This window comes from Spermophilus citellus (genome assembly GCF_964194105.1).
Source record: "Spermophilus citellus genome assembly, chromosome: 16".
Taxonomy (NCBI): domain Eukaryota; kingdom Metazoa; phylum Chordata; class Mammalia; order Rodentia; family Sciuridae; genus Spermophilus; species Spermophilus citellus.
Genome location: NC_138196.1, coordinates 27,133,994 through 27,278,172, shown reverse-complemented (window position 1 = coordinate 27,278,172; position 144,179 = coordinate 27,133,994). Strand labels below are relative to the sequence as shown.

The following is a 144,179-nucleotide window of genomic DNA, read 5'->3' as shown; positions in this document are numbered from 1 at the left end:
CTTCACCATGGCTGATTTTAGAACTGTCAGCAAACGAGTTCAATGTAGATAAACTTCCTATTTTCGTGTTTCCCTGTTTTACTTGGCCACTGGCCAGAAAGTAGTCAGCACTCCAGGTGCTGGTCACCCCCTTACTAGTTTTTCACAAATGTATCCAGTATAGTAGTTCGCAGAAATGTGCAAACAAGGCCTCTGGCCTTGAGCTGGGCTTCATAGAGATGTCTACATTTCTAAGAGAAGTTACCAATTAGGTTCCATGGATACAGCTGGCAGGGGAGGAAAGAAAGGGGACAAGAAGCTCTCCCCTTCTCAAGTGTTGTCCTTGAAGGGTTAACTTGCCCAGAACAGTGAAAGAAAAAGCTGCTTTTATGTGAACTTCTGCAGACTGTGAACTTCTGAGACCCTCCCCTTACATGCTGGGTATAAAATTCCAAAACTACCTGAATTTGGGGTTCAGGGGATTGATTACAGCAAAAGCTGTGCCCTCTGAACCTGGCTGCAGCCAAATAAAACTGTTTCCTGCTATCTTGAGTGCCTTACCTCATCTGTCCCTACAACACTTCCAGTTCCATATTTCCATAAATTACTCTTTAGTCTCTCTCTCTCTCCCTCCCTCCCTCCCTCCCTCTCTCTCTCTCTCTCTCTCTCTCTCTCTCTCTCTCTCCCTCCCCCCCTCCCCCCTCTCTCTCTCCCTCTCTCTCTCAAGTTGTAATTGGATACAATACCTTTATTTTATTTATTTTTACTTGGTGCTGAGGATTGAACCAAGAGCCCTGCATGTGCTAGGCGAGCACTCTACCCCTGAGCCACAACCTCAGCCCACTCTTCAATCTTTTCAAGGAGTGTTTATTTTGACTGAGTTAAGATATTATCCTGAGGAAGGAATATAACTCATCAGGTAATTGATGTGTTATGAAAATCAACTCACTGATAGTCCCATCATGGAGCAATTAGCAGAACTTCAAAATTTATCAATATTATTATATGCATAAATTTTTAGTTTGAAGTAGGAAAAATCAGTAGAATCCTGACCAGTCAGCCAAAAGCCTCCAGTGCTTCAAGAACTGTCCAGAGAATCAGGAGGCTTGCAGAGGAAGTAACACTGGCACCTGACCCATCTTCATACTCACCACAGGTTTGCTAAGGCACAGCCTCAGTGCTGCAGCGAAGAGGGAGCTAACCCGACTCCTTCACCTCCAACCTTACCCAAGAAGGCACCGTTTTCATATTCTTCCCCTTTTTTCTTTGGTAGGTCAATAAATCCTTCATAACTCTGCTGCTCTCTCAGCTTCCTGCACTTGTTTGGATCCCACAGCTACCTTTATTCCCATCAGTTCCCTGAACAGCGCTGCCCCCAAGGTGTCTTTTCACAGCTGGCTTCTCTAGGGGTGTTCCACGTATAGACAAACTAATACCTAGGGGGCTCCTTGAACTGCACTCTGACTCTGTGATTTTCCAACACCCCTGCTGTGGTGTGTTAGCCAGTTTTCTGTCACTGGGACTAAAATACCTGACAAGAACAATTTAGAATAAGAAAAGTTTATTTTGCCTCAAAGTTTCAGAAGTTTTAGTCAATGGCTAGTCCATTCCATTGCTCTGGGCCTAAGGTGAGGCAGAACATCACGGTGACAGGGTTCAGAGGAGGAAAACTGCTCAGCTCATGACAGCCAGGAAGCAAAGAGAGGTGCCAGGGACAAAATATAAACCCCAAAGGCACACCTCCAGTGACCTGCTTCCTGCAGCCATGCCCCACCTGCCTGCAGTTAACCACCCAGTACAGCAATCCTTTCAAACTATTAAACCAGCAAATGTATTAATCCACAGATTAGGTTGCAGTTCTCATAATCTAATCACTTCACCTCTGAACATGGCTCCCTTGCCTAAAGTGAGCTTTTGGAAGGTCACCTCATATCCATACCATAACACTTGGTAAGACTCCCCTCCCTTCCAATAAAGGACTAGACATCACTTCATTTCAAAATGCAGGTCCTGGACACACAGCACACACTGTCAGTTCAGGATATCAAAAGGGCTGTTAGAGGAAAAAGCTATTGGGGACTGTTGGTGGGCCTGATTCTATAAAACAGCAGGGTTAATGATACATTTATCCAACAGCTAAGATCAGGAATTAAACCTTAATACTCTATAAGAAGAATAAATAGAAACTGGATCATGCTTAAAGGAAAGTTGTGTATCACCACTGAGAAGTGAAAAATAAATCAATTCTTCAATCACATCCACAAAATTTCCCAGGGAGAAAAATCCAGTGGCTTTAAAAAACCTACAGACTCAAAGTCCACTCACACTACTTATTTTACATTACTCACCATGCAGACATGCACGACACACATCAACATACACACATACTTACAAAATATGTAAATGCTACCAACAATTTTATTTTATAGTTACACTGTACCAATCAACATTTCAGCTTCTGATAAATACACAAACCTGTTTTTTCAAACTTTTCATCCTATTTCTCCTCACAACATTGAGTACACTGTTTTGCTAACCCCAGTGAATGTTCAAGTCATCAATAAATCAAACCAAATTTTTCCATGTAACCAATATCTCTCCAAATATCATAGATTACCTCTTAGCATAACCAAAAACTTCTCACCAAAAGAGATTTCCATTAGCTTTAGACTTCTTTTGGAGTTTTCCTAGAGCTCTAAGGGGAATTCCAAGAGGAACATTAGAAGTCTCTCTCAATGTGGGAGATGAGGTCATTGCTTAAGGACACCTGTTAGAATGAGGGTCTTTACGTGGAGGTCTTCCCAGTGTTTTTGTCAGCTGTTTGTGGCTGTAACCAAAAGACCTGACAAGAGCAATTTAGAAAAGGAGAAGTTAATTTTGGCTCATGGTTGCAGAGGTTCAGAGACAATGGTTGGCCGACTCCATAGCTCTGGGCTTGAGGTGAGGCAGAGCATCCTGGTGAAAGGGTATGGCTGAGGAAGCAGGGCAACCAGAAGATGACAACCAGGAAGAGAAAGAGCCCCACTCACCAGGGACAAATATAAACCCCAAAGTGATCTTACAGTTATCACCCAGTAAATCTGTGTCAGTCAATTAATCCACTGATTAGATTATAACTCTCATAATCTGGTCATTTTACCTCTGAAAATTCTTGCATTGTCTCACACAGGAGCTTTGAGGAGACACCTCATACTTAAACCATAATACCCTACGAGACAGGTGAAAGGAAGACTGTGACACACTCTGAGCGCCTCTTAAAATGACAAACGCTCTGTATGTTAAAAAGTCATCCTAGCATGTGCAAGGAGCCAAACCTGACACAGGAATAAGCCTCTATTGACTCTTAGCCAATAGCAGAGCCACCTTCAAACTCAATACCTCCTTTATTCCCCACCCAGTTGCAAAGAAGTAACTGTCATATAAGATGGAAAAACAACTATGATCTTTTTTCTGCATGGTACCTTCATGTAGCTGGGTCCTTTTCCTGTTTTCTACATGGGGACACATGGATTCCCATGGGACTGTGCCAGCCACAGGAAGGTAACACCCACAAACACTGAGAATCAGTACAAATACGAGACTTTGCATCTCCCACATCCTAGTAAGTCAACCATATCCTGGAAGTAGGACCTTTAACCTACTTATAAAAATAACTTTGTAGTTTAAACTATTATTGCCTGAAGAATCTGAGGAAAGTAATTCCCTTACAACTTGTTAACTACTTAACATAAAACTCATGTTTTAGATATCTTAGTATTGGGCGTAAAATAATGAGGTTAGTATCTGAATATTGATGCCCTCTCGATCACTTCTTTTGGTGGGGGGGTGCTTAAAATTATATACTTTATGTCTTACAAAATGAGTATCAGAATTGAAGCAGTTTTTGCTGTGTGTGTTATAATCGAATGCATGTAAATCAAATTTCAAATAATTAAACCATTTTACGGATTCTCATAAACAAAATTTATTTTTATAAAGCAAACACCTAAATTTTGTGATAGGTCATGCCCCCAATTTATACCTTGGTAAATTTCCATGCTTTCACTAAGATATTTTATTAAGGTGAAACTTACTTGTATCACCTAAAAAATAATGACTAATCATGAACTGGGGCTAATGACAACAAAAGAAAATCTCCCTCTATCATTCTCCACTGCTAGCATTCTTCTCAAAGAAAATGTTGAAGGAGTTTAGGTGTAAGAAAATACAGAATGTTCTACTTAGTACAACTAGAGATGCAATAGGAACTTTTCCACAGAGTTACATCATCATAAGCTGCTATGGCCTCAATACTGCGTGGTCCCTCTGAAACTTTGGAATTTAATCCCTACAGTGAGGTACTAAGAGGATGGAAATTTATTTATTTTTTTTTAGTCTATAATCAAGAATATTCATATTTTATTTCAGAAAAGTATCTGGCTCAAACATAACAGTTCACGTTTTATGACCATGCATCAAACATAAAATATAAGTGAAGCTCTTGCAAATTCAAATTATAAAAAAGTAGTTCTAGAAATAAGAACTTCATTGAAATTCAGTTTTGGTATTCATAACTATGGAATTAAGAGGTTTTCTCCTGTATGTACCACATGGTTCTGGTCGGACTCATGATGAACTATCATAATAATGCTTAACTGCATATTTCAGAAGAATATTATTTACATGAATCTATCAAATTACATAGTAAGACAAGTAAGGTGAATCATTGTGTGTATTAGTAGTTCTTCATTTTTTTTATTGGATGTTCACAACATTACAAAGCTCATGACAAATCATATTTCATAGATTAGAATCAATTGGGTTATGAACTCCCATTTTTACCCCAAATACCGATTGCAGAATCACATCTGCTACACATCACATTTTTACATACTGCCATATTAGTGACTGTTGTATTCTGCTACCTTTACTATCCTCTAATATCCCCCCACCCCTTCCCTCCCATCTTCTCTCTCTACCCCATCTATTGAAATTCATTTCCCTCCATGTTTGTTATCCCATTCCCCTCGTAAACTCTTATATATAATTTTGTATAACAATAAGGGTCTCCCTCCATTTCCATGTGATTTCCCTTTTTTTTTTCTCCCTTTCCCTCCCGCCTCATGTCTCTGTTTAATGCTAATCTTTTCTTCCTGCTCAGCCTCACTGTTCTGCTCTTAGTTGCTCTCATTATATCAAAGAAGACATTTGGTATTTGTTTTTTAGGGATTGGCTAGCTTCACTAAGCATAATCTGCTCTAGTGCCATCCATTTCCCTGCAAATTCCGTGATTTTGTCATTTTTTAGTGCTGCGTAATACTCCATGGTATATAAATGCCACATTTTTTTTATCCATTCATCTATTGAAGGGCATCTGGGTTGATTCCACAGTCTAGCAATTGTGAATTGTGCTGCTATGAACATCGATGTGGCAGTATCCCTGTAGTGTGCTCTTTTAAGGTCTTCAGGAAATAGTCCGAGTAGGGCAATAGCTGGGTCAAATGGTGGTTCCATTCCCAGCTTTCCCAGGAATCTCCATACTGCTTTCCAAATTGGCCGCACCCATTTGCAGTCCCACCAGCAGTGTACAAGAGTACCCTTTTCCCCACAGAGGATGGAAATTTAGATAATCTGACTATGGTGTTTAGCAGTAGGGCCTTGGGAGGTGATTAGGACTGGATAAGGTCATCAGGATGGAATACTAGTGGTTCCATAAAAGGCAGAGACCAGAGGAGGCACGCATGCATGCTCCCCTCTCTCTCGGGTGGGATGCCTTGAGCCACCTCAGGACTCCGCCAGCAACAAGGCCAGATGCCGGCCCTTGACCTTAGACCAGCCCCCGAGACAAAATAAATCTCTTTTCTTTGCAAATCACCTAGTTTATGGTATTGTGTTATTAGCAATCAAAAATGCACAAACAGACTAATACTCCACTAGCAAAAACACTGGCCACTCTCAGCTACCCAGAAATCATGAGAGGCATGAAGGACAGATTACCATCTTGTTGCTGCAAAAACCCAAAAAATAAAGGAAGGTTCTGGATCTCCCAATCCCTCATTTCTTTGTGTGACCTTTAAAAATAAAAAATAAAAAAAAAGAACGCTCCCTAGAAGTATGCTCAGTATAAGCCTTTTAAATAGTAAATGTTATTTTGAGCTATTTTAGATCACTGTCATAAAGGACAAAGCTATTGTTTTCAGTACTGTTGCTGCTGCTCTGAGAAATAAACAGGGTAGCTGAAGGTGACCGTGTATTGTCACAGATCACAGATTCCGTTTTGCAAGGGATGGAGCACGTTTAAACCTTAAAGCAGATGGCCTGAGCAGCATCACATCTGGTGAAAACTTTTCTAGTAAATCAATTCAGAAACCAAAGTATAGGTCCAAGGAGGGAAAAGTCCCAAAGCCCTTGGGAAGTGAACCTTCTGGTGACCCTGAGTGGGCATTAAAACGGATGTTTGTTCTGAAGACAGATTCTCTTCTCTTTCCCTTCTTCATGGTCTTGACTCATGGAGTATTTGAAGGTTGGATTGAGACAAACTATTGATGAAGTGGGTTTGAAAGATGTGGAGGTTGGCTACTCACCAAGACTTGAGGGAGCATTAGACCAGCTACTTAAGAGTTCTGGCAAACAGGAGAAATCCATACAGGACCCCCAAGAAACAAGCATGATACAGGCATAGGGCTGCTCCTACCCAGGAAGTGGGAGCTCATTTGAAAGGAGTGATGCAGAAATAAAGATGAATTTCATTTGGAGCCTAAAGGGCTTCCCCTGGAGTCCCTTAAGCTTGAGTTCCTTCAGAGTGGCCTGGGAAAGGGGTGTGACTCATTTCTCTCACAGATTAAACAGGAGCAAAGCACCAGCAGGCACCAATTAACATGACAAGAGGCAGAAAAGCAGGGGCTAATTACAGCCCCAGAGGGAAGCAGGTGGCCAGCAGTTCCCTGCCTCTACACAAGTGTGAGTCACCCTCTGAATCCACTGAATCCACACTGTGACCACCCTGTGGGGCAGCTCAGTGCCCCCTGAAAATGTCATGCTTCAGAAACCACCATCTGGGCCAACCCACAGCCAACTGTGACCCAAAGTCCCTCCGACCCTCAATATTTTCCCAAAGTGCCCTTTCCCTCCTCCCTTTGGCTCCTAAACAAAAGTGGTACAGTAGCTCCCCTCATTTGAGATAGGGGATTTTTTTTTTTACCTAGGTTGTCTTTTCCTAGGACATTTCTAAAGAAAATTAGTATAATTACAGCCTCTGTCCACTTCATCAGAACAGCTCTAAGCTCAGGGGTCAGGGGTCCAAATCAACCTTTCTAGCTTAGAACTGTCACTGGAATTCCCAAAGCTTCTCTCCTGCATTCCCAAGGCAGCCCATTCTCAATGACATCAGCATGTCTCATACCCACAGAGTGTCTTCTCATCCCATCCCACCACTCCTCTGGCACACCCTGCTTGGCTACCCTACCACTCACCCAAGCAAGAACGAGGGAACCTTCCCGTGTTCTTCCCCTTAATCTAGTCCCCAAAGCCAACAGAATTTAAATATCTCTAAAATTTGTCTCTTCTCTCTAGTCTCATCACCCCATTACTAAGAAGCTTGCCCAGGTTATAAAATTGAAGTAATTCCCTTACAGGACTTGACTTACAATGGGGTTACATCCTATTTCAGTCAGCATTAGCGTCACTATGACCAAAAGACCCAACAAGTACAACATAGAGGAGGAAAAGTTCATTTTGACTCACGGTATCAAAGATCTCAGTCCATAGAAGGCCGACTCTGTGGCTCTGAAGCCAAGATAAGGCAGAACATCATGGTGGAAGACACTCATGGCTCAGGAAATTAGCTCAGGAGATGGCAACTGGAAGCAGAGAAAGCTCCACTCACCGAGGACAAAATAGAAACCCAAAGGCATGCCTCAAAAGACCTACTTCCTCCAACCACAAAAAATTAACACCCAGCTAATCCACATAAGTGGATTCATCTCTGATCCGGCTACAACTGTCATAATCTAATCATTTCACCTCTGAAAATTCTTACATCGTCTCATGCATGAGTTTTGGGGGGGATACCTCATACCTAAACCATAACACATCTGAAAAAATCTACCATAAGATGAATATATAATATATCTAGGGAAAATGTAGTGTGCCTATTCATTAGATTATGTTGCAGTTAGGATAGTCTCCATTTGCCCTATTATATTTGCTCTCAAGCTTTCTCTACCTTAATCTGAGCCCCAAGAGATTAACCCAGATATTTAATGAGATTATTTGCCTTCCAGCTTCTGGAAGGATTTAACCAATAGAAGGAACTGGGAAGAAATCAGAAGAGAGGAGTGAGGGCAAGTGATTTACTTCTGCTCCCTCCTCTCTGGATTTGCTCTCAGTTAGCTGCCTCCTTCTTCCACAACTCTTGTACGTAGGCTGGTTCATAGAGTTTTCTTCCCCAGGATCCACTAAGTGCCCTCCTTTGTCTCCTCAGACCAGGCTGGCATCAGCTCCCCACAATGACTAACACACAGTACTACATGATCCTCTGTTGGTTTCCTTAAACCTTGCCCACACCTTCATAAATAACCCCCTATTAAACCTCCTTAAAATAACTAGTCTGAGTACGCCATTTGTTTCTTGACAGGTCCCCTACTGATACAGTAAGTGTTTCCTGGAGTTGGTCTAGGGAAAAGACCTTCAAAATGAGCTTCATAGTTTAGGTTGCCATATATTTGAGAGGTTCACAGACATTCTCCTTGTTAAGAGGAAATGGGACTCTAGTAATACATCATAATTACCCCAGGTAGGGCACAGATGAACTGCAGGTGGAGGTCAAGTTGCTGAGTGAGAAAATGTCTGGAGCACATCATTGCTATGGCAATAACAGTACCTATAAAACTCAGAGGGTTGACTGTAAAGACAAGTGGCTTCTTTGGGTTTCCCTACAGAATATACCCAGGGAAAAGAAGAGATTAGAGTCTGTGATCATCTGACTCAAAAGACAAGGAGAAAATGAGAAAGATTCAATAGCAGAGCTTAAAGTCTATTATCTTATGTAGAAAAGGAGAAAACCTGACTGAGAACCAAGAATCCACCTACTTTAGGAAATGTAGAGATAAAACCTATTAAGGGCTAACTCATCATATCTTTTTATCAAGATAAGGGCATGGCTGGTAATAAAGGAATGGGAACCTGAAATTGAGAGAGGGTCATTTGAGCATTCAGAAATGAGGTTGAAAATTTTGAACCCCCAAATCTTTTTGAATGTTTCTTAAAAGTCAAATTAAGCCCTCCATACTCTCGATCTGAGGGACACAGCCTTTTCCTGGAAGAGAAAAATATTTCATCAACTCTATCTGTGGTGATTGCTTCAAAAATGGATGCTTATTCTCTTCAGGATGCAGCCCTCAAAAGTTTGAAGCAACTTTTTTTGCTTCCAAGTTCATAACGGGAGTTTGATACTAACAGAGCCCAGACTGAAATTCAGTGTCTGCTACAGGATTCTGAAGAGCATGTATGGAAGTGACTTGAAGTATGTGACACCGGGGAAATTGAAACATGAAGCTTGATTGGACTCCATGCACTGTTATGTGTACAATTATGCAGGAATTAGGATTTAATGAATTGACTTTGGTGCCAGGGGGTGGTGCTATCTGTCTACTGGATTAGTTCATTGAAGCCTAAACTCAACGATGATAAGTTGTCAATGAAATTAAATGCCTGGTGTATTATAGAAAGAAAGAAACTTCTACATCCATAAGATGTAGATATTTAGACAGTGACCTATGCAACCATCCCTAACCTCACCAAAAAACCTGAGGACACTGCCTTCCCAAGACATTAGGAAATGGAGTTATTCACTAATGAAAGGGAAAGACATTTACTGGTAGGAAAGGGGGTAATCAGTGTCTTTAGAAACTCTGGGGTAGCTGAGGGATAGAGGAGATGGAACAGTGGAACCATGCTCCCTGGCTTCAGTGGAAAAAAAATGGGAGCTCAAAAGTAGTAGTGAACTGGTAGTGGCCTGCACCCTCATAGAAAGTGGGCACAATAACCACAATAGGCCACTTAAACCATCTCAGAGAGTGTGTTAGTTAGCTTTCCATTAGTATAACAAATGCCTGAGATAATCAAATTATGAAGAGAAAAGACAGTTTGGGAAGTTTCAGTCATGATTGGTTAGCCCTGCTGCTCTTTGGTCTGTGCCAAAGCCGCACACCATAATAGGGAGCAGGTCAGGGAGCAGAACCACTTACCTCATAGCCAGAAAGCAAAAGAGAGAAAGAAGAAAGGGCTAGGGTCTCACTAACCCCTTCAAGTGCATGCCCCAGTGACCTAAGATCTCCCACAAGGCCCCATCTCCTAAAGGTTCTACTGCCTCCAAACAGCATCATGCTGGGGATCAATCCTTTAACCACATAGACCTTTGGGGAACACTTAAGATCTAAACTGTAACAGAACATTTAGATTCACAAAACTCTGATCTTGGAATCCCTGAAAATGAAAGGGATTGTCAGCCTAAAAAAAGATGCTGCTTGGCATTAATAGATGGAAAAATTCCAGTTGTACTGGAAAGACACTGTTTCTATAGTAAGGAATTCACAGCCTCATAACTAGTTCCTACACCTAAATAAGTTCACAGACCCAGAAACCCCTCACTGAGCAAAAAGTAGGAGGAAGAGTCCTGCAGGGCAGCCACAGATGTCTTCTACAGATCACCCCTAAGGCTTTCCCTGAGATGCCTACAGCCATTTAAGGGAATAGCCGAACAATGGAGGAAGGTGAAATGCCAGACCTTCTGGAGTTACCAGAGTCTGGATCTGAAGTGACCCAATTCTCCAGATATTCAAATTACCACTGTGGTTCACCAGTCAGAGCAGAGGCTTAAGGAGGTCAGGGGATAGACGGTCTTGACCCAGGTGGATTTTCCAATAAACCCAATAGGATTGGGGACCAACCCTATCAATGGTTGTTCCCCTAATTGCTGAGAATAAAGTGGAAATAGATTTAGTAACCAGTAAAATCCCCACTTTGGTTAACTTACCTGTGAATTGAGGGCTGCTGGGGTAGGAAGGGCAGAGGGAAAGCCTCTTAAATTAACTAGATCCTTTGCAAGATAATAAACCAAACACAGCAGTGCATCCCTAGGTCATTGCAACAATAATTGCTATCATCAAATATTTGAGAAATTTAGGGATGCTAATTTCTTGTTTCATTTTTTAAAATTATATGATTTATCATCTTACCCAACTTTAAACAGTCTGGTAGTGTTACATATATTTACATTGTGCAATAGATTTCCAGAACACTTTCATCTTGTAAAACTAAAACTCTATACTCACTGAACAACTACCTATTTCCTCTTCTTCCTAGTCTCTGGAAACCATCTTTTTACTTGTCTGTTTCTATGCGTTTGATAACTTCAGACGTCACATATCATAATTCTTAACATGGCATCGTTAAATGCATGTGTTTTTCCAGTGCAAAAGCCAGATAGGACACAAAGATGACTACATATATCACAAACAGTAGCAGATGGTGATGCCAATCACTGCTGTAATTCGAACGTGCTATCCTCACTGGAGCAAATGCACACAGCCTCTGGCAATTACTGTGCACTTAGTGGTTTTTTCATTCTTATTAGTAAATATAATTAGAGGTAATTGCCCTCATGTAGTAGGAAAAACAGTATACCTTTACCATCTTGCCTCAGGACAGTTTTGATATCAAGATAGCAAAATTCAACACACAGGCTGCAAATATTTTAAAAAAGACAAAGATGGAATGTGGGAGATGAAATTCAGTAAGATAATTAAAGAATCAAATCAGGACATCTAAATCAGAAAGTTGGGAATTCCTTTTCAAAAAAAAAAGCAGCAAGGAGAAATTATCTTTAAAACATTTTTTTGTATGTTTAAAAGAACATGAATTTCCCAGTTGAAAATATCCACCAAGTGACCAGCACAGTGAATGGAAAGGGGAAAAAAAATTCTAAAGCACATCAACATGAAATTTCAAAAGCCTAGGGATAAAGAAAAGATCTTAAAAGCTTCCAGAAAGACAAAACAGTTCTATAAGAGGATCAGTATTAAGGATGGCCTCAAGACTTTTTAGCAACACTAAATGTAGAAGACAATGAAAAATTGCCTTCAAAATTCTACTACAGGGGCTGGGGTTGTGGCTCATCGGTAGAATGCTCGCCTAGCATGTGTGAGGCATTGGGTTCGATCCTTAGCACCACATAAAAAATAATAATAATACATAAAATAAAGGTTTAAAAAACTCTACCACAGAAAAAATATTTCTAACCTAAGAAAAAACTATATATATGTATCTATAAATATATGTAGCATATATAAATAATATATCATAAGTGTATATATTAATAATAATAATTAAATATATGTACGTAATATTAATGATAATAATATAATAATTACATATTATATATTTACATATTTTATATATATTTATTTAAATAAGGTTATGTAGGTGAGGTTCTGGTCCAATATAACTGGTATCTTTATAAGAAGAGTCACTAAAGGGCTTGCTCTTTCTGTTTCTCTCTCTGCACCATGACCAAGAAAAGGCCATGTGAGAACATAGCAAGAAAGCAGTCATCTGTAAATCAGGACAAGAAGTCTCACCAGCCTCCAGAATTATGAAAAAAAATAAATGTTTATTGTTTGAGCCATCCAGTCTGTGGTATTCTGTCATGGCAGCCTGGGAAGACTGATATATAATTTACATCATTCAAGTTTAAAGGAAGAATGAAAATATATTCAAACATGAAATCTCACAACATGACATTTTTCAAGAAGTTTCTGGAAGATGTGTTTGACCAAATATGAGAGTAAATAAAGAAATAGGAAGGCATGGACCAATGCATACAAGAGGCCAAGAAGAAGACGGTAAAAGTAAAATCAATATACTCAGGTATCCTCTTAGAAAGAACTGATGCAGATTGCGATATGAGAACCCACAGCAGAAGAAAGGGTATCATGAAGAAGGAAAAGAGTGAAAGAGGGAGGGAAAGAGAAAGGAAGGGGAAGGAAGTGAGGAAAGGTGATCCAATGTATTTGAATGTATGGCAGGAAATTTATATTTCCAACAGATACAGTTTGGGACTAACTAAATGGTCAATAGAAAAGTTAAAAAAAAATTAATGTATGATATGCATAGAAAGCAAAAAGTTTGTATTAACACAAATAAAATTATGATACACTACATACTTCTGCTATGGACAATGTTTATATAGCTACAATAACAAATATAATAACAACTTATCAAATGTGTAATAATATTAGTAGAATGAGATGTTATGCATGGATGAGTGGGAGTAAAAGGTACTGAATCTTCATCTTACAAAATGGAAATTAGCATGAGGAATGATCAAGAACTAGTGATATAAAATGCTATCCTAGATATATGGAGGTAAATTTTTAAAAAAGCTAAAAGTAAAAAATAGAAGTTAAGGTAGAAAGAAGCACCAGGCCTTATCAAATGTTTTAATTTATATATGTTTTGTTTTATTATTGTTTTTAAAATAATAATTATAAGAGAGCACCAAAGAAAAATATTAAACAACCATTTTAAGGGCTGGGAAGATAGCTCTGTATAAAGTGCTTATCTAGCATGCACAAGGCCTTAGGTTCAATCCCCAGCACTAGAACAAAACAAAACAAAGATGCAGCCATTTTAAATAGTGGAACCTAATCCTTGATATTTTACCTCACAATTGCTTTCTAACAGGAAAAGGATAATCAATGATATTTTGTAAACAATCACCCTTGGATTCCTGAAGATCCTTTACTAAGTAAGCAATAAATTGAGCTTTTAGGGGTTTTTTTGTTTCAGAGATTAAAACATCAGCATGAACATATATATTTTTTTAAAACAGAAAGAAAGGAAAAGGAGATTTTCTTCTGGTGAATTGCACAGCTTTAATGCTCAACAATTCAAGGTTTTAGACAATGTCATCCAATATTCAATGTTAAAAACCTATACTGTGAGATTATTTGGTTACTAAAAGGTATGTCACTTTATCTTGAAGAATTCACCAAAGCTAATATTACTTAAATTTAGATGTATTCCCCTCCTCCTGTTTATGTTGGAAAGCCTAAGGAGACCATAACCATACTGTACTGTTTAGAAACTCGGAATTCACTGTCCCATTTGTTTTTGAGTTGGAGAAGCTCCTGAATTTTTTTTATTTAATAAAATTTTTTAAATTAAACTAAATAACAAACTTAGTGCTTCATTCATAGGGGGGAAAAAAGCTCACAGCTCGAAATCTGAAATTTGGCTATATTCACCTCTAATAAACCTCTATCTAATAAAGACACTCCGTGTCTTCCCCAAATTAGAAACTTAGAACATCATCCTTAAATTTGGTAAAAGAATAATCTCACGATTCTTCCATTCCATACTTATCAAAAGCTCAATTTTAAGGCATGATTTTATGGGTAATTGTTTGATTATAAAAGGACCATTCTCTCCTGACAGTCATATAACTGGGTACCAGGACAACATCATTTTTAGTTCTCATGAAATTGTTCTGTGGCACTGTGCCAGAAGCTTGCTTTAAAAGCTATAATAAGCACCTATACAAAATCCTTTATAATACCCCCTTCACAAATCTTTTATCAGTACTGATTTGTTATAAACCACCTGATTCTGTAGTAGAAATGACTTGCTGTAGTATAAAGTTCATATATTTTTCCCACTGTTGTGCTTGCTATACATTCTTAGGCAATGAGAGCTGGCCCAGCCCACTGGACCATCCACTCCCAACCAAAGATCTCCAGCACACCACACTGAACCCTTCAGTCCATGAGATCTCTATCTAAACTAAGTGTGCTCTGCAATCTAGATTGTTATTTTGCTGTACCATCTCTTTCTTCCATTTATTTTGTTATTCTGACCCATGACCAAAAAATGTACAAGTGGCAGCTCTCAACATTTCTCAAAGAAACAAAGGAAGAATATTATAGTAGAGGTTAAAAGAGAAATGTTCTTGCACTCTGGTGTGCTTTAAAAGAAATAGAAAATTTAGGGGAAAGGGTGATATGTAATCGGAAGTTATTGGAAATCCTTTTACATTTGAAGTGAATCATAGTCATTACTATGCTATTGATCAAAAGCCATAAGGGAATCAAAACTTGTCATGACTTCCAGGATATTTTAAGAGAACAGAAGAGCCTTTGACAGTACATGCAGGAAAAAATACATCAACACCACAACCATGTTATAATAATCCCATTCGGCACTGACTGTACATTATGCTACCAACTCAGAAACTTAAGTTCTCTCTACTTTCCAAAAGATGCCTACATGTATTTGCAATAGGGCTTCTATTAATCAGGAGAAAAGTTATTATGCTACCAACTCAGAAACTTAATTTCTCTCTACTTTCCAAAAGATGCCTACATGTATTTGCAATAGGGCTTCTATTAATCAGGAGAAGCTAAGATATGCTGCAGTGATAAAACACAGGGTTAATTTCTTGCATTAAAAGTCCAAAGTGTGTTAGAGTTTACCCATTTGGGAATGTGTGGTTTCTTCAGTCTATGCAGAAGGAGAAGACAGAGCTGGAAGATGTAAGAGATGTTCTTAATGGTCAAGCCTACAATGAATTACATCACTTCCATAACATTCCATTGACTAGTATCCTCTGATCATCCTAAAAATCAGCATGTAAAACATAGTCTTCTTGTGAGCTAAGAAAGATATATGGGATCCAGGAGTTTCAAGTCAGTCTGTATCACAATGAAGTTGTTGAAGACCTTATTCACTATGTCAATACACTACTTTCTTTGTTTGGCTGGGGATTGGGGTGGGGGCACGAGGATTGAACTCAGGGGCACTCAACCACTGAACCACATCCCCAGCCCTATTTTGTATCTTGTTTAGAGACAGAGTCTCACTGAGTTGCTTAGCACCTCACAGTTTCTGAGGCTGGCTTTGATCACGTGATCTTCCTGTCTTAGCCTCCTGAGCCGCTGGGATTACAGGCATGTGCCTATGGCAATACACTTGTTTCTTTGTAAATATCAGCATCAGGAATAGGTAACCCACTTCTAGGTAAGTGACATACATTTTAGGATATAATTTTACCCTGAGAGGCTTCTTTTCCACATTCATTTTCTCTCCCTACCTATGCCCACCCCCAAGTCTTTATAATTTTTTTGTAATAAAGCAGAATGTAAATGATTTTAACAACAAAAAAAAAAGCCAAACTATGAACCCTGCCTTCAGTCTTGTCATCCTAACCCACTTTTCACACAGCTATCTGGTTGACATTTTCTAAGAAGAACATTTTCAGTTAAATTGATCGTTGGATGGTTCCCCATAAGGCGTAAGACCTCCACATGCATTCCAGGACCCCAGGATCAGGATCGCCTTTTCCACCCTTACCCTGCCATTCCCAATTTTGAACCTTATTGCTTTTCCTCCTCCGCACCGCCCCCCCACACACATATCCTAAAGTTTTCTAATCATGACATGGAGTCACCTCCGTATTGGCCCATGATGATATCTCTCCCTAAAAACCCTTCTCTCATTTTTCCCAACTTCAAGACTCACATCTCTGTGAAGTTGTTTTTTCAACTATCCTTTGTGCTTTCATTATATGTCTAAGCTAGTGTCTGTCACATTCTACTGGCGATTATTTTTCTACATATTCGTCTCCCCTACTAGATAGAAGCAAAGTAGATGGACTATATCTTACTCATCTTTTATTAGAAGATGCTTAATAAATAACTAGAGAATAAATGAATTAATGAATATCTGAATGTGTGGGATAGAATCATAAAGCTAAGAATAAAGTAACTGACCTAGGAACAAAACTCTAATGATTGAAATTAGCATTACTTACTTTTCCATTTTGTTATTTATGAGAAACCCAAAAACATTAAAAAAAAATGATGAGGCAATTGTCACAAATCAATTAATCTGAATGCTCCCAACATAAGTTCTGTTCAGTTCATTGACCTCAATGATCTGATCAGAGGATAGCTACCACATTTCTCACAGTTATACTAGGCAGTTGTAGCTGAACTTGGGGTCCATTAAGCTAGGATCAACCACAAGAAATGTTGCAGTGGGTAAAGGATTATCATGAGCATTGAAGGTCCTTCTGCCTTTTCGCCTCTTTGTGGAACAAAGCTGAGTATTAGAGAAGAAACACACCAGACCACACAGTAAGCCTAGTCTTGGTTCCATTCTCTGCAGTTCTTCACCAATTAGCTGTGGGGAATCCAGGAGGCCACTTCACCTCCCTGGGTCTATTTTTCTCCTCTGTAAGATGAAGCTTGCACTAAAGATATAGGTCAAACGGGGCTGGGGATGTGGCTCAAGCGGTAGCGCGCTCGCCTGGCATGCGTGCGGCCCGGGTTCGATCCTCAGCACCACATACCAACAAAGATGTTGTGTCCGCCGAGAACTAAAAAACAAATATTAAAAAAAAAATTCTCTCTCTCTCTCTCTCCTCTCTCACTCTCTCTTTAAAAAAAAAAAAAAAAAAAGATATAGGTCAAAATATTTAGGTCTTATAGCCACAAAATCTTTTTTTCTAACTCACATTCATAGAAAAACCCCATGTCTCTCTAGAGGAAAGTGATTTTACCCTGTCAGATTCTTGTCTCTTTAGGTTTCTGGCCACCTGGGACTTACCACACAGTCAAAATGTCGCCCAGCTTTTGACCTTCCTCCCACAAACCCTGTATCCTTTACACCCTCTTGTATTTATTTCAAATCCCTCCTCTACTGAATACCAGGATAGTCTTGAAGTTTCCATCCATTCCAAACAGATCATCTGCATTCTGTTTCTTAAAGGCTCGGTTCTGTTCATTTCAAAGTAGCTGACAACAAAACTGGGTGGGATTGTATGAGACAATCTTAGGTCCTTTCCTACACACCTCCCTTTCTCTTTCTCTTCCTTATATTTATGCATTTGGTGTTAGAAAAAGAGGAGCAATACTGAATTTGGTATCCTTCCCCAAAAGACTCATAATCACATTTCTTTTTGTTGTTGTTGTTTTAATTAGTTATACATGACAGAAGAATGCATTTTGACACATTGTACACAAATGGAACACAACTTCGCATTTCTCTGGCTATACATGATGCAAAGTCACACTGGTTGTGCAATCATACATGTATGTAGGGTAATAATGTCTGTCTCATTCCACCATCCTTCCCACCCCCAAACCCCCTCCTCTAATTTCCCTCTGCCAAGTCCAAAGTTTCTCCATTCTTCCCTGACCCTCCTATTTTGGCTCAGTATCTGCTTATCAGAGAAAACATTTGGCATTTGGTTTTTTGAGATTGGCTCATTGTGCTTAGCATGATATTCTCCAGCTCCATCCATTTACCTGCAAATGCCATAATTTCATTCTTCTTTATGGCTGAGTAATATTCCATTGTGTACATAATACCACATTGTTTTTATCCATTCATCTGTTGAAGGGCATCTAGATTGGCTCCATAGTTCAGCTATTATGAATTGAGCTGCCATAAACATTGATGTGGTTGCATCACTGTAATATGCTGATTTTAAGTCCTTTGGTTATAAACCAAGAATCACTAAGTGGGATGGATTCAAACTAAAAAGCTTCTTCTCAGCAAAGGAAACAATAATGTGAAGGAGAACCTACAGAATGGGAGAAAATCTTTACCTCACGTGCCTCAGACAGAGCATGAATCTCCAGAATTTATAAAGAACTCAAAACACTTAACACCAAAAAAAAAATAACCCAATCAATAAATGGGCTAAATAACTGAATAGATACTTCTCAGAAAAAGAAATACAATAGATCAACAAATATATGAAAAAAAAATGTTCGACATCTCTATCAATTAGAGAAATATAAATTAAAGCTACTCTAAGCCAATCCCAAAAAAAAAAGCAAAGGCCAAATGTTCTCTCTGAGAAGTGGAGGCTGATCCATATTGGGAGTGGGGGCAGGGGAAAAATGGAGGAACTTAATATCCAGAATGTACAAAGAACTCAAAAAATTAAACAATAAGATAACAAACAACCCAATCAACAAATGGGCCAAGGACCTGAACAGACAATTCTCAGAGGAGGACATACAATCAATCAACAAGTACATGAAAAAATGTTCACCATCTCTAGCAATCAGAGAAATGCAAATCAAAACCACCCTAAGATACCATCTCACTCCAGTAAGATTGGCAGCCATTAGGAAGTCAAACAACAACAAGTGCTGGCGAGGATGTGGGGAAAAGGGTACACTTGTACACTGCTGGTGGGACTGCAAAATGGTGAGGCCAATTTGGAAAGCAGTATGGAGATTCCTGGGAAAGCTGGGAATGGAACCACCATTCGACCCAGCTATCGCACTTCTCAGACTATTCCCTGAGGACCTTAAAAGAGCGCACTATAGGGATACGGCCACATCAATGATTATAGCAGCACAATTCACAATAGCTAGACTGTGGAACCAACCTAGATGCCCTTCAATAAATGAATGGATAAAAAAAATGTGGCATCTATACACAATGGAGTATTATGCAGCACTAAGAAATGACAAAATCATAGAATTTGCAGGGAAATGGATGGCATTAGAGCAGATTATGCTAAGTGAAGCTAGCCAAGCCCTAAAAAACAAATGCCAAATGTCTTCTTTGATATAAAGAGAGCAACTAAGAACAGAACAGGAAGGAAGAGCATGAGGAAAAGACTAATAGTAAACAAAGACGAATGGGGGAGAGAAAGGGAGAGAGAAGGGAAAGCATATGGAAATGGTAGGAGACCTTCAATGATACACAAAATTATAAGAGGTTATGAGGGGCAAGGGGGAGGGGGGGAAAAAGGGGAGAGAATTGAACAACAGCAGAGGAGGTAGAGAGGGAAGATGGGAGGGGAGGGGAGGGGGGATAGTAGGGGATAGGAAAGGTAGCAGAATACAACAGTCACTAATATGCCATTATGTAATAATGTGAGTATGTAACAGTTGTGACTCTGCAATCTGTATTTGGGGTAAAAATGGGAGTTCAAAACCCAATTGAGTCTAATGTATGAAAGATGATATATCATGAGCTCTGTAATGTTTTGAACAATCAATAAAAAAAAGAAAAATGGAGGAACTGTGATTGGGCAAAGGGGAGGGTCGGAAGGGGAGGTGTATGGGGGCAGGAAAGATGGTGGAATGAGATGGACATCATTACCTTAGGTACATGTGTGACTGCACATACAGTGCAATGCTACATCATGTACAAGAGAAATGAAAAGTTGTGCTGCAATTGTGTATAATGAATCAAAATGCATTCTGCTGTCATATATACCTAATTAGAATAAATAAATAAATAAATTTTTAAAAAATTACTGTAAGATTTCATCTCACTCCAGTCAGAATGGCAATTATCAAGAATACAAGTAACAGTAAGAGTTATCGAGATTGTAGGGGAAAATGAACATTCATACTTTGCTGGTGGCACTACAAAGTGGTGCACCCACTCTGGAAAGCTGTATGGAGATTCCTCAGAAAACTTGGAATGGAACCACCATTTGACCCAGCTATCCCATGAAGGACTTAAAAATCATAATCATATTTCTGATCTTTGTCTTTGGCCTCAGCTACACAAATAGAAACTCCAGCAAGCCCCTCTAAGGAAGGGCTCTTTCCCAAATTAATGGTGGTTCTTAAGGAGACTTGCTTATGTCTTTTAACTAAGGCCTTCTGGCTTTGGTGTGTCCATCAATTTATCCCACACTGAAGCAGTCACAGGCTTTACTGTAGTCCCCATCTCTTCTTCCCTTTTATCCAACTATTCAGCTAGCAGGCCCTGTGGTATCTGGCCCCTCTACTCAGAAATAACTTTATGTGAGGTGGGGAAACTGTGATGTCCTCCTTCTCACCTGACACCTCCACCATAGATCTCTCCCCAACAACACAGCAGCAGTCCAACAAGCTTCTAGATAAGAAGCTATGTGATCAGAGAATAAAATGCCATAACCCCTACTGTAGGTTGCTTAACTTGTAATTAACCACTGAATTGTTTGTTAAGATTGTAAGGCAGCTCCTTCACTAACGATTCTCTTGGGGGCCTCCTTTAGAGGCATAATGAAAAATGTCTACTTTCCCTCCTCCTTGGGGAGCAGAGGAATAAGAATAGCTTCACATCACAAATACTGTGCTCATCCAAAAAGGTGGCATCTCCACTTCCAGGCTCTTCTTATATCAGTAAGTGGGATGGATTCAAACTAAAAAGCTTCTTTTCAGCAAAGGAAACAATAATGTGAAGGAGAAACAAAATTTTAAATACTCAACAAATATTTATTGAATGAATGAATGAAACTTCATTTATGGTAATTTTGCTCCCAGGACCATAGCTGATTGGGCTAGAGCTGAGCACATGACCTAAGAAGAACTGAGTCATTGGTTTATCATTTGTCAATCATATTAGACAATGAGAACATTAGCCAATGTTCTAAGAGAAGTGGAACCCAAAGACACAAGGATTCTAGGTGAGCCTTTGTTGAGTTCTTGATCTACAAGGTGACAGGAAGCTGGGATAGGACAGGTACATGCATGGTAGCACAGAAAGAGCCGATCTGAAAACAGGAAAATTAATGAAGCAGATATGAAGAGAAGTGAAAGGAGACTGTATGGCCTCAGAAGAAGAAGAAGAAGGAAAAAAGACTCATCTCTTTTCCTGACTCTCTAGTCCTTGGTTTCAGTATCCAAGAGGCCCGGCTGTATCCACTATCCTCACTCCTCACTCCCTAGGAAAGCTCAGAATCCCTCCAGTGATTTTCCTTATCTCACCAAGTCTGGTGGAATTATGTTCCTTGAAACTGAAGAAGCCCTCACACTGAGAAAGAGTTTTCCATATCAGTGAATTCTCTAGATTACTGAAGTTCTTATTTGAACTATTTGTAATAATCTATTTATAAGCATATTATACAGATTTACTCTTTCTTAGAATTTTTAGAATATAATTGTTTACTTGATGACTCCAAGTCACCTGTTTGTTAAATAAATAGTCCTTCACTGTGTGACTTTGCTGTCAGCTGTCACTAGCAGAGCATCTTTCCTCTTAAAATGAATCTTCTAATTGCTACGAAGCTTACTTTTGAGGAGTCAGTTCTACAGGATGATTTTTCCTGGGTAATGACTCCAACAATCCTGAGAAGAGGCTCACTCTCAAATGGATAGTGGCTCTTAGAGAAATTGGGCTATCTCTTGGAGCCTACCCCACTCACTGCTGAACCCTAGCCCCTGACTCTGAAGCTTTCAAGCCAAACTGTTGCCCTTCTAAATTCCTTCCAGTCCCTCTTCCACTAGGAACTTGTTCCCCACATCCTCTTTTATTTCTACTGTTAAGTGTTCACACACAGTAAAGTTCTCCAGTATCAATTAATCTCCCTCAATAAAGTGGATCTCCCTTTCCCAAGGGGCCACCTGGTTGGCAACAGAGAACAAAGGCCAAGTCCTGATGCCTTTGCTGCAGAATCCAAGTTGATGCTAGCTGGCCTGCCTCTAAGTTGCTCACATAAGGGATTAGGTTCCTCTCTAACCAGCACACCACTAAATCCACTAGGCCTGCTTATTTTTATTGTCATAACAAGGGTGCCAAGATCAAACATAGCCTCAAGTTTATAGAGGTAACATAAAGCCACACTCTTTGGTCATAGGCCAGGCTCATCATAATAAGTCTCCTGTTCTCTGATAGACAGTTTCAAGAAAATAAGCCCAAGTATAGCTCAGAACCACCAGGTGTACTCTTAACTCCAGATCAGGGACCTGACCACCCTAAAGTCTGTTCTCCTTGGTGATGTAGGGTCCTGATTATCTGAACCAAAGGCTCTAGGACCAAGATCAATTAGAAAGACTATAGAGGCCCATCTTGGTACCTCCAGGATCACTTTTACCTCAAGGTCCACTTTACACAGGATCCATCATAATGTAAAAACAAGGTCAGTCTACCAGAGCCCCCAAATCACCAAGCACAGCCACCCGTCTTCCATTTCGGACAGTGTCTATTCACAAGTCTATGTTTCTAGTTGAGCTGAATTTTCTCTACCCAGACCATCAGGAACAAAGTCAGGATTCTTACAGGCTAGTAGACCAGAGATATAAATTAGTATACATGGAATTTTGTTTGTTTATATATTTTCTTTATGGAATTATTCCTTTCAAACAAGGTCAGAAAAGATAATATAAGTGGCAGGCAAATGTGGCTCCATAATGGACAAGGTTTATCTTTAGGGATCCACAAAACATATAAGAGAAAACACTTTCTACAATCAAAGGTCTGAGACCCAGAGGGATAAATGGAATCAAAGGGATCAATAGAACACTTGAGAAACTTAACAGCAGAATTTATAGCATATGTCACAAACCTACCTAAAAGCCATCTGGAGCAAAGAAAAGGACACCTGTAGTGTCTGCTACAGAACCCTCTCCAGACAATGTAGATAAGTTTCTCTTCTTGAGAACTTCCAAAAATCAATAACTACCAGCTATAAAAGTGAATTTTTGTACTAAAAGGATATAATACTAAAATGTATATGAGAAAATAATTAAGACTAGGTCTGACCCCTAAGACATGAACTGCTATTTGTTTTACTTAAAACATTTTTATAGCATTTATTATATACCAGACACTGCTACTAAGTGATATACAAACGTTAAGACATTTAGTGTTCATAACACACTGAAAATAAAGAACAGCTAAATTAGGGAAGCAAAAGCTGTTCAGGCAGAGTCAGCCACCATCACATGCATTTAGCATAGACTAAAAGACAGTGAGAGGAGGGCAAAGCTTTCCAGTGGAGAAAGGGAAGCTGCAGGTAAGCCCAGATTGGGAGATATTGGCCTGGGGAAGCTGCAGGAAGGCTGACTAGGAGTGGGGCATCCTAAGCAATTGCTAACCTAACAGAAGCATATTTGGCTTTCTCTGCTCGGTCCTAAGTTGGAAGGAGGGACAAAAATTGGGGAAGCTATTGTTTATTAATCTAGTCCTGGCTGTTTGGGACCAATAGTTACATGGGTTATTGTTGGACTTTCTAACCTATTTGCTAGAGACAATAGTCTCTAGCTTCCTGGGCTGTCTCAAGAATGCTTGCTATTGGGCCAGTTCTGGAAATTTCTTTTCTGTGGGGAAATTTAAATCTCTGTTCCTCTCAGTTGTTTGGGGTCCTACCTACCCAATCCTGCAGCCCAATCAAGAGGATCACAGCTGGCCTTTGCATGAGACTGGGGATGTGCTGCTATGCTAATAAACGATGAGAGGGAGTTTTGTTGTTTTGTTTTATTTTCTGAGTTTTGCTTGTGATTATCTTTCCTGGGAAGACTAGGGAAGGAGAATGTTTACAGTTTGGGTTCACTGGACAGAAATTCTGAAATGGGGATTAGCCTGCAGGAACTTTATAATAGAGGATACTCTTGGCATGAAGCCCAGTAGAGGGAGCAGGACTGAGCAAATAGAAAAGTTGAGGTGTGGTGTGACCTCAACAAAGGACTCCACTGACCCTCGGGGGGAAATGAAAGTGAGAAGGCTTCAGAGTCGTCCTACATTGCAGCAAGGCTGTTTTTATCCTCTTATTTTCCCCCTAGAAATTAGTAATAGTGTAAGTTGCCACCAAAAGCAGCTATAGAGAGCTGATGGCCAAAGCTGATGGCCGAGGTTGTCTGCTGAAAACACTCCCAGAAACAGGGAATTAAGTCCTTCCAACCCATAGAAGAATCAGCATCATAGCATCCACTCCAGAAAGTAAGTGTGGAGTCAGTTTATGTATTAAAAATAGCATTATCAGAAAGCAGAACTATTTTAAAAAGTATTCCTCAGAAACTATCTAAAAATAAAAAAGAAGCACTAATACCTGGTGATGTTACATTTGGTTGCACCAAAATAGAAACAGTTGAGCCAGTACAAAAACAATCCCTGAGTGCCTAAGTGGTAACTTTAGGAATGAATGAACCCCTAGAAGTACAAACCCCCAAACGGCATATGTGGGTGGGGTGACCAGCCTGTTCCAAAATGCCTTCTATTCCCATCTTATCTTTATTTACACTACAGATTTTGCCATTGTCTTAAGACACCGGTGTGATAGTAGGAGCAAAGGTGACTCCATTTAGCTTTATGACTTCATCCTGTAAAACAACCATGCCAAGTAGAAGAGTCATGACTGGAGCAAGATGTTTTTTTTCCTTTTGCTATAGAAACCTTTAAGAACACGGAACTACCTAATGGGGTGTGGTTTCTGTAACTAGGGTAACGGGGCTCTGTTTCTGTAAGTGGGGTGACTGGGCTAACTGTGATTGGTTAGGCTTCCCTCCGCTTGACTGCACTGTCCTGCTTCTGTAACCTGGCTTGCTTGCATTGGCTAGACCCCCTGAACATCCCTTTTGCGGTTTTCAGGCTTATAAGGAGTGCCCTTGCAATTGTTCGGGGCTGATCAGGGAAACAGCTTTATGTTCTGGTCAGCCGCCACCGGTGTGCTTCAATAAAGGCTTGATTTGATTATACGTGAGTGGTCTGGAAGTCAGTTTATGAAACCCTGGGACGAAGCTTTAACTATAACACCAGTTCAATGGAATGAGACTTGTTTCCTGAACCAGAATTAGATTAGAGCATGGACCAATTGATAAATTCCTTTGGATTTTGGGTAGCTTATCTGGGCTTTCATTGAAGAGATGTTTCTCTGCCTGCTCTGGGCTTCAATCATGTGATCCCTGAGCCAGCATCCTCTCTCTTGAACTCTGGCTGACTCAGGGTTTTCTAGTTTAATCAGTTTTCTGTTACTGTAACAATATATCTAAGATAATCAAAAGAGAAAAGATTTATTTTGGCTCATGGTTTCAGTCATTTGGCCCCATTGCCTTTGTGCCTGTGGTGGCAAAGGACATCATGGTGGGAGCATGTGGTAAAAGAAGCTGCTCACCTCATGGCAGCCAGGAAGCAAAAGAGAGATAGGAAGGAGTCAGAGCCTCAATATCACCTTCAAGGGCATACCCCAATGATCTAATTTCCTTCCAGTAGGACCCATCTCCTAAAGGTTCCCTCACCTCCCAGTGGCACCACAGGCTGGCAACCAAACCTTTAATGCAGGGTCATTGGGGGGCATTTCAGATCCGAACTATAGCCCAGGGGCTGTCTACAGGGTTGTGAAAGTTCCATGAGGATAAGGGGACAGGAGAAGTAAGGGACAAGGACAAAAGAAGGAAAATAAGACAGAACACGGAAAGGCTGCCTATGCAGTGTCTTACCTGAACACAGGTGACAGATGAGAAGACATTTCAAAATTCTTTCATCCTCATGAATCTAAGATTAAGTTGACTTTGCAAGTAATTTTCTGCAGAGATCATGTGCTGTTCTCCCCACCTATTAAGGCTAATTTTCTAACTGGGGAACAAAACATTATTCTACCTAACACCACCCTCCCACTGGGGAACACAGCAAAGCTTTTAACGCCTTCTTCCTACCACTTCTAGCAGATAATCCACAGAGAGAAACAGAACACACTAAAATAAAACCCTCTCCACTTAGAAAATGGATAAAAGACAAGGCCAGGAAGAAAGCTACCCCATGATAACTGAGTAGTGAAAGTTGAAAGTGCTCTTTCAACACCCATCAAAAAGTAGAACTATGAAAAGAAATCATCTACTTTTTCAAGCAATTTGCTCCTTACAACAAAAATGTTAAACACAAAACAAAATGCTGAACTTTTCAGAAAACAGCTTTGAAAGCTCGTATGAGAAGCATGTTACGTTAATTTTCCCAAAATATTTCCCCTGCCCCCCCAAAAAAAAAAACCTGTATACCATTTGTTGGAGAAAACAGACTGTTTCAAATAATACACAGGCTGACAAATACATCTCTTAGATTTTCTAGCTATCCTAATAGAAAATCCTTCTATTTTTTACATTGAACAATCCCTTTAGAATTATAAGGATACATTCATTCCAAAAGTATATGACTTTTAGATTTGTATTTTTCTATTCTTTTCACAGGTTTTCTAACAAAAAATTCAGATTGTCCTGGATTCTTGCTAACTCAGAGAGCTAAGGCTTTATAGGCTAAGAAAGGCTTGGAAAACTTACTTTTTTAAAATTTACAGTACAGTTAATCCCTATATTAATCTTTAATATTTCATTCTTATACTAATTTAACTAAACTCAAATGACCTGAACCATTCTCTCATTGGAAGGATGTTATGAAGTATAGAAGAAACATTTAACTCTTGTTTTATGCAACTGGATTATTTTTTCCTCTTGGTTTTATTGTTTGGAGTTTAGCTTTTAAAAAAAACCTAGACTCGCTGGGCGCAGTGGTGCACGCCTGTAATCCCAAGTGCTAGGGAGGCTGAGATAGAAGGATCCTGAGTTCAAAGCCAGCCTCAGAAACCATGAGGCACTCAGCAACTCAGTGAGACTCTGTCTCTAAATAAAATACAAAGTAGGGCTGGGGATGTGACTTAGTGGTTGAGTGCCCCTGAGTTCAATCCCTGGTACCAAAAAAAAAAAAAAAAAAATAGATGATAGTACATGGCTATTGCCATAGACATAAAAAAAAAAAAAAAAAAACAGGTTCATTAGGCAGCTCTAGTTCCTGGCCACCATAAAATAATATAGAAAGAAAAATACCAGGTCCATCAACATTCTGAGACTCTGGGACTTCATAATCATGATATCTTTAGTGTAGCAACTTCTCCACCTCAACCTGAAATTTTATATGATCTATTTCTAATAACTTTTCCATTTCATGCAGTATTATATATCCCATGGCAGACATCACTTGGCAAGAAGGGGCTTTCTGAATAAAATGAACTACATATCACAAAGAGAGCAGAGTCCCACAGAAAAAGCGGGGACATATTGATGCATGCCAACTGTCACAGGCAGGAAGGATAAATAAAGAATTATCACTTCAGCTGTGCTCCTGTTTCCTAAATGCCATATCATAGAGGTGTAGACCCTTGCTGGGTTGACAAAGATGGCAGTTCATGATTTTAGGCCCTTGGGCTAAGAATTTAATTTTCTTTTCCATCAAGTTTTGAAATGATATTGCTCTACTTTTCCTATGAGCACAGGCAGACTAACATGGAAGCATGCTTTTATCTTAATCAATTATTTGTGGTATGCTTACAATAGACTTGAGTGGAAGTCTGTTGGTAGGGTTTGTGTTATGCTCAGCCAATACTATAAGGAGCCTAGGCAGGTTAGAGGAGTCAGTAAAAGTTTCTACTTGAGTAGATCCACAAAGGCTTCATGATGGAGAGGACGTTGGAACCAAGGTTTGAAGGGACAGCATTCTAGAAAGACAGCAGTATGAGCAAAGGTACAAAAGTGAGAAGCTACTGGGCATCCACAGCAAGCAAATGGCTGGTACAGATGCACTTGATTTCTCTGAACTTCTAGAAGACCCTTCCATCATCTTTAGTCCAAAAAAAAAAAAAAAACCTCAATTTAAAAATTAAAATTTCTAGTCTCACATAATAGGTAACATTCCAGGATTTAACTGCATCCTCTCTTTTCTCCACCCTTTTACTTTTGTTGGCTTCAGTTCAGAAGTGGAGCAAAGAATGATGTATGATTCTTTTACTCTCTACTCTCTGTGAGCTTACTTCCTCCCCCACTGGGAAGCCACAATTTCAGACTCCTTCCTATGATTTGTCCCCCAGAAGTTCACCTGCTGGAGGCTTGATACTTCAGGGTGGTAGGACCTTTAAGAGGTGGGGCCTAGTGGAAGGTGACTGGGTCATGACCAACCTCAGGAAGAGATCAACAAGAGTCATGAAGAGTTAACAGGAGTGGATTGGTCTTAATGAAACTGTCTGGCTCCTCCCCAATCTCTGGCTTCCTCTCTTACCATGTAAAATCTCTCTATCCCCCCACCCTCTCTCTCTCTTCCACCCCTACCCCCACTGTCCCCATGCCCCCACTATGTGATACCATCTGCCAGGTTGTAATGCAGCTGGGGACCCCTCACCAAATGTTAGCACCACATTGCTTGGACTTTTCAGCCACCACAATGGTGACCCAAATGAATCTCTTTTTAGGAAAAATGTGTTAACCAGTGTCAGGTTTTCTGTTATAAATAGACTAAGACACCCCTCCAGGGTCAAAGCCGGTACCAATGAGTGAGCAAGTAAGACTAGAATTCCCAGATAGATCTGGCTGTGTACCATGGATTGTGATGGTACTTTCCATGGGTTCTTAATGAAATTCCCATGACCCCATGAAACCCCTTGGCATCTTCTCTCATGTCAGTCAATCCTACACAACATGCCTGAAGAAGACCCCCACACCAGGTCTCTCTCCGAAATGTGTCTACAGGAAACCATTCCACATCCCTTTCTCTGACAGAATCTTGGACAGCAGACTGCCCCCAGCACAGAAGGCTCCCTTTCTTGCTCTGCCACTGAAGTGGCCAATTAGTCCCTGTCACCTCTGAAATTCCTATGTTATTGTCAGACATCAGTCTTTGGAGTCTCCCAGCTGTGATGAACACATCTCTAAACTATCCAATTGTCCCTTGCCCTCTTCCATACCCTCAGAAGCTGGAGTGAGAAAAGGACACCCTATATCTCCCTTCTCCAAAGGGTTCATTTGCCTGCATATGGTCCATCTATGGATGAGTATATAGACCAATGATAAATGGATAGATAGAATAAATGATATTTACTTAAATGTGATAATATCATTTATATACAATACATGGAATTTAATTTCACTTGAATTTAACAGAAGGGAAATAAACTGGAATTGTGAACATCAAATTTATGTTTTTTCTTCACAAGATATTATTTCTTTTTATATATTTCTTTTTTAGTTGTAGTTAAACACAATACTTTTATTTATTGTATGTGGTACTGAGGATTGAACCCAGGGCTTTGCATGTGCTAGGCGAGAGCTCCACCACTGAGCCACAACCCCAGCCCAAGATATTATTTCTTAAATGTCTTCCAAAGGATTTTTTAAAAAAGATTGAGGAAAATTGAGTTTTCTGTCATTAGGGTTTTTTTTTTCCCCTGCCATGTTTCAATTTTAGACAGAATTAAGAAACCCCCTGCTTTGAAAGAACATGTCTTCTCAAACCTCTCTCCAGACTCCTGTAGTTTTCTTCACTATTAGTTAAATTTTTCATTTACTTTGTATTATCTAAACATGATTTGCAGTGGGAGGGAGGTTAGTCTGAAATTCATATTTAAATGGATTTGATGCATGTCCAAATTATGTTATTAGAGTTTCTCTATTCTTTATTTTTATTCAACTCTTATTTTTCTAGGTTAATTGGTTAAAAAGAATTACATGGATATTGTATTACTTGCATGCACTTATATTAGCTAATATATGCCAGAAGTCTTTAGTTAAATACAGCTTTATTTGGATATAATATTCTTGGCTCAGAATTTCCTCCCTCAGAATGTAAATTAGTACAACCATTATGAAAAAATTAATGGAGGTTCCTCAAAATATTAGAAACAGAACTATCATATGATCCAACAATCCTACTACTGGGTCTATATCCAAACGAGTGAAATAATGTGGAAGAGATTTGCACTAGCCGAGATATGGAACCAACCTAGGTGTCCATCAGTGGATGAATGGATAAAGAAATATCACACACACACACACACACACACACACACACACACACACAAAATGGAGTATTATTCAGTATTATTAAACAGAACTATCATATGATCCAACAATCCTACTACTGAGTCTATATCCAAATGAGTGAAATAATGTGGAAGAGATTTGCACTAGCCGAGATATGGAACCAACCTAGGTGTCCATCAGTGGATGAATGGATAAAGAAATATCACACACACAAAAAAAAAATGGAGTATTATTCAGATGGGAATGGAAGACACACAAGTGAATTAAGTCAGACATAGACTGACAAATACCACATGTTCTCAATCATACATATAAGCTAAAAAAAGTTGATATCACAGAATTAGAGAGTAGAATAGTGGTTACCAGAGGCTGGGTAGGGGGAGGAGGGAGGAATGGAGAGAGGTTGATTTATAGGTACAAGGGTGCAGCTCAATAGGAGGAATAACTTCTAATGTTCTATAGCACAGCAGGATAACTGTGGTTAACAACAATTAATTGTAAATTTCAAAATAACTAGTACAGAGGATTTTTAATTTTCCCAACACAAATGACAAATGCTTGAGGTGATGGATATGACAATACCCTAATCTGATCATTATACATTGCATACATGTATGGAAATACCACGTGGTGCCCTGTAAATATGTACAATTATTATGTGTCAATTAAAATAATTTTTAAAGAATTTCTTCCCTCAGAATTTCTTGGACTTTGTTCCATTCCCTCCTTGCATTAAACACTGGGGTTGGGGATATGCAGGGAGAGCAGCAGGGGCCAGTCTGATCTTCCCCTTTCTGGTGATTTGCTTTTTCTCTTAGAATACAATGTAGAAATAAAGGCAAAGAAATAAAGTTTAAGTGAAAAAGTATTTGAAATGTAGTAGAAGAAATAAGCCTATCAATTAAAAAAGCTCAGTGAAGGGCTAAGGTTGTGGCTCAATGGCAGAGTGTTCACCTAGCACATGTGGGGGCTCTGTGTTCAATCCTCAGCACCACATAAAAATAAATAAGTAAGGGTATACATACATGGAGTTAAATTAAAAAAAAAAACTGAGTGAACAACCAGTCAGATATCGCCCCCAAATATCACACCAAGATACGTCATAACTAAACTTTTTAAAACTAACATCAAAGTCCTGAAAAACAGTCAGATGTTTATACTTATTTGAATGGAAGTAGATTTCTCTTCTGAAACCACAAAAGACAGGAAGAAGTGGCTTGGCATTTTTCAAGTACCTGTACCTAAAGAAAAACAGAACCATCACTCACGAAGTCTATACACAGTAATAGAGATAATACAAGAATTAAGGGAAGCTGCAGCTAGCTCAGTGGTAGAGCACAAGTGCAAGATCTGGGTTCAAACCCCTGCATCAGAAAGAAAAAAGAAATAAAGACATTGTCAGGTGGAGAAAAACTAAGAATTTGTTGCCATCAAATCCATTCCTAAAACGTGGCTGAAGAAAGCAAGTGCAGTAGCACATGCCTGATAGCCCAGCTACCCAGGAGGCTGAGACAGGAAAAGAGTAAGTTTGAGTTCAGCCTGGGCAAATTAGCAAGACACTTTCTCAAAATTAAAAAAAAAAAAAAAAAACGAAGTGGAAGATGGCCACGAGTAGAGTGCATCACACCCCATGTACCGCGCCACTGTGCAGGTGAATAACAAGTTAGAACGGCAAAAAACTATCTTGTTAGGAACTTACAGCAAAATTGGGGTGCACCTAAACCTAGAGGAAGGATTTCCAGCACCGAGGTCCGGTAATTGAGTCTCAAACACGAGCCAACTGTGCGACCGGAGATCCAGGCTGACTGATCCGAACGGCCCGCCCCGAGGCTACAGACGGCGGGGCGCCGCCGAGAATCGACCAGCAACAAAGAGAAACGTTGCTACAGATTCTGTGGAATCCTGCCGGCTGAGCCCTCACTGAGCCCCGGGCTGAGTTTGGGATTTCAGACGGGGAAGGAAGTGGTCCAGTTCTATCCCCCACAACGGAAACTCCACCAAGGAAACCAGTGGCCACCATCTTGGAGAGCTGACATAACCACCGCCAGTCTCGGACAGGTTGCAACAATAAAACAGGTGCGTGTTACTCAGCTCATCTCCCATACAGTGGGGAATTTGCATAAAATCTCTCCTAGGCTTTCCGGGGGAGGGATTATCAGAATGAGCCTGCATAAAGATGCGGGGAAAGCTAGAGACACCTGACCTTCAACTCCCCCTCCCATCAGTGGTGAAAACGAAACCTGTCTTGCCAGCGCTGGGGGAGGGGCAAGCGGGAAAAAATCAAAACAATAGAGTGCCAGGGTTCCCAATAGCCACCCTCCACACCCAGCAAATGGCAGGCCCAGAGTACAGTTTGAAGTGCTGAGAGGCATCACTCAGGGGAAGACTGGTCTAGCAGGAGAAGCTGGGACTAGCAGGAGAAACCAGGGGACTAGAGGCCAGGCCCTCTCGACTGGGCGGCTGGAGACAGCATGCCCGCCGGCGACAGCCCACCCGCTGCTGCGTGACTGGGCAGCTGGAGAAGCCCACCCGCTGGAGACTAATCGTGCGACTGGGCGGCTGGAGACTGCCCGCCCGCCGGCGACAGGGAGCTGAAACCAACCAGAGACAGTCCAGTCCCATCCTCCCATTCGGACTCCCCGGCAAGGAGCCTGGGGCCTGCCATAGCAGAGAGGTGACGTCACTGGAACTCAGCCATCAGAATTCCTTCCCAGTGGAATCCACGTTAGCAGGCATAGTCTACCAACACAAAGGAGAGACAACAGAGATATACAAAACCAAAACAAATCTTTAGAAGAGAGCAGAAACACAGCAATCAAATAGAGCTGGAAAGTAACGTGAACATCATGAAAAAACAAGGGAAAAAAGGAATACAAACAATGCAGGACAACTTAAATCTACAGGAGGACCTAGAAGCATCAGAAACATGGATAGGGAAAGAACTCAAGGCATACCTAACTCAGATGGAACGGAATATTAGAGAAGACATGAGACAGCAAGTCCAAGCAATGAAAGTATATTTTGAAAACGAATTAAACAAACAAATTCAAATGGCAAAGAATGAGCTCTGCCAGGAGATAGAGATCTTAAAAAAATCAAACAGTAATCCTAGAAATGCAGGAAACTATAAAACAAATTAAAAACGCAAACGAGAATATTACAAATAGACTAGATCAAGTAGAAGTCAGAACATCAGATAATGAAGGCAAAGTTTATCAACTTGAAAAGAATATAGTCAACACAGAAAAGATGCTTAAATCTCATGAGCAATCTATTCAAGAGATATGGGATGTCATAAAAAAACAAATTTGAGAGTCATCGGGATAGAAGAAGGCATACAGATTCAAACCAAAGGAATGGACAACCTATTAAATAAAATAATTCTAGAAAACTTCCCAGAGATGAAAGATGGAATGGATTGCCAAATCCTGGAAGCCTATAGGACCCCAAACATTCAAAACCATAATAGACCAACTCCAAGACATATAATTATGAAGATAGCCAACGTACAGAACAAGGAGAGAATATTAAAAGCTACGAGAGAAAGGAGGCAGATTACATTGAGGGGTAAACCAATTAGGTTAACGACTGATTTTTAATCACAGACTTTGAAAGCAAGAAGATCCTGGAACAATGTATTTCAAATGCTGAAAAATAATGGATTCCAACCAAGAATACTGTATCCAGCAAAATTAAGCTTCAGATTTGACAACGAAATTAAAATCTTTCATGATAAACAAAAGCTAAAAGAATTTGCAGCCAGAAAACCAGCACTGCAAAGCATTTTGAGCAAAATACTACAAGAAGAGGAATTGAAAAATAGTGCCCAAAACTAACAGCAGGAGGTATCTCAGTAAAGGGGGAGGAAAATAACCAAAAAGTAAAAACTAGCCAAACTAAAATAAATAAATAAATAAACATGACTGGAAGTACAAACCATATTTCAATTGTAACCTTAAATGTTAATGGCCTGAACTCACCAATCAAGAGACATAGGCTAGTAACCAGGATCAAAAAAATGAATCCAACAATATGCTGCCTTCAGGAGACTCATATGATAGGAAAAGACATACACAGACTGAAGGTAAGAGATTGGGAAAAATCATACCACTCACATGGCTCTCGGAAGCAAGCAGGAGAGGCCATACTCATATCGAATAAAATCAACTTCAAACCTAAGTTAATCAAAAGGGATAAAGAAGGACACTATATACTGTTAAAAGGAACCATCCACCAACAAGACATAACAATTATCAATTTGTATGCACCAAACAATGGAGCTGCAACATTCATAAAACAAACTCTCCTCAAGTTCAAGAGTCAAATAGACTACAACACAATAATTATGGGTGACTTCAACACACCGCTCTTGCCATTAGACAGATCCTCTAGACAAAAGCTGAATAAAGAAACTATAGAAATCAATAGCACAGTCAATAACCTAGACTTAACTGACATATATAGAATATATCAACCATCATCAAGTGGATACACGTTCTTCTCAGCAGCACATGGATCCTACTCAAAGATAGACCATATATTATGCCATAGAGCAACTCTTAGTAAATATAAAGGCATGGAGATAATACCATGCACCATATCTGATCATAATGGAATGAAACTGGAAATCAAGGATAAAAGAAGGAAGGAAAAATCCTACATCACATGGAAAATGAACAATATGTTACTGAATGATCAATGGGTTACAGAAGACATAAAGGAGGAGATAAAAAAATTCTTAGAGACAAATGACAATACAGACACAACATACCAGAATCTATGGGACGCAATGAAAGCAGTTTTAAGAGGGAAATTCATTTCTTGGAGTTCTTTCCTCAAAAAAAGAAAAAACCAACAAATAAATGAACTCACACTACACCTCAAAAACCTAGAAAAGGAAGAGCAAAACAACAGCAAATGTAGTAGAAGACAAGAAATAATTAAAATCAGAGCAGAAATCAATGAAATTGAAACCAAAAAAAACACTGAAAAAATTGAAAAAACTAAAAGTTGGTTCTTTGAAAAAATAAATAAGATCGACAGGCCCTTAGCCATGCTAATGAAGAGAAGAAGAGAGAGAACTCAAATTACTAACATATGGGATGAAAAAGGCAATATCACAACAGACACTACAGAAATACAGAAGATAATTAGAAAGTATTTTGAAACCCTATATTCCAATAAAATAGAAGATAGTGAAGATATTCATAAATTCCTTAAGTCATATGATCTGCCCAGATTGACTCAGGAAGACACACACAATTTAAACAGACCAATAACAAAGAAAGAAATAGAAGAAGCCATCAAAAGACTACCAACCAAGAAAAGCCCTGGACCGGATGGGTATACAGCGGAGTTTTACAAAACCTTCAAAGAAGAATTAATACCAATACTTTTCAAGCTATTTCAAGAAATAGAAAAAGAAGGAGCTCTTCATTCTATGAGGCCAACATCACTTTGATCCCGAAACCAGACAAAGACACTTCAAAGAAAGAAAACTACAGACCAATATCTCTAATTAACTTAGATGCAAAAATTCTCAATAAAATCCTTGCAAATCGAATACAAAAGCATATCAAAAAAATTGTGCACCATGATCAAGTAGGATTCATCCCTGGGATGCAAGGTTGGTTCAATATACAGAAATCAATAAATACTATTCACCACATCAATAGACTTAAAGACAAAAACCATATGATCATCTCGATAGATGCAGAAAAAGCATTTGACAAAGTACAGCATCCCTTTATGTTCAAAACACTAGAAAAACTAGGGATAACAGGAACTTACCTCAACATTGTAAAAGCTATATATGCTAAACCTCAGGCTAGCATCATCCTAAATGGAGAAAAACTGAAGGCATTCCCTCTAAAATCTGGAACAAGACAGGGATGCCCTCTATCACCACTTCTATTCAATTTAGTTCTTGAAACACTAGCCAGAGCAATTAGACAGACGAAAGAAATTAAAGGCATAAAAAGAGGAAAAGAAGAACTTAACTTATCACTATTTGCAGGTGACAGGATAATATATTTAACAGACCCAAAAGGGTCTACAAAGAAACTGCTAGAGTTAATAAATGAATTCAGCAAAGTGGCAGGATACAAAATCAACACGCATAAATCAAAGGCATTCCTGTATATCAGCGACAAAACCTCTGAAATGGATATAAGGAAAACCACTCCATTCACAATATCCTCAAAGAAAATAAAATACTTGGGAATCAACCTAACAAAAGAGGTGAAAGATTTATACAATGAAAACTACAGAACCCTAAAGAGAGAGATAGAAGAAGATCTTAGAAGATGGAAAAATGTACCCTGTTCATGGATAGGCAGAACTAACATCATCAAAATGGCGATACTATCCAAAGTTCTCTACAGGTTTAATGTGATGCCAATTAAAATCCCAACAGCATTTCTTGTAGAAATAGAGAAAGCAATCATGAAATCCATATGGAAAAACAAAATACCCAGAATAACAAAAGCAATTCTAAGCAGGAACTGTGAATCTGGAGGTATAGCGATACCAGAGTTCAAACTGTACTACAAAGCAATAGTAAAAAAACAGTGTGGTACTGGTACCAAAACAGGCAGGTGGACCAATAGTACAGAATAGAGGACACAGAAACCAATCCACAAAATTACAACTTTCTTATATTTGACAAAAGGGCTAAAAGCATGCAATGGAAGAAGGATAGCATCTTCAACAAATGGTGCTGGGAAAATTGGAAATCCATATGCAACAAAATGAAACTGAATGCCTTTCTCTTGCCATGCACAAAAGTTAACTCAAAATGGATCAAGGAGCTAGATATAAAATCAGAGACACTGCATCTGATAGAAGAAAAAGTTGGCTACGATCTACATACTGTGGGGTCGGGCTCCAAATTCCTTAATAGGACGCCCATAGCCCAAGAGTTAATAACAAGAATCAACAAATGAGACTTACTTAAACTAAAAAGTTTTTTCTCCACAAGAGAAACAATAAGAGAGGTAAATAGAGAGCCTACATCCTGGGAACAAATTTTTACCCCACACACTTCAGATAGAGCCCTAATATCCAGAATATACAAAGAACTCAAAAAATTAAACAATAAGATAATAAATAACCCAATCAACAAATGGGCCAAGGACCTGAACAGACACTTCTCAGAGGAGGACATACAATCAATCAACAAGTACATGAAAAAATTCTCACTATCTCTAGCAGTCAGAGAAATGCAAATCAAAACCACCCTAAGATACCATCTCACTCCAGTAAGATTGGCAGCCATTATGAAGTCAAACAATGATAAATGTTGGCGAGGATGTGGGGAAAAGTGTACACTTGTACACTGCTGGTGGGACTGCAAATTGGTAAGGCCAATTTGGAAAGCATTATGGAGATTCCTGGGAAAGCTGGGAATGGATCCACCATTTGACCCAGCTATCGCCCTCCTCGGACTATTCCCTGAGGATCTTAAAAGAGCGTACTATAGGGATACTGCCACATCAATGATCATAGCAGCACAATTCACAATAGCTAGACTGTGGAACCAACCTAGATGCCCTTCAATAGATAAATGGATAAAAAAAATGTGGCATCTATACACAATGGAGTACTATGCAGCAATAAAAAATGACAAAATCATAGAATTTGCAGGGAAATGGATGGCATTAGAGCAGATTATGCTAAGTGAAGCTAGTCAATCCTTAAAAAACAAATGCCAAATGTCTTCTTTGATATAAAGAGAGCAACTAAGAACAGAACAGGGAGGAAGAGCATGAGGAAAAGATTAACATTAAACAAAGACGAGTGGGGGGAGAGAAAGGGAGAAAGAAGGGAAAGCATATGGAAATGGTAGGAGACCCTTAATGTTACACAAAATTACATAGAAGAGGATGTGAGGGGAAAGGGGGGGAAACAAGGGAGAGAATAGAACAACAGCAGATGAGGTAGAGAGGGATGATGGGTGGGGAGGGGAGGGAGGATAGTAGGGTATAGGAAAGGTAACAGAATACAACAGTCACTATTATGCCATTATGTAAAAATGTGAGTGTGTAACCGATGTGATTCTGCAATTTGTATATGGAGTAAAAATGGGAGTTCATAACCCAATTGTGTCAAATGTATGAAAGATGATATATCATGAGCTTTGTAATGTTTTGAACAAACAATAAAAAAAGTCCCATATTAATATTTAGATATAGTGCAGTTCTCATCAAAATTGCATTTTGATTATTACATATAATTAAATAATTCTCTGTTTATTTTGATTAATTATGGAAAGAATAACTTAAATCTTTTTTTTATTGGTTGTTCACAACATTACAAAGCTCTTGACAAATCATATTTCATACATTAGAATCAAGTGGGTTATGAACTCCCATTTTTACCCCAAATACAGATTGCAGAATCACATCGGTTACACATCACATTTTTACATACTGCCATATTAGTGACTATTGTATTCTGCTACCTTTCCTATCCTCTACTATCCCCCCTCCCCTCCCCTCCCATCTTCTCTCTCTACCCCATCTACTGTAATTCATTTCCCTCCATGTTTGTTATCCCATTCCCCTCATAACCTCTTATATGTAATTTTGTATAACAATGAGGGTCTCCCTCCATTTCCATGTGATTTCCCTTTTTTTCTCCCTTTCCCTCCCGCCTCATGTCTCTGTTTAATGTTAAACTTTTCTTCCTGCTCTTCCTCCCTGTTCTGTTCTTAGTTGCTCTCATTATATCAAAGAAGGCATTTGGTATTTGTTTTTTAGGGATTGGCTAGCTTCACTAAGCATAATCTGCTCTAGTGCCATCCATTTCCCTGCAAATTCCGTGATTTTGTCATTTTTTAGTGCTGCGTAATACTCCATGGTGTATAAATGCCACATTTTTTAATCCATTCATCTATTGAAGGGCATCTGGGTTGATTCCACAGTCTAGCAATTGTGAATTGTGCTGCTATGAACATCGATGTGGCAGTATCCCTGTAGTGTGCTCTTTTAAGGTTTTCAGGAAATAGTCCGAGAAGGGCAATAGCTGGTTCAAATGGTAGTTCCATTCCCAGCTTTCCCAGGAATCTCCATACTGCTTTCCAAATTGGCCGCACTTAAATCTTGAATTATGGTATAAATTTTTAAAGCATAGTAAGATTTGCATATTCAAAGTCACATGAACACAAAATTTATAAAATAATATTAACTCTGGATCCAGATATCATAAATTATGTGGGTGTTTCTTTATATTTTTCTTTATTAAAGATAAAGACAATTTAAAACAAAAAAAGTAATTCTATCCATGTATCTTTTTTAATTACCAGTGTTCTGTATTCCTAAGACAGACAGTTTATCTTGATTTAAGCCATTTCCTCCTGAAAGTGTCAATTATGAACAAAATTCTCATGAGATTGTTCATACTCAACTTTGTCTGTCTCTGAATTTCATGCTACCAAATCATATTTCCAACTATTCTAGGGATGGAAATTGCAAATCAAAAACATGAAATGATATGCAGAGCACTTTGGAACAGGAAGGACACACCCATCAACATGTCAATGGTGAGTTTCAGGGATGGGAACACTAATTATGTAAATTAAAGACCTGTCAGTGGAATAAATTAGTTATTGAGTACAATTTCATGGTTGTAAATGGGCCAAGGACCTGAACAGACACTTCTCAGAGGAGGACATACAATCAATCAACAAGTACATGAAAAAATGCTCACCATCTCTAGCAGAGAAATGCAAATCAAAACCACCCTAAGATACCATCTCACTCCAGTAAGATTGGCAGCCATTATGAAGTCAAACAACAACAAGTGTTGGCGGGGATGTGGGGAAAAGGGTACACTTGTACATTGCTGGTGGGGCTGCAAAATGGTGAGGCCAATTTGTAAAGCAGTGTGAAGATTCCTGGGAAAGCTGGGAATGGATCCACCATTTGACCCAGCTATCGCACTTCTCGGACTATTCCCTGAGGACCTTAAAAGAGCGCACTATAGGGATACGGCCACATCAATGATTATAGCGGCACAATTCACAATAGCTAGACTGTGGAACCAACCTAGATGCCCCTCAATAGATGAATGGATAAAAAAAATGTGGCATGTATACACAATGGAGTATTATGCAGCACTAAGAAATGACAAAATCATAGAATTTACAGGGAAATGGATGGTATTAGAGCAGATTATGCTAAGCGAAGCTAGCCAAGCCCTAAAAAACAAATGCCAAATGTCTGCTTTGATATAAAGAGAGCAACTAAGAACAGAACAGGAAGGAAGAGCATGAGGAAAAGACTACAGTAAACAAAGACGAATGGGGGGAGAGAAACGGAGAGAGAAGAGAAAGCATATGGAAATGGTAGGAGACCTTCAATGATACATAAAATTATAAGAGGTCATGAGGGGCAAGGGGGAGGGAAAAAAAGGGAGAGAATTGAACAACAGCAGGGGAGGTAGGGAGGGAAGATGGGAGGGGAGGGGAGGGGGGATAGTAGGGGATAGGAAAGGTAGCAGAATACAACAGTCACTAATATGGCATTATGTAAAAATGTGAATATGTAACAGATGTGATTCTGCAATCTGTATTTGGGGTGAAAATGGGAGTTCAAAACACAATTTGAGTCAAATGTATGAAAGATGATATATCATGAGCTCTGTAATGTTTTGAACAATCAATAAAAAAATTGGAAAAAAAACAATTTCATGGTTGTAATTATGTTGCCATTCCATACTTTCTGAGTCCACAGATCTGCATAGTTTTCATTCTGTGAGAAATTAACAAGATTCCAAAATAACAAGCATTTATCAAGAAGCAAATCTTTGAAATATTGAAGACCATAAAGTTAATCTGAGCCACTTTAAATAAAATACTAGCAAATGGAAAATACGTGGCTCTCCAGGAATTATGTGCAATGTTTTGGGGGGTTAAAAGCAAAAAGATTTTTTTCTTATTATAATTGTTTGTTCTATAATTCTTATGTAGAAAAATTAATTTGTAAGTTTATATGGAGACATAATTAAGAAATGTTCATCTTCTTTACAAAGCAGAAATCTCATGTTGAAGAGGATTTCTTTGGATGGAAAGACTTGGAGGAAGATCTGTATCACAAGACTGCATGCATTCAATCTCTGTTTACTCACCCAGCAAAGAACCAGTGGGTCAACAAACACTGTGGACGATCTCTTGCTGACAATTTGTATCTAGATGAAAACAAGAAAAATTATTGTATCTCATGTGAAGGGCAGGAATGTTTGAAAGGACATAGGGATTTTTTACGACCCAGAAAATGCAACAAGAATGACCCTGGAGAGATATAATATGAATGTCATCTATGTAGCAAACACTTAAATCAAACCTCTGATCTCAGGAGAATCAATGAAACTAAAACAGGGGAAAAGATGCAGGAATGTAATTTTTGTGAGAAAGTCCTCAGGAATTGTTCTGACCTTAGACAACATGAGAGAACTAAAACTGGTGAGAAGAAAATGAATGCCATGTGTGTGGGAAAGCCTTCAGGAAGTCTTACAACCTTCAAAGGCACGAGAAAATCCATACTGGAGAGAAACCATACAGATGCCATTGGCGTGGGAAAGCCTTTTGTAAATTATACAACCTTCAAATGTATTGAGGGCCACAGACAAGTCAAGATGGCACCTGGCACTTTGCCAAGAGGAGTGGTTTGAGAAGTAACGCCAGCGAGCCATTAAGATGACGGAGATCCCTTAATGACTGACTGCTGTATCTAGATGATGTTAATTAAATTAAGCTGTGTGTAATTATTAAGATGATGAGGATTCCTTAATGACTAATTGATGTATCTAGATGATTTTAATTGAAACAAGCTGTGTATAATGAGTTAGGTATAAATCCCTCTGCTGCCCTACAATAAAGGGGCTCCCGCTGTTTCAATCTTTACAAGTTGCTTGCCACCCCTCGGTTATCTTGCCAAACCAGACTGCAGCACAAATTCATGAAAAAACTCACACAGGAGAGAAACCATATGAATGCCATGTGTGTGGGAAAGCCTTCAGCAAATCAGTTCACCTTAGTTGTCATCAGATAATCCCACAGGAAAGAAACCGTACCAATGTCAGTTGTGTGGGAAATCCTTTTGTAAATCATACAAATTTCAAATGCATGAGAAAACTCACACAGGAGAGAAACCATATGAACGTAATGTGTGTAGGAAATCCTTCAGCAAATCAGTTCACATTAGTCGTCATCAGATAATCCACACAGGAGAGAAACCATACCAATGACAGTTGTGTGGGGAATCCTTTGGTCTATCATACTACCTTAGAATACATGAGAGAATCCACACTGGTGGGAAACCATAAGAATGCCCTGTGTGTAAGAAATCCTTCAATCAAGCAAGCCACCTGAGACTGCATCAAAGAACACACACTGGAGAGAAACCCTAGCAGTGCCACGTGTGTGGGAAATCCTTCAATCAATCGTGTTACCTTAAACCACACCAGAGAATCCACACTGGTGAAAAACCATATGAATGTCCTGTGTGTGGGAAAGTCTTCAGTCTATCATCTGGCCTTAGACACCCTGAGAAAACACATATTGAAAAAAAAAACATTCAAATGTCACCTGTGTGGAAAAGCTTTCAGTACATGCCCTCTTCTGAGATGGCATGATAAAATACATACTGGAGAGAAACCATACAAATGCCCTGTGTGTTGAAAAGCTTTCAGCCGATCAGTGGGCCTTAGAGTTCATGAGAGAACACACACTGGAGTAAAATAACCTGCATGCCACCTATGTGGCATAGTCTTTGACCATCACCGTACCATTAAAAAATCGAAGAAGACTCACCTTGGATAGTGGTCAATGGAATGTAGCCTGTGTGGAAAGGCCTCTATTAATATCCTAACCTTAGAAAACACAAGCAAACTCAGTGAGGAGAAACTACATGAGTGCCATCTAGGTGGGAAAAGCTTCAATCTCATTGCCTTAGACTTCGTGAGAAAATGCACAAAAAATCAATCATAGGAATGTCAGCTGTTTGAGATGTCTTGCCAATGTTCTGCCTATAGGAACCCATGATGGAGACAAACTTGAGTTCCTGTAACATATATTCTAACCTGGTATTGCAAGATATAATAACTAGAATTTTGACTTCGATTTCATATATGTCTGCTCCTACTCTTATTTTTCTTTCCTACCACTTAATTTAAAAATAAACTGATTGTTGCTCTAGCTTATTCCTGATACAAAGTACATTAAGTTACAAATGTTTGTGTACTCTTTTATCCCACAGATTCTGACATTGAAAGATCACTTCGTTCACTTAGTTCAAAGCACTTTTTATTTACTTCTCTTTTGCCTTCTTCCTTGCCATTTCATGTTGAAGGACTTGACATGTGGTGATGTGGTTCTATAGATCTCAAGGGGATTGATTTCTAATATAATAAACCCTGCAGAAAACACAGTCTGCATGGTTTAAATTATTTAAATTATTTTAAAAAGGTAATGGAAATGCTTAACATTTGAACAATAAGATTGTACATGTCAAAACTGATCAAATTGCATGCTTCCAATTTATGCATTTGATTGTTCTTCAACTTTACCTCAATAAAGCTATTTTTAAAAATGTGAAGGAACCTTCAACTCTACTTGTAAAATCCAAATGTGAGCACCCCAAAATTGATGAATCACCACTAATCAGTATGAAAAAATTTTAAGTAATTTTAATCCTCTCTTGACAAACACAAGGGCCTGGAAAATAAGCCATAAGAATAAAATTTGATTTCAAAAACCTTAATAAGTGATCTTTCTTAAACGGCATGAGTATTTTAGCCCCTTTCAAGAATATAATGTAGTAGTCTACGATCTCTATTCTCAGCTTTTAATAGACTAGAGTATTTGACAGGAAAGTCATATTGACAAGATCCAGGTCCTAGATAGGGTTTCCTCAATCCTGTGTACTTTCAGACCCAACCCACTCCCTTGTATTCCTCAGGAACTTCTTGAGCTTCATTCACATTGGTTCCCTTGTGTCCACTGGTGGGACTTTTGAGAACAATCCCATAAACAACAAAAAAAAAAAGGATTTTCAAGGATTTCACTTTCAAGTTAGATGTGCTCCATTTAATCTGGTATTACAAAGGGGGAGCATGAGGAATGATTAAATTTATAATAATAAGTTAAAGTTGTATTCTTGTTACCCACATCAACAATAATTAAAAGTAGAATAAAACAGTTTTAATCTGAGAGACATAATGAGACAAAGAGTGTGGTTGGCAAATTGTTGCCTTTATTGACATTTCCCCCATGTTCTTTGAACAAGAAAAAAATTTTAATTTGTGCTTGAATTTGTAAAATATGTAGAAAGTAATGATTATGCCACATAAAGAGATATATTTAGTAGTTTTTTCCCCTTTTTCCTGTGTTTTACCAGCCTCAGATTCAACTGTGTCTTGAAAATAAAGATGGAATTTGTTCCACCAGATTCTCTTTCTCAGCTTGTTCTCCATCTTTTACATATAAATCATTCAACTCTTGTTTGGATGTTGAATTTATGTTGTGGATTGTTGGAGGGAGAAGGGGAAATTCTCTGTGCTTCTTTTCTAGTTATGTGCAGCACATTGCCAGAAACTGAGTGGCAACACCAATAAAATCCATTAAGTCACAGATTAATAGGTCAGAAGTCCAAGTCAGAGCAGGTTGGATCCTCTGGAAGCCTCTCACAGGACCTCATGCAGGTGGTGGCTGCATCATGATCTCCTTGGGGCCTGTTGATTCTCTCTTTCTCAGTCTTTGGGGTGGGTGCAGTTCCTTGGGGGCTGTGGGGCTCTGAACCTGAATTTTGACACCCTGAGTTTTGTTTCCTCTCATATGTCTCTTGATATTCTGTGAGAATTTGCAGATTTGGGTGTGTTTGTGTTTGTTGCAGTGTTTGATTCTTTGGGCTGGCTAGACAAGCACTGTACCACCGCACTGTACCCAGGCTCACAGTTTCTTCTTCTGTGCCTGAAGGAGACCTGTTCAGAGTTTGGTGCTGTCTGCAAACCTCCTAACACAAGTAATAGATTCCTGTTACACCACTCAGCTTTTCAGGTTCTCTCAGGTGCCTTCCCTTTGATTAGCTCACAGTGTCAGTAATTGCATGAGCAAACTACCCCCCTCATTGACAGTTTTTGTGGCTGTGAACAAAATATATGACAAGAACAACTTATAGAACAAGCATTTTGTTTTGGACTCAGTTTTAGAGTTTCAGTCCATGGCCACCTGACTGCAATACTTTAGGCCTGAGGTGAGGCAGAACATCCTGGCACAAGGGCATGAGAGAGAAAAGATACTCTCTAATGGCAACCAGGAGCAGAGAGAGTGAGGAGCCAGGGATGAGGTGCTTATTCCCCAAGGGCATTAGGGGACTACTTCCTCAAGCTCTGGCCCAACTTCCAACAGTTTCCATCTGGTAGCCCATTCAAATTATTGGCCAATCAATTCACTGATCAGGTCACATCAATGTCTCGTAATGTTATCATCTCACCTCCAAATTTTTGGAACATTTATAGATTTTTAATATGCGACTGTAAAGGAGACCTCATTTCCAAGCCATAGTCATGAAAGAGAGCAGGGTGAGGACAATGATGGTGACAGAGCCACAGGCAGCCTCATCAGACAGGTGAGCACCTCATAGATGAAGCCTTGGGTGTCAGATCCTTCTTCAGCTGCAATTGAACCTCAGGATGTAATTTAGGAAATCTAGTCTTTCAGTGTCAGGTCACATACTATCCAGTGGATAGGACACTCTTGTTGCCCAAACTGTCACAACCCCCAATCACCCTGACAACCAAAGCATCAAGAACCTCAAAAATAAAATAAAATGAAAGCTCACCCGTAGCTATTCAATGAATAACAAACCCACTGAGGAGCAGGACATTGAGGCAGAAACAGAAGAGCTCATTTCCTTAACAATTCCACCTCTGGCTAGGCACCCAAGGGAAGCCTAAAATTCCAGAGACTCCAGAGCCCCAGGCAGAAAAATCCCAAGGTGAAAGCCAGCCTCTGCAATATGGTGAGGCCCTAAGCAACATAAGTGGCCCTACCTCAAAAAATGAAAAGAGGCCATATAGTTACTTCACAAAAACATGGGCAAATGAACAGACACTTCCCCAAAAAGAAATACAAATGCCCAACAAACACTTGAAAAAAGTGATTGATATCATTAGGTTATCAAGAAATGCCAATGATAAACAGAAAAGATACCAGCTCACACCAGTTAGAATGAATATCACCAAAGAAATAAAAATGTAACAAATGTTGACAAGGATGTAGAACCTTCATGTGTAGAAGTTAAATCTTATATAGTTGTGAGGTCACTTGGTGATCAACAACATATCTGTTAACGAATTGGAAACAGTTCAATTTAAACCTGTGTGTTTGTATGCACACACGCGCATGTGTGTGCGCGTGCAGCCAAATCTCAAAGAGTGCCAAACAAACGTTGGGCGTCTATAGTATTCAGTATCTCTGATGTGTGGATTAGAAATGTTTGAGGCTCTGGCCATTCAATTTTTATTTTGCATACCGTTTGCTGTTTACAATAGGAACTAGAAAGTGCAATGCCAACCTCTCGGTGCAAGAACAGTTTCACCCTAATGTGGCAAATTCCATTTTGACTTGCTATTGGCAAGGTTGACAGAGACCAATCTGTGGACTCACCTCCTGGCCCTTCATGGAATCAGCCCACGGGCAGTGCTGGCAGAGTGCTGAACTTTTGCTTTAACATGATAAAGTTTCTTGCCATTTGTGCACAGATTATTTCACCTAAACAGATGCCCTCTGGTTCCACCCACGTCCTTAGAACTGTAATGATTTGTATACTTCAAAATAGATAGAATAGGTACTTTGGATATTCTTACACAATTACATGGTATCATTGAGGAAGCAGATTTACTCAATGAACAGAGAAGTGGAAATATCAGGTGGTACTCTGTAGATATACACAATTATTCTATCAATTAACAGGAAAAAGAAACAAAGATAGAGATGCTATGCAAGTTCCCTTTTTCTTTATTTACTTTCAATTTAATTTATTTCACACTTCAGTCAATTTATAAATTCAAATACCTTTGGCACAACTGGGTGTGGTATTCCATATTTGGATCAACTCATTAATTTTGTGTATTCGACAGGAGAGTAACATTTTATGTGAAACTATTTTTATTTGTTATGTATGTATTTGTTTATCTAGCTGCTAGAACTGAACCCAGGAAAGCTTTACCACTGAGCTACATCCCCAGTCCTTTCAGTTTTTATTTTGAGAGAGTCTTGCTAAGATCTGATGGTCTCACTAAGTTCCTAGGGCAGGCCTCCAAATTGCAACCCTCCTGCCTCAGTCTCCTGAGTTCCTGAGATTAAAGTGTGTACCACCAGGTCCAGTTAATGTGCAATTATTTCTTTATTTGAGAAGCCAAGGTGGAGGATGAAGCAATATAGTGACAATTGTACAAAGTATTGTGTTCACTTTACAAATGTGCATGTATCAAAATATTTAGGTATAAAGAAATGTTAAGTGATCAGTTTCAAAATATCCCAGAGATGATTAGAATAGATGTAATTCAGTCCCACTGATAGGATTAGGAGTGCTATCATGTGGCCCTGAATGGTGACCCCATCAAACTGCCCCAAAGGAACTCTATGTATCTAGGGTGATATTTTCTCCTTAAAGTGGTCTAGATTTTTAGTGAACAAATTCCTCTGAAGTCTGTCAAATTTCCTTAATTTAATTTGTAATAATACAATGTAAAATAATTTATAGAATCAAATACAGAAATTACAGACATAATGGTGACATACATTAGGTCATTAAAAAGTAAAAATTCAACTCTCTTAAAATGTTTGCTTTTTAAATATTTCTGGGAAAGAATGATGCACCTATTAGATATCCCTGAAAATACCCCAAATTATTTTTTAATGGATAGAAACAAATTACATATGTTTCCCAAGTACACAATTTACAAGTTATATTATTGAGATATGACATAAATACTTAGCAATAGACTCCAAAATCATACATAAAATATCAGAATTTGAAATTTAAAATAGTCTTTCAGAGAATAAAGATAACTGTTCTGGAAATTACTGAGTTGATCCAAGTATGAAATACCACACAAAAGTGTAAAATAAAATAAGTTGAAAGTAAATAAAGAGAAGGGAACTTACATACCACCTCTATCTTTGTTTCTTTTTCGTGTTAATTGATAGAATAATTGTGTATATCTGCAGAGTGCCACCTGATATTTCCACACCTCTGTTCATTGAATAAATCTACTTCCTCAGTTATACCTTGTAGTTGTATGAGAACATCCAAAGTCCCTATTCTATCTATTTTGAAGTATACAAATCATTACTGGTATGGAGATATGGGTGGAACCAGATGGCATCTGTTTAGGTGAAATAATCTGTGCAAAAATGGCAAGAAAACCTGCCGTATTAAAGCAAAGGCTCATCCCTCTACCAGCACTGCCTGGAGGCTGGTTCCATGAAGGGCCAGGAGGTGAGTCCACACATTGGTCTCTGTCACCATTGCCAATAGCAAGTCAAAATGGAATTGGCCACATTAGGGTGAAACTTCTCTTGCACAGAGAGGTTGGCATTGCACTTTCTAGATCCTGCTATAAAAAACAAACAGTCTACAAAATAGAAATTGAATGGCCAGAACCTCAAACATTCCTAATCTACACATCAGAGATACTAAATAGTATAGACTCCCAGGCTTTGTGGGCCCTCTTCGAAATTTGTTTGCATGCACACACATGCATGCCCATGCATACAAACACACGTTTAAATTGAACTGTTTCCAATTCATTAACAAATAGATATGTTATTGATCATCGTATGTGACCTTACAACTATGAGCTTTAACTCACAAACCTTCTATATCCTTGCCAACATTTGTTATATTCTTATTTCTTTCATCTGGTTATCACTGCATTCCTTGAAAACTAGTGATATCCAGCACCCTTTTCAAGTGTTTGTTGGCCATTTGTATTTTTTCTTTCTTTCTTTCTTTCTTTCTTTCTTTCTTTCTTTCTTTCTTTCTTTCTTTCTTTCTTTCTTTTTTAGGTAGGGGCTCTCTATGTTGCTTAGGGCCTCAACATATTGCAGAAGCTGGCTTTCCAATTGTGAAGTTCCTGCCTGGGGCTCTGGAGTCTCTGGGATGATAGGCTTGCCCTGGGCACCTAGCGAGAGTGTTAAGGAAATTGTTAAGGAAATGAGCTCTTCTGTTTCTGCCTCAATGTCCTGCTCCTCAGTGGGTTTGTTATTCATTGAATAGCTACGGGTGAGCTTTCATTTTATTTTATTTTTGAGGCTCATAATGCTTTGGTTGTCAGAGTGATTGGGGGTTGTGTCAATTTGGACAACAAGGATGTCCCAGCCCCTGGGTAGGATGTGACCTGATATTGAATGACTAGTTTTTCCAAATTACATCCAAAGCTGGAATTACAGCCTAAGAAGGATCTGACACCCAAGGCTTCATCTATGAGGTGCTCTCCTGTCTCATGAGGTTCCCTGTGGCTCTGTCACCATCATTCTCCTCACCCTGCTCTCTTCCATGACTATGGCTTGGAAATGAGGTCTCCCTCAAAGTCTCATATTAAAAATCTATAAATGTTCCAAAATTTTGTAGTTGAGATGATTACATTAGGAGAGATGGATTTGACCTAATCAGTGAATTCATTGGCCAATAATTTGAATGGGCTACTGGAGGAAAGCTGTTGGAAATTTGGCCAGAAGCTTGAGGAAGAATGCCCTTGGGGAATAAGCACCTCATCCCTGGCTCCTCACTCTCTCTGCTCCTGGTTGCCATTAGCAGAGTATCTTTTCTCTCTCATGCCCTTGTGCCAGGATGTTCTGCCTCACCTCAGGCCTAAAGTATTGCAGTCAGGTGGCCATGGACTGAAACTCTAAAACTGAGTACAAAACAAAATGCTTGTTCTATAAGTTGTTCTTGTCATATATTTTGTTCACAGCCACAAAAACTGGCAATGAGGGGGGTAGTTTATTCATGCAATTAAAGACACTGTGAGCTAATCAAAGAAAGGGAAGGCACCTGAGAGAACCTGAAAAGTTGAGTGGTGTAACAGGAATCTATTACTTGTGTTAGGAGGTGTGCAGACAGAATCAAACTCTGAACAGGTCTCCTTCAAGCACAGAAGAAGCAACTGTGGAGTCACTATAGTCAAGACATCTGTCTCATCAGAGTTTGTTCAATTTTTTCTAATATAGGGTATTGTTCTATTTGTAATTCATGATGAACTGAGAAAATGAATACAATTTGACTGACTACCATGAATTTGTTTATCTTGACACTGTGAGAAACACAGGAAAGCAGAGATGAGAGAACATTTAACTCATAGGTGGAATTGCTAAACTTTCTCATTTTTGTTGACTTTTTCTGAAGGGTTCCACCAGTTATCACAAAGGATCAATTTGGAATAAGACTCAGGAAGTTCAGGATGAGGAATACAGGTAAATTCTGAAGGTATAGAGGGGGGAGGTATTTGAGAGCTGGAAATTACTAATGTTGATGAATAGACAACTAGAACATTTTAAAAATCTTAGTTCCCCTGTGTAGATAACTAGTAACCCACAGTGCAATGGAATAAACTAGAGGTATGTTAGACAAGAGAGTGACATTACTTGTGGATCTATTTTTACATATTTATTTGTTTATTTAGCTACTAAAAATTGACCCAAGGAAGCTTTACCACTGAGCCACAACCCCAGTCCTTTCTTTGATTTTGAGAAAGGGTTTTGTAAAATGCTGATGGTCTCACTAACTTCCTGAGGCAGGCCTCAAACTTGCAGCCCTCCTGCCTCAGCCTCCTGAGTTCCTGAGATTAAAGGTGTGCACCACCAACTCCAGTTCATGTGCATGTATTTATTTCAAAAACCAAGTTGGAGTATGAAGCAGTATATTGGAAATAGTACATAAAATTTCTTTCAGTTTTCAAATGTGTGTGTGTGTGTGTGTGTGTGTGTATATATATATATATATCACAATGTTTTAATATGCATAAATGTCAAGCAATAAGTTTCAAAGTATTTTAGATGTTCATAGCAGCACAATTCACAATAGCAAGACTGTGGAAGCAACCTAGATGCCCTTCAATAGTCGAATGGATAAAAAAAAATGTGGCATTTATACACAATGGAGTATTACTCTGCATTAAGAAATGAAAAAATTATAGAATTTGGAGGGAAATGGATGGCATTAGAGCAGATTATGCTAAGTGAAGCTAGCCAATCCCTAAAAAACAAACGCCAAATGTCTTCTTTGATATAAGGAGAATAACTAAGAACAGAGTAGGGAAGAAGAGCATGAGAAGATGACTAAAATTAAACAGGGATGAGAGGTGGGAGGGACAGGGAGAGAGAAGGGAAATTGCTTGGAAATGGAAGGAGACCCTTAGGGTTATACAAAATTACATACAAGAGGAAGTGAGGGGAAAGGGAAAAAGAATACAAGGGGGAGAAATGAATTACAGTAGAGGGGGTAGAGAGAGAAAAGGGGAGGGGAGGGGAGGGGAGGCGGATAGTAGAGGATAGGAAAGGCAGCAGAATACAACAGACATGAGTATGTCAATAAGTAAATCACTGGAAGTGTAACTGATGTGACTCTGCAATCTGTATACGGGGTAAAAATGAGAGTTCATAACCCACTTGAATCAAAGTGTGAAATATGATATATCAAGAACTATGTAATGTTTTGAACAACCAATAAAAAAAAATCAAAGTATTTTAGAAATGATTGGATCATGATTGGATCAGATGTGATTGGATCCTATTGACTAGATTGAGAGTGCTATCATGTGACTTTGAAAGGTGATCTCATCAAACTGCCTTTCTAGAGCCATTGTATGTAGATTGGGTGAGAGATTCCCCTTCAATTGGTCTAGTGCTTCAGTGAAACAAATCATCTAAAACCTGTTCACTTTCCTTTTTTATTTAATTTGTAATAATAAACATGTAAGTCAAATAAATTAGAGATTTCAATTCAGGAAATGACAAACTTGATGATGATATAAATTAGGTTATTAAAATGTCAAAATCCAGCTCTATTATGTTTCTTTTCTTAATGTTCATGGGAAGGGATAGGGGCTTCTATTAAATATTCCTGAAAATATACACAATTAATCTTAATTGGATAAAAGAAGGTTAGATATACTTCCCAAGTACATATTTTACAAATTATATTATTGAGATTTGACATAAAATACTTAGAAATACAGAAAAAGCAACATAGATAAAATATAAGATTTTTAAATTTTAAATAAAATTCAGATAGTTCAGAGAATAAAGGTAAATATGAGTGGGAAATTGCTATGTACCTGGAAATTAAGCACTTGATCAAACTATGGTATATGACCCACATTTGTGTTAAAGGCATTTAAATTTATAAATGAATTAATTCAGCTGTGAAACCATCTGGTCCTGGACCTTTTTTTTTTTCTTCAGAGTAACCAATAAATTTTGTTTACAAAAAACCATGAGCCTCCCCTTATTTTTATTTTTAATTTTTCAGAGTGAATGAGAATGATCTTTACACACTTGTTTGCACTTTCCAAATATTCTGCAATGGGCATATTTCACATTTAAAACAAAACAACACCCAAAGTCGATGACTTCCCAAGAAGGAAAGATTCATGCTGATGTCAGTCATGAGAAGTCACAAAATGCCTCTCCTCCCTGGTCCCCAGGCATACTGGGGAGCTGGAGTGCAGCTCGCTGCCTGGATTCCTTCCCCAGTACTCCAAAACTGAACAAAACAAACAACATGGCCAAATGATAAGCAGTGGCTTATAAAGCATTTAACAAATGACATCCACAGAAACTTTCAGGAATTATATTTGTTAGCTCTACAAGTAGAAAAACCTTGCTGTTAGGTCTCAACATCTAAAAAAAAGAGAAAAGCTGACCACAGAGACCGTGGTTATCTTGCCCTGCTGTGGGACGGGCGAGGTGCACTAGTAAGAGCAATCCCAGCCCATTTACCCAAAGACTATGACCTGGGGTGCCCCAAGGCCTGCAACAGACTTCTCTTAGCTCCCACTATAGTAAAGTGCAAAATCTGGGTGACAGCTGAAGGCCCCCCAGACCAGATCCTCCTTCAGCAGCTGCTCCCACAGGCAGACTGTCAGTGTCCCAGTGTCACAGAAGTCAGAGATGCAGCCCTGGAGGTGAGGAAGGAGCTGCTGTCATTTTTCTGAACCTTGTAAAGGTCCCCTTGAACGAGAACTTGGAGTACAGCATGGCCAAGTGGCACTGAGTGTCAATAAAGCCCTGCTTCAGGCTGGGCTCCTCATGGCCCCATGTCAGGGAGCTAGATGCCTGTCCGCCACAGGGATGAGGTGGAGTCTCCGCTCAGAATGTCCTTTTCTCCTTCACTTCTTCCAGGGAGCTTCTGCACACCTGCAGGGAGTGGGACTCTGGGTCTCTGGAGGGGCTCTGGGAGATCACTGAGGAGCTGGGGGGTGATCACTTAGGAGGCTGTGTCCTGGCTGCTGCCCACAGAGGGGTGCCAGGAGTCTTGGGCTGCTGGCCTGTAGCTGGTGTAGTCACACCAAGGACTTCTGTACAAATGAGGGGTACATGTTGTGGTCACTGGAGAGGGAAGAAGGCTCTGGAACTGCAGAGTACTTCAGGGAGACAGGCTCCTCCTGAGAGAATCTGACCCAGAGACTCATCCACGTCACACCAGTGGCCTCCTCATGGAGGGTGTTCCATCACCACCTTCCTATCTGAATGCTTTTGGATTTCTCAACCCATCTTTGAATGTTGGAGCCATCCAAAAATTCTAGCAGGGGAGAGGGCTTGTCAATGACTGTCCTTTGGTCACCAAGTGACTCCTCAGCAGGTTCCCCCTGAGGGTCCACAATCACCCTGGTGTCACAGAAGCTGACCCTGTCAGGCTCTTCCTCCTGGGCTCTGACCTCTGGGGGCAAGTCTTTCTCTTTCTGAGGAGTGACCTTGATGCTCAGGGCTGGTCGTTCCATAGGGTTGGGACACACTTCTGGGCTGGGCTTCACCCTAGGGGTGGCAGCTTCTTTCCCTCTGGGCACTGGATTTCCCTGGGATGTCCTGTAGAGCCTTCAGGTAGATCAGCTGGGTGTCCTGGTCCCCAGCCTATTCCAGCTGCTTTTCTGGGCTTCGTTTGGTCCTTCCATCCCATCCTGCTGACCTTCAGCTTCAGCTGCAAATTCAGAGTTCATGGCGTTAGGAGAACTATCTTTGGAATCAACCTTAAGGCTGCAGGCTTCTTCCTCTAGAAAAGCCATTTCTTCTAGGGAGGGATTCGCAGGGCGCATAGACAATCCCTTGGACAAAAGAAGGCCCAATGCTCCTAATTAGGCAGCCTTTGGAAGTGGCCCTGCCCACACCTGGACCACAGGAAGAAGAGGAAGGAGAGGCGAGGGAGGATAGGAGCAGAGATAGAAGAGGAGGAGAAGGATTTCTGCAGGGGGATGAGTTCCTGCATAACCGCATCCACATCCTCATGACCTTTCAGGTGCCTGGGGCTGCTGCCCCCTCAGGAACAGGGGGTGAGCTGGCAGCTGGAGAGTGCCACGTCCCTGGGCTCTGGAGGCAGCTGAGCTTGTTGGGACAACCTTCTGCAGTGGTACTTGACCTTGAACTGCTTGGATGCCACGGGCACCTTTCCCTCTATCCACTGCCCATCCACCACTGTTCTCAAGGTTTCAGGGATGCCATGGCACTTTGGAGAAGTCCCAATGATTGGAGACTGACTAAAGGCTTTGGTTTGACTCCCAAACCCACAACTGGATTCTGTGATCACCCAGGCTTCTGTTTGCACTCCTCTACTTCAGGGAACTCAAAGCACTCCAGGGACTGCTAAGTACTTACCATTAGTTTGCAATACAAAGGCCTTCACAGTGCCCTGGATTGCTAGACCACAATTACTGTCCTCTTGCCCTGCTTGTTCTTCTTCTTGTTGGCTCTGGGCCTTCCTGCAAGACACGGGAGTTGGCCAGTGTTCACCAACTCCTCACGCATGCTGTGCTTGGTATCCTTGCTCTGCTTGTATTTTTCCTGCTTATCCATTATGTTCTCCTTTTCTCTGTGTTTTGACTGGTGAATCACAACAACATTGGGAGGCAGAGTGAATTCCACTTTCCTGAGGTTGAATTCAGACTTTGGTCGGTTCTGTTCTTGGAGAAATTTCCACTGATCCAAGGTGATTTCTCCAGTAGCTGTATCCACCAAGCGCTCTTCTGGCTCTACTGCTTTGCTACAGGAGTCTCCTTGGAGCTCTCCTTGAGTGGCTCTCAAGATATTGTCCTCAGGCCCAAGCGCTATTGTTTCCCTGCCCAGGGACACACTCCCATTGTCAGTTTCAAGTTCACTCTTCTGGACATAAAAGAGGACATAGGCACGCTGACTCAGGACACAAGTAATGTCACAGGCCACTACCTTAGCATCGTCCATTTTGTACCACTGGCCATTGCCAGCTTTTATGTAACAATAGTAGTGTCCGCTGCAACAGCTCACCCCGGCATGGACCAGCACAGCATAGAGGGCGTACACCAGTGGGCCTCTGCCCTGCTGAGACATGTATGGCTGCATGTCGAGACACTCAGGATAGTGCACGTGCTTAGCCATTTTTTCCCCTGTGAGATCCGAGAACCGTTTCAATACAAGCATAAGAACCTTTGGTGCCTTCTGCAGGGTCAGGGTCTTGCAGGCTGGCCTCTTCTTCTGACAAACACCACACTGGTAGGCGTTCTCCCCTTCCAGCCACTCAGGCTTCACCAAGTGCTCCAGTGCATGCTGCACACTGGGAGCTGCCGTGATGTCTAGCATAATGTCCAGGTAGGGGTCAAAAGTGTCTGAAAGGCCACAGCAGTGGAGACACTTGATTTGCGATCTCCAGCACCCTCCAAATATCTGGCGCATGAGGGTAGGGTCCTTGGAGTGAGCACCCGGCCTCTTGTGCCCACGCAGACATGCTTCCTGCATGGCATGGAGAGTAAAGAGCAGAAATTCATGGGCATCTTCTTGCCGGGAAGTGTGGAAGCCGTCAACCAAAGCAGGCAGGGGCTGAATGACATCCCCAGGGTGGCGGAGAGCCCGCCTCACGTGGGCTTGCATCACACACAGCATGCAGGCCCTGTGACGAGGACAGCGCTGGCAGTGCTCCTGGGACAGCATGTAGTTGGCCAGCGGAGGTGTGTATGTCAGGCACTGCAGGGCTGCATTCACGTAGCAAGTGTTTCCCATGTTCTGCAGCCCAGCACCAGCCGCGGACGGTCTCTGCCAGTTCAGACAAAGTTTCCCTCTAGGAGCCAGCAGTGGCCCCACAGGAGCTGAATTCTTATTTAACTGTGCGTCAGGGCAAGGTGACAACGATGACTCTGCAGGTAGAGAAGGACCCAAATGGACTTTAGCATCAGCTGCATTTGATGAACATTCAGGTTTTATACAGTCATGAAACTGAGACTCACCTCCACAGTGGAGTGAAGCTGCCTCCATGTCTCCAGGAGCAGTGACCACCAGGTCTCCCCGCTGAATCTCGAGAGAAGAGAGCTTCTCCTTCGGAGCCGGCCTTCAAATGACGGCCGGGTCCATGTTTTCAGCCTTTTATAGCTCAGCCTCCTGACCACACCCACTAACTTCCTGACAGATCCACCAATCACCTGCAAGCACTTAATTGGATTAGGGATTTGGGTGTGGTCCGTTCACTTCCTGGAGAGACTGGTTGACTCTTCCCTGTTTGTGGATCTCACTTTTTTTTTTTTTTTTTTTTTTTTTTGAGAGAGAGAGAGAGAGAGAGAGAATTTTTAATATTTTTTTTTCATTGTTTGGTGGACATCTTTATTTTATTTTTATGTGGTGCCGGGGATCGAACCCAACTCCAGGGACACGCCAGGCGAGCGCTGTTACCGCTTTAGCCACATCCCCAGCCCAAGGAGTATTTTTATAACCCCATTTCATAAGCATTTTGAGGCGTGCACATATTCATAGTAGTAATATCTCAATTAAAATGTTTTTACTTATTAAAATATATATGTATTATTAAACTTTTAAACCACTTTTCTGATTAAAAAGATACATGTCATTTCCTTCTCAATAAACCAAGTCATGCTGGACGGGTCCTGACACATTTCCATGATGGTTTTGAATTCAAAAGGAAGTCCTTTAGGAATATGTCTGCTTGTCTTTGGCAGAAATATCAAGGAGGCAGGGAATAAGATTTTTATTATGTTCAAGATAATGTGACATCTAGGAAGCTGACTCTGCTCCTGTGGTGTTTGCCCAGCAGCCACCTTCCTGACAACCTGCTGACAGACTAGGGATGGACAGATGGACCTCAGGTTGGATTCCCTTCCCAATGGGTTCTTCAGAGTATGGCTGGGGAAAAGAGTAGAGGAGAAACAGGAAATGATGGAGGTGTAGGTCCTTGGGTAAGCCTCACTTCATTTTAAACAGGGGTGTTTGCGTTTAGAAGGATTATATTAATCATTCAACATTTGAATGACTGCAGGAAGATTCAAATTTCAAAGGAAACCTACTCCACCATTCTGGGCTCTATGGGGAGGTCCAGGAGTTCTATGGAAACTGGTCGTTTTTGCCCTGGGCATTTTAAACTGTAAATTGAACAAATTAATGGGCTTCATCCTGGTAGTTTCATCCATGCACATGTCAAGCTTTCCCCTGTTCATCCACCCTTCTACCCATTTCCCCTTCTTCTGTCTTCAATTTCCATCTCTCACCCTAGCCATACCCTTCCCAGTCCTTGGGGATCCCACCTCTACCTTTCAGTCATCTGTTTCCTTTAGTTTCCACACATGAGAGAAAACACTGGAGCCTTTTATGTTTTAAATCTTTATTTGTTTATTCACTTGTATGTGGTGCTGAGGATCAAACCCAGGGTCTCACACCTGCAAGGCAAGCGATCTACCACTGAGCTACAGCCCAGCCCTGGAGCCTTATCTTTCAGTGTGTAGAATGTGGGGTCTTCCAGTTCCAGGAAAGCTCTTGACGTTGACAGGATTTCCTTCTTCATGGCTTTATGTCAGTGGTTAGTTCATTTTTGCTTTTTCTCTTGTGTCCTCCTCAGTTTTGGTAAATAAACAGGTGAAGGTTGGCTCTGAAAGGAAAGTGACCACGACACTTGGAGTGACCAAGAGATCTTTATTGTGGTGGTGTCTGATTAACAGGGAAGGAAGAAAGAGACAGAGAGAGAGAGAGAGAGAGAGAGAGAGAGAGAGAGAGAGAGAGAGAGCATGAGAGAGAGAAAGAGAGAGAGTGAGAGAGAGAGAAAGAGAGTGAGAGAGAGAAAGAGAAAGAGAGAGCGTGAGAGAAAGAGAGAGAGTGAGAGAGAGAAAGACAAAGAGAGAGAGTGAGAGAGTGAAAGAGAAAGAGAGTGAGAGAGAGAGAGAGAAAGAGAAAGAGAGAGAGTGAGAGAGAGAGAGAAGACAGCAAAGCACAAGAGAGAGAAAAAAGAGAAAAGAGAGGGAGAGGGAGAGAGAGAGAGAGGGGAAGAGAGAGTGACAGGAAGGAGAGAGAAGGAGAGGGGAGAGTTTTGATAGCCAAAATCTGACGGGGTCTCTGGGTCTGCAAGCTGCTTTGTTGGCCCACAGTGATTGGATCATACAGTAGTTGCTAAGGGTCTCATCTTCTGCCCTCAGTGAGAGGGAAGAAGTTAGATGTGGGTTTCCTTTGCACCAGATGTGTGGGGGTCAAGTGTTCAGCCTTGAGTGGGGTTAAGTGTTCTGACTTGAGGCAAACAAGGGATAAGGAACCAGATGGGTGAGGGTCAAGTGTTCAGCCCACCCTGCAGCTGACATTGGTTCAGCCTGCTCTGCCACTAACAGGCCCCATGGAATCGGTTTCTAAATGTTCCCCCCTTTCAATTGTATGGAAGCATGTGAGAAGCATTGCTTTTAGATCCTGTCAAAAATTTGCTGAAACTCAGCAGTGATCCTATCTACCAATGGATGTTCCTTGGGAGAATCTTTACAACAACTGGTTCAATTCCTTTCTTGTGTTTTGAATATATACTGAGGTCAATTTTGAAAGGTCATGGGCATTTTATGTCTAAGGGCAGGAATTTGGGTAGGAATTTATCCACTTCCTCAAGATTTTAAAATTTATTAGCTTTTTTTTTCAAAAAGAATTCCTCATGATTCAGGATTCCCTTAGTTTCTCTGGTGTCAGTTGTAAGGTCTCCTGTCACCTCTAATTTATTCAGGTCACCTGCCTCTCCTCTGTTATTTTATTTGTGTTTATATTTTCTGGTCTTTGTAGCAAAAGGCCTTTCAATTTTATTTATTATTTCATCACAACAGTTGTTTGTGTTATGCATCTGCTGTGATATTTATTATTTTATTTTTTTCTACTTTCGGAGGTTTGGGAGCCTTACTTATTGGAGATCACTCACGCGTTATATTTACATATATAAACATATTTGTATATTTATCTAGGCACTCCTTGCCAGAAGCTTTCCTTTTAGTGCTTCCTATGGTGGCATTCCACAGGTTTTGCTATATTGTTACCCCATTTCCATTAGGCTAACGACATTGTTTAATTTCTCCCTTTCGGTTTTCAAAGATTAACTGTTTCTTGAATAGTCAGTCACTCCATTTCCAGATCTTAATCAAATGTCCGTGTTTGTTGCTATTTATATCTTTATCCCATTATGATCAGGAAAATGCAGGGTAGTATGTCAATATTTTGAATCTGTCAGTTCTTGATTTGGGGGCCTAATATATCACATGGAGATGTCAAGTATAAATATTTCCTTTGTTCAATTCTAGTTCAAATACATCGATTTCATATTTATTAGAAACTAGCTAAATAGCAAGGCAGTAATGTTAAGCCAGCACATAAGAATCAAGATCATGAGCTCAAGTTTAAGTATAAAAGAAAATAGATGTTCTTTGGGACATTGTCCCTGAAAACTGTCCACTCTGACCTCAAAGGTAGCAATGAAAATCAAGCAGGGAAACCACACTGCATTTGCGGTTTTCAAATAGGTGTCTAAGAGCATTACGTCTACCAGTCCTCGTGGCCATGGTCATCTCATCACTCAGGAAAAACACTTCGTCTCCTGGCACTGACACTGTGCCACAACAGAGAGGTGCCTGTTCTCTAGAATCAGCCACTCGTGGTGCAAATCTACCCTTACATTCCCATGCAGTGTGTCTAGTCTATGGCAGGGTCCTGTTCCTGGACCAGGTGGCCACAGCAGAGAATGGAGAAACATCTGGGGAAGGGACATCACATTGTGGGTAACAGACTTGACTCTGTGGTCATGAGCTCTGCTCAGTGTACAGGGGAAGAAAGTATCTGTTTCTCTGTGAATATGACATTTTTCCTTTCTTTTCCTTGTAACTCAGAAAATTCTAAAAGCAAGCCCCTGAGGAAGGCAGACCTGACTCCAAGGAGATGAGGCCGTGGATGGGTCATTCCCCACAGCCTCAGCCACACAGACTCATGAAACCCAGAATGTGAAAGGCAGCAGTGGGTCCCAGGGCTCCCCCGCCAGAGGAGGAGGACCCCAGGTAAGAGGAGGCCTAGGTATATGGAGAGCCAGGGGGTGACTTGGATCAATGAGCCTGGGTTAGATCCTGCATGCTTCTGTCACTGTAACTGAATTGTCCATCCCAGTCCCCTGAGGGCCTAGCCTGGGAACTCCTCACCAGGCCAACTGGTCTGTTGAGATGCTGCCAGAGTCCACTATATCTCCAAATAAGTATCATATCCAGCCAGGGTGTTGTGCATTTGTTCAAACCTGACTCCACATCCTCTGTTTCAGGATCTCCAGTCCTTCCTACTAGTGCCCTTGTCAATTCTGTGTCAACTCTAGGGAACAACCCTAGAATCTCAAATAGCATAGTAATCAATATGTCACCCATCTGAATCCCTCCAAAAAAGGCAGTACTGAACTCAGAGTGGAAAATCTGTCCTTTGTTGACAATGGAGCCATGGTTGTGGTTCTGCTGATGCACTAAAATATCATTTTCCACCCACAGGGGAAGGACAAGGACCATGGGGCTTTTGGACACAGTGCCAGGAGCAGAAGATGCCCCATGAAGTACTGGGATGGGGCACTGGGCCCACAACCCTTGGGCCCAAAGGAAATGGTGGAGACCCTCAATGTTACACAAAATTACATAGAATAGGTTGTGAGGGGAAGGGGGGGAAACAAGGGAGACAATTGAACAACAGCAGATGAGGTAGAGAGGGAAGATGGGAATCGAGGGGAAGGGGGATAGAAGGGGATAGGAAAGGTAGCAGAATACAACAGTCACTAATATGCCATTATGTAAAAAATGTGAGTGTGTAACCGATGTGACTCTGCAATTTCTATTTGGGATAAAAATGGGAGTTCATAAACCACTTGAGTCAAATGTATGAAAGATAATATATCATGAGCTTTGTAATGTTTTGAACATCCAATAATAAAAAAAAAACAGGTTTGGTGGCACATGGCTGAAATCCCAACAGCAAGGAAGGCTGAGGCAGGAGGATCACAAGTTCAAAGCCAGCCTCAGCAACTTAGCAAGGCCCTGTTGCCAAATTAAAAAAATAAAAAGGGCTGAAGATGTGTTTCAGTGGTTAAGCACCTGTGAGTTCAATCCCTGATACCAAAAACTTTTAAAAAAATTCTTAAATGTTGGGTACCCACCAATAAAAACAGTGGAAAAATAAATTAAATGTATAATATTTTTTAAAAGTTCTGGGACATAATTCAATGGTAGAACACTTGCTTAGTGTGTATAAGGACCTGGGTTCAATCCCCAGTACCACCAGAAAAAAAAAAAAAAGCTAAAGAAAGTTCTAGACAGTACCCTACACACAAAGAATGTTCTCTAATAACAGAAACCTCAAAAAAGAAGGAACATCAAAGCAAGTTAAAAAAAGAAAATTTGAATAACAACAATAGGCTATCCTACTTGTTAAATCATATTTGATAACTGAAGCAAAATTTATAATGCTATCTGGTATGGAGGTCAGTGAATATAGAAGGAAATACTTGGCAAATATATTTTAACAAAAGGAAGGCTAAAGAAACCTAAGCACAGGTAAATTTTCTATTCTTCACTTGAATTGGGAAAACACTGATATCAGCCAAATGAGACACTTTGCAGATAGATAGATAGTTCCACCTATAGTAACCACTAAGAAAGTTATCAAAAAGAGATCCCCCAAAATGTTATCAATAAATCCAGATAATACCCTAAAAACTGTTCAAATAACACACAGAAAAAGAGGACAGGAGAAATAAATTGAAAACAAACAATAAAATGCAGATGTAAACCTTAACATATATGAAAATGCAAGCTATGCATTGGGAGAAAATATGTACAAACTACATATCCAACAAAGTACTAGTGTGTACAATATAATAAGAACTCTCTAAACTCAATAATTTTAAAAGTCTTATTAGAGAATGGGCAAAAGACATGAAGAAACATTTTACCTATGGAGATACATATACAGATGGTAATTAAGTGCATGAAAGATGTTCTATGTCAATAGCATTAGAGAACAAAAAGTTAAAACCACAATGGCATGGCAATGCACATCTATCGGGGCAGCTAAAATAAAAATAAATTAAGGACAACAAATGCTGATGAGAAAGTGGAGAAACGATCCTTATACATTGCTGGTAGGACTATAAAATAATATAACCACTCTGGAAAATAGTTTGGCAGTTTCTAAACTAAACTTGCATTCTCAGGCATTTGCTTATCTCAAAGAAATGAAAAATATATTCACACAAAAACCTGTACACAGAAATTCATAGCAGCTTTAATCATAATAACTGAAACCTGGAAGCAACACAGATATTCTCAGCAAGTACACAGTTAAACTCTATACTATGCCACCTCTATGCTATGGAAAACTAGACAGCAAGAACAAGCTATTGATACATGCAATAACTTGACTCCATCTCCAGGGAATTATGTTGAGTCAAAGAGCCCATCTCAAAATATGACAAACTGTATGATTCCATTTAGATACCATTCTTAAATTGACAAAGTTGTAGAAATGGAGAACAGATTAGTTGTTCCCAGAGATCAGAAATGGGGAGGGGAGGGAGGAGTGGGTGTGGTTATCAGAGAATGACACCAAGCTTCTTTCTCGTGATGAAGACATCTATATCTGGACTATATCAATGTCAATACCTTGGGTGTTATATCTGCAAAATGTTAACACTCAATGAAAGTAGATAAAGGGTACAGAGGATCATTATGTATTATTTCTTACAACTGAATTTGAACCTACAATTTTCTTATAATTTAAATTTTATATTTTTCAAAGCTTTTTTCATAGCATTGTCCTGAGAGAGATTACCCACTCCTATTTTTGACCAGTAGTCCAATTCCTATTTAGTTTCTAACCTAAGCACATTTAAATTCTAAATATTCTGTTACTCTGGTCACAATGAAGGAAAGTCAATGTGTTAAAATTAATATTTATTACAAATAAATTTTACCTAATGGCTGCTAATCATTTACCTTTTGCACTAATCACAACTTTCTATGTCTTTATTGGGAACTGGATTTTGCTAAACGCTGAATTCTTTATTAGAATGCCCACTGAAAAGATAAACAACTGAATGGGTGAAGAAAGATGATAGAATCATTAGCTTCAGTCATGAATAGAGGAAAAGGGCAAAAAAGAGAGAAAAGAAAAGTAAAAGGAGGAGAGATAGAAAACAAATGAAACACAAAGAAAAAATACGTATAAAATCTGGCTTATACCTCTTCTTATAAAAAGGTTGGTTTGCTTGGGGCTTAAGAAATTATTATGAAGATACAAGTCATTATTCAGGAAATGAAACTGACTGGGTCATTTGCTCTTCATGCTTTGCTTTGTTTCAAGAGTTAGATAGACAGGAATTCATATAATCATATAATTGAACATATACATATGATCACATCCAGAAAGAACTGGCCCATGGCAAAAATAATAATTATGACTTGACTTCTACTTCTCACCCCAGAAAATAGATCTATCTGGCTAAAAAAATGCCCAGAAAACTAGTGGCTTCTGCATATATTTGGGTGGAGTTTTTGTTTGTTTGCTTCTTTTGCCAAAAGTTCAGGGTTAAAGCTATCAAAATTAAATCAGTGAGCTATTCTTCACTAAAAAAAAATGAACTGCAGACTAATTGATAGTTTCTACAATCACATATCTCTAAATTCAGGGCAATTTTATTTATTGTTTATTATTGAATTAGCATACTCTTGAGAAATTAGTTGCCCTTTTGATATCATCAAAGGCCAGTAACACAGGGCTCAGCAGTAGAGTGCTCGCCCTGCATGTGGGAGGCCCTGGGTTCATCCTCAGCACCACATAAAAAGAAATAAGTAAAATAATTGTGTCCAACTACAACTAAAAAAATAAATATTTTTTAAAAGGCCAGTAGCACATTATATTATTGATAAATTAATATCTGCTCACTTGACAGAACTGTGAGCAGGCTTATTGATTAATCAACAGGTTGGAACTGGTGTATGGATTATGGAGATTTGCCAAGGCATACAGCAAGATTAATTAGTCCTGATACAATAATCTGACCATATGATTTTTTAGTCAGAGTTAATCTAATTAATTAGAAAATTACAGTGAAAACCCAGGGCATTTCTGGGAATTGGTGGTCATCTGGAACTAAGAACTTCAGCTTTGTTTTAGCTCCTTTATCCCTCGTCAAAAATCCCAACTGCTATTAATCCCTCCAGAACTCTATTGTTGGCATGGTTTCTGCAATCCTTCTCCAAACCCTCCACTTCCACCATCGCCTTGCCACTTGATATTGACTTGGAGATCCTGAAAGAGAATGGCTGTTGTTGGAAGTTATGAAGAAATATAAGTAGTTCTGGGCTGTGATGAATCCATAGAGAATTAATTTCCCTAAACCCACATGATTAGATATAACTATTACAGATATAATGTTTATATTCCCCTTTCAACCCAAAGAATAACTATGACCTTAAATCAAAGTATAATATTTATTTTACTACTGTTGACTTTTTCTAATGAACACTTAGAAACTATTGCTAAATAAATCAAAAATACAAAATCAGTATTTAATGAATACCATGAAACATACAAAAGTGATTCCTTCACTCAAAAGAAAAGGTAGGTACAGAAACAAAGTTAAAACATGTGTTGGGTAAATAACAATAGAAGGAGCCTATATAGCAATCCTTGGTTGACTGCCACAGAGCTGTTCAATCAGAAAAAAGTAAAGATGCTCACAACAATGTTCAAAATTGTACTGATAGTTTGAAGAACCCTATGTCTTATTTTGTTCAGATAGAAGACTTTGGAAGATTTTAATAGAAGAGGAAGAATTTGAGTTGGCTTCTGGAGAATAGCAGAATTTTTTTCCTTTTTTCATGTTTTTTTATTTGTTTTAATTAGTGACCCATGACAGTACAATGACCTTGACATATCATACATTTGAATCAGATGGGATATAATTTCTCATTTTTCTGAGTGTACAGGTTGCAGAATCACATTGGTCATGCAGTCACATATATACACACAGTAATAATAATGTCTGTTTCATTCTACTATCCTTCCTATCCCTGCCATCTCCTCCCCTCCACTCCCACCTAATCTAAAGAATAGCAGAATTTAGAGAGCATCCAAACAACCCAGAGCAGTGCAGTGTGAGCTCCTGATAACAGAGCTAACCAGTCAGGGTGACAGAGAGTTTGGGAAGAAAAATGAATGGGGGAGGGGGGATTAAGCCAAAGACACTGACTTCAAGATGGCATCAGAAGCCTACTTACTTAACTCTTATCTCAAATATAAAAATATTGTAGAATCTTTGCCAACTCTGGAACTTAATATGGTATTTCCTAGACTCCAGAAACTTCTAAAAAATGCTACAAGATAAGTATAACTAGAATCAAACTGAAGAAAGGCCCGACCATTTCAGGGAATAGGGAGTTGAATTCCTCAGAGGGAACAAAATTATATATCCCTGCAAATTCTGAGTCATAGGGTTGTATGAAGGTCACAGGGACTGAACATCAATTCCAAGACTCTGGAAAAGTAGGAAGAAATAAAGCACTACAATATGCTCTCCTTTCCAGCTAACACTAAGATGGTCTATATGTCAAGACTAAAGAGAATGAGGTCATTCTATTAATTGAATTCCTCTGAAGTGCAACACCGACATTCCTCTTGGGAAAATGTGTAGATGAGCCTTGAGTTGTAAGGTGAGTTCGCTCCATGGGCCTTGCTATTGTCTAGGTCAAGGAGGAGAGGAGGGTCTCCTTTGCTTTAGGGGAAAGAAACTGAAGTTCCCAGGAGAAATTAGGGTAGATGAGGAAAGAGAATCCTCAAAGCTGGGAACAGACACACCCTTAGAGATGTGGTAGCCTAAACAGACTTTGGGGAAGAACAAGAATATCCAGGAGATGGATGACTCACTGTGGGGGCCTGCTACATAAAGTCCTACACATGAATACTCACCTCCCTGATGAAATCTTCGGGTAATTCTAGGAGGCTCTTGGATTCTTTTTGTCTAAGTAAATTACTTTGAGTGATAATAACTTCTTCATTCAAACTGATGTGTGTGACAGGAGTTGGGGGAAGGTGAACAGAAGATTCATGGCTTTTTTTAATTTTATAGTTTTGCACCACAGTTATTTTTTTAAAAATACATTCATTTATTTATTTGGTGCTGAGGATCAAACCCAGAATCTCACCTGTGCAAGGCAAGTGCTCTGTCACTGAGCCACAATCCCAGTCCCAGATTCATGTCTTGATACAAAAGCCAGGTACATCATAAGAACCTGGGATTGGTTTCAGGTGATAAAAATCATGGGAAGACTTCTTGACTTTTCTAGGATGTGTTCAGACAGAATAAGTCAACAATGGCAAGATTACTGTGGGAAGGTGTTAGACCACAATGCAAAGAAAAGACTACTTACTCCAATTGAAATCAAATCAAAGAAAGCTTGTAATTCCGACTGGCCCAGGCTGTTTCTCCTGAAAAACTCGAGAACAGAAGACAGCCCAGTAGCTCTCTAGGAGCATAGCTTTATAGCACAGAAAGTTACACAAAAGGAGGGTGTCTTGAGAATTTACAGATAACAAATTTGTTATATTTAATATTGCATTCAAGAGAAATAGAAATAATGAGCAGAAAATTTTAAATTACAATTGAAAAAATTAAAATGAATGTTTAGTTGCCAAGTCTTGCCAGATAACAAAATTTTGACAAGCATAACACAAAGGTTAGTTAATATTTTAGCTGGTCCCGATGTCAGAATCTATTAAGGTGCCATTAGAGCTTCAGAGAGGGTCATTATCTGGCCAGGGAGAGCCAGAATTTATGAGGCTCCACTAAAGTTTTGGAAAGGGTTGTTATCTGGTCAGGGAAAGCCTGGCATGGGTGAGTTCAAGGCATGGGAAGGCATTCCAAGCAAGTTTAGAAATCACAGTGATTTATAGTAAAGACAAAATGAACCTTTCATGCCTTTGTGGCTGCCACAGTTCGGCTGGGCAAAATAACCGGGAGGTGACAAGTAACTTGAAGGTTGAAGCGGGAACTGAGCGGGAACTCAAGGTAGCGGGTACCCAAGGTAGCAGGAGCCCCTTTATTACAGCAGAGGCATATATACCTAACTGATTACACACAGCTTGACTCAATTAGCATCATCCAGATACGGCAATCAGCCAATAAGGAATCCCATCATCTTAATGGCTCCGTGGCATTGCCTCACAAACCACTCCTCCTGGCAAACTGCCAGGCGCCATCTTGACTTGATTTGTGGTCCCCAACATGTGGCGAGATGGCTCCCAATCTTAAGAGGGAATTAGGCTAGGTTTATCAGAAGGCAGGAGAGGGTTGTAAGCAATTGACATCTGTGATATACCACGTGAAGGGGTGAATTTGAATCAAATTCAAAAAACTTTCCACCTTCCAGAGATTATAAAAAGAACATACTTGCCAGGTGTGGTGGCACTTGCCTGTGTAATCCCAGCAATTCAGGAGGCTGAGGCAGAAAGATCATAGGTTTGAAGCCAGCCTCAGCAACTTAGCAAAGCCCTAAGCAACTTAGTGAGAACCTGTCTCAAAAAAATTTTTTAATTAAAATTATTTTTTAAAAAAGCTAGGGATGTGGCTTACTCATTAAGTGCCTTGTGTTTAATCCCTGGTGTCACACACACACACACAAAAAAAAAAAAAATAGAATGTACTCATATTTAATACTGTGAGTTAAAAAACAAACCAGACACTAAACCTCATGAGACCTAGATAAGTGACCCAGCACTAATAAAGAGCAAGAAATAGCCCAATACACTTCAGCACAATAATGGGTCCATTATTTCTAAAGGCAGAGCCAGAGTATTTTCTTTACCTAAACTATTATTTATTAAAAATTGCTTTTTAGACAGACAATTTAGTTGATGGTTTGGCAGTTCTGCTGACATGAATACCACCCTAGAATTGAACCACGTTCACCTTCCCTGAACTCCAGCCCATTCTTCTGACTAAAAACTTGTGTAGAGACAAACATCATCTTTTCCAGTAGTTTCATGGAGACGCAAGATGTACTCAGGCAGGTACTAAGACAGAAGATTACTTCCTGTGGATTCAGTTTCTTGAGGGAGAATAAGGCATTATCCAAATAAGAAATTTAAAGAAGGGAGTAGATAAAACCCAGTGCAAGAGTGTGAGGATTAAAGAGTCAGAGAATGAAGACCAAATCTTTGCACAGCTCTATAGAAAAGCAAAAGCCAAGCCCTGAGAAGTGACAAGAAGAAAAATAATAATGTCTGGAAAATATGTGACACCACAACAAAGTTCCCTGCTTTGTATCTGATTGGGACCTGAGCTTCTGACAACAGATCCAAATCAAGCAAAAACAACGTTCTCCAATTCAGAGAGGCCAAGAACTTAACTGACGGTATGGAGAACACAAAGTCTGAACCTACAATCAACTTCAGAGAACTAAATGTGGGTACAAAAGGGAAAGGCTAGTGTCCACCTCACATAATATGCCAACTGGGGTGTTGCGATGGTGAGTTCACAATGAGGGTGGTCAGGCAGTTAGAGCCATAGACAGAACCTCTGCTAGTCTTTTTTGCCTCAATAGACATCGAAAGCAGCTTGGCTCAGCTGTGAAGTTGTGGGTCATTGTACTGCCTTGAGCTACAGCTGTTTTGAAGTGTCTCACAGTCCATTAGAAATAAAAGTGACAAAATAAAACCACAAAAAAGACAGGTGATACTTGAATCTCTGAATTGCAAATTCTAACATTGGAAACTACAGGCAAATTTACCTGTAAGATTAAGCTAACAAGGTGCTATAATTTGGGTCTGGAATATACCCCCAAAAGACTACATGTTAAAGGTTTGGCTCTGAGCTTGGTGCCATTGAGAGATGACGGAACCTTTAAAAGGTGGGGCCTAGTAAGAGATCTTTAGGTTATTGGAGGTGTGCCTTTGAAGGGGAATGTAAGGACCGCACCAGCCTCTCCTTTGCTCCCTTGTCATGGGAGCACTATAATGGAGGACTTTTCCATTCTAATCCTCTTTTTGGAGCAAGAACATCTTGACCAGAAGTATCCTCAAGCCATCTGACTTCCATCATTGTCTGAGTGGTCACAGCTTAGCTCCATGTTCACCCTGAACAGAGAAAACAGGACCAGTGTGATTGACATGGAGTAGCCTACCCACTATAGCAATTAGCATATCATAATTGGTAAGGGAAGGTAGACTTCTGGCAAGCCACATTTTCTAGTTACAGGGTAATGTGCCCATTAGAAATTCATTCAGCTGCAAGTAGCAGGAAGCATAGGTACTAGCAGGAGAGGTATTCATAGGCCTACATAATTAGAAGTCATGTAGTTCCTTTCCCTCTTTCTGCTTTGCCATCCCTAGTCTGTTAGTCTTTACCCTTGACTTTTCCTGTACCTCTGACATAACATTTACATCACATTTGCCTTCAGGGAATTTAGCAAGGATGAAGAAAAAAAGGGCAAAGAAGTGATGAGTTTTCTTTTGGAAAGCCTTTGCCTTTCTGTTCAGGAAAGGACTCTACTTGTGTTTACATCTCACTGGTCAGAACCATGCCCCATGCCAGGACTATCTACAAGGTGAGTAGAAAATTGAGCAATTATGCTGCATAGTTTGCTGCGATCAACAAAATCTGAGTTCAGTGACTAGAGAAAAATGGAAGAGATGGATATCTGATATGCAAATAGCAGCATCTGCCAGACACAATAGAAATAAAAAAGTCTGGCACTTTTAAAAATCAAATCCCTTGCAAATTTAAAAATCAGTCTTCTTATAAATCCTTGAATGTAAGAGAAAGCAAGAACTGTAATACTATCTACATCAATCACAATAATAACAATACATAGCAAAGCACAGAGAAATAATCCCCAAATACTCAGAAAAGAAAAAGATTTTGAGCCTTAAATAGTTTTAAAATTACATTTTTACAAAAAAAATCAACTAATTGAAGAAACTAGAAAAAATAAATGAAAGCAGGAAGTGGGAATTACTTATTAAAAAGTAAAATTAACTAATTATGAAATTTAAAAAAAGATTGACAAGCAAATATTAAGAATGTCCCTTGAGAAGATCAATAAGAGACACAAACTGTTGGCAACTCTAACCAAGACCGAAAAGGAGAAAATGAAAATATAAAAACAAGGAATAGAATCAAATAACAGATAAAAAGGAAAAAATTTCAACTACAAAACAATATCATTGTGTGGCTTTTCAATAAGTGAGACATTGTTAAGATAAATAAGATTATTTTGATCAAATTAATAATTTCTATGCAGATATACATTACCACATTCAGCTCTAGAAGAAATTAAACTATTTGGAAAATAAACCAAATAGAAAAGTAAGAAACATACACAAAGAAGAAAATGTCTCATTTTTTTAAATATTTTTATTTTTTAGTTGTAGTTGGGCACAATACCTTTATTTTATTGATTTATTTTTATATGGCGCTAAGGATCAAACCCAGGACCTTGCATGTCCTAGGTGAGTACTCTGCCGCTGAGCCCAAACCCCCACCAGAAAATGTCTCAATTTTTAATGGAACTGGGATAGCCATATACTGAAACCTATGAAGGAGAGAAGGAAAGAAGAAAACAAGTGAATCATTCCTAAAAATATAATACAAAATAAAATATGAGACTATTAAATCTGGTTCCAACCTAAATAAATAATCTATCACTACCAGAAAAACATTGAAACAAAAAAGTATATAATATTAGGAAAATCTATGTAGATAACTTATCATATTCACAAACCAAAGATAAAAAAGATATTAGATAGGTGTCAGTAAGGACATCTGATGAAATCCAACATCCATTCTGGGGAAAAATTAGAAACTGAATATGTTACAAACAGAAGAAACTTCCTGGACATGTAAGCAAATAGTTATCAGAAGTTACTATTAAATATAACAAGTAGTGAAATGAAATTATTGCTAGAAACAAGATGAGCATATTTGATTTCACCACAATTATTCAACATTGTTCTGAAAGTTCTATTCAGTACAATTAGAAAAGAAGAATTAAGAGATATACATAGTACACAGAAATATATATCAATACCATGTTTGGCATATGATATGAGCGTCTCCCTGTAAAATCCTATAGAATCAATGAAAATTTTATATATAACAGTTATTGCTCAACAAATATATAATTTTATTACTATCATAACTAGCCAATTAAAAAATGTAAAGGGAAAGGTCCGCATTCATGACACAAACAGGAAAACAAAAACTACCCAGGGATAAACTTGAGATATACATGAGACCTAGATTAAGGAAACTGCAAAGCTTTACTAAGAGACATTTTTAAAAATGGAGAAAAACAAGAAATAAGCTATGTTCCCTACAGAAAAATTTTGATTATGTTAGATGATTTTTCTCCCAAATTAATCTATAACATTAATGCAATGCAAATAAAGAAAACTTGTTGGAATTTTACAAAATAATTCTAAATTCATTTAGATGAGCCAATTATAGGAGAATATCCAGGAATTTTTTGAAAATTAGGAGGATTGCTTTACAGACATTAATATATACTACAGAACTGCAATATTTAAAACAGCATAGTACTGACTCAGGATCTGACAGAATATAATAGAAAGTCCAAAAGAGACCCAATTTTAGAATAGTTTGGAAGGTAATACCATAAACATAGTTTTTCTAACCCCTGTATTAGTGTCAATAACTGAGTTAGGGACTATGGTACACACCTATAATCCCAGTGGTTTGGGAGGCTGAGACAAAAGGATTGAAAGTTCAAGGCCAGCCTCAGCAACTTAGTGAGGCCTCAGAAACTTAGTGATGTTATACTTTAAGCACCGTCCCAGGTTTCATAAAATGACTTCCAGACCACTCACGTACAATTGAATCAAGCCTTTATTGAAGCACACCGCACGGCAACTGACTGGGAGCACAAAGTCTGTTCTGGATCCGCCTGGAACAATTTTAAGGGCCTTCCTTTTAAGCTTGAAAAACACAAAAGGGACATTTGGGGGTTTAGCCAATGCAAGCAAGCCAAGTTACAGAAGCAGGAGATTGCAGTCAGGCGGCAGGAAGCTTAGCCAATCACAATTAGCCCATTCACCCCAGTTACAGAAACAGAGCCCCATTAGATATTTCCATGTTCTTGAGGGTTTCTACAACAAAAGGAAAAACAACTTGCCCCAATCATGACCTTTCTATTTGGCATGGCTGTTTTACAAAATGGAGTTACTAAACAAAATGGAGTCACTTTGGCTTGATTATCACAGTGAGACCCTGTCTCAAAATTTAAAATGGGGAGGGGGGGTTAGGGATGTAATTCGATGTTTAAGCACTCCTGGGGGTTCAATCCCCAATACCAAAAAAAAAAAAAAATAGTGTTCAATAATTGGTCCTGGGGTAACTGAATAATTATTAGAAAATCCAGAGACCTTAAATACTGTATACTTCACAACTTATTCCAATATAAATTCTAGATGGACATAATTTTAAATAGCACTTCATAAATTTTTATAATACATTTATTTCTTGTTTGTGAAGAAATCATGAATTCAATTAAAAGGTAAATGTCAGACTGACATAACTGAGAGATAAACATGACTGAGCCAGTATCTTTAACTCATAAAGCAGCTTTTATAGTTTTGTAATGTTTTTAAAATACCTGACTTTTAATAAAGAAAAACACAAATTACCAATAAATCTGTACGATTTATGTTTAATCTTCATAAATAATAAAAGAAATTCAAATCATTATACAATAATAAGTGACAATTTTTTACCCGTCAGATTGACAAAAAGGCAAAAGATTGAAAGTAGGCAATGTTGGAGAGGTTACAGACAAGAACACTTTGGATACTTTGGACAATTGGAAAATATGCACACATATTCTCTAAATGGGGAATTTTGACCATACAAATCTATTCATATCAAAAAAATTTTTCACTTTTAAAAAATATTTAAAATGATGTCCATTGCAGCATTATTTATAACAATGAAAAATAGGAGACTAATTGAAAAAAGGATGGTACATCATGAAATAGAATGCTGTGTGACCATTAAAAATGATGTGGTCATAAGAGTACATCCAAATGTATTTAAAGTTGCTTTCAAAACAAGGAACTCCTAATTGAAGCAATGGTTAATTGAGAGTAGGTACAGAATAGGAATTTATTTTTCTAATTGTGTTTCTTATTTTTTACACTACATTTACAACTTTGCTTTTAAGTTTGTATAAGAAAAATTGATGGTATATTGCTAAAGACCTTGCACTTTGGGCCAAGAGGTTCTTACACCCTTTAAAATGCACACAGGATATTGGCCAACATCAAGGAGCTTACCCCTGGCTTGTTCTCCTACATTCCTTTCCATTAGGAAGGGTGAGCACAGCATCTCCCAAATAAGATCTAAACAGGGAAGAAATTAGTCCAGGTTAGAATTCTCAAAATGAAGAATCTCTGCACTCCACAGAACGAGGGTATGAAAGGAAAACATTGCTTAGATAGAGGCTGTTTAATCCATTTTATGGGATGAATTTGAACAATGAGAAACTCAGGGCACATTAGTCTGCTAGGGCTGCCATAATAAAATACCACAGACTGGGTGTCTTAAGCAACAGAAATTATTTTCTCATATTTCTAGAGGCTGGAAGCCCAAGATGAAGGTATTGACAGGGTTACTTTCTTCTGGGGCCTCTCTCTTTGGCTTGCATATGTGGCTGCCTTCTCCTATGTCCCCACATGGCCTTTCCTCTGTGGCTATGTCCTGATCTCCTCTTCTTCGAAGAACACCAGTCTAGAACCTTCCTAGTGACCTCATTGTAACTTAATTACTTCTTTAAAGGCCCTACCATTAAATTCCGAGGCTCTGGGGGTTAAGACTTCCACACCTGATTTGGGGAGGTACACAAGTCAGCCCATAACTCAGGGTTATCCTGGCACTGTGGCTATCAAACTGGAGGACAGGTGGCCTGATGGTAGGTTTTATCTAAGAAATAGGGTGCTTACCCTTTGTTTCAGAGATGCTCTCTACAGAAGTATAATTCTTTCTTTAAGGCACAAGATTTGGAGACTAGAAATAATTGTGAAACTCGGTAAGTGAGGATGAAGGATTGTTGTCATTCTGTCTGTGAGGCTGAGTTCTCTCTGACAGGATGGGGTAAGAGGAAGGAAAGTTTAAGAAGCCCCTCTCTGGACTGTGGGGAGCCCCAGAATTTTCTCACTACAAGTCAAAGGAAGATTTCCAAATGAGAACAGAGAAGTAAATCCAATTATGCCCTGCCCAAAGGGACTGATGGTCAGTTAAATTCAAATCCCTTCAATTTTACAAGTAAATAAATAGATTTCAGCTTTCTCTATGATGACAAATCTGGACCCATCAGCTACATGAGATTTTTAAAGCTTTACAATGCTAGACATGTCTCTGTCAATGCAAAAAAAAAAAAAAAAAAAGAAAAAAAAAAAAAGCTTTGTAAGCAAAAACCATTCTCCTTAACTGCACACTACTTTAAATTCCTCCGTTATTCTTGAAAACAAAATCAATTATTGACAATCTGAGGCTATCTCTAGAACAGAAAGCATTCACTCTTTTCCTCCCCACAAATCAATAAATGATCCTCATCTCGTTCAAATTTTCTTCCTCAATATGGACACCACAATGGAGTCAGCAGAGTTAGAGTTCTTTAAACAAAAGAGAGATGATTATCTAAGAATTTGATTTCCCAAAAGCCTGGAGAAATGGGGGGGAGGGAGAGAGAATGATTCCATGTGCAAATATAAGTGTACACAACACTCACAAACTGGGAATTCCTCCAACAGGATGGATTTGAATGCTTCAGTGCTATCCCAGGCCTGTGGTTATCAAGGAGAGGAATTTGCTCAAGAGGGAAAAGGAGCCACTACTCAAAAGGAAGGTGATACTAATTCTATCCACAGTCCCAGACAAATATTAACCTTTCTGTATCTTCCTATAATTACAGTCACACTTTCACTCACTGACAAGAAATCCTCTTGGTTTTAAGCAGCAGCTCTCCTTCCGCTGGGCCTTTGAAGAAGATAAAGGATCACAATCCTAAAATTGCCACCAGGAGGCGCAAGCGATACATTCCTGCCTCTCCTGGTTTACCCGGACCAGATCTGCGATCTTTATTGAACTGAATTTTGTCCACCGGCTAAAGGTGGACCTAAAGTCCAGCCAAGGAAGAAGAAGCAATAAGGGGAAAAGAAAATGAGTATGTTGGTGAGTTGCTGGAAGGCCAGGGTCAAAGGCTCCTGATTCAGCACTCAGGAGGACTGCTTGCTGATTCCCAGTCTGATATGGCCCTGCATCTGTTGTCTACTCTCTAGCAAAACCCAACATCTCATCACTCCCTCGCATACACTTCTGTGTCCTGGCTCGGTGGTTCCCTGCATCTGTCATACCCTTCTACTCTCCACCTGCTTGTTCCTTGTTTGCACTCCCCCAGGCCATCTCCAGAAGCCTGCCCTGTTCCTGCAGCCCAGGTGACAGTTTGCTTTCCAGAAGCTGCCCTAAGTTCCTGAGTGACCTCTCACCTCATCATTAACCCCCATGCTACTGAGATTTGGGGGACTTTTGTGTTTGTCGGAAAGGAACTTGTTGACCCTATCTGCGTAGATAGGACACCCAGCTCACTCCGGAGTGCGGATCCACTTTCTTTATGCCAGTTGTCAGGTGTGAACTATCTAACAATGTTAGAGGTTTTGTCTTGAGTCTCCCATTGTCTGTGGCATAAGAAGCACTCTGCTCCACTTACCCTCCTGGTCTTCACATTATCTTCCACCTAGAAAACTGCTTTAATAAGTGAATTGATCAAATCCAAACAAAACCAAAAGATGGTCTTTGATTTTACAATGAACCATATAACCTGAAATTGCCAGATGTGACCAGTAGATGGTGATCTTGAACCAGTGAAGTAAAATGTTGCTTTCCCCCCCCCCCCCGAGTGAAAATCATGAGCCAAAGAAGCAAAAGGAAGATAAATAGAAAAAGGAACAAAAGGAAAAGCAACTTGCCCCAGTAGTGACCTTTCTACTTGGCATGGCTGTTCACAAACTGGACTTCCTAAACAAAATGGAGTCACTATAGTCAAGACATCTGTCTCATCAGAGTTTGTTCAATTTTTTCTCTCTAATATAGGGTATGGTTCTATTTGTAATTCATGTTGAACTGAGAAAATGAATACAATTTAACTGACTACCATGAATTTGTTTATCTTGACACTGTGAGAAACACAGGAAAGCAGAGATGAGAGAACATTTAACTCATAGGTGGAATTGCTATACTTTCTCATTTTTGTTGACTTTTTCTGAAGGGTTCCACCAGTTATCACAAAGGATCAATTTGGAATAAGACTCAGGAAGTTCAGGATGAGGAATACAGGTAAATTCTGAAGGTATAGAGGGGGGAGGTATTTGAGAGCTGGAAATTACTAATGTTGATGAATAGACAACTAGAACATTTTAAAAATCTTAGTTCCCCTGTGTAGATAACTAGTAACCCACAGTGCAATGGAATAAACTAGAGGTATGTTAGACAAGAGAGTGACATTACTTGTGGATCTATTTTTACATATTTATTTGTTCATTTAGCTACTAAAAATTGACCCAAGGAAGCTTTACCACTGAGCCACAACCCCAGTCCTTTCTTTGATTTTGAGAAAGGGTTTTGTAAAATGCTGATGGTCTCACTAACTTCCTGAGGCAGGCCTCAAACTTGCAGCCCTCCTGCCTCAGCCTCCTGAGTTCCTGAGATTAAAGGTGTGCACCACCAACTCCAGTTCATGTGCATGTATTTATTTCAAAAACCAAGTTGGAGTATGAAGCAGTATATTGGAAATAGTACATAAAATTTCTTTCAGTTTTCAAATCTGTGTGTGTGTGTGTGTATGTGTGTATATATATATATATATATATATATATATATATATATATATCACAATGTTTTAATATGCATAAATGTCAAGCAATAAGTTTCAAAGTATTTTAGATGTTCATAGAAGCACAATTCACAATAGCAAGACTGTGGAAGCAACCTAGATGCCCTTCAATAGACGAATGGATAAAAAAAATGTGGCATTTATACACAATGGAGTATTACTCTGCATTAAGAAATGAAAAAATTATAGAATTTGGAGGGAGATGGATGGCATTAGAGCAGATTATGCTAAGTGAAGCTAGCCAATCCCTAAAAAACAAACGCCAAATGTCTTCTTTGATATAAGGAGAATAACTAAGAACAGAGTAGGGAAGAAGAGCATGAGAAGATGACTAAAATTAAACAGGGATGAGAGGTGGGAGGGACAGGGAGAGAGAAGGGAAATTGCTTGGAAATGGAAGGAGACCCTTAGGGTTATACAAAATTACATACAAGAGGAAGTGAGGGGAAAGGGAAAAAGAATACAAGGGGGAGAAATGAATTACAGTAGAGGGGGTAGAGAGAGAAAAGGGGAGGGGAGGGGAGGGGAGGGGGATAGTAGAGGATAGGAAAGGCAGCAGAATGCAAGAGACATGAGTATGTCAATAAGTAAATCAGTGGAAGTGTAACTGATGTGACTCTGCAATCTGTATACGGGGTAAAAATGAGAGTTCATAACCCACTTGAATCAGAGTGTGAAATATGATATATCAAGAACTATGTAATGTTTTGAAAAACCAATAAAAAAAATCAAAGTAATTTAGAAATGATTGGATCATGATTGGATCCTATTGACTAGATTGAGAGTGTTATCATGTGACTTTGAAAGGTGATCTCATCAAACTGCCTTTCTAGAGCCATTGTATGTAGATTGGGTGAGAGATTCCCCTTCAATTGGTCTAGTGCTTCAGTGAAACAAATCATCTAAAACCTGTTCACTTTCCTTTTTTATTTAATTTGTAATAATAAACATGTAAGTCAAATAAATTAGAGATTTCAATTCAGGAAATGACAAACTTGATGACGATATAAATTAGGTTATTAAAATGTCAAAATCCAGCTCTATTATATTTCTTCTCTTAATGTTCATGGGAAGGGATAGGGGCTTCTATTAAATATTCCTGAAAATATACACAATTAATCTTAATTGGATAAAAGAAGGTTAGATATACTTCCCAAGTACATATTTTACAAATTATATTATTGAGATTTGACATAAAATATTTAGAAATACAGAAAAAGCAACATAGATAAAATATAAGATTTTTTAATTTTAAATAAAATTCAGATAGTTCAGAGAATAAAGGTAAATATGAGTGGGAAATTGCTATGTACCTGGAAATTAAGCACTTGATCAAACTATGGTATATGACCCACATTTGTGTTAAAGGCATTTAAATTTATAAATGAATTAATTCAGCTGTGAAACCATCTGGTCCTGGACCTTATTTTTTTTTCTTCAGAGTAACCAATACAATTTTGTTTACAAAAAACCATGAGCCTCCTCTTATTTTTATTTTTAATTTTTCAGAGTGAATGAGAATGATCTTTACACACTTGTTTGCACTTTCCAAATATTCTGCAATGGGCATATTTCACATTTAAAACAAAACAACACCCAAAGTCGATGACTTCCCAAGAAGGAAAGATTCATGCTGATGTCAGTCATGAGAAGTCACAAAATGCCTCTCCTCCCTGGTCCCCAGGCATACTGGGGAGCTGGAGTGCAGCTCGCTGCCTGGATTCCTTCCCCAGTACTCCAAAACTGAACAAAACAAACAACATGGCCAAATGATAAGCAGTGGCTTATAAAGCATTTAACAAATGACATCCACAGAAACTTTTAGGAATTATATTTGTTAGCTCTACAAGTAGAAAAACCTTGCTGTTAGGTCTCAACATCTAAAAAAGAGAAAAGCTGACCACAGAGACCGTGGTTATCTTGCCCTGCTGTGGGATGGGCGAGGTGCACTAGTAAGAGCAATCCCAGCCCATTTACCCAAAGACTATGACCTGGGGTGCCCCAAGGCCTGCAACAGACTTCTCTTAGCTCCCACTATAGTAAAGTGCAAAATCTGGGTGACAGCTGAAGGCCCCCCAGACCAGATCCTCCTTCAGCAGCTGCTCCCACAGGCAGACTGTCAGTGTCCCAGGGTCACAGAAGTCAGAGATGCAGCCCTGGAGGTGAGGAAGGAGCTGCTGTCATTTTTCTGAACCTTGTAAAGGTCCCCTTGAACCAGAACTTGGAGTACAGCATGGCCAAGTGGCACTGAGTGTCAATAAAGCCCTGCTTCAGGCTGGGCTCCTCATGGCCCCATGTCAGGGAGCTAGATGCCTGTCCGCCACAGGGATGAGGTGGAGTCTCCGCTCAGAATGTCCTTTTCTCCTTCACTTCTTCCAGGGAGCTTCTGCACACCTGCAGGGAGTGGGACTCTGGGTCTCTGGAGGGGCTCTGGGAGCTCACTGAGGAGCTGGGGGGTGATCACTTAGGAGGCTGTGTCCTGGCTGCTGCCCACAGAGGGGTGCCAGGAGTCTTGGGCTGCTGGCCTGTAGCTGGTGTAGTCACACCAAGGACATCTGTACAAATGAGGGGTACATGTTGTGGTCAGTGGAGAGGGAAGAAGGCTCTGGAACTGCAGAGTACTTCAGGGAGACAGGCTCCTCCTGAGAGAATCTGACCCGGAGACTCGTCCACGTCACACCAGTGGCCTCCTCATGGAGGGTGTTCCATCACCACCTTCCTATCTGAATGCTTTTGGATTTCTCAACCCATCTTTGAATGTTGGAGCCATCCAAAAATTCTAGCAGGGGAGAGGGCTTGTCAATGACTGTCCTTTGGTCACCAAGTGACTCCTCAGCAGGTTCCCTCTGATGGTCCACAATCACCCTGGTGTCACAGAAGCTGCCCCTGTCAGGCTCTTCCTCCTGGGCTCTGACCTCTGGGGGCAAGTCTTTCTCTTTCTGAGGAGTGACCTTGATGCTCAGGGCTGGTCGTTCCATAGGGTTGGGACACACTTCTGGGCTGGGCTTCACCCTAGGGGTGGCAGCTTCTTTCCTTCTGGGCACTGGATTTCCCTGGGATGTCCTGTAGAGCCTTCAGGTAGATCAGCTGGGTGTCCTGGTCCCCAGCCTATTCCAGCTGCTTTTCTGGGCTTCGTTTGGTCCTTCCATCCCATCCTGCTGACCTTCAGCTTCAGCTGCAAATTCAGAGTTCATGGAGTTAGGAGAACTATCTTTGGAATCAACCTTAAGGCTGCAGGCTTCTTCCTCTAGAAAAGCCATTTCTTCTAGGGAGGGATTCGCAGGGCGCATAGACAATCCCTTGGACAAAAGAAGGCCCAATGCTCCTAATTAGGCAGCCTTTGGAAGTGGCCCTGCCCACACCTGGACCACAGGAAGAAGAGGAAGGAGAGGCGAGGGATGATAGGAGCAGAGATAGAAGAGGAGGAGAAGGATTTCTGCAGGGGGATGAGTTCCTGCATAACCACATCCACATCCTCATGACCTTTCAGGTGCCTGGGGCTGCTGCCCCCTCAGGAACAGGGGGTGAGCTGGCAGCTGGAGAGTGCCATGTTTCTGGGCTCTGGAGGCAGCTGAGCTTGTTGGGACAACCTTCTGCAGTGGTACTTGACCTTGAACTGCTTGGATGCCACGGGCACCTTTCCCTCTATCCACTGCCCATCCACCACTGTTCTCAAGGTTTCAGGGATGCCATGGCACTTTGGAGAAGTCCCAATGATTGGAGACTGACTAAAGGCTTTGGTTTGACTCCCAAACCCACAACTGGATTCTGTGATTACCCAGGCTTCTGTTTGCACTCCTCTACTTCAGGGAACTCAAAGCACTCCAGGGACTGCTAAGTACTTACCATTAGTTTGCAATACAAAGGCCTTCACAGTGCCCTGGATTGCTAGACCACAATTACTGTCCTCTTGCCCTGCTTGTTCTTCTTCTTGTTGGCTCTGGGCCTTCCTGCAAGACACGGGAGTTGGCCAGTGTTCACCAACTCCTCACGCATGCTGTGCTTGGTATCCTTGCTCTGCTTGTATTTTTCCTGCTTATCCATTATGTTCTCCTTTTCTCTGTGTTTTGACTGGTGAATCACAACAACATTGGGAGGCAGAGTGAATTCCACTTTCCTGAGGTTGAATTCAGACTTTGGTCGGTTCTGTTCTTGGAGAAATTTCCACTGATCCAAGGTGATTTCTCCAGTAGCTGTATCCACCAAGCGCTCTTCTGGCTCTACTGCTTTGCTACAGGAGTCTCCTTGGAGCTCTGCTTGTGTGGCTCTCAAGATATTGTCCTCAAGCCCAAGCGCTATTGTTTCCCTGCCCAGGGACACACTCCCATTGTCAGTTTCAAGTTCACTCTTCTGGACATAAAAGAGGACATAGGCACGCTGACTCAGGACACAAGTAATGTCACAGGCCACTACCTTAGCATCGTCCATTTTGTACCACTGGCCATTGCCAGCTTTTATGTAACAATAGTAGTGTCCGCTGCGACAGCTCACCCCGGCATGGACCAGCACAGCATAGAGGGCGTACACCAGTGGGCCTCTGCCCTGCTGAGACATGTATGGCTGCATGTCGAGACACTCAGGATAGTGCACGTGCTTAGCCATTTTTTCCCCTGTGAGATCCGAGAACCGTTTCAATACAAGCATAAGAACCTTTGGTGCCTTCTGCAGGGTCAGGGTCTTGCAGGCTGGCCTCTTCTTCTGACAAACACCACACTGGTAGGCGTTCTCCCCTTCCAGCCACTCAGGCTTCACCAAGTGCTCCAGTGCATGCTGCACACTGGGAGCTGCCGTGATGTCTAGCATAATGTCCAGGTAGGGGTCAAAAGTGTCTGAAAGGCCACAGCAGTGGAGACACTTGATTTGCGATCTCCAGCACCCTCCAAATATCTGGCGCATGAGGGTAGGGTCCTTGGAGTGAGCACCCGGCCTCTTGTGCCCACGCAGACATGCTTCCTGCATGGCATGGAGAGTAAAGAGCAGAAATTCATGGGCATCTTCTTGCCGGGAAGTGTGGAAGCCGTCAACCAAAGCAGGCAGGGGCTGAATGACATCCCCAGGGTGGCGGAGAGCCCGCCTCACGTGGGCTTGCATCACACACAGCATGCAGGCCCTGTGACGAGGACAGCGCTGGCAGTGCTCCTGGGACAGCATGTAGTTGGCCAGCGGAGGTGTGTATGTCAGGCACTGCAGGGCTGCATTCACGTAGCAAGTGTTTCCCATGTTCTGCAGCCCAGCACCAGCCGCGGACGGTCTCTGCCAGTTCAGACAAAGTTTCCCTCTAGGAGCCAGCAGTGGCCCCACAGGAGCTGAATTCTTATTTAACTGTGCGTCAGGGCAAGGTGACAACGATGACTCTGCAGGTAGAGAAGGACCCAAATGGACTTTAGCATCAGCTGCATTTGATGAACATTCAGGTTTTATACAGTCATGAAACTGAGACTCACCTCCACAGTGGAGTGAAGCTGCCTCCATGTCTCCAGGAGCAGTGACCACCAGGTCTCCCCGCTGAATCTCGAGAGGAGAGAGCTTCTCCTTTGGAGCCGGCCTTCAAATGACAGCCGGGTCCATGTTTTCAGCCTTTTATAGCTCAGCCTCCTGACCACACCCACTAACTTCCTGACAGATCCACCAATCACCTGCAAGCACTTAATTGGATTAGGGATTTGGGTGTGGTCCCTTCACTTCCTGGAGAGACTGGTTGACTCTTTTTCCTGTTTGTGGATCTCTGGAGTTTTTGTTTTTTTGTTTGTTTGTTTTTTGAGAGAGAGAGCGAGAGCGAGAGAGAGAGAGAGAGAGAGAGAGAGAGAGAGAGAGAATTTTTAATATTTTTTTTTTCATTGTCCGGTGGACACAGCATCTTTATTTTATTTTTACGTGGTGCCGGGGATCGAACCCAGCACCAGGCACATGCCAGGCGAGCGCTGTTACCGCTTTAGCCACATCCCCAGCCCAAGGAGTATTTTTATAACCCCATTTCATAAGCATTTTGAGGCGTGCACATATTCATAATGGTAATATCTCAATTAAAATGTTTTTACTTATTAAAATATATATGTATTATTAAACTTTTAAACCACTTTTCTGAGAAAAAGATACATTTCATTTCCTTCTCAATAAACCAAGTCATGCTGGACGGGTCCTGACACATTTCCATGATGGTTTTGAATTCAAAAGGAAGTCCTTTAGGAATATGTCTGCTTGTCTTTGGCAGAAATATCAAGGAGGCAGGGAATAAGATTTTTATTATGTTCAAGATGATGTTCCTTCCAGTACTCATGTATCTTATGTACAGACTTCTCCACCCAAATGCCAGTTCTCATATCGGGTCATAAATAGTTTAAATAGATTAATGATCTAACGTGTTCATTCTCTCGTTCCTTACCTCTGTTGAATCTCATTCCTGAGTGGAATGATGTGGAACATAGTTTGAAATGTATTTGTCTACCTCTGTTGGCTTATAAAATGGACAGCCTTTTGTGTGTGCAGCTTGTGGAGGGCTCTGAAGGAAAACATGGAACCCACCTCTCCACCCAGGATGGAGACTAAGTGGGGAGTCAAAATCTAGAAGCCAGAGAAGAATTCCAAAGGACAGATTGCAAAATGATTTCTCAGTATACCACCAATGGTTTATTCATCTCTATATTTGAGTCTTTAACAAAACTTCTAGAAAATTAGGTACACGTGAGGAGTCTACCACCCAGTTTTCAAAATCATCATTTTCAAGTCACAAATTGTTTCTTCCAAACTCTAGAGAGGAAGAGAAAGAACTGGACTTTTAAAGGCAAAACTGAAGTCATATCATTCATCTCACAATAATGTGTTTCTTACAAACACTTGAACCACTCAAATGTATTTCTTTTAACAAATGCATATTTAAGTGTAGAGGCATAAAAATAATCCTTCAGACCACAGTAACACAAATTCATGGAAACTCAATATTATCTTGCATTTCTTATCCACTAAATGCCTGAGAATCATTTGAGTGTTGTTTTTGGAAACATGTATATAAGCAGTAGTAGCTCAGAAAGGTTTACACAGATGTCCAGGTAAGTAACGCTGATCCAGGACCCAATGATTTCCAAATCAGATACATAGAATACAGAACTGAGATGCAAATGTGTGAGACATTTTTTAACAGGAATGTCCACAGGGATTAGGCTGATTGCATTAGACAAGGCATGTGATCCCGTGGCCCCAGGGAAGTATCCACTGTCCCTCCCTTTTCTGTGACATCTAGGAAGCTGACTCTGCTCCTGTGGTGTATGCCCAGCAGCCACCTTCCTGACAACCTGCTGACAGACTAGGGATGGACAGATGGACCTCAGGTTGGATTCCCTTCCCAATGGGTTCTTCAGAGTATGGCTGGGGAAAAGAGTAGAGGAGAAACAGGAAATGATGGAGGTGTAGGTCCTTGGGTAAGCCTCACTTCATTTTAAACAGGGGTGTTTGCGTTTAGAAGGATTATATTAATCATTCAACATTTGAATGACTGCAGGAAGATTCAAATTTCAAAGGAAACCTACTCCACCATTCTGGGCTCTATGGGGAGGTCCAGGAGTTCTATGGAAACTGGTCGTTTTTGCCCTGGGCATTTTAAACTGTAAATTGAACAAATTAATGGGCTTCATCCTGGTAGTTTCATCCATGCACATGTCAAGCTTTCCCCTGTTCACCCACCCTTCTACCCATTTCCCCTTCTTCTGTCTTCAATTTCCATCTCTCACCCTAGCCATACCCTTCCCAGTCCTTGGGGGTCCCACCTCTACCTTTCAGTCATCTGTTTCCTTTAGTTTCCACACATGAGAGAAAACACTGGAGCCTTTTATGTTTTAAATCTTTATTTATTTATTCACTTGTATGTGGTGCTGAGGATCAAACCCAGGGTCTCACACCTGCAAGGCAAGTGATCTACCACTGAGCTACAGCCCAGCCCTGGAGCTTTATATTTCAGTGTGTAGAATGTGGGGTCTTCCAGTTCCAGGAAAGCTCTTGACGTTGACAGGATTTCCTTCTTCATGGCTGAATGTCAGTGGTTAGTTCATTTTTGCTTTTTCTCTTGTGTCCTCCTCAGTTTTGGTAAATAAACAGGTGAAGGTTGGCTCTGAAAGGAAAGTGACCACGACACTTGGAGTGACCAAGAGATATTTATTGTGGTGAGAGAGAGAGAGAGAGAGAGAGAGAGAGAGAGAGAGAGAGAGAGAGAGAGAGAGTGAGAGAGAGAGAGAGAGAGAGAGTGAGAGAGAGAAAGAGAGAGTGAAAGAGAAAGAGAGTGAGAGAGAGAGAGAAAGAGAAAGAGAGAGAGTGAGAGAGAGAGAGAAGACAGCAAAGCACAAGAGAGAGAAAAAAGAGAAAACTAGAGGGAGAGGGAGAGAGAGAGAGAGGGGAAGAGAGAGTGACAGGAAGGAGAGAGAAGGAGAGGGGAGAGTTTTGATAGCCAAAATCTGATGGGGTCTCTGGGTCTGCAAGCTGCTTTGTTGGCCCACAGTGATTGGATCATACAGTAGTTGCTAAGGGTCTCATCTTCTGCCCTCAATGAGAGGGAAGAAGTTAGATGTGGGTTTCCTTTGCACCAGATGTGTGGGGGTCAAGTGTTCAGCCTTGAGTGGGGTTAAGTGTTCTGACTTGAGGCAAACAAGGGATAAGGAACCAGATGGGTGAGGGTCAAGTGTTCAGCCCACCCTGCAGCTGACATTGGTTCAGCCTGCTCTGCCACTAACAGGCCCCATGGAATCGGTTTCTAAATGTTCCCCCCTTTCAATTGTATGGAAGCATGTGAGAAGCATTGCTTTTAGATCCTGTCAAAAATTTGCTGAAACTCAGCAGTGATCCTATCTACCAATGGATGTTCCTTGGGAGAATCTTTACAACAACTGGTTCAATTCCTTCCTTGTGTTTTGAATATATACTGAGGTCAATTTTAAAATGTCATGGGCATTTTATGTCCAAGGGAAGGAATTTGGGTAGGAATTTATCCACTTCCTCAAGATTTTAAAATTTATTAGCATTTTTTTTTCAAAAAGAATTCCTCATGATTCAGGATTCCCTTAGTTTCTCTGGTGTCAGTTGTAAGGTCTCCTGTCACCTCTAATTTATTCAGGTCACCTGCCTCTCCTCTGTTATTTTATTTGTGTTTATATTTTCTGGTCTTTGTAGCAAAAGGCCTTTCAATTTTATTTATTATTTGGGTAAATGGGCTGGGATTGCTCTTACTAGTAGTGCACCTCGCCCGTCCCACAGCAGGGCAAGATAACCACGGTCTCTGTGGTCAGCTTTTCTCTTTTTTTTAGACGTTGAGACCAAACCAGATGGAAACTGTTGGAAGTTGGGCCAGAGCTTGAGGAAGTAGTCCCCTAATGCCCTTGGGGAATAAGCACCTCATCCCTGGCTCCTCACTCTCTCTGCTCCTGGTTGCCATTAGAGAGTATCTTTTCTCTCTCATGCCCTTGTGCCAGGATGTTCTGCCTCACCTCAGGCCTAAAGTATTGCAGTCAGGTGGCCATGGGTTGAAACTCTAAAACTGAGTCCAAAACAAAATGCTTGTTCTATAAGTTCTTCTTGTCATATGTTTTGTTCACAGCCACAAAAACTGGCAATGAGGGGGGTAGTTTATTCGTGCAATTACAGACACTGTGAGCTAATCAAAGAAAGGGAAGGCACCTGAGAGAACCTGAAAAGCTGAGTGGTGTAACAGGAATCTATTACTTGTGTTAGGAGGTGTGCAGACAGAATCAAACTCTGAACAGGTCCCTTTCAGGCACAGAAGAAGCAACTGTGGGCCTGGGTACAGTGTAGTGGTACAGTGCTTGTCTAGCCAGCCCAAAGAATCAAACACTGCAACAAACACAAACACACCCAAATCTGCAAATTCTCACAAAATATAAGGAGACATATGAGAGGAAACAAAACTCAGGGTGTCAAAATTCAGGTCCAGAGCCCCACAGCCCCCAACGAACTGCACCAAAGACTGAGAAAGAGAGAATCAACAGGCCCCAAGGAGATCATGATGCAGCCACCACCTGCATGAGGTCCTGTGAGAGGCTTCCAGAGGATCCAACCTGCTCTGACTTGGACTTCTGACCTGTGAGTCTATGACTTAATGGATTTTATTGGTGTTGCCACTAATGGCAATGTGCTGTACATAACTAGAAAAGAAGCACAGAGAATTTCCCCTTCTCCCTCCAACAATTCACAACATAAATTGAACATCCAAAGAAGATTTAAATGATGCACATGAAAGAGATGGAGAACAGGCTGAGAAAGAGAATCATGTGAAAGAAATTTCATTTGTATCTTCTAAATCCAGTTGATTCTGACATTGGTGAAAATCAGGAAAAAAGAAAAAAAACTACCAAATATATCTCCTTGGTGGTATAATCAAGACTTTCTACATATTACACAAATGCCAGCACAAATTAATATTGGTTTTCTTGTTCAAAGAACATGGGGGGGCTGGGAATGTGGTTCAACTGGTAGCATGCTCACCTGGCATGCGTGAGGCCCGGGTTCGATCCTCAGCACCACATACCAACAAAGATGTTGTGTCAGCGAGAACTAAGAAATAAATATTAAAAATTCTCTCTCTCTCTCTCTCTCTCTCTCTCTCTCTATCCTCTCTCACTCTCTCTTACAAAAAAAAAAGAACATGGGGAAATTATCATTAAATGCAACAAATTGCAAACCAAACTTTTTGTTTCATTATGTCTCTCAGGTTAAAATTGTGTTTTTTCTGTTTTAATTATTGTTGATCTGAGTAATAGGAGTACAACTGTCACTTAATAATGTAAATTCAATCATTCCACTTGCTTCACCTTTGCAAATACCAGATTAAGTGGAGAGATGAGAGAACATTAAACTTGAATGTGAAGTCCTTGAAAATGCAAATTTAAAAATAAACTTGTTTAATTCTGAAAAGTTCCCCCAGTGGACACAAGGGAACCAATGTGAATGAAGCTCAAGAAGTTCCTGAGGAATACAAGGGGGTGGGGTATGCTCTGAAGGTACACAGGATTGAGGAAACCCTGTCTAGGACCTGGACAGTGTCAATATGACTTTCCTGTCAAACACTCTGGTTGGTTGAAAGCTGAGAGTTGAAACTGTAGGTTACTACATTCTTTTCTTGACAGGGTTTAAAATAAGCATATGCCATTTAAGAAAGATCACTTATTATGACCTTTTCAATCAAACATCATTCATATGGCTTATTTTACAGGGACTTGTGTATGTCAAGAGAGGATTCAAATTACTTCAACTTTTTTCATATTGATTAAGGGTGTTCTTCAATTATGGGGTGCTCAGATTTAGATTTCACAAGTACAATTGAACATTTCTTCACATTTTTTTCATGGCTTTATTGAGGTAAAATTGAAGTACAATAAAATGCACATAGTGGAAGCATGCAATTTGATAGTTTTGACATGTACGTAACTAATACACTCTTATATTTTAAATTTGAAGCATATCCATTGCCTTTTAAAAAAGTTAAAATCATGCAGATTGTTTAATGCATAATTGATTATATTAGAAATCAATCACCTTAAGATCTATAGAATCCCATCACCACACTTCAGGCCCTACAACACAAAATGGAACACCTATACATACCTCACAGGTCAAGGAAGAAGGCACAAGAGAAGGAAATAAACAGTGTTTTGAAAGAAGTGATAATAAAAGCTTCAAATATTAGAATTTCTGGGATAAAAGAGCACTCAGATGAACATTTATAACTTAACATATTACTAAGAAAGAAGCTAGGTTAAGAATCAAATAATTTTCAAATTTGGAAGTAGGAAAAAATATGAGTAGGAGCAAAAATATGTGAACTACAGAGAAAAAAAATTTTAGTTCTTATATCTTGTTATAGCAGGTTAGAATATAGGCTACAGAAACTCAAGTTTGTCTCCATCATGGGTTCCTACATGCAGAACATTGGCAGGACCTCCCAAACAGCTGACATTCCTACGATTGATTTCTTGTACATTTTCTTGTGCAGTCTAAGGTAGTAAGATTGACTGAAGCCTTTCCCACATAGATGCCACTCATGAGGTTTCTCTCCATTGAGCTGGCTCGATTTTTCTAAGGTTAGGGTCTTAAAGAGAGGCCTTTCCACACAGGCAACACTCCCATGGCCACTCTCCAAGGCAAGTCATGTTTCATTTTTCCATACTAGGGTGATGGCCAAGGAGTATGCCACACAGCTGGCATGCATGTTATTTTTCTCCAGTGTGTGTTCTCTCATGAACTCTGAGACCAGATGATCGACTGAAGGCTTTCCCACACATAGGGCATTTGTATGGTTTCTCTCCAGTATGTGTTTTCTCATGGTGTCTCAGGCCAGATGATAGACTGAAGGCTTTCCCACATACACCACATACATATGGTTTCTCACCAGTGTGGATTCTCTGATGTGGTTTAAGGTAACAAGATTGACTGAAGGCTTTCCCACACAGGTGGCATTGATAGGGTTTCTCTCCAGTGTGTGTTCTCTGATGAAGTTTAAGGTAGCATGTTTGACTAGAGGATTTCTCACATAATTGACATTGATATGGTTTCTCTCCCGTGTGGATTATCTGATGACGACTAAGGTGAACTGAATTGCTGAAGGCTTTCCCACACACATGGCATTTGTATGGTCTGTCTCCAGTGTGAATTTTTGCATGTATTCTAAGGTACCATGATTGACCAAAGGATTTCCCACACAATTGACATTGGTATGGTTTCTCTCCCGTGTGGGTTATCTGATGACGACGAAGATGAACTGATTTGCTGAAGGCTTTCCCACACACACGGCATTTGTATGGTTTCTCTCCTGTGTGGATTTTATCATGCATTTGAAGGTTGTATAATTTACAAAAAGCTTTCCCACACCGATGACATCTGTATAGTTTCTCTCCAGTATGGACTTTCTCATGCATTTTGAGGTTGTAAGACTTCCTGAAGGCTTTCTGACACACGTGGCATTCATTTTGTTTATCACCTGTTTGGGTTCTCTCATGTTGTCTATGCTTAGAGCAGTAACTGAAGACTTTCTCAGAAAAATTATATTCACAATTCTTTTCCCCTGTTCTAGTTTCATTGAGTCTGCTTAGATCAGAGGTTTGATTAAAGGATTTGCTGCATAGATGACATTCATATTGTATCTCTCCAGGGTCATTCTTGTTGAATTTTCTAGGTTGTAAACAGTTCCTATGTCCTTTCAAATATTCTTGCCCTTCACATGAGACACAATCATTTTTCTTGTTTTCACCAAGATACAAATTGTCAGCAAGGGATGGTGCACAGTGTTTGTTGTCCCAGTAGTTCCTTTCTTTTCTCCATTTTAAGGAATACTCTTTAAAATGAGATTCCTGTTTTGTAAAGAAGATGAACATTTCTTAACAATGTCTCCATATAAACTTAATTTTTGTGCATAAGAATCTTAGAACAATCCATTGTAATATGAAAATGAAAATCTTCTTACTTTTAATTTCGTGAATATTGTAGATAATTCCCAGGTGAGCCAAGTATTTTCCATTTACTAGTATTTTATTTAAAGGGGCTCTGATTAACTTTATGGTCTTCAGTATTTCAAATAGCTACATGAGAAATGCTTGTGCATTTGGAATCTTTTTAATTTCTCCCAGAATGCAAGCTATACAGATGTTTTAACACAGAAGTTGTGTATTCCCAACATAATGACAGCCATCAAATTGTACTTGGTCACTAATTTATTCCACAGAGAGGTTTTTAACTTACATAATTAGTGTTCCCATTCTTGAAACTTACCATTGACCTGTTGATGGGTGTAGCCTTTCTTTTCAAAACTGCTCTGCATATCATTTCATGTTTTTGATATTCATTTACATCCCTAGAAAAGTTGGAAATACAAATTGGTAGCATGAAATTCAGAGACACAAAGTTGAAAGTCAACAATCTCATGAGAATGCCTTTTTTCATCATTGACTCTTTCATGGAGGATATGGCTTAGATTAAAAAAAATACATATCTTGGAAAAATAGAACACTGGGAATTATAAAAAAAACATCATCATAGAATTATTGTTAAAAAAGTAATGGAGAAAAAAATTTAAAGGAGAAAATCTGAAAAAGAGACATGAAAATTGACCTAAAAAACACACTAACAGGTTTTCCCCTCAATGAAAATCTAAATATAGAGGAATCATTTTGAATTTAGATTAAAAGAAGCTACATCATACATGAGAAATTTTGTCCCATGGTCCCCTACTATATTTTAGACAACCACATTAATTTCACAGCTATGTCAGTTAATATTTCCAAGCTCAGTCACTGGCTGGGCAACCATCTCTGTAGAATCACAAATGTCTCTGTCTCTTACCTGCACTCTGCCTTGGGAGAAATCCTGTCCCTTCTCCCATCCACAGGATTTTTCCTTCCTCCAGATACAAATTCACATCTGATTTGCAGAACAGATACCCTATGCATGGTAAAAAAAAAAAAAAAAGCCATTGGATTTTAGCATTTCTGCCAAGAAATGTGCATTAGCGACAAGACCAAGAAGATGAGTTAACAACAATAGAGAACCAAGGTACTGGGAGAAAGTATTTAGCAGAGAAAATTTTGAAGTTCACTCACTGCAGCAGAATAAAGTTAGAATGCTCCCATACCAGGGAGGACTGAGGGCACCAATGCTCACAATGACATTCAAAGAATGCCAGATCAGCAGTTCTTTCAGGCACTTCATCTCTCCACTAAATATTACTTTCAAATGGAATCCAAATAATCACACAAAAATGTTCAGAATTCTCTTGTTTTGGTATTCAATCCTCCAGCACAGTGACAATATAAGTATAATGATTTATAAATATTAGGTCTATGTATAATTTAACTTTAATGGATACATAACATTATGGTGTGGACTATATTGTAGTGTGGTGTAAAATAAGTTGTAATTAAAGTAATAAATAAGATCAGCTTTCTTGCATGTAATTGTAAGTTCTATGAGAAAGTCAGGACAGAGATTGGAATTGAATAGAGAGAGGCTATTCCAGATACTGTTATTGAAGAAATAGGTATACCCTCACATCTTTCATATATATCATTAATGGACTTACCAACTGATACCAGATGATTAATGATTTCCAGCATCACTGATCCGTGTAGCATTTTCTGACATGGGTCCAGCATGGCCCACTCTTCTTGGGTGAAACTTTTGCTTACATCTTCAATGGTCACCAATTCCTAGAACGGTATTGACAAGCTAGTTTAGGAAGAGCAAGGAGATCAACTTCACAAAAGAAGGGTTGAGAGGACAGCATGAGGCAGAGGGGAAACTAGGTGTGCAGGAGATCAAACTGTTAAAGCACCAGCCTATTCATTTTCAGCTTCCAACATTCTTAATTTCAGAAACCCAGAATGTACATACATTGAATTCATAGAATTTATACTAAAGGAATATGGAATGATAGAGAATCATGAAATATGAAAAAAAATTTAAGGACTGGTAAGAATAACTTTCAATCAGGCTATTATAAAATTTTCACTTGAATCTTTTCAACTAAAATTTAAATCCCCATTTATTTAAATAACTTTCCAGAATTATCACCAGGCCAACCTTAACATTAATTTGTCATCTTGAAAATTGGTTATGTATAAAATAGTCATTTTCACAAAGAGGTATCTAATATCCCTCATCAGTAAAATATTTAGTAAAAAATGTGAGTGTTTAAACAGCCAATGAATTTTTTTATATCTTCAAAACATGATTAAACTATAACCCTATAACCAGAAAAATGCAGTCATTCTTGAACCAATCTTCAGAATTTTTGAGAACTGAGCAAACTACATGTAACTTGGTGTCAGTAGGAAGAGTCACTCTTCTCAATGTGACCAAGGAGGTCAGAATAAGGTGAAGGACAGACATTTGAGCAGCACAAGGCAAAGTCTCTGAGACTTGTACTCTGAGGCAGAATCCCAGCAACCAACCCTTACTACAACTCTCATCCTCAATTCTCTCTTGAGCTCCAAAGACTACTTTTCAATATCTCTCTGATATCTTGATCTCATTTCTCTATTTCTTTATTAGTTTTCATGTATCCAGTTGTTCAAAAAATTTGCTTCCTCTACTACGTGATTTACTAGTATATTTTAATGACAAACATCAATTAAGTTAACATACCTTGGTGTAAACAACTTCCAGTATGAAATATGAAGGAATATTTTATTAGTAAGTTGTAACAATATTGGGAATAAAAATGATCTTGATTAATTAGGTTTTTTTTGGGGGGGGATTATCAAAAGTTGACATTTGGGCTGGGGATGTGGCTCAAGCGGTAGCATGCTCGCCTGGCATGCATGCGGCCCGGGTTCGATCCTCAGCACCACATACCAACAAAGATGTTGTGTCCGCCAAGAACTAAAAAATAAATATTAAAATTCTCTCTCTCTCTCTCTCTCTCTCTCTCTCTCTCTCTCTCTCTCAAAAAGTAGTGGCAAGGGTAAAAGGTGAAGAGGAAGCAGGCTGTGTTGTCCAGCAATTTCACAGTCTGAGCTAGAAAACCATTCTGATACTGAGAAGAAATCAGTATGGGAGAGAAATTGGCTTTTCCCAGCAATGTAGAGAATGTGGGAGTCTTGCCAGCTTACAGACATTCTGTGTCCACTTGCTGCCCAAGAAATTAGAAATCCCTGCAGTTTCTTTTGGTTTTTGTTTGGTTTGGTTTTTTTCTTTTATTATTGTTTTGGTGAAGCCAGAATTAGACAGGCAGTCAGCATAGATAGGCAAATCAAATCAGGTCAGATGAAGAGGCCAATTTTGAGTGAGTCTGGAAGCTGGACACTGTCCCTTGAGGGATAAAAATGTCATTCCTTTAGGAAGCTTTCTCCACACTCAGGGAGAAATTACCCCAGCTCCTACCTGTTGCTAAGGTGACCTGTCCCAGGAATTGTTCCTCCCTATAGTGAACTATAAGGTTGTTAATGAATTTGCCCTGAGCTGCTCCACCCTGCCCTTTGCCCTTCAGCCCAACTTTTTCCCACCTTTTGACCATCCTGCTGAGCATTTCCTTGGCCTAGTCCTGTAAGCAGGAAGGAGAAAGATAAGAAGAGGGAAGGAGAACAAAGGAAGTCTAGGACCTATAAAAAGGGCAGGACACCTCACTTCTTGGGATACCAGGATAGCAGCTATGGCGCCCTTCTCCCTCACAGGAGAAGTCTGTTACCCAGTTTTAAATAAACCCTGCTTTATATGCTTGCCTCAGCATGCTTCTCTAATGCTACACTTCAACATGTGAGGGAGCAGAACTTGTAATGAGGTATCATGGGGATTGCTTTTGATTGTGTACCCAAGATGAAGTGGCCATGGGTCCTGTATTTTCACTGACTTCCGTGCCCAAGTCTTGAGTCCACCTGGACACAGGAGTGGGAATGTGCTAAAGTTTTACCCAGAGCTTTGGGCAGTGACAGAAAATTTGGCTTCTAGGCTGTAGGTCTGCAGAGTGGAGACAACCAAAAGGGGAGTTCCATTTCAAAGAGGGGATCTGAACTCTCAGATAGGGACAAAGCCGCCAGGACATAGAGCTGTGTATATAGTTGGGGTGTGGAAAGGTGCTACCTTCTGCATTCTAGCTCAGTATGCCCCAGTTCCCCCATGCCCAGAGGTGTCTGGAGGCAATTTTCAGACTCCTCCCCCAGTAAATGGGAAGCACCTGAGTCTTGCAATCTGCATTGACTCACAGGCTGTTCAGGAGAGGGGACTGGCCAGCATCTGCAGCCAGAGCCACACTCCCAATATAGACAGAAAAAGAGAGCCACTCTGAGGACTTATTCTGCTCTGAACAGGAAAATTTCTTCCAACACTCATTAGCAGGCAAGAAGCAGGCAGAGCTAAGCAGACAGACCCCTGACAAGTTTGTCCAGTTTGGGTCAAAGTTGAGATGCAAAAATGAGTAGAATGATTTCATGTCAAAAACACTTTCATACTCAGGGATGTTAAATCCAAATCTATGGAAACCTCCCCATTTTAAAATCCTCAGCAAGGACAAAACCCAGATCCCTTTGTGATTGTTTTTGCACTACTTCTTTACTCTCAAGTGTCCTGTAAAATCTCCCCACATTCGTTCTTGCAAAGATCTATTAAACGGGCAAACTTTTCAATTACCTGGAATTTTCCTCAGTAGTTTTCTCTCTCCTCCATCCCTTTCATTACTCTTTCATTCTTCTTCCTCTTATTTTTCTGTGGTCTTCCTTCCCTTTCTCACTTGTTTCCTTTGTATTTTCTTTTTCATCCCCTTCCAATACATTGAATAGTGTTCATAGTTTGACTAATGCTTAAGGCTTCAGCTACTGTTGAAACACAACACAAAGAAAAGATCACTGACTCCAATTTTACATCAAATTAAAGAAATCTTATATTGTGTACACAAGAGAGCTGGCCAGTGACTATCTCACCCCAAAAGCTGGGCCAGAGAACAGCAACAACTCACAGGAAAGAAAAGGTTTTTATAGCACAAAAAGTTACAAAGGGAGTGTTGTGGTAACTTACAGCTAACAGGGATCTGGCAAATGTAATACAAAGGCCGATGTTAATGATCAGGTTAATGATCTACATGGCTTAACATTTCAAGGTAGAGAGTAAATTGAGATTCTAACATCAGAATTATGTGGCACTGCTCAGGTTTTAGGGAGGGTTTTTATCTGGTCAAGGAGAGACAGTCATGGGTGAGTTCAGAGGATGGGCAGGAATTCCAAACAAGTTCGTACAGCAGAGGGTCAGGCCAAATAGAAATCTTACTACTTTATAATAAAACCGAAACTAACTTTTCATAACTTTGTGACAAAATGACTCCCAACCTTAAAATGGAATTAGGCTGGGTTCATCACCATCTATTGTATTTATTTCTTACTTTTCTCATATTGAACATTGTTTTAGAGATCAGTAGTAAATTTTCAACATATGCTAATGAAATGTTATCATATGTTACATGGATGGCTAAAAGTGAGCTCTACTCTCCTCTCTAATTGGAACTGGAGATTGAACTTCCCTTTCTGATTACATTAGAGGACCCTCACACAACAGAAGCAACAGAGTCCATTGCAGCCTGTGCTCCAACAACTTAGAGCATATAAAAACCTGAAGAGACAAGCCAGCAGGAGGCCTCCATAGGTTACAACCACAGTAAGAGGGCCCTCAGAATTGCACTAACCAGTGACACGCAATAGAATATAGAAAAGTCTTTACAAGTTAATTGACCACAGATAAAATGCAACTGTATTTTCTAATATGGCATGAATTGCATTAAGTAGACACTGTAAATTAATTTTCCTTTTAAATCATTTTTCCATTTTGTTTTGTGACTCCATTCTGTAAAACAACCATGCCAAGTAGAAGGGTTATAATGGGGGCAAGATGTTCTTTTCGTTTTGCTATAGAAACCTTTAAGAACATGGAAATACCTAACAGGGCATTGTTTCTATACCTAGGGCAACAGGGCTCTGTTTCTGTAACTGGGGTGACTGGGTAACTGTGATTAGTCAGGCTTCCCACCGCTTGACTGCACTCTCCCGCTTCTGTAACCTGGCTGGTTTGCATTGGCCGGACTCCTGAACATCCCTTTTGTGGTTTTCAGGCTTATAAGGAGTGCCCTTGTACTCAATAGAGGCTTGATTTGATTATATGTGAGTGGTCTGGAAGTCCATTTATGAAACAGGACAAAGCTTTACTATAACACCGGATCACCACTGTAGTCAAGCACTTCTTCATATTTAAACTAACTGTATTTGTTTTACATTTAAGTTTCTTTTCTTTGCTCCATCTATTATTGCACTGATTTTAATTGTACTTGATGTAGTATTAATGAGAACTTTGTGCTGGACTCTGCCCCCAGCACCCAAGCAGGGCAATGTGCCTTCGAGTAATCAGGAAGACATTGTCCTGGACCATGTGTTTTCAAGGCAGCCATCTGTCAATAACACCAACATGAGAACACTCTGCCCTGCTGTCTTCCACCCAAACCCTGAAATTGCTTTCTACTCACCTCCTGGGCCAAAAAATGTAGAGAGAGTGACTGGCACTGGCACCTGCCAGGAGAATTTAAGGCACTCTGGGCAGAACCCTGTCCTCTGTGCGAAGATAGCGGTCCAAAGGCCAGAGGGGTCTCCCTTAAAGTTGCCAAGGCTGCCTCCAAAAGGCATGGCATGGGCCAAGCATCACACCTAGGTACCACCAGGTGTCCTGATGTGACCAAACAGCCCTGTCTGCAGCCTGCAGCATGTAGAGAGAGACCAAGACCCCAGACTCAGCATCAGGGCCCCAGGTGAAAGTCAAGCCCATGGATCCATAAAAAAAAAAAAAAAAAATAGAAAAAACCCCACCTTACTTAGCAGCAGCCCCTTCAAAACTCCCCAGGGGGCATTTTCTCCCCCTCACACTTTGCTCTTCTGTCAGTCCCAGCACTTTCTACTCAGTATCTTCTCCATAAAACTTAGGAGCTCACACTGTCTCTGTTGCCTAGGGACCAGAATGCTATTGGTTGAAGAAGTAATTCCATGTCCGGGGCTCTGAGCACTAACACTCTCAGGGCTGGGCTGTGATATGTGGCAATGATGAAGGGATTTTTCAGATACAATTTCCATTCACTGTCAGTTAATCACAGGGAAAAATCCAGAGTGAATCGAAGTTGACCAGGTGAGCCTGACACTTTTATCCTCCTGACTCACAAAGGGGAATTACAGGCAGTTTTCAACCCTAAGAAGGTCTCTCGCTGGCATTAAAGAAGCAACCTTGGGTTGGTTGTGAGATGCAGTGGTGCACTGCAAAACCAGCAAGCCTGAGGCCCTGACTGCCCTCTCCTGAAATGGAAGAAAAAAATCATACAGGGTACCTCATAGAATACAAAGGGACAGGGACATATAGGAGGGGACAGAAGTCAGAGTATGGAAACTGAGGTCCCCAGCCCCCATGGAATGGAACCCTTCCAACAGTCTGTGGGATATGAAGAGGACCAGCAGGCTCTCCTGAGATCACAGCCCCAGACAACACCTACTGGAGGGCCCTGAGAGGTTTGCAGAGGACCCAGCCTGGCTGGACCTGGAATCCTGACTTATAAATCAGTGACTTAATTGTTTTTAACCATTTATTTTGTCCCAATATTTAGACATATTTGGAATAAAATGTGTAGATACATTTTTCTCCTTCTCCCTCTTTCACTACTGCATGAATCCAACCTCCAAATAATGGCTAAACTATGTACATGCAGCAGACAGAAACCTGACTGCAAAAAGGAAATGATGTTGATTAAGCAGCATCCTCATTTTTGGAGTCCACTTGAAAGTGGTGAAATGCAGAGAGAAACAGACAGGGGACCCCCAATCAGTCTCTTCTTTTTGGAGGTGACGTAATGTGTGCTGGATCTTAGTACAAAATTATAATTGGGACACTTGTTCAAGGAGCATCCTAAGAGTGGTAGTTAATGATAAGAAATTGTGAATCTTCATCAGTTTTGTTATACCGATATGAGACCCTCAAATAACTCTCAGACTACACATGGCCATTCCAATGAAGCCTTTATTGCTGGCCAGCAGTGGACACTCTACTCTCTTAAAGTAAGATGGTGAGAGTGGCTCACTCCCTTCAGTCTGACCTCATATTTAAGCCAAAAAAACATGAAAGGGACATTATTGGTTTACCAATGCAAGAAGCCAAGTTACAGAAGTGAGAGATGACAATCAGGCCCCAGGAGGCTTGGCCAATAAGAATAAGCCCAGTTACCCTAGTTACAGAAACCAAAGGCTGCTGTTAGGTATTCCCATGTTCCTGAGGGCTTCCACAACAAAAGGAAAAACAACTTGCCCCAGTAGTGACCTTTCTACTTGGCATGGCTGTTCACAAACTGGACTTCCTAAACAAAATGGAGTCACTATAGTCAAGACATCTGTCTCATCAGAGTTTGTTCAATTTTTTCTCTCTAATATAGGGTATGGTTCTATTTGTAATTCATGTTGAACTGAGAAAATGAATACAATTTAACTGACTACCATGAATTTGTTTATCTTGACACTGTGAGAAACACAGGAAAGCAGAGATGAGAGAACATTTAACTCATAGGTGGAATTGCTATACTTTCTCATTTTTGTTGACTTTTTCTGAAGGGTTCCACCAGTTATCACAAAGGATCAATTTGGAATAAGACTCAGGAAGTTCAGGATGAGGAATACAGGTAAATTCTGAAGGTATAGAGGGGGGAGGTATTTGAGAGCTGGAAATTACTAATGTTGATGAATAGACAACTAGAACATTTTAAAAATCTTAGTTCCCCTGTGTAGATAACTAGTAACCCACAGTGCAATGGAATAAACTAGAGGTATGTTAGACAAGAGAGTGACATTACTTGTGGATCTATTTTTACATATTTATTTGTTCATTTAGCTACTAAAAATTGACCCAAGGAAGCTTTACCACTGAGCCACAACCCCAGTCCTTTCTTTGATTTTGAGAAAGGGTTTTGTAAAATGCTGATGGTCTCACTAACTTCCTGAGGCAGGCCTCAAACTTGCAGCCCTCCTGCCTCAGCCTCCTGAGTTCCTGAGATTAAAGGTGTGCACCACCAACTCCAGTTCATGTGCATGTATTTATTTCAAAAACCAAGTTGGAGTATGAAGCAGTATATTGGAAATAGTACATAAAATTTCTTTCAGTTTTCAAATCTGTGTGTGTGTGTGTGTATGTGTGTATATATATATATATATATATATATATATATATATATATATCACAATGTTTTAATATGCATAAATGTCAAGCAATAAGTTTCAAAGTATTTTAGATGTTCATAGAAGCACAATTCACAATAGCAAGACTGTGGAAGCAACCTAGATGCCCTTCAATAGACGAATGGATAAAAAAAATGTGGCATTTATACACAATGGAGTATTACTCTGCATTAAGAAATGAAAAAATTATAGAATTTGGAGGGAGATGGATGGCATTAGAGCAGATTATGCTAAGTGAAGCTAGCCAATCCCTAAAAAACAAACGCCAAATGTCTTCTTTGATATAAGGAGAATAACTAAGAACAGAGTAGGGAAGAAGAGCATGAGAAGATGACTAAAATTAAACAGGGATGAGAGGTGGGAGGGACAGGGAGAGAGAAGGGAAATTGCTTGGAAATGGAAGGAGACCCTTAGGGTTATACAAAATTACATACAAGAGGAAGTGAGGGGAAAGGGAAAAAGAATACAAGGGGGAGAAATGAATTACAGTAGAGGGGGTAGAGAGAGAAAAGGGGAGGGGAGGGGAGGGGAGGGGGATAGTAGAGGATAGGAAAGGCAGCAGAATACAACAGACATGAGTATGTCAATAAGTAAATCAGTGGAAGTGTAACTGATGTGACTCTGCAATCTGTATACAGGGTAAAAATGAGAGTTCATAACCCACTTGAATCAAAGTGTGAAATATGATATATCAAGAACTATGTAATGTTTTGAAAAACCAATAAAAAAAATCAAAGTATTTTAGAAATGATTGGATCATGATTGGATCAGATGTGATTGGATCCTATTGACTAGATTGAGAGTGCTATCATGTGACTTTGAAAGGTGATCTCATCAAACTGCCTTTCTAGAGCCATTGTATGTAGATTGGGTGAGAGATTCCCCTTCAATTGGTCTAGTGCTTCAGTGAAACAAATCATCTAAAACCTGTTCACTTTCCTTTTTTATTTAATTTGTAATAATAAACATGTAAGTCAAATAAATTAGAGATTTCAATTCAGGAAATGACAAACTTGATGACGATATAAATTAGGTTATTAAAATGTCAAAATCCAGCTCTATTATATTTCTTCTCTTAATGTTCATGGGAAGGGATAGGGGCTTCTATTAAATATTCCTGAAAATATACACAATTAATCTTAATTGGATAAAAGAAGGTTAGATATACTTCCCAAGTACATATTTTACAAATTATATTATTGAGATTTGACATAAAATACTTAGAAATACAGAAAAAGCAACATAGATAAAATATAAGATTTTTAAATTTTAAATAAAATTCAGATAGTTCAGAGAATAAAGGTAAATATGAGTGGGAAATTGCTATGTACCTGGAAATTAAGCACTTGATCAAACTATGGTATATGACCCACAGTTGTGTTAAAGGCATTTAAATTTATAAATGAATTAATTCAGCTGTGAAACCATCTGGTCCTGGACCTTTTTTTTTTTTTCTTCAGAGTAACCAATACAATTTTGTTTACAAAAAACCATGAGCCTCCTCTTATTTTTATTTTTAATTTTTCAGAGTGAATGAGAATGATCTTTACACACTTGTTTGCACTTTCCAAATATTCTGCAATGGGCATATTTCACATTTAAAACAAAACAACACCCAAAGTCGATGACTTCCCAAGAAGGAAAGATTCATGCTGATGTCAGTCATGAGAAGTCACAAAATGCCTCTCCTCCCTGGTCCCCAGGCATACTGGGGAGCTGGAGTGCAGCTCGCTGCCTGGATTCCTTCCCCAGTACTCCAAAACTGAACAAAACAAACAACATGGCCAAATGATAAGCAGTGGCTTATAAAGCATTTAACAAATGACATCCACAGAAACTTTCAGGAATTATATTTGTTAGCTCTACAAGTAGAAAAACCTTGCTGTTAGGTCTCAACATCTAAAAAAAAGAGAAAAGCTGACCACAGAGACCGTGGTTATCTTGCCCTGCTGTGGGACGGGCGAGGTGCACTAGTAAGAGCAATCCCAGCCCATTTACCCAAAGACTATGACCTGGGGTGCCCCAAGGCCTGCAACAGACTTCTCTTAGCTCCCACTATAGTAAAGTGCAAAATCTGGGTGACAGCTGAAGGCCCCCCAGACCAGATCCTCCTTCAGCAGCTGCTCCCACAGGCAGACTGTCAGTGTCCCAGGGTCACAGAAGTCAGAGATGCAGCCCTGGAGGTGAGGAAGGAGCTGCTGTCATTTTTCTGAACCTTGTAAAGGTCGCCTTGAACCAGAACTTGGAGTACAGCATGGCCAAGTGGCACTGAGTGTCAATAAAGCCCTGCTTCAGGCTGGGCTCCTCATGGCCCCATGTCAGGGAGCTAGATGCCTGTCCGCCACAGGGATGAGGTGGAGTCTCCGCTCAGAATGTCCTTTTCTCCTTCACTTCTTCCAGGGACCTTCTGCACACCTGCAGGGAGTGGGACTCTGGGTCTCTGGAGGGGCTCTGGGAGCTCACTGAGGAGCTGGGGGGTGATCACTTAGGAGGCTGTGTCCTGGCTGCTGCCCACAGAGGGGTGCCAGGAGTCTTGGGCTGCTGGCCTGTAGCTGGTGTAGTCACACCAAGGACTTCTGTACAAATGAGGGGTACATGTTGTGGTCAGTGGAGAGGGAAGAAGGCTCTGGAACTGCAGAGTACTTCAGGGAGACAGGCTCCTCCTGAGAGAATCTGACCCGGAGACTCATCCACGTCACACCAGTGGCCTCCTCATGGAGGGTGTTCCATCACCACCTTCCTATCTGAATGCTTTTGGATTTCTCAACCCATCTTTGAATGTTGGAGCCATCCAAAAATTCTAGCAGGGGAGAGGGCTTGTCAATGACTGTCCTTTGCTCACCAAGTGACTCCTCAGCAGGTTCCCCCTGAGGGTCCACAATCACCCTGGTGTCACAGAAGCTGCCCCTGTCAGGCTCTTCCTCCTGGGCTCTGACCTCTGGGAGCAAGTCTTTCTCTTTCTGAGGAGTGACCTTGATGCTCAGGGCTGGTCCTTCCATAGGGTTGGGACACACTTCTGGGCTGGGCTTCACCCTAGGGGTGGCAGCTTCTTTCCTTCTGGGCACTGGATTTCCTGGGATGTCCTGTAGAGCCTTCAGGTAGATCAGCTGGGTGTCCTGGTCCCCAGCCTATTCCAGCTGCTTTTCTGGGCTTCGTTTGGTCCTTCCATCCCATCCTGCTGACCTTCAGCTTCAGCTGCAAATTCAGAGTTCATGGAGTTAGGAGAACTATCTTTGGAATCAACCTTAAGGCTGCAGGCTTCTTCCTCTAGAAAAGCCATTTCTTCTAGGGAGGGATTCGCAGGGCGCATAGACAATCCCTTGGACAAAAGAAGGCCCAATGCTCCTAATTAGGCAGCCTTTGGAAGTGGCCCTGCCCACACCTGGACCACAGGAAGAAGAGGAAGGAGAGGCGAGGGAGGATAGGAGCAGAGATAGAAGAGGAGGAGAAGGATTTCTGCAGGGGGATGAGTTCCTGGATAACCGCATCCACATCCTCATGACCTTTCAGGTGCCTGGGGCTGCTGCCCCCTCAGGAACAGGGGGTGAGCTGGCAGCTGGAGAGTGCCACGTCCCTGGGCTCTGGAGGCAGCTGAGCTTGTTGGGACAACCTTCTGCAGTGGTACTTGACCTTGAACTGCTTGGATGCCACGGGCACCTTTCCCTCTATCCACTGCCCATCCACCACTGTTCTCAAGGTTTCAGGGATGCCATGGCACTTTGGAGAAGTCCCAATGATTGGAGACTGACTAAAGGCTTTGGTTTGACTCCCAAACCCACAACTGGATTCTGTGATCACCCAGGCTTCTGTTTGCACTCCTCTACTTCAGGGAACTCAAAGCACTCCAGGGACTGCTAAGTACTTACCATTAGTTTGCAATACAAAGGCCTTCACAGTGCCCTGGATTGCTAGACCACAATTACTGTCCTCTTGCCCTGCTTGTTCTTCTTCTTGTTGGCTCTGGGCCTTCCTGCAAGACACGGGAGTTGGCCAGTGTTCACCAACTCCTCACGCATGCTGTGCTTGGTATCCTTGCTCTGCTTGTATTTTTCCTGCTTATCCATTATGTTCTCCTTTTCTCTGTGTTTTGACTGGTGAATCACAACAACATTGGGAGGCAGAGTGAATTCCACTTTCCTGAGGTTGAATTCAGACTTTGGTTGGTTCTGTTCTTGGAGAAATTTCCACTGATCCAAGGTGATTTCTCCAGTAGCTGTATCCACCAAGCGCTCTTCTGGCTCTACTGCTTTGCTACAGGAGTCTCCTTGGAGCTCTCCTTGAGTGGCTCTCAAGATTATGTCCTCAGGCCCAAGCGCTATTGTTTCCCTGCCCAGGGACACACTCCCATTGTCAGTTTCAAGTTCACTCTTCTGGACATAAAAGAGGACATAGGCACGCTGACTCAGGACACAAGTAATGTTACAGGCCACTACCTTAGCATCGTCCATTTTGTACCACTGGCCATTGCCAGCTTTTATGTAACAATAGTAGTGTCCGCTGCGACAGCTCACCCCGGCATGGACCAGCACAGCATAGAGGGCGTACACCAGTGGGCCTCTGCCCTGCTGAGACATGTATGGCTGCATGTCGAGACACTCAGGATAGTGCACGTGCTTAGCCATTTTTTCCCCTGTGAGATCCGAGAACCGTTTCAATACAAGCATAAGAACCTTTGGTGCCTTCTGCAGGGTCAGGGTCTTGCAGGCTGGCCTCTTCTTCTGACAAACACCACACTGGTAGGCGTTCTCCCCTTCCAGCCACTCAGGCTTCACCAAGTGCTCCAGTGCATGCTGCACACTGGGAGCTGCCGTGATGTCTAGCATAATGTCCAGGTAGGGGTCAAAAGTGTCTGAAAGGCCACAGCAGTGGAGACACTTGATTTGAGATCTCCAGCACCCTCCAAATATCTGGCGCATGAGGGTAGGGTCCTTGGAGTGAGCACCCGGCCTCTTGTGCCCACGCAGACATGCTTCCTGCATGGCATGGAGAGTAAAGAGCAGAAATTCATGGGCATCTTCTTGCCGGGAAGTGTGGAAGCCGTCAACCAAAGCAGGCAGGGGCTGAATGACATCCCCAGGGTGGCGGAGAGCCCGCCTCACGTGGGCTTGCATCACACACAGCATGCAGGCCCTGTGACGAGGACAGCGCTGGCAGTGCTCCTGGGACAGCATGTAGTTGGCCAGCGGAGGTGTGTATGTCAGGCACTGCAGGGCTGCATTCACGTAGCAAGTGTTTCCCATGTTCTGCAGCCCAGCCCCAGCCGCGGACGGTCTCTGCCAGTTCAGACAAAGTTTCCCTCTAGGAGCCAGCAGTGGCCCCACAGGAGCTGAATTCTTATTTAAGTGTGCATCAGGGCAAGGTGACAACGATGACTCTGCAGGTAGAGAAGGACCCAAATGGACTTTAGCATCAGCTGCATTTGATGAACATTCAGGTTTTATACAGTCATGAAACTGAGACTCACCTCCACAGTGGAGTGAAGCTGCCTCCATGTCTCCAGGAGCAGTGACCACCAGGTCTCCCCGCTGAATCTCGAGAGGAGAGAGCTTCTCCTTCGGAGCCGGCCTTCAAATGACAGCCGGGTCCATGTTTTCAGCCTTTTATAGCTCAGCCTCCTGACCACACCCACTAACTTCCTGACAGATCCACCAATCACCTGCAAGCACTTAATTGGATTAGGGATTTGGGTGTGGTCCGTTCACTTCCTGGAGAGACTGGTTGACTCTTCCCTGTTTGTGGATCTCACTTTTTTTGTTTTTTGTTTTTTTTTTTTAGAGAGAGAGAGAGAGAGAGAGAGAATTTTTAATATTTATTTTTTGTTTCATTGTTCGGTGGACATCTTTATTTTATTTTTATGTGGTGCCGGGGATCGAAGCCAACTCCAGGGACATGCCAGGCGAGCGCTGTTACCGCTTTAGCCACATCCCCAGCCCAAGAATTATTTTTATAACCACATTTCATAAGCATTTTGAGGCGTGCACATATTCATAGTAGTAATATCTCAATTAAAATGTTTTTACTTATTAAAATATATATGTATTATTAAACTTTTAAACCACTTTTCTGATTAAAAAGATACATGTCATTTCCTTCTCAATAAACCAAGTCTTGCTGGACGGGTCCTGACACATTTCCATGATGGTTTTGAATTCAAAAGGAAGTCCTTTAGGAATATGCCTGCTTGTCTTTGGCAGAAATATCAAGGAGGCAGGGAATAAGATTTTTATTATGTTCAAGATAATGTGACATCTAGGAAGCTGACTCTGCTCCTGTGGTGTTTGCCCAGCAGCCATCTTCCTGACAACCTGCTGACAGACTAGGGATGGACAGATGGACCTCAGGTTGGATTCCCTTCCCAATGGGTTCTTCAGAGTATGGCTGGGGAAAAGAGTAGAGGAGAAACAGGAAATGATGGAGGTGTAGGTCCTTGGGTAAGCCTCACTTCATTTTAAACAGGGGTGTTTGCGTTTAGAAGGATTATATTAATCATTCAACATTTGAATGACTGCAGGAAGATTCAAATTTCAAAGGAAACCTACTCCACCATTCTGGGCTCTATGGGGAGGTCCAGGAGTTCTATGGAAACTGGTCGTTTTTGCCCTGGGCATTTTAAACTGTAAATTGAACAAATTAATGGGCTTCATCCTGGTAGTTTCATCCATGCACATGTCAAGCTTTCCCCTGTTCACCCACCCTTCTACCCATTTCCCCTTCTTCTGTCTTCAATTTCTATCTCTCACCCTAGCCATACCCTTCCCAGTCCTTGGGGATCCCACCTCTACCTTTCAGTCATCTGTTTCCTTTAGTTTCCACACATGAGAGAAAACACTGGAGCCTTTTATGTTTTAAATCTTTATTTATTTATTCACTTGTATGTGGTGCTGAGGATCAAACCCAGGGTCTCACACCTGCAAGGCAAGCGATCTACCACTGAGCTACAGCCCAGCCCTGGAGCCTTATCTTTCAGTGTGTAGAATGTGGGGTCTTCCAGTTCCAGGAAAGCTCTTGACGTTGACAGGATTTCCTTCTTCATGGCCGAATGTCAGTGGTTAGTTCATTTTTGCTTTTTCTCTTGTGTCCTCCTCAGTTTGGGTAAATAAACAGGTGAAGGTTGGCTCTGAAAGGAAAGTGACCACGACACTTGGAGTGACCAAGAGATCTTTATTGTGGTGGTGTCTGATTAACAGGGAAGGAAGAAAGAGACAGAGAGAGAGAGAGAGAGAGAGAGAGAGAGAGAGAGAAAGAGAAAGAGAGAGAGAGAAAGAGAGTGAGAGAGAGAGAAAGAGAAATAGAGAGAGAGAAAGAGAGTGAGAGAGAGAGAAAGAGAAAGAGAGAGAGTGAGAGAGAAAGAGAGTGAGAGAGAGAGAGAAACAGAGAAAGAGAGAGAGTGAGAGAGAGAGAAGACAGCAAAGCACAAGAGAGAGAAAAAAGAGAAAAGAGAGGGAGAGGGAGAGAGAGAGAGGGGGGAAGAGAGAGTGACAGGAAGGAGAGAGAAGGAGAGGGGAGAGTTTTGATAGCCAAAATCTGACGGGGTCTCTGGGTCTGCAAGCTGCTTTGTTGGCCCACAGTGATTGGATCATACAGTAGTTGCTAAGGGTCTCATCTTCTGCCCTCAGTGAGAGGGAAGAAGTTAGATGTGGGTTTCCTTTGCACCAGATGTGTGGGGGTCAAGTGTTCAGCCTTGAGTGGGGTTAAGTGTTCTGACTTGAGGCAAACAAGGGATAAGGAACCAGATGGGTGAGGGTCAAGTGTTCAGCCCACCCTGCAGCTGACATTGGTTCAGCCTGCTCTGCCACTAACAGGTCCCATGGAATCGGTTTCTAAATGTTCCCCCCTTTCAATTGTATGGAAGCATTTGAGAAGCATTGCTTTTAGATCCTGTCAAAAATTTGCTGAAACTCAGCAGTGATCCTATCTACCAATGGATGTTCCTTGGGAGAATCTTTACAACAACTGGTTCAATTTCTTCCTTGTGTTTTGAATATATACTGAGGTCAATTTTAAAATGTCATGGGCATTTTATGTCCAAGGGAATGAATTTGGGTAGGAATTTATCCACTTCCTCAAGATTTTAAAATTTATTAGCATTTTTTTTTTCAAAAAGAATTCCTCATGATTCAGGATTCCCTTAGTTTCTCTGGTGTCAGTTGTAATGTCTCCTGTCATGTCTAATTTATTCAGGTCACCTGCCTCTCCTCTGTTATTTTATTTGTGTTTATATTTTCTGGTCTTTGTAGCAAAAGGCCTTTCAATTTTATTTATTATTTGTGTAAATGGGCTGGGATTGCTCTTACTAGTAATGCACCTCGCCCGTCCCACAGCAGGGCAAGATAACCACGGTCTCTGTGGTCAGCTTTTCTCTTTTTTTTAGACGTTGAGACCAAACCAGATGGAAACTGTTGGAAGGTGGGCCAGAGCTTGAGGATGTAGTCCCCTAATGCCCTTGGGGAATAAGCACCTCATCCCTGGCTCCTCACTCTCTCTGCTCCTGGTTGCCATTAGAGAGTATCTTTTCTCTCTCATGCCCTTGTGCCAGGATGTTCTGCCTCACCTCAGGCCTAAAGTATTGCAGTCAGGTGGCCATGGGTTGAAACTCTAAAACTGAGTCCAAAACAAAATGCTTGTTCTATAAGTTGTTCTTGTCATATATTTTGTTCACAGCCACAAAAACTGGCAATGAGGGGGGTAGTTTATTCATGCAATTACAGACACTGTGAGCTAATCAAAGAAAGGGAAGGCACCTGAGAGAACCTGAAAAGCTGAGTGGTGTAACAGGAATCTATTACTTGTGTTAGGAGGTGTGCAGACAGAATCAAACTCTGAACAGGTCCCCTTCAGGCACAGAGGAAGCAAATGTGGGCCTGGGTACAGTGTAGTGGTACAGTGCTTGTCTAGCCAGCCCAAAGAATCAAACACTGCAACAAACACAAACACACCCAAATCTGCAAATTCTCACAAAATATAAGGAGACATATGAGAGGAAACAAAACTCAGGGTGTCAAAATTCAGGTCCAGAGCCCCACAGCCCCCAAGGAACTGCACCAAAGACTGAGAAAGAGAGAATCAACAGGCCCCAAGGAGATCATGATGCAGCCACCACCTGCATGAGGTCCTGTGAGAGGCTTCCAGAGGATCCAACCTGCTCTGACTTGGACTTCTGACCTGTGAGTCTATGACTTAATGGATTTTATTGGTGTTGCCACTCAGTTTCTGGCAATGTGCTGCACATAACTAGAAAAGAAGCACAGAGAATTTCCCTTTCTCCTTCCAACAATTCACAACATAAATTGAACATCCAAAGAAAATTTAAATGATGTACATGAAAGAGATGGAGAACGGGCTGAGAAAGAGAATCATGTGAAACAACTTTCATTTGTATCTTCTAAATCCAGTTGATTCTGATGTTGGTGAAAATCAGGAAAAAGAAAAAAAAATTACCAAATATATCTCATTGGTGGTATAATCAAGACTTTCTACATATTACACAAATGCCAGCACAAATTAATATTGGTTTTCTTGTTCAAAGAACATGGGGAAATTATCATTAAATGCAACAAATTGCAAACCAAACTTTTTGTTTCATTATGTCTCTCACGTTAAAATTGTGTTTTTTCTGTTTTAATTATTGTTGATCTGAGTAATAGGAGTTCAACTGTCACTTAATAATGTAAATTCAATCATTCCACTTGCTTCACCTTTGCAAATACCAGATTAAGTGGAGAGATGAGAGAACATTAAACTTGAATGTGAAGTCCTTGAAAATGCAAATTTAAAAATAAACTTGTTTAATTCTGAAAAGTTCCCCCAGTGGACACAAGGGAACCAATGTGAATGAAGCTCAAGAAGTTCCTGAGGAATACAAGGGGGTGGGGTATGGTCTGAAGGTACACAGGATTGAGGAAACCCTGTCTAGGACCTGGACAGTGTCAATATGACTTTCCTGTCAAACACTCTGGTTGGTTGAAAGCTGAGAGTTGAAACTGTAGGTTACTACATTCTTTTATTGACAGGGTTTAAAATAAGCATATGCCATTTAAGAAAGATCACTTATTATGACCTTTTCAATCAAACATCATTCATATGGCTTATTTTACAGGGACTTGTGTATGTCAAGAGAGGATTCAAATTACTTCAACTTTTTTCATATTGATTAAGGGTGTTCTTCAATTATGGGGTGCTCAGATTTAGATTTCACAAGTACAATTGAACATTTCTTCACATTTTTTTCATGGCTTTATTGAGGTAAAAATGAAGTACAATAAAATGCACATAGTGGAAGCATGCAATTTGATAGTTTTGACATGTACGTAACTAATACAATCTTATATTTTAAATTTGAAGCATATCCATTGCCTTTTAAAAAAGTTAAAATCATGCAGATTGTTTAATGCATAATTGATTATATTAGAAATCAATCACCTTAAGATCTATAGAATCCCATCACCACACTTCAGGCCCTACAACACAAAATGGAACACCTATACATACCTCACAGGTCAAGGAAGAAGGCACAAGAGAAGGAAATAAACAGTGTTTTGAAAGAAGTGATAATAAAAGCTTCAAATATTAGAATTTCTGGGATAAAAGAGCACTCAGATGAACATTTATAACTTAACATATTACTAAGAAAGAAGCTAGGTTAAGAATCAAATAATTTTCAAATTTGGAAGTAGGAAAAAATATGAGTAGGAGCAAAAATATGTGAACTACAGAGAAAAAAAATTTTAGTTCTTATATCTTGTTATAGCAGGTTAGAATATAGGCTACAGAAACTCAAGTTTGTCTCCATCATGGGTTCCTACATGCAGAACATTGGCAGGACCTCCCAAACAGCTGACATTCCTACGATTGATTTCTTGTACATTTTCTTGTGCAGTCTAAGGTAGTAAGATTGACTGAAGCCTTTCCCACATAGATGCCACTCATGAGGTTTCTCTCCATTGAGCTGGCTCGATTTTTCTAAGGTTAGGGTCTTAAAGAGAGGCCTTTCCACACAGGCAACACTCCCATGGCCACTCTCCAAGGCAAGTCATGTTTCATTTTTCCATACTAGGGTGATGGCCAAGGAGTATGCCACACAGCTGGCATGCATGTTATTTTTCTCCAGTGTGTGTTCTCTCATGAACTCTGAGACCAGATGATCGACTGAAGGCTTTCCCACACATAGGGCATTTGTATGGTTTCTCTCCAGTATGTGTTTTCTCATGGTGTCTCAGGCCAGATGATAGACTGAAGGCTTTCCCACATACACCACATACATATGGTTTCTCACCAGTGTGGATTCTCTGATGTGGTTTAAGGTAACAAGATTGACTGAAGGCTTTCCCACACAGGTGGCATTGATAGGGTTTCTCTCCAGTGTGTGTTCTCTGATGAAGTTTAAGGTAGCATGTTTGACTAGAGGATTTCTCACATAATTGACATTGATATGGTTTCTCTCCCGTGTGGATTATCTGATGACGACTAAGGTGAACTGAATTGCTGAAGGCTTTCCCACACACATGGCATTTGTATGGTCTGTCTCCAGTGTGAATTTTTGCATGTATTCTAAGGTAGCATGATTGACCAAAGGATTTCCCACACAATTGACATTGGTATGGTTTCTCTCCCGTGTGGGTTATCTGATGACGACAAAGATGAACTGATTTGCTGAAGGCTTTCCCACACCCACGGCATTTGTATGGTTTCTCTCCTGTGTGGATTTTATCATGCATTTGAAGGTTGTATAATTTACAAAAAGCTTTCCCACACCGATGACATCTGTATAGTTTCTCTCCAGTATGGACTTTCTCATGCATTTTAAGGTTGTAAGACTTCCTGAAGGCTTTCTGACACACGTGGCATTCATTTTGTTTATCACTTGTTTGGGTTCTCTCATGTTGTCTATGCTTAGAGCAGTAACTGAAGACTTTCTCAGAAAAATTATATTCACAATTCTTTTCCCCTGTTCTAGTTTCATTGAGTCTGCTTAGATCAGAGGTTTGATTAAAGGATTTGCTGCATAGATGACATTCATATTGTATCTCTCCAGGGTCATTCTTGTTGAATTTTCTAGGTTGTAAACAGTTCCTATGTCCTTTCAAATATTCTTGCCCTTCACATGAGACACAATCATTTTTCTTGTTTTCACCAAGATACAAATTGTCAGCAAGGGATGGTGCACAGTGTTGGTTGTCCCAGTAGTTCCTTTCTTTTCTCCATTTTAAGGAATACTCTTTAAAATGAGATTCCTGTTTTATAAAGAAGATGAACATTTCTTAACAATGTCTCCATATAAACTTAATTTTTTTGCATAAGAATCTTAGAACAATCCATTGTAATATGAAAATGAAAATCTTCTTACTTTTAATTTCGTGAACATTGTAGATAATTCCCAGGTGAGCCAAGTATTTTCCATTTACTAGTATTTTATTTAAAGGGGCTCTGATTAACTTTATGGTCTTCAGTATTTCAAATAGCTACATGAGAAATGCTTGTGCATTTGGAATCTTTTTAATTTCTCCCAGAATGCAAGCTATACAGATGTTTTAACACAGAAGTTGTGTATTCCCAACATAATGACAGCCATCAAATTGTACTTGGTCACTAATTTATTCCACAGAGAGGTTTTTAACTTACATAATTAGTGTTCCCATTCTTGAAACTTACCATTGACCTGTTGATGGGTGTAGCCTTTCTTTTCAAAACTGCTCTGCATATCATTTCATGTTTTTGATATTCATTTACATCCCTAGAAAAGTTGGAAATACAAATTGGTAGCATGAAATTCAGAGACACAAAGTTGAAAGTCAACAATCTCATGAGAATGTCTTTTTTCATCATTGACTCTTTCATGGAGGATATGGCTTAGATTAAAAAAAATATATATCTTGGAAAAATAGAACACTGGGAATTATAAAAAAAACATCATCATAGAATTATTGTTAAAAAAGTAATGGAGAAAAAAATTTAAAGGAGAAAATCTGAAAAAGAGACATGAAAATTGACCTAAAAAACACACTAACAGGTTTTCCCCTCAATGAAAATCTAAATATAGAGGAAACATTTTGAATTTAGATTAAAAGAAGCTACATCATACATGAGAAATTTTGTCCCATGGTCCCCTACTATATTTTAGACAACCACATTAATTTCACAGCTATGTCAGTTAATATTTCCAAGCTCAGTCACTGGCTGGGCAACCATCTCTGTAGAATCACAAATGTCTCTGTCTCTTACCTGCACTCTGCCTTGGGAGAAATCCTGTCCCTTCTCCCATCCACAGGATTTTTCCTTCCTCCAGATACAAATTCACATCTGATTTGCAGAACAGATACCCTATGCATGGTAAAAAAAAAAAAAAAGCCATTGGATTTTAGCATTTCTGCCAAGAAATGTGCATTAGCGACAAGACCAAGAAGATGAGTTAACAACAATAGAGAACCAAGGCACTGGGAGAAAGTATTTAGCAGAGAAAATTTTGAAGTTCACTCACTGCAGCAGAATAAAGTTAGAATGCTCCCATACCAGGGAGGACTGAAGGCACCAATACTCACAATGACATTCAAAGAATGCCAGATCAGCAGTTCTTTCAGGCACTTCATCTCTCCACTAAATATTACTTTCAAATGGAATCCAGATAATCACACAAAAATGTTCAGAATTCTCTTGTTTTGGTATTCAATCCTCCAGCACAGTGACAATATAAGTATAATGATTTATAAATATCAGGTCTATGTATAATTTAAGTTTAATGGATACATAACATTATGGTGTGGACTATATTGTAGTGTGGTGTAAAATAAGTTGTAATTAAAGTAATAAATAAGATCAGCTTTCTTGCATGTAATTGTAAGTTCTATGAGAAAGTCAGGACAGAGATTGGAATTGAATAGAGAGAGGCTATTCCAGATACTGTTATTGAAGAAATAGGTATACCCTCACATCTTTCATATATATCATTAATGGACTTACCAACTGATACCAGATGATTAATGATTTCCAGCATCACTGATCCGTGTAGCATTTTCTGACATGGGTCCAGCATGGCCCACTCTTCTTGGGTGAAACTTTTGCTTACATCTTCAATGGTCACCAATTCCTAGAACGGTATTGACAACTAGTTTAGGAAGAGCAAGGAGATCAACTTCACAAAAGAAGGGTTGAGAGGACAGCATGAGGCAGAGGGGAAACTAGGTTTGCAGGAGATCAAACTGTTAAAGCACCAGCCTATTCATTTTCAGCTTCCAACATTCTTAATTTCAGAAACCCAGAATGTACATACATTGAATTCATAGAATTTATACTAAAGGAATATGGAATGATAGAGAATCATGAAATATGAAAAAAAATTTAAGGACTGGTAAGAATAACTTTCAATCAGGCTATTATAAAATTTTCACTTGAATCTTTTCAACTAAAATTTAAATCCCCATTTATTTAAATAACTTTCCAGAATTATCACCAGGCCAACCTTAACATTAATTTGTCATCTTGAAAATTGGTTATGTATAAAATAGTCATTTTCACAAAGAGGTATCTAATATCCCTCATCAGTAAAATATTTAGTAAAAAATGTGAGTGTTTAAACAGCCAATGAATTTTTTTATATCTTCAAAACATGATTAAACTATAACCCTATAACCAGAAAAATGCAGTCATTCTTGAACCAATCTTCAGAATTTTTGAGAACTGAGCAAACTACATGTAACTTGGTGTCAGTAGGAAGAGTCACTCTTCTCAATGTGACCAAGGAGGTCAGAATAAGGTGAAGGACAGACATTTGAGCAGCACAAGGCAAAGTCTCTGAGACTTGTACTCTGAGGCAGAATCCCAGCAACCAACCCTTACTACAACTCTCATCCTCAATTCTCTCTTGAGCTCCAAAGACTACTTTTCAATATCTCTCTGATATCTTGATCTCATTTCTCTATTTCTTTATTAGTTTTCATGTATCCAGTTGTTCAAAAAATTTGCTTCCTCTACTACGTGATTTACTAGTATATTTTAATGACAAACATCAATTAAGTTAACATACCTTGGTGTAAACAACTTCCAGTATGAAATATGAAGGAATATTTTATTAGTAAGTTGTAACAATATTGGGAATAAAAATGATCTTGATTAATTAGGTTTTTTTTGGGGGGGGATTATCAAAAGTTGACATTTGGGCTGGGGATGTGGCTCAAGCGGTAGCATGCTCGCCTGGCATGCATGCGGCCCGGGTTCGATCCTCAGCACCACATACCAACAAAGATGTTGTGTCCGCCAAGAACTAAAAAATAAATATTAAAATTCTCTCTCTCTCTCTCTCTCTCTCTCTCTCTCTCTCTCTCTCTCTCTCTCAAAAAGTAGTGGCAAGGGTAAAAGGTGAAGAGGAAGCAGGCTGTGTTGTCCAGCAATTTCACAGTCTGAGCTAGAAAACCATTCTGATACTGAGAAGAAATCAGTATGGGAGAGAAATTGGCTTTTCCCAGCAATGTAGAGAATGTGGGAGTCTTGCCAGCTTACAGACATTCTGTGTCCACTTGCTGCCCAAGAAATTAGAAATCCCTGCAGTTTCTTTTGGTTTTTGTTTGGTTTGGTTTTTTTCTTTTATTATTGTTTTGGTGAAGCCAGAATTAGACAGGCAGTCAGCATAGATAGGCAAATCAAATCAGGTCAGATGAAGAGGCCAATTTTGAGTGAGTCTGGAAGCTGGACACTGTCCCTTGAGGGATAAAAATGTCATTCCTTTAGGAAGCTTTCTCCACACTCAGGGAGAAATTACCCCAGCTCCTACCTGTTGCTAAGGTGACCTGTCCCAGGAATTGTTCCTCCCTATAGTGAACTATAAGGTTGTTAATGAATTTGCCCTGAGCTGCTCCACCCTGCCCTTTGCCCTTCAGCCCAACTTTTTCCCACCTTTTGACCATCCTGCTGAGCATTTCCTTGGCCTAGTCCTGTAAGCAGGAAGGAGAAAGATAAGAAGAGGGAAGGAGAACAAAGGAAGTCTAGGACCTATAAAAAGGGCAGGACACCTCACTTCTTGGGATACCAGGATAGCAGCTATGGCGCCCTTCTCCCTCACAGGAGAAGTCTGTTACCCAGTTTTAAATAAACCCTGCTTTATATGCTTGCCTCAGCATGCTTCTCTAATGCTACACTTCAACATGTGAGGGAGCAGAACTTGTAATGAGGTATCATGGGGATTGCTTTTGATTGTGTACCCAAGATGAAGTGGCCATGGGTCCTGTATTTTCACTGACTTCCGTGCCCAAGTCTTGAGTCCACCTGGACACAGGAGTGGGAATGTGCTAAAGTTTTACCCAGAGCTTTGGGCAGTGACAGAAAATTTGGCTTCTAGGCTGTAGGTCTGCAGAGTGGAGACAACCAAAAGGGGAGTTCCATTTCAAAGAGGGGATCTGAACTCTCAGATAGGGACAAAGCCGCCAGGACATAGAGCTGTGTATATAGTTGGGGTGTGGAAAGGTGCTACCTTCTGCATTCTAGCTCAGTATGCCCCAGTTCCCCCATGCCCAGAGGTGTCTGGAGGCAATTTTCAGACTCCTCCCCCAGCAAATGGGAAGCACCTGAGTCTTGCAATCTGCATTGACTCACAGGCTGTTCAGGAGAGGGGACTGGCCAGCATCTGCAGCCAGAGCCACACTCCCAATATAGACAGAAAAAGAGAGCCACTCTGAGGACTTATTCTGCTCTGAACAGGAAAATTTCTTCCAACACTCATTAGCAGGCAAGAAGCAGGCAGAGCTAAGCAGACAGACCCCTGACAAGTTTGTCCAGTTTGGGTCAAAGTTGAGATGCAAAAATGAGTAGAATGATTTCATGTCAAAAACACTTTCATACTCAGGGATGTTAAATCCAAATCTATGGAAACCTCCCCATTTTAAAATCCTCAGCAAGGACAAAACCCAGATCCCTTTGTGATTGTTTTTGCACTACTTCTTTACTCTCAAGTGTCCTGTAAAATCTCCCCACATTCGTTCTTGCAAAGATCTATTAAACGGGCAAACTTTTCAATTACCTGGAATTTTCCTCAGTAGTTTTCTCTCTCCTCCATCCCTTTCATTACTCTTTCATTCTTCTTCCTCTTATTTTTCTGTGGTCTTCCTTCCCTTTCTCACTTGTTTCCTTTGTATTTTCTTTTTCATCCCCTTCCAATACATTGAATAGTGTTCATAGTTTGACTAATGCTTAAGGCTTCAGCTACTGTTGAAACACAACACAAAGAAAAGATCACTGACTCCAATTTTACATCAAATTAAAGAAATCTTATATTGTGTACACAAGAGAGCTGGCCAGTGACTATCTCACCCCAAAAGCTGGGCCAGAGAACAGCAACAACTCACAGGAAAGAAAAGGTTTTTATAGCACAAAAAGTTACAAAGGGAGTGTTGTGGTAACTTACAGCTAACAGGGATCTGGCAAATGTAATACAAAGGCCGATGTTAATGATCAGGTTAATGATCTACATGGCTTAACATTTCAAGGTAGAGAGTAAATTGAGATTCTAACATCAGAATTATGTGGCACTGCTCAGGTTTTAGGGAGGGTTTTTATCTGGTCAAGGAGAGACAGTCATGGGTGAGTTCAGAGGATGGGCAGGAATTCCAAACAAGTTCATACAGCAGAGGGTCAGGCCAAATAGAAATCTTACTACTTTATAATAAAACCGAAACTAACTTTTCATAACTTTGTGACAAAATGACTCCCAACCTTAAAATGGAATTAGGCTGGGTTCATCACCATCTATTGTATTTATTTCTTACTTTTCTCATATTGAACATTGTTTTAGAGATCAGTAGTAAATTTTCAACATATGCTAATGAAATGTTATCATATGTTACATGGATGGCTAAAAGTGAGCTCTACTCTCCTCTCTAATTGGAACTGGAGATTGAACTTCCCTTTCTGATTACATTAGAGGACCCTCACACAACAGAAGCAACAGAGTCCATTGCAGCCTGTGCTCCAACAACTTAGAGCATATAAAAACCTGAAGAGACAAGCCAGCAGGAGGCCTCCATAGGTTACAACCACAGTAAGAGGGCCCTCAGAATTGCACTAACCAGTGACACGCAATAGAATATAGAAAAGTCTTTACAAGTTAATTGACCACAGATAAAATGCAACTGTATTTTCTAATATGGCATGAATTGCATTAAGTAGACACTGTAAATTAATTTTCCTTTTAAATCATTTTTCCATTTTGTTTTGTGACTCCATTCTGTAAAACAACCATGCCAAGTAGAAGGGTTATAATGGGGGCAAGATGTTCTTTTCGTTTTGCTATAGAAACCTTTAAGAACATGGAAATACCTAACAGGGCATTGTTTCTATACCTAGGGCAACAGGGCTCTGTTTCTGTAACTGGGGTGATTGGGTAACTGTGATTAGTCAGGATTCCCACCGCTTGACTGCACTCTCCCGCTTCTGTAACCTGGCTGGTTTGCATTGGCCGGACTCCTGAACATCCCTTTTGTGGTTTTCAGGCTTATAAGGAGTGCCCTTGTACTCAATAGAGGCTTGATTTGATTATATGTGAGTGGTCTGGAAGTCCATTTATGAAACAGGACAAAGCTTTACTATAACACCGGATCACCACTGTAGTCAAGCACTTCTTCATATTTAAACTAACTGTATTTGTTTTACATTTAAGTTTCTTTTCTTTGCTCCATCTATTATTGCACTGATTTTAATTGTACTTGATGTAGTATTAATGAGAACTTTGTGCTGGACTCTGCCCCCAGCACCCAAGCAGGGCAATGTGCCTTCGAGTAATCAGGAAGACATTGTCCTGGACCATGTGTTTTCAAGGCAGCCATCTGTCAATAACACCAACATGAGAACACTCTGCCCTGCTGTCTTCCACCCAAACCCTGAAATTGCTTTCTACTCACCTCCTGGGCCAAAAAATGTAGAGAGAGTGACTGGCACTGGCACCTGCCAGGAGAATTTAAGGCACTCTGGGCAGAACCCTGTCCTCTGTGCGAAGATAGCGGTCCAAAGGCCAGAGGGGTCTCCCTTAAAGTTGCCAAGGCTGCCTCCAAAAGGCATGGCATGGGCCAAGCATCACACCTAGGTACCACCAGGTGTCCTGATGTGACCAAACAGCCCTGTCTGCAGCCTGCAGCATGTAGAGAGAGACCAAGACCCCAGACTCAGCATCAGGGCCCCAGGTGAAAGTCAAGCCCATGGATCCATAAAAAAAAAAAAAAAAAATAGAAAAAACCCCACCTTACTTAGCAGCAGCCCCTTCAAAACTCCCCAGGGGGCATTTTCTCCCCCTCACACTTTGCTCTTCTGTCAGTCCCAGCACTTTCTACTCAGTATCTTCTCCATAAAACTTAGGAGCTCACACTGTCTCTGTTGCCTAGGGACCAGAATGCTATTGGTTGAAGAAGTAATTCCATGTCCGGGGCTCTGAGCACTAACACTCTCAGGGCTGGGCTGTGATATGTGGCAATGATGAAGGGATTTTTCAGATACAATTTCCATTCACTGTCAGTTAATCACAGGGAAAAATCCAGAGTGAATCGAAGTTGACCAGGTGAGCCTGACACTTTTATCCTCCTGACTCACAAAGGGGAATTACAGGCAGTTTTCAACCCTAAGAAGGTCTCTCGCTGGCATTAAAGAAGCAACCTTGGGTTGGTTGTGAGATGCAGTGGTGCACTGCAAAACCAGCAAGCCTGAGGCCCTGACTGCCCTCTCCTGAAATGGAAGAAAAAAATCATACAGGGTACCTCATAGAATACAAAGGGACAGGGACATATAGGAGGGGACAGAAGTCAGAGTATGGAAACTGAGGTCCCCAGCCCCCATGGAATGGAACCCTTCCAACAGTCTGTGGGATATGAAGAGGACCAGCAGGCTCTCCTGAGATCACAGCCCCAGACAACACCTACTGGAGGGCCCTGAGAGGTTTGCAGAGGACCCAGCCTGGCTGGACCTGGAATCCTGACTTATAAATCAGTGACTTAATTGTTTTTAACCATTTATTTTGTCCCAATATTTAGACATATTTGGAATAAAATGTGTAGATACATTTTTCTCCTTCTCCCTCTTTCACTACTGCATGAATCCAACCTCCAAATAATGGCTAAACTATGTACATGCAGCAGACAGAAACCTGACTGCAAAAAGGAAATGATGTTGATTAAGCAGCATCCTCATTTTTGGAGTCCACTTGAAAGTGGTGAAATGCAGAGAGAAACAGACAGGGGACCCCCAATCAGTCTCTTCTTTTTGGAGGTGACGTAGTGTGTGCTGGATCTTAGTACAAAATTATAATTGGGACACTTGTTCAAGGAGCATCCTAAGAGTGGTAGTTAATGATAAGAAATTGTGAATCTTCATCAGTTTTGTTATACCGATATGAGACCCTCAAATAACTCTCAGACTACACATGGCCATTCCAATGAAGCCTTTATTGCTGGCCAGCAGTGGACACTCTACTCTCTTAAAGTAAGATGGTGAGAGTGGCTCACTCCCTTCAGTCTGACCTCATATTTAAGCCAAAAAAACATGAAAGGGACATTATTGGTTTACCAATGCAAGAAGCCAAGTTACAGAAGTGAGAGATGACAATCAGGCCCCAGGAGGCTTAGCCAATAAGAATAAGCCCAGTTACCCTAGCTACAGACACCAAAGGCTGCTGTTAGGTATTCCCATGTTCCTGAGGGCTTCCACAACAAAAGGAAAAACAACTTGCCCCAGTAGTGACCTTTCTACTTGGCATGGCTGTTCACAAACTGGACTTCCTAAACAAAATGGAGTCACTATAGTCAAGACATCTGTCTCATCAGAGTTTGTTCAATTTTTTCTCTCTAATATAGGGTATTGTTCTATTTGTAATTCATGTTGAACTGAGAAAATGAATACAATTTGACTGACTACCATGAATTTGTTTATCTTGACACTGTGAGAAACACAGGAAAGCAGAGATGAGAGAACATTTAACTCATAGGTGGAATTGCTAAACTTTCTCATTTTTGTTGACTTTTCCTGAAGGGTTCCACCAGTTATCACAAAGGATCAATTTGGAATAAGACTCAGGAAGTTCAGGATGAGGAATACAGGTAAATTCTGAAGGTATAGAGGGGGGAGGTATTTGAGAGCTGGAAATTACTAATGTTGATGAATAGACAACTAGAACATTTTAAAAATCTTAGTTCCCCTGTGTAGATAAATAGTAACCCACAGTGCAATGGAATAAACTAGAGGTATGTTAGACAAGAGAGTGACATTACTTGTGGATCTATTTTTACATATTTATTTGTTTATTTAGCTGCTAGAAATTGACCCAAGGATGCTTTACCACTGATCCACAACCCCAGTCCTTTCTTTGATTTTGAGAAAGTGTTTTGTGAAATGCTGATGGTCTCACTAACTTCCTGAGGCAGGCCTCAAACTTGCAACCCTCCTGCCTCAGCCTCCTGAGTTCCTGAGATTAAAGGTGTGCACCACCAACTCCAGTTAATGTGCTTGTATTTATTTCAAAAACCAAGTTGGAGTATGAAGCAGTATATTGGAAATAGTACATAAAATTTCTCTCAGTTTTCAAATGTGTGTGTGTGTGTTTTAATATGCATAAATGTCAAGCAATAAGTTTCAAAGTATGTTAGAAATGATTGGATCATGATTGGATCAGATGTGATTGGATCCTTTTGAGTAGATTGAGAGTGCTATCATGTGACTTTGAAAGGTGATCTCATCAAACTGCCTTTCTAGAGCCATTGTATGTAGATTGGGTGAGAGATTCCCCTTCAGTTGGTCTAGTGCTTCAGTGAAACAAATCATCTAAAACCTGTTCACTTTCCTTTTTTATTTAATTTGTAATAATAAACATGTAAGTCAAATAAATTAGAGATTTCAATTCAGGAAATGACAAACTTGATGACGATATAAATTAGGTTATTAAAATGTCAAAATCCAGCTCTATTATGTTTCTTTTCTTAATGTTCATGGGAAGGGATAGGGGCTTCTATTAAATATTCCTGAAAATATACACAATTAATCTTAATTGGATAAAAGAAGGTTAGATATACTTCCCAAGTACATATTTTACAAATTATATTATTGAGATTTGACATAAAATATTTAGAAATACAGAAAAAGCAACATAGATAAAATATAAGATTTTTTAATTTTAAATAAAATTCAGATAGTTCAGAGAATAAAGGTAAATATGAGTGGGAAATTGCTATGTACCTGGAAATTAAGCACTTGATCAAACTATGGTATATGACCCACATTTGTGTTAAAGGCATTTAAATTTATAAATGAATTAATTCAGCTGTGAAACCATCTGGTCCTGGACCTTTTTTTTTTTCTTCAGAGTAACCAATACAATTTTCTTTACAAAAAACCATGAGCCTCCTCTTATTTTTATTTTTAATTTTTCAGAGTGAATGAGAATGATCTTTACACACTTGTTTGCACTTTCCAAATATTCTGCAATGGGCATATTTCACATTTAAAACAAAACAACACCCAAAGTCGATGACTTCCCAAGAAGGAAAGATTCATGCTGATGTCAGTCATGAGAAGTCACAAAATGCCTCTCCTCCCTGGTCCCCAGGCATACTGGGGAGCTGGGGTGCAGCTCGCTGCCTGGATTCCTTCCCCAGTACTCCAAAACTGAACAAAACAAACAACATGGCCAAATGATAAGCAGTGGCTTATAAAGCATTTAACAAATGACATCCACAGAAACTTTTAGGAATTATATTTGTTAGCTCTACAAGTAGAAAAACCTTGCTGTTAGGTCTCAACATCTAAAAAAAAGAGAAAAGCTGACCACAGAGACCATGGTTATCTTGCCCTGCTGTGGGACGGGCGAGGTGCACTAGTAAGAGCAATCCCAGCCCATTTACCCAAAGACTATGACCTGGGGTGCCCCAAGGCCTGCAACAGACTTCTCTTAGCTCCCACTATAGTAAAGTGCAAAATCTGGGTGACAGCTGAAGGCCCCCCAGACCAGATCCTCCTTCAGCAGCTGCTCCCACAGGCAGATTGTCAGTGTCCCAGTGTCATAGAAGTCAGAGATGCAGCCCTGGAGGTGAGGAAGGAGCTGCTGTCATTTTTCTGAACCTTGTAAAGGTCCCCTTGAACGAGAACTTGGAGTACAGCATGGCCAAGTGGCACTGAGTGTCAATAAAGCCCTGCTTCAGGCTGGGCTCCTCATGGCCCCATGTCAGGGAGCTAGATGCCTGTCCGCCACAGGGATGAGGTGGAGTCTCCGCTCAGAATGTCCTTTTCTCCTTCACTTCTTCCAGGGAGCTTCTGCACACCTGCAGGGAGTGGGACTCTGGGTCTCTGGAGGGGCTCTGGGAGATCACTGAGGAGCTGGGGGGTGATCACTTAGGAGGCTGTGTCCTGGCTGCTGCCCACAGAGGGGTGCCAGGAGTCTTGGGCTGCTGGCCTGTAGCTGGTGTAGTCACACCAAGGACTTCTGTACAAATGAGGGGTACATGTTGTGGTCACTGGAGAGGGAAGAAGGCTCTGGAACTGCGGAGTACTTCAGGGAGACAGGCTCCTCCTGAGAGAATCTGACCCGGAGACTCGTCCACGTCACACCAGTGGCCTCCTCATGGAGGGTGTTCCATCACCACCTTCCTATCTGAATGCTTTTGGATTTCTCAACCCATCTTTGAATGTTGGAGCCATCCAAAAATTCTAGCAGGGGAGAGGGCTTGTCAATGACTGTCCTTTGGTCACCAAGTGACTCCTCAGCAGGTTCCCCCTGAGGGTCCACAATCACCCTGGTGTCACAGAAGCTGCCCCTGTCAGGCTGTTCCTCCTGGGCTCTGATCTCTGAAGGCAAGTCTTTCTCTTTCTGAGGAGTGACCTTGATGCTCAGGGCTGGTCCTTCCATAGGGTTGGGACACACTTCTGGGCTGGGCTTCACCCTAGGGGTGGCAGCTTCTTTCCTTCTGGGCACTGGATTTCCCTGGGATGTCCTGTAGAGCCTTCAGGTAGATCAGCTGGGTGTCCTGGTCCCCAGCCTATTCCAGCTGCTTTTCTGGGCTTCCTTTGGTCCTTCCATCCCATCCTGCTGACCTTCAGCTTCAGCTGCAAATTCAGAGTTCATGGAGTTAGGAGAACTATCTTTAGAATCAACCTTAAGGCTGCAGGCTTCTCCCTCTAGAAAAGCCATTTCTTCTAGGGAGGGATTCGCAGGGCGCATAGACAATCCCTTGGACAAAAGAAGGCCCAATGCTCCTAATTAGGCAGCCTTTGGAAGTGGCCCTGCCCACACCTGGACCACAGGAAGAAGAGGAAGGAGAGGCGAGGGAGGATAGGAGCAGAGATAGAAGAGGAGGAGAAGGATTTCTGCAGGGGGATGAGTTCCTGGATAACCGCATCCACATCCTCATGACCTTTCAGGTGCCTGGGGCTGCTGCCCCCTCAGGAACAGGGGGTGAGCTGGCAGCTGGAGAGTGCCACGTCCCTGGGCTCTGGAGGCAGCTGAGCTTGTTGGGACAACCTTCTGCAGTGGTACTTGACCTTGAACTGCTTGGATGCCATGGGCACCTTTCCCTCTTTCCACTGCCCATCCACCACTATTCTCAAGGTTTCAGGGATGCCATGGCACTTTGGAGAAGTCCCAATGATTGGAGACTGACTAAAGGCTTTGGTTTGACTCCCAAACCCACAACTGGATTCTGTGATCACCCAGGCTTCTGTTTGCACTCCTCTACTTCAGGGAACTCAAAGCACTCCAGGGACTGCTAAGTACTTACCATTAGTTTGCAATACAAAGGCCTTCACAGTGCCCTGGATTGCTAGACCACAATTACTGTCCTCTTGCCCTGCTTGTTCTTCTTCTTGTTGGCTCTGGGCCTTCCTGCAAGACACGGGAGTTGGCCAGTGTTCACCAACTCCTCACGCATGCTGTGCTTGGTATCCTTGCTCTGCTTGTATTTTTCCTGCTTATCCATTATGTTCTCCTTTTCTCTGTGTTTTGACTGGTGAATCACAACAACATTGGGAGGCAGAGTGAATTCCACTTTCCTGAGGTTGAATTCAGACTTTGGTCGGTTCTGTTCTTGGAGAAATTTCCACTGATCCAAGGTGATTTCTCCAGTAGCTGTATCCACCAAGCGCTCTTCTGGCTCTACTGCTTTGCTACAGGAGTCTCCTTGGAGCTCTCCTTGAGTGGCTCTCAAGATATTGTCCTCAGGCCCAAGCGCTATTGTTTCCCTGCCCAGGGACACACTCCCATTGTCAGTTTCAAGTTCACTCTTCTGGACATAAAAGAGGACATAGGCACGCTGACTCAGGACACAAGTAATGTCACAGGCCACTACCTTAGCATCGTCCATTTTGTACCACTGGCCATTGCCAGCTTTTATGTAACAATAGTAGTGTCCGCTGCGACAGCTCACCCCGGCATGGACCAGCACAGCATACAGGGCGTACACCAGCGGGCCTCTGCCCTGCTGAGACATGTATGGCTGCATGTCAAGACACTCAGGATAGTGCACGTGCTTAGCCATTTTTTCCCCTGTGAGATCCGAAAACCGTTTCAATACAAGCATAAGAACCTTTGGTGCCTTCTGCAGGGTCAGGGTCTTGCAGGCTGGCCTCTTCTTCTGACAAACACCACACTGGTAGGCGTTCTCCCCTTCCAGCCACTCAGGCTTCACCAAGTGCTCCAGTGCATGCTGCACACTGGGAGCTGCCGTGATGTCTAGCATAATGTCCAGGTAGGGGTCAAAAGTGTCTGAAAGGCCACAGCAGTGGAGACACTTGATTTGCGATCTCCAGCACCCTCCAAATATCTGGCGCATGAGGGTAGGGTCCTTGGAGTGAGCACCCGGCCTCTTGTGCCCACGCAGACATGCTTCCTGCATGGCATGGAGAGTAAAGAGCAGAAATTCATGGGCATCTTCTTGCCGGGAAGTGTGGAAGCCGTCAACCAAAGCAGGCAGGGGCTGAATGACATCCCCAGGGTGGCGGAGAGCCCGCCTCACGTGGGCTTGCATCACACACAGCATGCAGGCCCTGTGACGAGGACAGCGCTGGCAGTGCTCCTGGGACAGCATGTAGTTGGCCAGCGGAGGTGTGTATGTCAGGCACTGCAGGGCTGCATTCACGTAGCAAGTGTTTCCCATGTTCTGCAGCCCAGCACCAGCCGCGGACGGTCTCTGCCAGTTCAGACAAAGTTTCCCTCTAGGAGCCAGCAGTGGCCCCACAGGAGCTGAATTCTTATTTAAGTGTGCGTCAGGGCAAGGTGACAACGATGACTCTGCAGGTAGAGAAGGACCCAAATGGACTTTAGCATCAGCTGCATTTGATGAACATTCAGGTTTTATACAGTCATGAAACTGAGACTCACCTCCACAGTGGAGTGAAGCTGCCTCCATGTCTCCAGGAGCAGTGACCACCAGGTCTCCCCGCTGAATCTGGAGAGGAGAGAGCTTCTCCTTCGGAGCCGGCCTTCAAATGACGGCCGGGTCCATGTTTTCAGCCTTTTATAGCTCAGCCTCCTGACCACACCCACTAACTTCCTGACAGATCCACCAATCACCTGCAAGCACTTAATTGGATTAGGGATTTGGGTGTGGTCAGTTCACTTCCTGGAGAGACTGGTTGACTCTTTTCCCTGTTTGTGGATCTCACTTTTTTTTTTTTTTTTTTTTGAGAGAGAGAGAGAGAATTTTTAATATTTATTTTTTTTTCATTGTTCGGTGGACATCTTTATTTTATTTTTATGTGGTGCCGGGGATCGAACCCAACTCCAGGGACATGCCAGGCGAGCGCTGTTACCACTTTAGCCACATCCCCAGCCCAAGGAGTATTTTTATAACCCCATTTCATAAGCATTTTGAGGCGTGCACATATTCATAGTGGTAATATCTCAATTAAAATGTTTTTACTTATTAAAATATATAAGTATTATTAAACTTTTAAACCACTTTTCTGATTAAAAAGATACATTTCTTTTCCTTCTCAATAAACCAAGTCATGCTGGACGGGTCCTGACACATTTCCATGATGGTTTTGAATTCAAAAGGAAGTCCTTTAGGAATATGTCTGCTTGTCTTTGGCAGAAATATCAAGGAGGCAGGGAATAAGATTTTTATTATGTTCAAGATAATGTGACATCTAGGAAGCTGACTCTGCTCCTGTGGTGTTTGCCCAGCAGCCACCTTCCTGACAACCTGCTGACAGACTAGGGATGGACAGATGGACCTCAGGTTGGATTCCCTTCCCAATGGGTTCTTCAGAGTATGGCTGGGGAAAAGAGTAGAGGAGAAACAGGAGATGATGGAGGTGTAGTCCTTGGGTAAGCCTCACTTCATTTTAAACAGGGGTGTTTGCGTTTAGAAGGATTATATTAATCATTCAACATTTGAATGACTGCAGGAAGATTCAAATTTCAAAGGAAACCTACTCCACCATTCTGGGCTCTATGGGGAGGTCCAGGAGTTCTATGGAAACTGGTGGTTTTTGCCCTGGGCATTTTAAACTGTAAATTGAACAAATTAATGGGCTTCATCCTGGTAGTTTCATCCATGCACATGTCAAGCTTTCCCCTGTTCATCCACCCTTCTACCCATTTCCCCTTCTTCTGTCTTCAATTTCCATCTCTCACCCTAGCCATACCCTTCCCAGTCCTTGGGGATCCCACCTCTACCTTTCAGTCATCTGTTTCCTTTAGTTTCCACACATGAGAGAAAACACTGGAGCCTTTTATGTTTTAAATCTTTATTTATTTATTCACTTGTATGTGGTGCTGAGGATCAAACCCAGGGTCTCACACCTGCAAGGCAAGGAATCTACCACTGAGCTATAGCCCAGCCCTGGAGCCTTATCTTTCAGTGTGTAGAATGTGGGGTCTTCCAGTTCCAGGAAAGCTCTTGACGTTGACAGGATTTCCTTCTTCATGGCTGAATGTCAGTGGTTAGTTCATTTTTGCTTTTTCTCTTGTGTCCTCCTCAGTTTTGGTAAATAAACAGGTGAAGGTTGGCTCTGAAAGGAAAGTGACCACGACACTTGGAGTGACCAAGAGATCTTTATTGTGGTGGTGTCTGATTAACAGGGAAGGAAAAGAGAGAGAGAGAGAGAGAGAGAGAGAGAGAGAGAGAGAGAGAAAGAGAGTGAGAGAGAGAGAAAGAGAAAGAGAGAGAGTGAGAGAGAAAGAGAGTGAGAGAGAGAGAGAGAAACAGAGAAAGAGAGAGAGTGAGAGAGAGAGAAGACAGCAAAGCACAAGAGAGAGAAAAAAGAGAAAAGAGAGGGAGAGGGAGAGAGAGAGAGGGGGGAAAAGAGAGTGACAGGAAGGAGAGAGAAGGAGAGGGGAGAGTTTTGATAGCCAAAATCTGACGGGGTCTCTGGGTCTGCAAGCTGCTTTGTTGGCCCACAGTGATTGGATCATACAGTAGTTGCTAAGGGTCTCATCTTCTGCCCTCAGTGAGAGGGAAGAAGTTAGATGTGGGTTTCCTTTGCACCAGATGTGTGGGGGTCAAGTGTTCAGCCTTGAGTGGGGTTAAGTGTTCTGACTTGAGGCAAACAAGGGATAAGGAACCAGATGGGTGAGGGTCAAGTGTTCAGCCCACCCTGCAGCTGACATTGGTTCAGCCTGCTCTGCCACTAACAGGCCCCATGGAATCGGTTTCTAAATGTTCCCCCCTTTCAATTGTATGGAAGCATGTGAGAAGCATTGCTTTTAGATCCTGTCAAAAATTTGCTGAAACTCAGCAGTGATCCTATCTACCAATGGATGTTCCTTGGGAGAATCTTTACAACAACTGGTTCAATTCCTTCCTTGTGTTTTGAATATATACTGAGGTCAATTTTGAAAGATCATGGGCATTTTATGTCCAAGGGCAGGAATTTGGGTAGGAATTTATCCACTTCCTCAAGATTTTAAAATTTATTAGCTTTTTTTTTCAAAAAGAATTTCTCATGATTCAGGATTCCCTTAGTTTCTCTGGTGTCAGTTGTAAGGTCTCCTGTCACCTCTAATTTATTCAGGTCACCTGCCTCTCCTCTGTTATTTTGTGTTTATATTTTCTGGTCTTTGTAGCAAAAGGCCTTTCAATTTTATTTATTATTTCATCACAACAGTTGTTTGTGTTATGCATCTTCTGTGATATTTATTATTTTATTTTTTTCTACTTTCGGAGGTTTGGGAGGCTTACTTATTGGAGATCACTCACGCGTTATATTCACATATATAAACATATTTGTATATTTATCTAGGCACTCCTTGCCAGAAGCTTTCCTTTTAGTGCTTCCTACGGTGGCATTCCACAGGTTTTGCTATATTGTTACCCCATTTCCATTAGGCTAACGACATTGTTTAATTTCTCCCTTTCGGTTTTCAAAGATTAACTGTTTCTTGAATAGTCAGTCACTCCATTTCCAGATCTTAATCAAATGTCCGTGTTTGTTGCTATTTATATCTTTATCCCATTATGATCAGGAAAATGCAGGGTAGTATGTCAATATTTTGAATCTGTCAGTTCTTGATTTGGGGGCCTAATATATCACATGGAGATGTCAAGTATAAATATTTCCTTTGTTCAATTCTAGTTCAAATACATCGATTTCATATTTATTAGAAACTAGCTAAATAGAAAGGCAGTAATGTTAAGCCAGCACATAAGAATCAAGATCATGAGCTCAAGTTTAAGTATAAAAGAAAATAGATGTTCTTTGGGACATTGTCCCTGAAAACTGTCTACTCTGACCTCAAAGGTAGCAATGAAAATCAAGCAGGGAAACCACACTGCATTTGCGGTTTTCAAATAGGTGTCTAAGAGCATTACGTCTACCAGTCCTCGTGGCCATGGTCATCTCATCACTCAGGAAAATCACTTCCTCTCCTGGCACTGACACTGTGCCACAACAGAGAGGTGCCTGTTCTCTAGAATCAGCCACTCGTGGTGCAAATCTACCCTTACATTCCCATGCAGTGTGTCTAGTCTATGGCAGGGTCCTGTTCCTGGACCAGGTGGCCACAGCAGAGAATGGAGAAACATCTGGGGAAGGGACATCACATTGAGGGTAACAGACTTGACTCTGTGGTCATGAGCTCTGCTCAGTGTACAGGGGAAGAAAGTATCTGTTTCTCTGTGAATATGACATTTTTCCTTTCTTTTCCTTGTGACTCAGAAAATTCTAAAAGCAAGCCCCTGAGGAAGGCAGACCTGACTCCAAGGAGATGAGGCCGTGGATGGGTCATTCCCCACAGCCTCAGCCACACAGACTCATGAAACCCAGAATGTGAAAGGCAGCAGTGGGTCCCAGGGCTCCCCCACCAGAGGAGGAGGACCCCAGGTAAGAGGAGGCCTAGGTATATGGAGAGCCAGGGGGTGACTTGGATCAATGAGCCTGGGTTAGATCCTGCATGCTTCTGTCACTGTAACTGAATTGTCCATCCCAGTCCCCTGAGGGCCTAGCCTGGGAACTCCTCACCAGGCCAACTGGTCTGTTGAGATGCTGCCAGAGTCCACTATGTCTCCAAATAAGTATCATATCCAGCCAGGGTGTTGTGCATTTGTTCAAACCTGACTCCACATCCTCTGTTTCAGGATCTCCAGTTCTTCCTACTAGTGTCCTTGTCAATTCTGTGTCAACTCTAGGGAACAACCCTAGAATCTCAAATAGCATAGTAATCAATATGTCCCCCATCTGAATCCCTCCGAAAAAGGCAGTACTGAACTCAGAGTGGAAAATCTGTCCTTTGTTGACAATGGAGCCATGGTTGTGGTTCTGCTGATGCACTAAAATTTCATTTTCCACCCACAGGGGAAGGACAAGGACCATGGGGCTTTTGGACACAGTGCCAGGAGCAGAAGATGCCCCATGAAGTGCTGGCATGGGGCACTGGGCCCACAACCCTTGGGCCCAAAGGAAATGGTAGGAGACCCTCAATGTTACACAAAATTACATAGAAGAGGTTGTGAGGGGAAAGGGGGGGGAAACAAGGGAGACAATTGAACAACAGCAGATGAGGCAGAGAGGGAAGATGGGAATTGAGGGGAAGGAGGATAGAAGGGGATAGGAAAGGTAGCAGAATACAACAGTCACTAATATGCCATTATGTAAAAAATGTGAGTGTGTAACCGATGTGATTCTGCAATTTCTATTTGGGGTAAAAATGGGAGTTCATAACCCACTTGAGTCAAATGTATGAAAGATGATATATCATGAGCTTTGTAATGTTTTGAACATCCAATAATAAAAAAAAAAAATCCGGTTTGGTGGCACATGGCTGAAATCCCAACAGCAAGGAAGGCTGAGGCAGGAGGATCACAAGTTCAAAGCCAGCCTCAGCAACTTAGCAAGGCCCTGTTGCCAAATTAAAAAAATAAAAAGGGCTGAAGATGTGTTTCAGTGGTTAAGCTCCTGTGAGTTCAATCCCTGATACCAAAAACTTTTTAAAAAATTCTTAAATATTGGGTACCCACCAATAAAAACACTAGAAAAATAAATTAAATGTATAATATTTTTTAAAAGTTCTGGGACATAATTCAATGGTAGAACACTTGCTTAGTGTGTATAAGGACCTGGGTTCAATCCCCAGTACCACCAGAAAAAAAAAAAAAAGCTAAAGAAAGTTCTAGACAGTACCCTACACACAAAGAATGTTCTCTAATAACAGAAACCTCAAAAAAGAAGGAACATCAAAGCAAGTTAAAAAAAGAAAATTTGAATAAGAACAATAGGCTATCCTACTTGTTAAATCATATTTGATAACTGAAGCAAAATTTATAATGCTATCTGGTATGGAGGTCAGTGAATATAGAAGGAAATACTTGACAAATATATTTTAACAAAAGGAAGGGTAAAGAAACCTAAGCACAGGTAAATTTTCTATTCTTCACTTGAATTGGGAAAACACTGATATCAGCCAAATGAGACACTTTGCAGATAGATAGATAGTTCCACCTATAGTAACCACTAAGAAAGTTATCAAAAAGAGGTCCCCCAAAATGTTATCAATAAATCCAGATAATACCCTAAAAACTGTTCAAATAACACACAGAAAAAGAGGACAGGAGAAATAAATTGAAAACAAACAATAAAATGCAGATGTAAACCTTAACATATATGAAAATGCAAGCTATGCATTGGGAGAAAATATGTACAAACTACATATCCAACAAAGTACTAGTGTGTACAATATAATAAGAACTCTCTAAACTCAATAATTTTAAAAGACTTATTAGAGAATGGGCAAAAGACATGAAGAAACATTTTACCTATGGAGATACATATACAGATGGGAATTAAGTGCATGAAAGATGTTCTATGTCATTAGCATTAGAGAACAAAAAGTTAAAACCACAATGGCATGGCAATGCACATCTATCAGGGCAGCTAAAATAAAAATAAATTAAGGACAACAAATGCTGATGAGAAAGTGGAGAAACGATCCTTATACATTGCTGGTAGGACTATAAAATAATATAACCACTCTGGAAAATAGTTTGGCAGTTTCTAAACTAAACTTGCATTCTCAGGCATTTGCTTATCTCAAAGAAATGAAAAATATATTCACACAAAAACCTGTACACAGAAATTCATAGCAGCTTTAATCATAATAACTGAAACCTGGAAGCAACACAGATATTCTCAGCAAGTACACAGTTAAACTCTATACTATGCCACCTCTATGCCATGGAAAACTAGACAGCAAGAACAAGCTATTGATACATGCAATAACTTGACTCCATCTCCAGGGAATTATGTTGAGTCAAAGAGCCCATCTCAAAATATGACAAACTGTATGATTCCATTTAGATACCATTCTTAAATTGACAAAGTTGTAGAAATGGAGAACAGATTAGTTGTTCCCAGAGATCAGAAATGGGGAGGGGAGGGAAGAGTGGGTGTGGTTATCAGAGAATGACACCAAGCTTCTTTCTGGTGATGAAGACATCTATATCTGGACTATATCAATGTCAATGCCTTGGGTGTTATATCTGCAAAATGTTAACACTCAATGAAAGTAGATAAAGGGTACAGAGGATCATTATGTATTATTTCTTACAACTGAATTTGAACCTACAATTTTCTTATAATTTAAATTTTATATTTTTCATAGCTTTTTTCATAGCATTGTCCTGAGAGAGATTACCCACTCCTATTTTTGACCAGTAGTCCAATTCCTATTTAGTTTCTAACCTAAGCACATTTAAATTCTAAATATTCTGTTACTCTGGTCACAATGAAGGAAAGTCAATGTGTTAAAGTTAATATTTATTACAAATAAATTTTACCTAATGGCTGCTAATCATTTACCTTTTGCACTAATCAAAACTTTCTATGTCTTTATTGGGAACTGGATTTTGCTAAACACTGAATTCTTTATTAGAATGCCCACTGAAAAGATAAACAACTGAATGGGTGAAGAAAGATGATAGAATCATTAGCTTCAGTCATGAATAGAGGAAAAGGGCAAAAAAGAGAGAAAAGAAAAGTAAAAGGAGGAGAGATAGAAAACAAGTGAAACACAAAGAAAAAATACGTATAAAATCTGGCTTATACCTCTTCTTATAAAAAGGTTGGTTTGCTTGGGGCTTAAGAAATTATTATGAAGATCCAAGTCATTATTCAGGAAATGAAACTGACTGGGTCATTTGCTCTTCATGCTTTGCTTTGTTTCAAGAGTTAGATAGACAGGAATTCATATAATCATATAATTGAACATATACATATGATCACATCCAGAAAGAACTGGCCCATGGCAAAAATAATAATTATGACTTGACTTCTACTTCTCACCCCAGAAAATAGATCTATCTGGCTAAGAAAATGCCCAGAAAACTAGTGGCTTCTGCATATATTTGGGTGGAGTTTTTGTTTGTTTGCTTCTTTTGCCAAAAGTTCAGGGTTAAAGCTATCAAAATTAAATCAGTGAGCTATTCTTCACTAAAAAAAATGAACTGCAGACTAATTGATAGTTTCTACAATCACATATCTCTAAATTCAGGGCAATTTTATTTATTGTTTATTATTGAATTAGCATACTCTTGAGAAATTAGTTGCCCTTTTGATATCATCAAAGGCCAGTAACACAGGGCTCAGCAGTAGAGTGCTCGCCCTGCATGTGGGAGGCCCTGGGTTCATCCTCAGCACCACATAAAAAGAAATAAGTAAAATAATTGTGTCCAACTACAACTAAAAAAATAAATATTTTTTAAAAGGCCAGTAGCACATTATATTATTGATAAATTAATATCTGCTCACTTGACAGAACTGTGAGCAGGCTTATTGATTAATCAACAGGTTGGAACTGGTGTATGGATTATGGAGATTTGCCAAGGCATAGAGCAAGATTAATTAGTCCTGATACAATAATCTGACCATATGATTTTTTAGTCAGAGTTAATCTAATTAATTAGAAAATTACAGTGAAAACCCAGGGCATTTCTGGGAATTGGTGGTCGTCTGGAACTAAGAACTTCAGCTTTGTTTTAGCTCCTTTATCCCTCGTCAAAAATCCCAACTGCTATTAATCCCTCCAGAACTCTATTGTTGGCATGGTTTCTGCAATCCTTCTCCAAACCCTCCACTTCCACCATCGCCTTGCCACTTGATATTGACTTGGAGATCCTGAAAGAGAATGGCTGTTGTTGGAAGTTATGAAGAAATATAAGTAGTTCTGGGCTGTGATGAATCCATAGAGAATTAATTTCCCTAAACCCACATGATTAGATATAACTATTACAGATATAATGTTTATATTCCCCTTTCAACCCAAAGAATAACTATGACCTTAAATCAAAGTATAATATTTATTTTACTACTGTTGACTTTTTCTAATGAACACTTAGAAACTATTGCTAAATAAATAAAAAATACAAAATCAGTATTTAATGAATACCATGAAACATACAAAAGTGATTCCTTCACTCAAAAGAAAAGGTAGGTACAGAAACAAAGTTAAAACATGTGTTGGGTAAATAACAATAGAAGGAGCCTATATAGCAATCCTTGGTTGACTGCCACAGAGCTGTTCAATCAGAAAAAAGTAAAGATGCTCACAACAATGTTCAAAATTGTACTGATAGTTTGAAGAACCCTATGTCTTATTTTGTTCAGATAGAAGACTTTGGAAGATTTTAATAGAAGAGGAAGAATTTGAGTCGGCTTCTGGAGAATAGCAGAATTTTTTTCCTTTTTTCATGTTTTTTTATTTGTTTTAATTAGTGACCCATGACAGTACAATGACCTTGACATATCATACATTTGAATCAGATGGGATATAATTTCTCATTTTTCTGAGTGTACAGGTTGCAGAATCACATTGGTCATGCAGTCACATATATACACACAGTAATAATAATGTCTGTTTCATTCTACTATCCTTCCTATCCCTGCCATCTCCTCCCCTCCACTCCCACCTAATCTAAAGAATAGCAGAATTTAGAGAGCATCCAAACAACCCAGAGCAGTGCAGTGTGAGCTCCTGATAACAGAGCTAACCAGTCTGGGTGACAGAGAGTTTGGGAAGAAAAATGAATGGGGGAGGGGGGATTAAGCCAAAGACACTGACTTCAAGATGGCATCAGAAGCCTACTTACTTAACTCTTATCTCAAATATAAAAATATTGTAGAATCTTTGCCAACTCTGGAACTTAATATGGTATTTCCTAGACTCCAGAAACTTCTAAAAAATGCTACAAGATAAGTATAACTAGAATCAAACTGAAGAAAGGCCCGACCATTTCAGGGAATAGGGAGTTGAATTCCTCAGAGGGAACAAAATTATATATCCCTGCAAATTCTGAGTCATAGGGTTGTATGAAGGTCACAGGGACTGAACATCAATTCCAAGACTGGAAAAGTAGGAAGAAATAAAGCACTACAATATGCTCTCCTTTCCAGCTAACACTAAGATGGTCTATATGTCAAGACTAAAGAGAATGAGGTCATTCTATTAATTGAATTCCTCTGAAGTGCAACACCGACATTCCTCTTGGGAAAATGTGTAGATGAGCCTTGAGTTGTAAGGTGAGTTCGCTCCATGGGCCTTGCTATTGTCTAGGTCAAGGAGGAGAGGAGGGTCTCCTTTGCTTTAGGGGAAAGAAACTGAAGTTCCCAGGAGAAATTAGGGTAGATGAGGAAAGAGAATCCTCAAAGCTGGGAACAGACACACCCATAGAGATGTGGTAGCCTAAACAGACTTTGGGGAAGAACAAGAATATCCAGGAGATGGATGACTCACTGTGGGGGCCTGCTACATAAAGTCCTACACATGAATACTCACCTCCCTGATGAAATCTTTGGGTAATTCTAGGAGGCTCTTGGATGCTTTTTGTCTAAGTAAATTACTTTGAGTGATAATAACTTCTTCATTCAAACTGATGTGTGTGACAGGAGTTGGGGGAAGGTGAACAGAAGATTCATGGCTTTTTTTAATTTTATAGTTTTGCACCACAGTTATTTTTAAAAAAATACATTCATTTATTTATTTGGTGCTGAGGATCAAACCCAGAATCTCACCTGTGCAAGGCAAGTGCTCTGTCACTGAGCCACAATCCCAGTCCCAGATTCATGTCTTGATACAAAAGCCAGGTACATCATAAGAACCTGGGATTGGTTTCAGGTGATAAAAATCATGGGAAGACTTCTTGACTTTTCTAGGATGTGTTCAGACAGAATAAGTCAACAATGGCAAGATTACTGTGGGAAGGTGTTAGACCACAATGCAAAGAAAAGACTACTTACTCCAATTGAAATCAAATCAAAGAAAGCTTGTAATTCCGACTGGCCCAGGCTGTTTCTCCCGAAAAACTCGAGAACAGAAGACAGCCCAGTAGCTCTCTAGGAGCATAGGTTTATAGCACAGAAAGTTACACAAAAGGAGGGTGTCTTGAGAATTTACAGATAACAAAATTTTTATATTTAATATTGCATTCAGGAGAAATAGAAATAATGAGCAGAAAATTTTAAATTACAATTGAAAAAATTAAAATGAATGTTTAGTTGCCAAGTCTTGCCAGATAACAAAATTTTGACAAGCATAACACAAAGGTTAGTTAATATTTTAGCTGGTCCCGATGTCAGAATCTATTAAGGCACCATTAGAGCTTCAGAGAGGGTCATTATCTGGCCAGGGAGAGCCAGAATTTATGAGGCTCCACTAAAGTTTTGGAAAGGGTTGTTATCTGGTCAGGGAAAGCCTGGCATGGGTGAGTTCAAGGCATGGGAAGGCATTCCAAGCAAGTTTAGAAATCACAGTGATTTATAGTAAAGACAAAATGAACCTTTCATGCCTTGGTGGCTGCCACAGTTCGGCTGGGCAAAATAACCGGGAGGTGACAAGTAACTTGAAGGTTGAAGCGGGAACTGAGCGGGAACTCAAGGTAGCGGGTACCCAAGGTAGCAGGAGCCCCTTTATTACAGCAGAGGCATATATACCTAACTGATTACACACAGCTTGACTCAATTAGCATCATCCAGATACGGCAATCAGCCAATAAGGAATCCCATCATCTTAATGGCTCCGTGGCATTGCCTCACAAACCACTCCTCCTGGCAAACTGCCAGGCGCCATCTTGACTTGATTTGTGGTCCCCAACATGTGGCGAGATGGCTCCCAATCTTAAGAGGGAATTAGGCTAGGTTTATCAGAAGGCAGGAGAGGGTTGTAAGCAATTGACATCTGTGATATACCACGTGAAGGGGTGAATTTGAATCAAATTCAAAAACCTTTCCACCTTCCAGAGATTATAAAAAGAACATACTTGCCAGGTGTGGTGGCACTTGCCTGTGTAATCCCAGCAATTCAGGAGGCTGAGGCAGAAAGATCATAGGTTTGAAGCCAGCCTCAGCAACTTAGCAAAGCCTTAAGCAACTTAGTGAGAACCTGTCTCAAAAAAATTTTTTTAATTAAAATTATTTTTTAAAAAAGCTAGGGATGTGGCTTACTCATTAAGTGCCTTGTATTTAATCCCTGGTGCCACACACACACACACACACAAAAAAAAATAGAATGTACTCATATTTAATACTGTGAGTTAAAAAACAAACCAGACACTAAACCTCATGAGACCTAGATAAGTGACCCAGCACTAATAAAGAGCAAGAAATAGCCCAATACACTTCAGCAAAATAATGGGTCCATTATTTCTAAAGGCAGAGCCAGAGTATTTTCTTTACCTAAACTATTATTTATTAAAAAATTGCTTTTTAGACAGACAATTTAGTTGATGGTTTGGCAGTTCTGCTGACATGAATACCACCCTAGAATTGAACCACGTTCACCTTCCCTGAACTCCAGCTCATTCTTCTGACTAAAAACTTGTGTAGAGACAAACATCGTCTTTTCCAGTAATTTCATGGAGACGCAAGATGTACTCAGGCAGGTACTAAGACAGAAGATTACTTCCTGTGGATTCAGTTTCTTGAGGGAGAATAAGGCATTATCCAAATAAGAAATTTAAAGAAGGGAGTAGATAAAACCCAGTGCAAGGGTGTGAGGATTAAAGAGTCAGAGAATGAAGACCAAATCTTTGCACAGCTCTATAGAAAAGCAAAAGCCAAGCCCTGAGAAGTGACAAGAAGAAAAATAATAATGTCTGGGAAATATTTGACACCACAACAAAGTTCCCTGCTTTGTATCTGATTGGGACCTGAGCTTCTGACAACAGATCCAAATCAAGCAAAAACAACGTTCTCCAATTCAGAGAGGCCAAGAACTTAACTGACGGTATGGAGAACACAAAGTCTGAACCTACAATCAACTTCAGAGAACTAAATGTGGGTACAAAAGGGAAAGGCTAGTGTCCACCTCACATAATATGCCAACTGGGGTGTTGCTATGGTGAGTTCACAATGAGGGTGGTCAGGCAGTTAGAGCCATAGACAGAGCCTCTGCTAGTCTTTTTTTTTTTTTTTTTTTTTTAAAGAGAGAAGAGAGAGAGAGAGAGAGAATTTTAATATTTATTTTTTAGTTCTCGGCAGACACAACATCTTTGTTGGTATGTGGTGCTGAGGATCGAACCCGGGCCGCACGCGTGCCAGGCGAGCGCGCTACCACTTGAGCCACAACCCCAGCCCTCTGCTAGTCTTTTTTGCCACAATAGACATCGAAAGCAGCTTGGCTCAGCTGTGAAGTTGTGGGCCATTGTACTGCCTTGAGCTACAGCTGTTTTGAAGTGTCTCACAGTCCATTAGAAATAAAAGTGACAAAATAAAACCACAAAAAAGACAGGTGATACTTGAATCTCTGAATTGCAAATTCTAACATTGGAAACTACAGGCAAATTTATCTGTAAGATTAAGCTAACAAGGTGCTATAATTTGGGTCTGGAATATACCCCAAAAGACTACATGTTAAAGGTTTGGCTCTGAGCTTGGTGCCATTGAGAGATGACAGAACCTTTAAAAGGTGGGGCCTAGTAAGAGATCTTTAGGTTATTGGAGGTGTGCCTTTGAAGGGGAATGTAAGGACCGCACCAGCCTCTCCTTTGCTCCCTTGTCATGGGAGCACCATAATGGAGGACTTTTCCATTCTAATCCTCTTTTTGGAGCAAGAACATCTTGACCAGAAGTATCCTCAAGCCATCTGACTTCCATCATTGTCTGAGTGGTCACAGCTTAGCTCCATGTTCACCCTGAACAGAGAAAACAGGACCAGTGTGATTGACATGGAGTAGCCTACCCACTATAGCAATTAGCATATCATAATTGGTAAGGGAAGGTAGACTTCTGGCAAGCCACATTTTCTAGGTACAGGGTAATGTGCCCATTAGAAATTCATTCAGCTGCAAGTAGCAGGAAGCATAGGTACTAGCAGGAGAGGTATTCATAGGCCTACATAATTAGAAGTCATGTAGTTCCTTTCCCTCTTTCTGCTTTGCCATCCCTAGTCTGTTAGTCTTTACCCTTGACTTTTCCTGTACCTCTGACATAACATTTGCATCACATTTGCCTTCAGGGAATTTAGCAAGGATGAAGAAAAAAAGGGCAAAGAAGTGATGAGTTTTCTTTTGGAAAGCCTTTGCCTTTCTGTTCAGAAAAGGACTCTACTTGTGTTTACATCTCACTGGTCAGAACCATGCCCCATGCCAGGACTATCTACAAGGTGAGTAGAAAATTGAGCAATTATGCTGCATAGTTTGCTGCGATCAACAAAATCTGAGTTCAGTGACTAGAGAAAAATGGAAGAGATGGATATCTGATATGCAAATAGCAGCATCTGCCAGACACAATAGAAATAAAAAAGTCTGGCACTTTTAAAAATCAAATACCTTGCAAATTTAAAAATCAGTCTTCTTATAAATCCTTGAATGTAAGAGAAAGCAAGAACTGTAATACTATCTACATCAATCACAATAATAACAATACATAGCAAAGCACAGAGAAATAATCCCCAAATACTCAGAAAAGAAAAAGATTTTGAGCCTTAAATAGTTTTAAAATTACATTTTTACAAAAAAAATCAACTAATTGAAGAAACTAGAAAAAATAAATGAAAGCAGGAAGTGGGAATTACTTATTAAAAAGTAAAATTAACTAATTATGAAATTTAAAAAAAGATTGACAAGCAAATATTAAGAATGTCCCTTAAGAAGATCAATAAGAGACACAAACTGTTGGCAACTCTAACCAAGACCGAAAAGGAGAAAATGAAAATATAAAAACAAGGAATAGAATCAAATAACAGATAAAAAGGCAAAAATTTCAACTACAAAACAATATCATTGTGTGGCTTTTCAATAAGTGAGACATTGTTATGATAAATAAGATTATTTTGATCAAATTAATAATTTCTATGCAGATATACATTACCACATTCAGCTCTAGAAGAAATTAAACTATTTGGAAAATAAACCAAATAGAAAAGTAAGAAACATACACAAAGAAGAAAATGTCTCATTTTTTAAAATATTTTTATTTTTTAGTTGTAGTTGGGCACAATACCTTTATTTTATTGATTTATTTTTATGTGGCGCTAAGGATCAAACCCGGGACCTTGCATGTCCTAGGTGAGTACTCTGCCGCTGAGCCCAAACCCCCACCAGAAAATGTCTCAATTTTTAATGGAACTGGGATAGCCATATACTGAAACCTATGAAGGAGAGAAGGAAAGAAGAAAACAAGTGAATCATTCCTAAAAATATAATACAAAATAAAATATGAGACTATTAAATCTGGTTCCAACCTAAATAAATAATCTATCACTACCAGAAAAACAATGAAGTAAAAAAGTATATAATATTAGGAAAATCTATGTAGATAACTTATCATATTCACAAACCAAAGATAAAAAAGATATTAGATAGGTGTCAGTAAGGACATCTGATGAAATCCAACACCCATTCTGGGGAAAAATTAGAAACTGAAAATGTTACAAATAGAAGGAAACTTCCTGGACATGTAAGCAAATAGTTATCAGAAGTTACTATTAAATATAATAAGTAGTGAAATGAAATTATTGCTAGAAACAAGATGAGCATATTTGATTTCACCACAATTATTCAACATTGTTCTGAAAGTTCTATTCAGTACAATTAGAAAAGAAGAATTAAGAGATATACATAGTACACAGAAATATATATCAATACCATGTTTGGCATATGATATGAGCGTCTCCCTGTAAAATCCTATAGAATCAATGAAAATTTTATATATAACAGTTATTGCTCAACAAATATATAATTTTATTACTATCAAAACTAGCCAATTAAAAAATGTAAAGGGAAAGGTCCGCATTCATGACACAAACAGGAAAACAAAAACTACCCAGGGATAAACTTGAGATATACATGAGACCTAGATTAAGGAAACTGCAAAGCTTTACTAAGAGACATTTTTTAAAATGGAGAAAACAAGAAATAAGCTATGTTCCCTACAGAAAAATTTTGATTATGTTAGATGATTTTTCTCCCAAATTAATCTATAACATTAATGCAATGCAAATAAAAAAACTTGTTGGAATTTTACAAAATAATTATAAATTCATTTAGATGAGCCAATTATAGGAGAATATCCAGGAATTTTTTGAAAATTAGGAGGATTGCTTTACAGACATTAATATATACTACAGAACTGCAATATTTAAAACAGCATAGTACTGACTCAGGATCTGACAGAATATAATAGAAAGTCCAAAAGAGACCCAATTTTAGAATAGTTTGGAAGGTAATACCATAAACATAGTTTTTCTAACCCCTGTATTAGTGTCAATAACTGAGTTAGGGACTATGGTACACACCTGTAATCCCAGTGGTTTGGGAGGCTGAGACACAAGGATTGAAAGTTCAAGGCCAGCCTCAGCAACTTAGTGAGGCCTCAGAAACTTAGTGATGTTATAGTTTAAGCACCATCCCAGGTTTCATAAAATGACTTCCAGACCACTCACGTACAATTGAATCAAGCCTTTATTGAAGCACACCGCACGGCAACTGACTGGGAGCATAAAGTCTGTTCTGGATCCGCCAGGAACAATTTTAAGGGCCTTCCTTTTAAGCTTGAAAAACACAAAAGGGACATTTGGGGGTTTAGCCAATGCAAGCAAGCCAAGTTACAGAAGCAGGAGATTGCAGTCAGGCGGCAGGAAGCTTAGCCAATCACAATTAGCCCATTCACCCCAGTTACAGAAACAGAGCCCCATTAGATATTTCCATGTTCTTGAGGGTTTCTACAACAAAAGGAAAAACAACTTGCCCCAATATTGACCTTTCTATTTGGCATGGCTGTTTTACAAAATGGAGTTACTAAACAAAATGGAGTCACTTTGGCTTGATTATCACAGTGAGACCCTGTCTCAAAATTTAAAAAGGGGGGTGGGGGGTTAGGGATGTAATTCGATGTTTAAGCAGTCCTGGGGGTTCAATCCCCAATACCAAAAAAAAAAAAAAAATAGTGTTCAATAATTGGTCCTGGGGTAACTGGATAATTATTAGAAAATCCAGAGACCTTAAATACTGTATACTTCACAACTTATTCCAATATAAATTCTAGATGGACATAATTTTAAATAGCACTTCATAAATTTTTATAATACATTTATTTTTTGTTTGTGAAGAAATCATGAATTCAATTAAAAGGTAAATGTCAGACTGACATAACTGAGAGATAAACATGACTGAGCCAGTATCTTTAACTCATAAAGCAGCTTTTATAGTTTTGTAATGTTTTTAAAATACCTGACTTTTAATAAAGAAAAACACAAATTACCAATAAATCTGTACGATTAATGTTTAATCTTCATAAATAATAAAAGAAATTCAAATCATTATACAATAATAAGTGACAATTTTTTACCCGTGAGATTGACAAAAAGGCAAAAGATTGAAAGTAGGCAATGTTGGAGAGGTTACAGACAAGAACACTTTGGATACTTTGGACAATTGGAAAATATGCACACATATTCTCTAAATGGGGAATTTTGACCATACAAATCCAATCATATCAAAAAATTTTTCACTTTTAAAAAATATTTAAAATGATGTCCATTGCAGCATTATTTATAACAATGAAAAATAGGAGACTA

The 144,179-nt window shown here is 40.3% G+C and overlaps 4 protein-coding genes across 4 annotated transcripts; all 4 read right to left on the bottom strand.

The window, feature by feature from the left end:
- Positions 1-55,464: 55,464 nt before the first annotated feature.
- Positions 55,465-57,048, bottom strand: LOC308635290 (ubiquitin carboxyl-terminal hydrolase 17-like protein 6; the record flags this gene model as incomplete). The annotated part of the gene is made up of 1 exon (XM_081269650.1): positions 55,465-57,048. One exon carries the CDS (start codon positions 57,046-57,048, stop codon positions 55,465-55,467), a length of 1,584 nt encoding a protein of 527 aa, XP_081125776.1.
- Positions 57,049-81,094: 24,046 nt separating this feature from the next.
- Positions 81,095-104,042, bottom strand: LOC308635289 (ubiquitin carboxyl-terminal hydrolase 17-like protein 17; the record flags this gene model as incomplete). The annotated part of the gene is made up of 7 exons (XM_081269649.1): positions 81,095-81,310; positions 81,915-83,365; positions 83,456-83,556; positions 92,632-92,725; positions 93,079-93,205; positions 100,083-100,186; positions 103,916-104,042. 7 exons carry the CDS (start codon positions 104,040-104,042, stop codon positions 81,095-81,097), a joined length of 2,220 nt encoding a protein of 739 aa, XP_081125775.1.
- Positions 104,043-104,640: 598 nt separating this feature from the next.
- On the bottom strand, positions 104,641-124,589 carry LOC308635288 (ubiquitin carboxyl-terminal hydrolase 17-like protein 6; the record flags this gene model as incomplete). Its single annotated transcript, XM_081269648.1, has 5 exons — positions 104,641-106,106; positions 106,197-106,297; positions 114,239-114,332; positions 114,686-114,812; positions 124,359-124,589. 5 exons carry the CDS (start codon positions 124,587-124,589, stop codon positions 104,641-104,643), a joined length of 2,019 nt encoding a protein of 672 aa, XP_081125774.1.
- A 910-nt stretch (positions 124,590-125,499) lies between these two features.
- Positions 125,500-127,083, bottom strand: LOC308635287 (ubiquitin carboxyl-terminal hydrolase 17-like protein 6; the record flags this gene model as incomplete). The annotated part of the gene is made up of 1 exon (XM_081269647.1): positions 125,500-127,083. The coding sequence occupies one exon, from the start codon at positions 127,081-127,083 to the stop codon at positions 125,500-125,502; it is 1,584 nt and encodes a 527-aa protein (XP_081125773.1).
- Between the last annotated feature and the right edge of the window lie 17,096 nt (positions 127,084-144,179).